The 103136-nt window shown below is 33.7% G+C and overlaps 4 protein-coding genes and 1 pseudogene across 5 annotated transcripts; 1 reads left to right on the plus strand and 4 right to left on the minus strand.

Moving 5' to 3' along the window:
- Positions 1–862: 862 nt before the first annotated feature.
- LOC133206122 (D-aspartate oxidase-like) lies at positions 863–11163 on the minus strand. The gene is made up of 10 exons (XM_061342051.1): positions 10961–11163; positions 10369–10483; positions 8812–8897; positions 7145–7210; positions 4810–4864; positions 2973–3074; positions 2736–2797; positions 2520–2637; positions 1420–1518; positions 863–1052 (listed from the first exon to the last, which is right to left on the minus strand). The coding sequence occupies exons 1-10, from the start codon at positions 11152–11154 to the stop codon at positions 942–944; spliced, it is 1008 nt and encodes a 335-aa protein (XP_061198035.1). The 5' UTR covers positions 11155–11163; the 3' UTR covers positions 863–941.
- A 5167-nt stretch (positions 11164–16330) lies between these two features.
- Positions 16331–27422, minus strand: LOC133204562 (D-aspartate oxidase-like). Its single transcript, XM_061340310.1, has 11 exons — positions 27398–27422; positions 22700–22906; positions 20327–20441; positions 18623–18705; positions 18467–18532; positions 18282–18336; positions 17807–17908; positions 17396–17457; positions 17152–17269; positions 16953–17051; positions 16331–16727 (listed from the first exon to the last, which is right to left on the minus strand). Exons 2-11 carry the CDS (start codon positions 22891–22893, stop codon positions 16620–16622), a joined length of 1002 nt encoding a protein of 333 aa, XP_061196294.1. The 5' UTR covers positions 22894–22906; positions 27398–27422; the 3' UTR covers positions 16331–16619.
- A 6928-nt stretch (positions 27423–34350) lies between these two features.
- On the plus strand, positions 34351–43044 carry LOC133206165 (uncharacterized). Its single transcript, XM_061342092.1, has 12 exons — positions 34351–34579; positions 36271–36430; positions 36581–36687; positions 37097–37267; positions 37682–37793; positions 38007–38090; positions 38794–38831; positions 38944–38985; positions 40968–41106; positions 41536–41656; positions 41840–41977; positions 42419–43044. The coding sequence occupies exons 2-12, from the start codon at positions 36344–36346 to the stop codon at positions 42574–42576; spliced, it is 1197 nt and encodes a 398-aa protein (XP_061198076.1). The 5' UTR covers positions 34351–34579; positions 36271–36343; the 3' UTR covers positions 42577–43044.
- Positions 43045–53551: 10507 nt separating this feature from the next.
- On the minus strand, positions 53552–82792 carry LOC133172615 (carbonyl reductase [NADPH] 1-like). 2 transcript variants are annotated; one of them, XM_061307549.1, is made up of 2 exons: positions 82731–82792; positions 53552–56120 (listed from the first exon to the last, which is right to left on the minus strand). In XM_061307549.1, exons 1-2 carry the CDS (start codon positions 82749–82751, stop codon positions 55311–55313), a joined length of 831 nt encoding a protein of 276 aa, XP_061163533.1. In that variant the 5' UTR covers positions 82752–82792; the 3' UTR covers positions 53552–55310. The 2 variants fall into 2 exon arrangements, with proteins under 2 accessions (XP_061163533.1, XP_061163531.1); XM_061307547.1 differs by lacking the exon at positions 82731–82792 and adding an exon at positions 62157–62253 and having other exon boundaries at positions 53553–56120.
- A 3033-nt stretch (positions 82793–85825) lies between these two features.
- LOC133206019 (carbonyl reductase [NADPH] 1-like) lies at positions 85826–99990 on the minus strand (annotated as a pseudogene).
- Between the last annotated feature and the right edge of the window lie 3146 nt (positions 99991–103136).

The raw sequence follows: 103136 nt of genomic DNA on the forward strand, positions 1-103136 counted from the left end.
GTGTAATGGTCCAGCTTTTCTGAGGTAAGGTTTATGTTTATAATTTTATCTTAGTTATTTTCTTGTATCATTCATTTGTCCTAAAACACCCAGTCACCGCATTTCTCATCAGTTTTAGCAAGTATGTTTTGTTTAATGTGATTACTATATATAGCAACACGTATTTGAATATTTATAAGTATGGTGTACAATTTCCGTCATAATAATTTGTCCGTAAAGTAGCAATTCATAATACTGCATTTGTGTATGGGTTGTATGTATAGTTTAAACATCTCATGTGTGTTTGAGTCTTATCTAAGACGTGTACATTATCTATAAATCTGATAATGAGCAAAGTATGTATTTGTATTAAGACACAAGAGCCTATTAGTGAAACTTGTGTATGTGTATGTTGGAGCAGGTTCCATCCATCCATAGCTTAAAGTCTATGTAGAGACTGTGTGGAGAGGCCACCCAGTGCCTTGAGAGAGTCCGCCCTTGGGCCCTAGTGATCTTCCTCTAGACGGTGGAGTGGAAGGCGGCAGGACAAAAACCCATTATAGGACAAACAACGAATCTTATATATTTGTACATTTATTGGAATTAAATATGTAAATTATCTGGACAAAGCTTTTGGGATATATTTAAACTTAGTAAAAAAAAATAGTAAATCCGCTCGACTGTGACAGTGGACAAATTCTTTTTCCGAATCTTTTTCAGTTTTAAAATTCTTTAAGCGCCTTTCAGATGGTGTGGATGATATACGGATGAGCCAAGATTCATTGAGAGAGGCATACCGGTAATAACTTAGTCACATGAACAAGCCAACAAAATATCGCAAAGAGTTTATTAAATTAAAACAATTAAGTTAGACAAACCGTTATCTATTAAATAAGAAAAGTCAGTACACTTTATAAATAGATTTGTGAGTTCATTGGACCAAAGGTTGAGTTACTTCAGTATCATAACTTGGATTGAGAATTCAGACAGCTCTGGACGAGGTCGGCAGCCTCCATACTAGTACCCCAACTCAGACCAATACCGTCTGAACAATGTCCATAATTATGAACAACCTTTCCATTAAAAAACAATAACAACAAATCAAACTTCTGTGTATTTTGACTCAAAGACTGCAAACATATGTACTAATTTAGTTATCTACCTTTAAAAAATAAAATGAAATATAACAAAATTCATTACAATTTAAATCATTCATCGTCATGGCATTACTAAAACTTAAATCGACAAATAAAATACCATAAAAAGTGATAAACTGATACCACTTAAGTGACTATTCATATGAATAGAGCAATTCATGAAACAGTGTAAGTAAAGATATGTAAAGAATATAACCTACACAATCTTTTTTTAAATAATATAGCATCAGGAATTTACAAAAATAAACAATCATAACACATACTCGAAACAATTCGTACTTACAGTTAATTGCCCATGGTCAGACTTAATAACTTCTTTTTCAAGTCTAAGAGGGGAGCGAATCGGCCTCAACCCAACCCATTCATTGTAAACATCTGCTGACTGGAACAGTTCACGTTTAATAGGTACAAGTTTTTCAAAAACATTTAAACTCTTAGTTATGTAGGCAATTTTACAAAATATGGTATTATTGTATTTGTTGTTGATTACTTAAACTATTTCAAATATGTTAAATTTAAGAAGATCGGTGAACATGGCGAGCGAAAAGCCTATTGTGTGACAAACATGAAGGTGAAAAATTAAATCTCAATTATATAAAAATTTTCCTTGATATTTCATCTAGCATTAAAATATACTTTATGTAAAATCTCTACCATTTGCAAAAATCCCTTAAAGATTGAAATCATTTGCCTATGAGATATTATACACACACTTAAGAGGGCAAAAAGAGTCATTTTCTCATACTATAACACTATTTTTCGATATGAGTGGGTCTTCGCTCCATGTTTTTCAAAGTTAATCCTCAAAGTTTGCATGAAAATATACATTTTTTGATTACTATATACCTTAAAAATATACTTTTATGACACAACATTCGCATTTTTTCGAGAAATACTTGAAGTCCATTCAGTCAAGGATCATATCACAAACATGATTTAAATGCCACCCTTCATCAGGACTTGTGTAGTCTAGTGGTTAGCGTGCTAGTCTCGAAAGAAAATGATACGCAGGATTTTTATTGCTTCGGGTTCGAACACCACGAATACCAAATTATTTTTTTAATTAACGAATAAATTTTGCGGAGAAAATTTTCCTCAGAAAAGTTTTGTTTATCATAATTTCATAAATTTCAATAATGAGAACTTTACTCAAAATACTAAATTCACAAATTGAACATGATTTTTTATGTCTCCGAAGCTGTAGGCTCTCTGCACGCTATGTTCGCCCATCTCCTTTTTTATCGAAAGCAAACCAGTGAAAATATTTATTTTAGCTACAGTTGTATATGCCTGTAGTTACCAATATATCACCGATTTGATAATTTTCAATTTTTCATGACTAAAGGTGACTTACTATTTAAAAAAAGTAAAAATCTAGCGTACCTTTAAGGAAGGACAAATTTTGCAACATCTCTCCATTATTCCTTTTGAATCTTCTTGACTTATGGATGTATTGAAGTTATTATCTTCCCTACAACCTCCAACTGCAACCAAGTCCTGACTGTAATAAAACAAAAACAACACCAACAAACATTAGAAACTATTTTAAAGAACAGCTGTAAAAGACTTTTGCACAGATTTCTAAATGACTTCACTTACTTTGGTATAATATATGCATCCCTGTCTGTATATACGCAATATTTTATCCATGGCGCCTTTACCTTTCCAACACAGAAACGATAGTGACATGTATATTTCAAAACCGATAGTTGTAGTAAATCTAGATGAAATTCCGTTTATAAAGTTTAATTATACTGTATATAGTGTTATGTTAATCATATATATGTTAATTTTCAAAATACAAGCTTTCTCAATGCCTCATCTCTAAGTTAATACCCTCAGAAGTTGGCCTCGATTTGGAATAATGGTTTTGTCTCCGAACAGCTGTCGGCTGCCTAATGCAGAGCAATTTACAATGACATCGCATCGTCCAACAAACTGAAAAATAAAATTTGAAAGGTGTTTATATGCACATTTCGCATTATGGCAATTTTTTTAATCTTATGAGTATTCTTAACTTCTTTACATATCAATATACTGTTCATTAAAGATCTCAAAGTTTATTGATAATTTATAGGGGAAAAAACTCATCTCATTAAGCGTCACTCAATGTCAATTTACAGTGAAGTTCCTCTTTTCTGAAGTGTCTGTTCATATTTGTAATAGACCATTTGACCTCAATATTTGTTTCTTATAACATGATTTTCATAACATCAACTTTTTATTATTTTAGCATTTACCCGAGTTTCCGGATTGGAAACCTAACTTTAAGATTAAAGAACAATCTTGGTGTTTAGGCTAAACTCTATGAGCTTAATAAATTCAGTTTTACTTATTATAAAGAAAAAGATTGCATTAACAGTTAAAATGCATGTATTATGTTTAGTGTATTAACAGTTAAGGTACATGTATTAGGTTTAGTGTATTGACAGGTTAAGGTACATGTATTAGGTTTAGTGTATTAACAGTTAAGGTACATGTATTAGGTTTAGTGTATTAACAGTTAAGGTACATGTATTACGTTAAGTGTATTAACAGTGAAGGTACATGCATCATGTTTAGTGTATTAACAGTTAAGGTACTTGTATTACGTTAAGTGTATTAACAGTGAAGGTACATGCATTATGTTAAGTGTATTAACAGTTAAGGTACATGTATTAGGTTTAGTGTATTGACAGGTTCAGGTACATGTATTAGGTTTAGTGTATTAACAGTTAAGGTACATGTATTAGGTTTAGGTATTGACAGGTTAAGGCACATGTATTAGCTTTAGTGTATTAACAGTTAAGGTACATGTATTAGGTTTAGTGTATTAACAGTTAAGGTACATGTATTAGGTTTAGTGTATTAACAGTTGAGGTACATGTAATATGTTTTGTGTTTTAACAGTTAAGGTACATGTATTAGGTTTAGTGTATTAACAGTTAAGGTACATGTATTAGGTTTAGTGTATTGACAGGTTAAGGTACATGTATTAGGTTTAGTGTATTAACAGTTAAGGTACATGTATTAGGTTTAGTGTATTGACAGGTTAAGGTACATGTATTAGGTTTAGTGTATTAACAGTTGAGGTACATGTAATATGTTTTGTGTTTTAACAGTTAAGGTACATGTATTAGCTTTAGTGTATTAACAGTTAAGGTACATGTATCAGTTTTAGTGTATTGACAGGTTAAGGTACATGTGTTTAGTGTATTAACAGTTAAGGTACATGTATTAGGTTTAGTGTATTGATCGGTTTAGGTACATGTATTAGGATAAGTGTTTTAACAGGTTATGGTACCTATATTAGGTTTAGTGTATTAACAGTTGAGGTACATGTAATATGTTTTGTGTTTTAACAGTTAAGGTACATGTATTAGGTTTAGTGTTTTAACAGTTAAGGTACATGTATTAGGTTTAGTGTATTGACAGGTTAAGGTACATGTATTAGATTTAGTGTATTAACAGTTAAGGTACATATATTAGGTTTAGAGTATTAACAGTGAAGGTACTTGTATTAGGATAAGTGTATTAACAGTTAAGGTACTTGTATTAGGATAAGTGTATTAACAGTTAAGGTAAATGTGTTAGGTCTAGTGTATTAACATTAAATGTACATGTGTTAGGTTTATTTCATAATTAGACGTATAGAAGAATTATACAAGAATTAGTTTCAATCGGCATCTCTTACCTCATCTATATTCACAACACGTCTTTGTTCAATTTTCCCGCCACTTTCGAGAAACCTATTAAAGAAATTATTTTTATTCCAAAATTGAATACTTATGCTTTAGAATATCACAGAACATGTAATGATATCAAACATATCATAGTATATTTTAATTTGCCTGATATGAAAAAAAACACGACGAGAAAAGATATTATTATCGGGCGAGGTGAAGCAAAGTCCTGATATTTTTTTTTAATCTTTTCTTAGTCCATCGGTATTTTTTCTTTCGTTTAAGGGAACTAAGTTACAAATGAATTTATATATTTTATCTAAATACACCTAATCAAATAATATCAAATGCTATGGCTTGTCATTTCTTCTCCAGACGCTAAAACATCTACATGTAATTGGCCTATCACTTCGAGGCCATTAAGCATAGGTGCATGATATGACCGTACATAATACATAGAGGATATTCAATGTTTTGTAGATGAATATGGTATTTATTTCACGAGTGGGACATGCTTTTTTGATATTTTCACGAGTGTGAAGCACTAGTAAAAATATCAAAAAATCATATCTCACGAGTGAAATAAATTCCATATTCATCTACAAAACATTGAATTTTCTGTTTATCACATTTTCTTAGATTTTCCCTTTCCCTCTGTCTTTTCGTAACACAATGTCATAGGCTGTGACGTCGTAGTTGAGCGGTTGAGACGTCATAGCTAAGCGATTGCGAGATTGAAAAACGTTGTAAACATGGATTTTAACATATTTGGAAAAACTTCGGTAGAATAACTTTTAGTCTCTGTCAGGATGGCTCATTAACTCTATCTTATAACGGGCCAGGGATTTATTTAAAAACACTCTTCGTGAAGGGAACGAAAATCTTAAGTTTTGCCGCACTTCTGATATTTTCACACTGTGAGAATACCATGCATTCACACTGTGTCAGAATATCACTTTTATTCAGTAAATAAATAGAGGATATTCAATGTTTTGTAGTTGGATATGGAATTTATTTCACGAGTGGGACAGGATTTTTTTTATATATTTTCACGAGTGCGAAGCACGAGTAAAAATATAAAAAAAAGTTCTGTCTCACGAGTGAAATAAATTCCATATCCAACTACAAAACATTGAATTTTCTGTTTATTATATTTTCTTTGATTTTCCCTTTGCCTTTGTCTTTTCTTAACACAGCACATTATAGGTTCCTGGCTGTGACGTCATAGTTGAGCAGTTGAGACGTCATAGCTTAGACAGTTGTGAGATTGAAAACATTGTAATATGAAATTTAGCAATATATTTGGGAAGAAATTGACAGTTTTACTCTCTTTCAAGGTGGTTTAGTTACTTTCTCTATCTTATTACTGCCAAAAATTATTTTTTTACTTACTTTGATATCCTTTCACACTGTGACAGAATATCACTTTTATTCAATAAATAAATCACAGTATTTCACTGTTGAAAATGTAATAAATTACAGTATTTCACTGATGAAAATGTAATAAAAAAGATGACTGCATGGATTGGAATACATTTTTGGACTTACTGTGACTGTAAATGATGCATATATAAAATTTGTTAAATATCAAGAAAATGTACTTTCTATGATGTTCAAATTTCTTCTATCTGCCATCACCCTTAGAATTTTTTACATTTTTTAAACACTTTATTTAGGACATTATTGAGAAACTTTGAATAGAAAAGTGAAACTTTGTGCGGCTAAACTTATTTGTTTACCTATATAAACATATATCTCGTTGTTATTGTCATTTTTAAGAGAAAAAAATTCTTATAATTAATCTGTCCTTAAAACGTATCTAACTCAAGCTGAATTGTCCAGCGACTGTACACAGTTAAATTGTAATTAATATCAAAACATTAAAAGCTTGCAGGGAAATATTTATTATGCTATTTGAAAACATATCTAATCCTTGAATTAATTCATATAAGATATAGATACTAGTAGACATCAAAGTAGATATTAACGTACGCACGCATCTATCTCCCCAGTTACATACATTGTATGCTTAAGTATGTAATCATTCCTCTTAAAAAAATGTCTACATGTCCATCAGAGGAGGCTCTTATCTTTGACACCGATAGACAAGCTGAAGGTTTTTTTTTTTCAATTCATTAACTTTAATTTAGAAATAATATTGATCGACATATTTTAACGAGTACCCGAGTAAAAAAAATATTAAGTTGATAGTCGCCATGACCGAGTGAAAGTCGAGTGTTTGAATGCTGGTTGACATTCCTACGAAGAAGCTAATGAACCACAACGAAAATTAGGACACAAAATCTCTGTTGTATTAGTCCGAGATTAAATGACAAAAAACCTTACCTTTTGAGAAGCCAAGCAAGGTATATCTTTGTTGTTATAACAACTGTCGTAACAAGATATCCAAACCTAGAAAAAAGTGCTAACACTTTGGTATGTATGTTAATTGCTTTTGATTTATTTCCCCCCATTTCATGATTTTTTTTCCAAGTGTTTTTATTTTCTGCTAATTTTGTACTGTAGATTTATCTTCAAGAGATGTGCACAAACATTTTTTTTTCGCTCGAGAATTAAATTTCCAATCCTTTTAACCATTTGTTCTACAATTTCATTTTTTGATCTTTTTATATTTTGGAAATTAACTATGTTTATTAAGTTTAAGTTTATTATAATCATTTTTCATTCCTAGTTATCACATCAGATATGCCTCAAAGTTTTTCAAAAGGTAGTGAAATTCTAAGGTCACTGTCAAATGGTTAAAATGGAAGGCCTTTTCACACGGAATACACCTATGAAATATAAAAGCCCTAGAACTAACCATTCAAATATGATAGCCAAGGTTAAAGTTTTTCAAAAGTAGACCAAACTCCAAGGTCAAAATTGTTGGTACCAAATTGTGATCTTGTCAATCAAATACACCTGTGAAATATAAAAGCCCTAGCACTAACCGTTCAAAAGTTATGGCCAAGGTTAAAGTTTGGTAAAATTTTGAAAAGTAGATCAAACTACAAGATCAAGAGGACAAGTATGCTGGTACCCAAAGAAAGGTCTTGTCACAAGGAATGCACCTGTGAAATATGAAAACCTTAGCCTCAACCAATCAAAAGTTAAGGGCAAGGTTGAAGATTTTGCTGACAAACAGATAAACAGACAGAGACGCTGACAAACAGACAGACGGACGGACAGACAGTGCAAACAACTTTTTGCCCCCGAATCTTCGATTACGGGGCATATTGTTTTGAAATCTCAACTGCCACGATTAAAAGAACATTTTTTTATTTTCTGAAATTCTAAATTCTCTATATTTCTATGCAACTCGAAATAGTCACCTTAAAGGGGCATGGTCACACTTGCAAATGCCATTTTGTTTATAATTTCAATTTTAGATTTATAGTAAAAAATAACTTCAGTGTAATGATTTGAACTTATATGAAAAGTTTTAATATGTAATCACAGCCGTATTCTTCATAACCTTACATCAAACACCTGTTTTTTTGTAAAAATGAGCACGAGCTGTGTTACTGGGGTGTAATGTTTTTTTTTTTAACATCACAAATCTCTTGATTTTCATAAATATTAAAGATAAATTTTATGTTGTGAAAATGTATGACAATTAAACACACCCGAATTTTTATTTTTTCAAATGATTTTCATATAAAAGGAGCTTCTAAATATGCTTTTGTAATATATTAGACCGAAACGCTCTTGCAATGTGTAAGACATGAATTTCTACCAAAACTTTTGATGGATATAAACTTCAAAACTGTGTCCATGAGCATTTTTTTTAAATTTACCAATTTTTTTCTCGCCAAATGCAATTACTTTGATCAAATGTAGGTTAATATTTTTGTATGGCCTCAAGTATATATATAGAGAGAGAGAGAAAGAGAGAGAGTAATATTTCCAAAATATTACTACTTCCTATTGGTAAATAAACAAGTTAAACTTTAAATCAAGGTGTGTTTCAGTACCAATTTCATATTTTCTATCTCAGAGTTTTGTCCACTTACTTAAAGTGTTTGCTAAAGCCCAGTTTTCTCATTTCGTCCTCACTTAAATCGTGAAACGTGAACACAACATCTTTATAAAGAGGATCCTATATCAATAATTAAATAAAACTTGTAGTTGTGTGTATTGTATAATACTTCTATCAATAAATATTTTTAAAAAAAAGACTAAATAAAATCAAGAAATACGATCATGAATTACTAGTATACTGAATAAAAGAATCAATATAACTGGGCAATAGCCAAAGGAGATCGCCATCTTTAATTTCCTTTCATAAAAATAAAGATAGAAGTTCTAGACAGTGATTAAAGGCTTCAGATATGTCATGATTATCAAGAAAAAACAAATACTAGGCTTCAGATATGTCATGATTATCAAGAAAAAACAAATGAACTTTGAAGACAAACCTATAATGACATGACTTTCACTTCAGCATGTAGTTTCAAATGAAAAAAAAATGAGTCATTTTTTAAGAGCTTCAATTATTCAACTTTCATGGTTTGAGGGGGGAAAGAATGCTGAAGATTTGATTTCGTGGTTGTAGTAGTATGGAAGATAAACATGATATAGAAGTTTGAAATTTGATTTTTCATGTAGGATATCAAATCGTGGATTCCTTCATACCATGAAAGCAATGAAAAGTAACCCCCAAAGAAAATTAGCGATTTCACAATATAATGCCTGATTAGAAAATGATGGAGAAAGTCATAGTGCCAACAGAATTCGAACCTGAAAGTAAACGTTAAAATCTCTCTTTACAGTGAAAAATCCACCTGAGCTCCCTATATCTTTTGTTTATTAAAAAAAGCGCTTCCTTGGTTTTGCTGTTCTTGAAAAGAAGATATTTTAAGTTTTTCCTGTACATTCCTATGTAAAACCTAGTTCGCCGATTGTTGTCACACCCTACTCCAGGGGGTCATGAATTGAAGAAATTGATTTGCCACTATGTAAAGATTATTCCGTACGAATATGACAAATCATGGCTTTGCTGTTCTTGAGATGGGTTTTTTAAAAAGATTTTTCCTTATATTCCTATGTAAAACTGTTCACCCATTGTGGTCCTACCACCGATGATCATGATTTGAACAAATTTGCATCTACCATGTCAGAAAGTTTTCACATAAGTTTCATCTTTTCTGGCCCGGTGGTTAAAGATTTTTAAATGGCCCCACCTAATTTTCACTATTTCTTAATTATCTCCAATTGGAAGAGCGTTTGGCCCTTCAATTCAACAAACTTGAATTCCTTCCCCAGACTATACTCTGTGCCAAGTTTTGTTGAAATTGACGCAGTGACTGGAGAAGATAAAAAGTTAACAATGACAATGACAAGACAACAACGAGAGACAACGAACAAATTTTGATCAGCTAAAAGAAAAAAAGCACAAAAGAATCGTTCTGCAGCTGTTATTTCAAATCATATGAGGGATTGGGGGAGGATGTAACAGCATCTGCTAGTCAAAATCAATTGTAAATTCACCTCTATATAGCTTGTCCATTAGATTAAAGTTAAAATACACATTTCTGTGTATTATAGCGGATGAATAAATCTTCATTTACCTTAATTTCTGTTTGACTTAACATGAATGAAGGTGTTATAGCAATACCCGCACGACCAGCTTCTTCTGACATTGCTAAAGAGGAAAAGTGGTCCCATCCGTCTCGTGTCCATTTCCTGTAGAGACAGCAAATATTACAGCAATATGAGCTGCAACTTTGATGTAGGTAACTTTTGTTGCAAAATTGTAATTATTAATTTCAATGACAGAAAAAAAATGTTTATAATAAACTTCTGTTGTTCATATTTGCAATGGAAGAACTATTTATAAGCTATGATTGAAGCAAAATTACATTTTTGTCGTCCTGTAAAATATTGATTTCTTAATATGATATTTATATGGATTCGATTGTACAGAGGTGTTTCTTCTGAAACAATTTAATACTTTATTGTAGTCTTATTGATCATAAAAGTTTCAATTACATAAAATTTATCATAATAACACATTTTAAGAGCAAAATAAAATTCTCAAAAATGCAGCTCAAAATAATGTAATGTAATGTAAAAAATGTAATTGCTTTATATTACAAGGGGGAAAAGATTGTTAACAAATTCAGCATTAACCTTGACCAAAAAAATTTTAGTGTTCTTTACTTGGCTTTTTCTAAGTTAACTCCTGGAATATAATCTGCAGTTGGTCTGAAGATAGCACCAGCTCCAAAACTTGTTGTTCCTTCGATTATGTGTTCTGCTACAATAGTCACGTGACAAGATGGAAGAAGACGTTGTATGTTGATGGCGGTAGAGAGGCCAACAACACCAGCGCCGATAACTATCACGCCAACCATGTCCTATGTACAGAATTTAAAAGAAAAACACATATTTAGAGTATCAAGTTGGTTTAATAAACACTAGGACCCAGTCGTGAATAAATTACAAATTTTTAACGTAACTTTTTCCCACGCTGATTCTTAGGAATATAAGATACATGTACCGGTAATATACATAGAGGATATTTTATATATACTGTTGCTTTCTAAAATATGTCGAAATTGTGTATATTACACACATTCTGATTTCGTAAATCTTCAATTCTGTATTTTTCCTTGTTTCAGTAGACCGCATAGTTTACTAGGACGTATACTGTGGCCAAGTTGACATGCTGCAAGTTATTTGTATATAATTTACAAAATACGAAAACGGAGAATACAATGTGTCTATTAAAGGGGCATGGACACAGTTCCATTGATTACAATTTTAAATGTCTATCTTTATTCAAAAATAACTTCACTTTCATATAAACTTACATGAATATTCGAAGAATGCAATGACAACGACATTCCTAATAACATCACGTCAAACACCTGTGTTTGTAAACAGGGCACGACCTCTGTTATCGTTAAGTGTTTACGTTTTACCGGGAGTGTTCGATTTGTTGCACTGAGCACGGACTAACAATACTTTTGAGTCCGTTTTGCTTTCTCGTATTTCTACTCTGAACTTTCTGGATTATAGTTTTTATATTTTTCATTAATACATGCTGAAATTTCTACTTAAGAATTAAGAACAAAGTTTACTTTGTGAGAATGCAAGGACACGTTTCAATCAAAGGCGTCCCGAAAATCGTAGATTTAATAATTTCCAGATAGAAGAATTTTCTTAACACGCTTTTAATATATTTCAGTTTGAAATGCTCTAGCAACATATAAGTCTGATTTTAGAAAATATAAATTTCAAATCTGTGTCCCAGCCCCAAGCCGCGAACTAAGTCGATAAAATATAGGTAGCAACTGTTCCTTCGCCAAGCGCTCGGCAATTTGAAGTGAAAGTTGCGGGTCCTTCGCATGAGACCTTAAAAACCGAGGCCCCGTGTCACGACAGGCGTTTGCACGATAAAAATCCCTCACTGCTCAATGGCTCTGAGTGAGTGCCGAGTAAAGGTCTAAATTTGAAGCCCTTCACCGGTTTATGGTGACGTCTCTATATGAGTGAAAAATTCTCGAACAGGACGTAAAACAACATAAAATCAATTTTCAATGTTAATCATAATACGGATGTGATAACTGCTGCGTTCACTTAATATCCCTCAATGGTAAGACAAATCACATATGTCCATCTCCACCGTGAAAAACATTCTGCATCTCAAACATTCACTCAAAATACTTGTGTGTATGTGTGTATCTTCTATTAACGTTATTAATGTATTATGGATTTCTTGTCCTTGTTTTCATAAATACATTCATCAATTAAAAAAACATATGGAAAGACATCAATTTGTCAATTTAAATTATATGCTTTTAAAAGACTATCAAAGTTGGTATATAAAAAGCAGATGTATGTTATGTTCCGTTTCAAGTTTCCAGTGTCTTTTTAACCACGTGTGCAGCAAACTATGAAGTGTCAATATCTGATTTTTGGAAATTAGGTTTAACACAAAGGATCTGCGATGAATCATGAAGCTTGGACTTAGTGCTAACCAAGATAATTCGAAAACTTGTAGAGAAAGCGAGGAACGGTATGTACACGTACCGTGTTTATTTATTTACTTGTAATCCTTTTCTTAAGGGACATAGACACACTTTCATTGTCATTCCATTTACAATTCTTTATTTCTCTTTTTATCTTCATTGTGAATAAAGCTTAAGGTTTTGCCAAATGCCAACATGTACACAAATTTATTTTTACAATAGCTCCAAAACTATGTGGTTTATATAGTTAAAACTTTTACAGTTTATAAATATATCATTGATTAACCGATAGAAAGTATCACTTGATAACAAATATTTCAAAAATAATATTTATCGAGAAAAATTCTTTTTAAAAAATGCATATATTTTTTAAAAATGCACCTAATTATTTTCGTACTTTTAGTGAAAGCCATCATTGCAGAAACAATATATGTTTATCAATGATGGGTGAGTTGGACTTCGATAACCTCTGGAAAGTTGTTTTCCCTGTTTATTTTGTCCAAATGTTAAGATTTGAAACCGAAAGTACATTGCAAATGGCGGATTTTATAGGGGTCTTGTCTTTATACATGTCATGCTTTCAATAACAGCCTTTCAGAGACTTGCCCTTTATTGATAAACATATATTATTTCTGCAATGATGGCTTTCACTAAAAGTACAGAATTAAGCAGGCGCATTTTTTACAATTTTTTTTAATTTTGTTTTTCTCAAAAAATATTTTTTTTAGATATTTGTTTTCAAGTGATACTGTCTATCTGTTAATCAATGATACATTTATAAACTGTAAAAGTTTTAACTTTATACCTCACATAGTTTTGGAGCTATTGTAAAAATAAATTTTTGGACATCTTGACCTTTGGCAAAACCTTAATGATCTGAACTTACATGAAAAATCTCAATATTCAGTGACAACGGCATTGTTCATAATTTTTGAAATACAACAGAGACATTTTTTAAATTTCTGATTATCCGTTTCTCTAGTATATGGGTTATCATAACTGAAAAGATCTCGTAATATGCAAGTCATGAAATTCTACAAAAAAAATTAACTGAACTGTGTCTATGCCCCTCTAAAGTTGGTATAAAAATACAAAAGAACTTACATATAAAGCTTTCCTGTGTCCTTCTGTAGCACGATAAAAGTGTGACCAGTATGCCTAGTATATATTGCCAATAGTGTGTAGCGTGTAACATGTACCGGAAACGGTTATGGACACCCGCAGTGATCTTTCTCAGTATATACACTTCTCATAGCTAGTTAAATGTTTACAAATGAGTGTCCTGATAATTTAGTTCAATTTGACCTGGGTTTTTTAAAGTTCAATGATAATAAAAGCCTTTCTTAATAGCTTTATTAGGGATTTTTGAAGAAATTCACTAGCAGACTTAAAGGTTAATGAAAGTCAGATATATATATATATATATATATATATATATATATATATATATATATATATATATATATATATATATATATATATATATATATATATAAGCTTTACTTAACACATGTATTACATGTAATTTCAAAGTTTGAATGTTTATTTCATTGAGTAGACAGTTAAAGCTCTTGGAGAAGCCTAATTTAGGCAGTATTAAATTTGTCATTATTATATTTTCTTTTTTTTTTTTTTTTTTTTTTTTTGAAAGAGGGGGATGTTAATATCGAGCATTGATCAATAATACACAGTTCCTACCTGTCATGTCCTATACTAATTGTTTCTTTTTTCTTTATTTTTCTTTTTTTTTCTTTTCTTTTTTTTTTTTTGGTCAATGTTTATTAAGATGGAGTCATTCAGAGTCTTTGACTAGGTCAGATGTCACATGCTATTTTATGTAATCATCCTTTAAACTTCATTTAAGAATTGTACAAAGTTTCAAGTATAGAACTTTTCATCCTCTCAAGCCTTAAATGGAAAACTGCACCTGTAAGCGTAGATGTCCAGTTGATAACTAAAGGGCAGAAAGTACTTTATCCGTAATTTCAACTGGAAGAAAACAAAACGCCCAAGTCTGGATCGAAGTCAATAATAAGACCAAACATTTTATAAGGCAATGTATATAACTGTGTAACTGTGTCTTTTTTATTAAATTGTATTTGAATTGTTTTTAAATAAGTATGTTATTGTTCTAAACAAATCCAAATATATATAAGCACAATGAAAATTATTTCATAATTATTTGACCGACTAGATAAAATCCTGCGCAAGGGCGGGGAATTGAATTTTGACCAATACTGACAGTATAATTCCAATAATATATCTTATTGTTTCTACTGACAGTTAATTACATGCTTAAAGCAGGAAGAATTCGTTGTTCAAAATCTCGCAGTTAGTTTCGGAGCAGAATATAACCCCCCCCCCCCCTCTTTGCAAAAATGAAAAATAACCATGTAGTAATTGACGTTTATTTTGATACTTGGTATACATGTCGGGTGCACTTCGGGTGTCTTATTCAATTTCCTTTTAGGAAATATGAAGCAAATATGCACATTTTACTCATCTGATAGTCGCCCGCGTGGCGCAGTGGTTAGAGCGTTTGCCCTAGAGTCGCGGAGTAAGGAGCTGATCCTTAGGTAGTGGGTTCGAATCCACTGCGGGACGTGGAGACCGGTCCTTCGGATGAGACCGTATAAACCGAGGTCCCATGTCGAAGTAGGTGTTGGCACGCAAAAGATCCCTCACTGCTCAGTGGCCCAGAGTGCCGAGTATAGGTATAAATTTGCAGCCCTCCACCGGCAAGTGGTGGCGTCTCCATATGAGTGAAAAATTCTCGTGAGGTATGTTAAACAACAAACCATCAAACTCATCTGATAAAGTCAGCACACTGTTTGTAAAAAATAGCTTTCAACACCTGATGTACATGTACAGGCCTAATATTTGATACAAAAGACTGTGTTCAGAGAAAAAAAAACCCAATGGAATGTACTAATTAATGCACAAATTTTCACAGCTTTAGTTATAATATTTGAACAATACCATATAAGTTATCAAGTTTATTACGAAATACAAATTGACCTTCGGATTCGTTGCCATAATGCTCCCCGTGACGAATATGTACATTTTACTGACAAATTTATTGGCTCAACCTACTAATAATCTTTCGATATATAAATATATTCATAACTTACAGTGTTATCAATTGCTTTACCATTATTTCCAGGCCCATTCCTACCAAAACTTTTTTTTTTATATTCAATAGGTGATTCGTTTTTTTTTTTCTTTTTACCATCGGGTTCGATGCCATATGATGTTTTAGAAATTTCCGTCAAGAAATCGGTTAACACAACTTATTTATTTTATATCGCTTTAGCCTTACATGTTTATCAAGTTTTGATTGAATAATTCAGTAATGACGTTTTATGAAATAAATAAACGATCGCTTATTGTCAGTTACATTAAAAATTGCCAGTAACTTAGATCCACCAACCGTAACCACCACCATATTCTCTTTTTTGCTATTTTATGGCTGTTTATCGGAAATGATAGAGACTTTTAATCAAATTTACTATAATTACTATGCGTACCTAGTGTATTTTTACAGGTAAGTATGAACTGCAGGAGTTTCGGAGTTTATTTGCAAAATCTATTATTTCATAAACATAGATATGGCCAGCACATTCCATATGATTATCAAAGATCATTTTCAAAATATGCTGATGAAATACAGAAGGTAAACATTGCACATGTCATATAGGTAAATCAATATGTATATTTTCATAAACTACAAGAAAGTCGTGATTTCATATATTCTCACGGCATTAGATTTTGAAATACAAAGCAGCTATGCCCTTGACTAGTCCTGAAGTGTCTATGCTGGTCCCCAACTGAAGGAAAATACAGCATCATAATTTTGAACCAAGCAATGCCTCTTTGACTAGCTCAGCAGCATCTTTGCTGGTACCCCAACTCATTGAAATCCCATTAGCACCATGTCCATAATTATGAACAACCTAAAACAAAAATAATTTTTCAATGCCAAATTGTTGCTTTGAGGAAAAGCAAGATTTAGCCTGTCTCTGTTATTGTGCACCTCTGAGTTCGCCTGCATTTACTTAAGTTTAAAAAAATTATCAAATCTATAGCTAGTACAAATAACATTTTACAAATATATACCGCTGTTTTTAAATAAAATTATATTAATTAAAGAGAGAGGGAGGAGATAAAGAGATACTTGCCTTTAAAGGGCCTTTTTTGAGCTGTAGAACTTCTTTCTCGATACGAATGGGAAAACGTGTTGGTCGAAGTCCAACCCATTCGTGATCAATTACAGCTCCCTGAAGTTGAAATATCATTCAACAAAACCCATGACGGTTAAGACTAGATTTTATTCTTTCTTGATTAACTAAATTTCTTTTAGGCAATTATGCATGTTACCTTTAAAGCCGGAAATATCTTTAAGCATCTCTCTAGGATCCCTTCCCGGTCTTTACTTTCTATGTTTAGATTAAAATTGTTTTCCTGTCGACAACCTCCTACTACAAGCAAATCGCCACTAAAATATCAAAGCAATTTATTTAAATCCGTGAATTTATATATACATAAGCTTAGCTCAAGTCATTATTTATATATGAAAATAAGTTAAGATACTCAATTAAGTTGCTTTATTTTAAACATTTACTTGGGAATAAGATAGGCATCATCTTCTGTAAACACAAAATTCTTTATCCACGGTGCTTTAACCTACCATGTTTAAAAAAGAAACAGAAAAAGGTGTGTTATAAATATCCCTGCCTCCAGTTGCAATCATTTGAATCAGTGTTTTTAATCAACATTCATTTACATACGGAACAAATTAGTATTCATCTATAAAAATGATTTTTTATTTTCTAGCTTAGTTAAGATTTCAATTTACTGTTCAAAGAGCAAATTAAGTTTTTAGAACCTGAATAATTAAAGCCAATACGCTTCTTGTACAACAAATATTCTGTTATACTAGTAGTAATGTTCCTAATACTTTGAAATACAGATCAACAATGCTATAACGCATTAAACATGCATGGATAATTCCATATCTTATTACAGTATTTACCCTGAGTAAATGACCACGAACAGGAAACATTGAAGTGTCCCCAAATAGAGTGCGACTTCCGAACCCAGTACAGTTAACAACCACATCGTATACACCAACCAGCTGAAATGAAAAACTTCTTGTTAAATAAACCTTTGGGCGATTTGTAACTTCGTGATTTTATATGTGTCCTCTATATTTTTTGGAACAATTGCAGGCAGTGTAAAGGCAGTATGTAGACCTATACTGTAAACTGGAGTCAAGACAAATAAAGTTGTTTTTATAGTTTATACATGAAACATTGGGAGATCATTTTCATATAAACTTCTTTTTTTTCAGTCTAGTCTCTACAAGTCTATTATAGTATTATATTAAACAAATAGTCGTTTAAGCACTGGAAGTCAAAGCTGCTGTACATATGTCGTTTAAATGCAGAGAGTACCGCTATACTGGTATCATACCGCCCCGCCATCAGCAGATGGCATTTTCTACTTACTTCATTTAAATCGTCGATCCGCCTCTGTTCTGTTTGCCCTCCATTCTCTTTAAACCTAGTTATAATTCAATTCAATTCAAGATTGTTCTCAGATAACACACCGTGTCTTTTGTAATCAATCAATCATTAATGCCAAAACAAACCTTAATAGATATAAAAGTATGGAACAAGTTGGTAAGTTTTACCTCTCAAATAACCACGGTAGATACTCTCTAACTGTTGCAATAACTGTAGTCACCATATAAGCGTAACTGAAATAAGAAATTATTGTAAGGTTGTAATTATTTTCACTTCAACGAACAACTTAAGCAAATCATACAGAAATATTTTATTTTTCTCACTTGTAATGACCAAATCCCAGTTTTAGCTTTGACTCTCTGCTCAGTTCGTGAAAGGTGTAAACGACATCTTTGTATACTGGATTCTAGAAAAGGAGAACAGGTATGATTTTAAAAATTATTAAAATGTAAGTCTAATATAGTTAGCAAGTGTTACCCTGCCTATTCGTCAAAACTGTGTCACAAGTGGGTATTTTCGTTTTGTTTTGTTTTTTGGATAATTTTTAAAATATTCATAGAATCTTTGTATACCCCCATCCCCCATGCTTCAAACTTCCGCCAGAGTTCGTGTGCAGAGACGCAGAGGACTAGGGGTAGTATGCTCCATGCTCGTGTAGCGCACGTTTCGTTGAAATTATAGCGACGATTTTATAGCAAAAGTATGTGCTTATGTGTAATTGTATCTAACTCCTTTTTATTTGGCAAATTAAGTACGTAACAAATTGCTAACTGTACGTGCCTCCACCTTGACAAACCAGTAACAATCTGTAAGTGTATGTACTTTCACTTTTGTCTACGTATATAACCAGTGACAATCAGTACGTACCTCCACTTTTGACTATATAAGTATATATAACTAGTGACAAAAAAAACAGTACGTACCTCCACTTTTGTCTAAGTATATAACCAGTGACAATCAGTACATACCTCCACTTTTGACAATATAAGTATATATAAACAGTGACAATCTGTACATGCCTCCTCCACTTTTGTCTACGTATATAACCAGTGACAATCAGTACGTACCTCCACTTTTGACTATATAAGTATATATGATAATCTGTAATCAGAATCAGTGATAATCTGTACATGCCTTCCACTTTTGACTAAGTATATAACCAGTGACAATCAGTACGTACCTCCACTTTTGTCTAAGTATATAACCACTGACAATCAGTACATACCTTCCACTAAGTATATAACCAGTGACAATCTCTACGATCCTCCACTTTTGACTATATAAGTATATATAACTAGTGACAATCAGTAGATACCTTCCACTTTTGTCTAAGTATATAACCAGTGATAATCTCAACGAACCTCCACTTTTGACTATATAAGTATATATAACTAGTGACAATCAGTACATACTTTCCACTTTTGTCTAAGTATATAAAAAGTGACAATCTCTACGAACCTCCACTTTTGACTATATAAGTATATAACCGGGGACAAGCTGTACGTACCTCCACTTTTGACTATATAAGTATATAACTACTGACGATCAGAACATACTTTCCACTGAGTTTATAACCAGTGACAATCAGTACGTACCTCCACATACCTCCACTTTTATCTAAGTTTATAACTAGTCACAATCTGTACGTAGCTCCACTTTTGTCTGACTAAGTATATAACCGCTGACAATCTGTACGTAGCTCCACTTTTTTCGAAGTATATAACCACTGACAATCTGTACAGACCTCTACTTTTGTCTGATTAAGTATATAACCACTAACAATCTGTATGCGCCTCTACTTTTGTCTAAGTATGTAGCCACTGACAATCTGTACGTACCTCCACTTTTGCCTGAGTAAGTATGACAATCTGTACCTACCTCCACTTTTGCCTGCCTAAGTATGTAACCACTGACAATATTTGTACCTACCTCCACCTTTGCCTGACTAAGTCTGTTACCACTGACAATCTGTTCTTACATACACTTTTGCCTGACTAAGTATGTAACCACTGAAAATCTGTACGTACCTCCACTTTTGTCTGACTAAGTATGTAACCACTGACAATCTGCATACCCGCCTCCTTGGCTTTGTCGGACACAGCTAGGGAGGAATAAAATTCCCATCCTGTACGTGACCATTTTCTGCAAAAATCTAAACTTCTTACTACTATATATTTTTTTCATTGTAATTTGACATTTACTGAAAATGTGTTTATAGGTTGATTTATTGGTTACCTGGAGATTTTAGACAGATTCAAAGCATTTATTATTCTTAATGCCAAGACTTTATTTTTATGCCCCCCCCCCCCGTAATCGAAGTTTCGGGGGGCATATAGTTTTTGCCCTGTCCGTCCGTCTGTCAGTTTGTCTGTTAGTCTACAAAACTTTAACCTTGCCCATAACTTTTGATTGGTGGAGCTATGGCTCTCATATTTCACAAGTGTATTCCTTGTGATAAGACTATTCTTTGGATACCACCATATTAACGTTTTGACCTTGACCTTGGAGTTCGACCCAGTTTTGCAAAATTTTACCAACTTCAACCTTGGCCATAACTTTTAAACAGTTGGTGCAAGGGCTTGTATACCTCAAATGTGTAATCCTTGTGACAATGCCTTCCTTTGAATACCAACAATTTTGACCCTTTGACCTTGACCTAGGAGTTTGATCTACTTTTGAAAAACTTTAACCTTTCATAACTTTTGAACGGTTTGTGCTAGAGCTTTCATACTTCACAAATGTAATCCTTGTGACAAGACCTTCTTTTGAATAACAACAACTTTGACCTTGGAGTTTGATCTACTTTTGGATAACTTAAACTTTGGCCATAACTTTTGAACAGTTGGTGCAAGGGCTTTCATACCTCACTAGTGTTATCCCTGTGACAAGGCCTTCCATTGAATACCAACAATTTTGACCCTTTGATCTTGATCTAGGAGTTTGATCTACTTTTGAAAAACTTAAACCTTGGCCATAACTTTTGAACGGTTTGTGCTAGAGCTTTCATACTTCACAAATGTAATCCTTGTGACAAGACCTTCTTTTGAATAACAACAACTTTGACCTTTGACCTTGGAGTTTGACCTACTTTTGGAAAACTTAAACTTTGGCCATAACTTTTGAACAGTTGGTGCAAGGGCTTTCATACCTCACTAGTGTTATCCCTGTGACAAGGCCTTCCATTGAATACCAACAATTTTGACCCTTTGACCTTGATCTAGGAGTTTGATCTACTTTTGAAAAACTTTATCATTGGCCATAACTTTTGAACAGTTGGTTCTAGGACTTTCATACTTCACATATGTAATCCTTGTGACAAAACCTTCCTTTGGATACCAACAACTTTGACCCTTTGTCCTTGAAGTTTAACCTAGTTTTGGAAAGCTTAAACCTTGGCCATAAGTTATGAACAGTTGGTGCTAGGGCTTTCATACTATATATGTGTATTCCTTGTAACAAGACATTCCTTTGGGCATCAACCATTATAGCCCATTGACTTTGACCTTGGATTTTGACCTACTTTTGAAGAACTTTAACCTGGCTATAACTTATGAACGGTTGGTTCTAGGGCTTTCATATTTCACGTGTGTATTTCTTGTGAGAAGGCCTTTCCTTGGGCACCATTAATTTTGGCCATTTGATCTTGACCTTGATGTTTGACTTAATTTTGAAAAACTTAAACCTTTCCATATCTTCCCAATGGTTGTTGCTAGGGCTTTCATATTTCAAGGGTCATCGAGACAATACCTTACTTTGGGTACCAACATATTTGATTTGCAATTGAGAAAGTTTAACCTTTGCTATAAGTTGCCATACGGGGGCCTCAGTGTTTCACAAACACATCTTGTTCTCGTATGAACAAATATCGTAATTCTTGATCGATGTAGTACCTTCATAAAAACAGGCAGTCTAGATAGTTTAACAACGTAACCTTGAAATATACAGTCTACATATAGTAAATGAGGTTAAGATATTATCTATGTCATATATGAGTTATAGATTCTAAGTATATCAATTCAGAAAGATAGTTGGCAATAAGATAAAATATGCATGGACATGACACATTATCTGCTAACTGGACTTATGTAAAAAAAAAAACTTTATTGCAGGTCTATCTTTTTTATGATATAAAATGCATATAGTTCTTCATCAATACTTCATATTTTTTGTTGTGTCATTTTAAACATATTCAGTTTTCATGATTATGCTGAAATATTGCGTGTGCACCATTTTTCGAAAGAAGCTAATTTCGACCCACGAACATTATACTTGGGTAATTTTATACTATATATACTTGTGGGTAGGAGTTATTGGCGTCGGCCTTTTTCTCTAATTTTAATCCTGTATTTTTGTTTTATTTGGAGGCTCTGGAGCAAAAAAAATTCTTATTTTAATCTCACCGTATTGTCTCTTCGGGGACTCCTCGAATAAACTTGGCGGTGGGTCGGAACAATCCTCCAGCGCCCCAACTGGTAGTTTCCTGGCCGAATTTTTCCGAAATTATTTTTACCCTAGCTGATGGAAGTTGCTTCTGTATATTTAGGGCTGTCGACACGCCAATGATGCCTGCCCCCAACACGGCTATGTTGTACATCGTGCTGTGTGAGCTATTATAGATTGAAATAATTTAATGATCTGGATATGCTTCATGATAGTGAATAAAATCAATAATATATTCCCTTCGTTTAAATAAATCTACATATTTAAGGAATAAACTGGGGGCACAGATGAGGGAATTATTAAATTCGGGATTTCCTTCCCTTTTTTGTTATGGGGGATCATCGAACATCTCTTAATTTTATATCCTAGACTACTAAAAATTATAAACAAATTGCCATGAGCCTTGATTATGGCATGGCAAACATTGCATTATTCGATCGAAAAAAAATTTTCATTTGTATATTGATTTTTTTATGCTCCCGTATCGAAGATTCGGGGGTATATAGTTTTTGCCCTGTCCGTCCGTCTGTCTGTATGTCTGACTGTTTGTCCGCAAAAACTTTAACATTGTTTATAACTTTTGATTGGTTGCAGCTATGGCTTTCATATTTCACATGTGTACTCCTTGTGACAAGTCCTTTCTTTGGGTACCATCATATTTGACCTTTTGACCTTGATCTTGGAGTTTGACCCAGTTTTACAAAATTTTACCCAACTTTAACCTTGGTCATAACTTTTGAACGGTTGGTACTACGGCTTTCATACTTCACAAGTGTAATCCTTGTGACAAGACCTTCCTTTGGATACCAACAACTTTGACCCTTTGACCTTGGAGTTTGACCTACTTTTGAAAAATTTTAACATTGGCTATAACTTTTGAACAATTAATGCTAGGGCTTTCATACTTCACATATGTAATCCTTGTGACAAGGCCTTTTTTTTTGGATACCAACAACTTTAACCCTTTGACATGGACCTACGAGTTTGACCTACTTTTGAAAAACTTTAACATTGCCCATATCTTTTGAACGGTTGGTGCTAGGGCTTCCATTCTTCAAATATGTAATCCTTGTGACAAGACCTCCCTTAGGATACCAACAAATTTGACCTTTTGACCTTGACCTTGGAGTTTGACCTACTTTTGGAAAACTTTAACCTTGGCCATAACTTTTTAACAGTTGGTGCTAGGGCTTTCTTTTTTTCACATGTGTAATCCTTGTGACAAGCCCTTCCTTTAGATACCAACAAATATAGCCCATTGACCTTGACCTCGGAGTTTGACCTACTTTTGAAAAACTTTAACCTTAGCCATATTTTTATACAGTTGGTGCTAGGGCTTTCATATTTCACATGAGGTGTATTTCTTTCCTTGGGTGCCATTAATTTTGACCATTTGACCTTGACTTTGATGTTTGACTTACTTTTGAAAAACTTTAACCTTTTCCATATCTTTTCAATGGTTGCTGGCCAAGGCTTTCACATTTCACAGGTATATTCCTCGGTACAAGACCTTACTTTGGGTACCAGCATATTTGATTTGCATTTGAGAAAAATTAACCTTCGTGATAAGTTGCCATACGGGAGCATCAGTGTTTCAGAAACACATCTTTTTTTTGTATTCTATAATTTTTCATTTGTATTCTATGTAAATCATATACGGTAACAATTTTGATGCACCAGGTGCGCATTTCGACAAATCCTGTCTCTTCAGTGATGCTCATGCCGAAACGTTGGGAATCCGAAATATTCAAATAAAAACTTTTAAGACCTGAAAAAGGGGGGTGCCAAAGACGTCGAAGAATCGGAGCTATGCATGAGGGAGATAATCTGATAACAAAACCAGATAATAATTAGAAATAATTAGAGGATATTTCCTGAGATTGAAAAAAAAAAATAGAAAAATAACAAATTCATAGTAAGCAAACGCAAGGAATTGAAGATGTTATAAATTAGGTTATTCATAGGTTTAAACATGTCTCAAAAATAACATTTCTCAGACAGTTTTTCATTCAGTGTTTTCGACACAAGACTGTTAATAAGCGAATTTATATCCATTTCTGATGAAGAATCTGTGAATATCTTCATATAACTAGGTTTGCTTTCCTCCACTGGCTTATGTTTCCAAAACCTGGATTTTCATCCTATCATCCAGCTGAAATTTCAAATAAAACCCCGCATTTTCACTTTCCTCGACAGTATAACGTCATCCTGCACTGTGTCTGTATCAATATGAGACACATTATTCAAAAATGTTCCAAGTCAAAAAGATTTCTTCACCGTCTGACCACACTTCATAATTCTTGCTAATATATACAACTGTCATTGGATGAAATAAAATGAAACAGAAAAATTCACCCCCTCCCCGTATTGATTATATAAAAAAAAAATTATGAAGTTCATATGCAATATCTTTGTGTATTTTTTTACTGTCTAAAGAAAAAAAAAACTTTCTATATCCTTTTATCTACTTAATAGATGGTTTCAGGTAGAAAACTTTTGTTTGAATTCCAGGACCTACTGTTTTAATTGGACTTCTCCAGGTATCTTTCTGAAAATTATATTTCAATGTTTACTTTACAATTCTACATTATCAGACTGTTTGAGATCTGTTAGTTTTACATACTCGTATATTCCGTATATGCATGTCCATTACCTATCAGAGTATTGTTTCGAAAACAGTTCTATAATTTTACATATAAAATTGTATGAAGTATATATACTTAAAACATTGCCATTTACTACTAAGTGTCCAAAGGTTACCTGGAGGAGTCTGATAAGAATTCATGCATCAATGGCTTAATTTCTACCTGAAGGATTTTTTTTTTCATCTTTTGCCAGTAAAAATGAATTCCTCTATTTATTAATTTTTCATTTCATTCGTTTATCTAAGCAGGGTCAAAATCAGTTTGTGAAGGAAGCTATCGTAGATGCAGCATGTGCGATAATATTCGATGATATTAGGGATGGCAATCGAATACATAATTGCCAATTGGTTAACCGCAAGACGTTCCGACCGATTAATCGGTTAATCGTATCTGAAATTCTCGACATATTTCATCCTTGTAAGCTCTAGATTCAAATAAACAAAGCTCTAAAGATGTTACATGTAGAAATATTCTATTTATTATATTTGATCAGTACATTATTTATATTTTATTTCAATTTTAATAGGAAAAACATAAAATACGTCATAGGTGGCTTTAAAATACTCATGAAACATGCTTGAAGTCTCAGATTTATTAAAATAAGAAGAGATGTCTTGTAAGCTCATTCTGCATTGTCTTAATACTCAAAATTAACTATTAAGTCTGAACTAATTTACAATGTTTGTTTTATAATATAATTATATTGGTAATTTCATAGGAAAGAAGAGGTAAAAAAACATTTAAATCAGTTCACGATACTCAACGATCATTTAATTAAAATCATTAAAGAAACATAGGACAGACTGGGTAATGACATGTGTTTATACAGCAATTAACATCTCGAAAACTGACCAATTATCCCTGCAATGTCAATCCGGAGAGGCTTAATTATTAATTATCTCCCAATCAGCTTAAATAGACAGGTGAAAAAACAAAGTCTCAGATATTTTTTTTATTGAATTTTTTGGAAACTGTGTTCAAATTGACACAAATTTTATTTCTTTCCGACTAACCGATTACAGATTTCCTAACCGATTACCATCGTTCCGACCGAGTAACCGGTTAACCGATTAGAAATTGCCATCCCTAGATGATATCATCACCATGGAAAGTGAAAGCGGGGTTTAATTTGAAATTCCAGTTGGATTGTATTTATAAAACTCCAGGTTTCTGAGAATTCAGTCAGCAGAAAAGAACAAATCTAGTTATCAGAAGAGATTCGAAGATTCTTTATCAGAAATAGATATAAATTCGCTTATTTATACAATATACTAGTGCTGTGCCGAAAACACCGAGCGAAAAACTCTGTGGAAAATGTTACTGTTGAGGCGGCTAAAAAAATTGTAAAAATTCCTTCTGCATGGATTTCTTTTTTGTTTTATAGCAATATTAACTTCATTTTCTCAAATTGCATTTTCTATTTGTTATTTTTTCTATTTTGCTTCATATTTGGAAAAATCAAACATTATTTTGTTTTTAATTACTGTCTGATTTCGTTATCACTACAGTCTAATAAGTAATAATATATAATTGAACTGGCAACTGTTATTATTGGACTTTTACAGGAAAACTTTTGACTGCACGTATATATGGCTTCACTGCAACTTTTAACCCTGATTAAATGTACTTTGAGATAACCCCTTTTTGTTATCACAATTTCATGTCGACATACTTGTATGTTATTTAAAGACCAAGGCAATACAGAAGCAACGGAAATATTTCGATTGATTCACTGCAGTGAAGGAAATATTACAATACTCATGTTGATGCTATATCGACGATACAATATTATGCTGTTAAATAATTAACACCTGATGATTACACATTACTACGTACCGGCGTTAAGATATTGCTTATATTGATAGGTTATTAATTAAATATCCCTATCCAAGGATAACGTCGACAAAAATGTCTCTTTCAGAATAAGGTCCATATTTATTGCATATTCAAACATAATAATGTAATAAATTAACAGAAGAATGATATTTTATTGTTTGAAGTCGCTGTACTTACCATATAAGATAAAGGAATATTCCACACCAGAAGTTAAACAGCTGATTCCTTTTTTCGAAAAAAAAAAGTGAAGGGGTTGTTTAAAAACACAAAAAATCGGTGATATAGGACGTACAGACATCGTCGGATAACCAACGGGTGATCTCGTCTTTTCACCCATGGGTATCCGACGATGTAGGAGGGATAACATTTAAAGGCACAAAATTTTGAAGTAATATGCAATTATACTTTCACTATAAAAATTGGACTAATTCTGTTACATACCGGTACAAATACAGATACAAATATTTTATTGGCACAAACACAATTACAGTAATCGGTAAAGGCCCATACAGAACATATTAATAAGCATAATAATACAGTAGAACACAACTAGAATATGTATTTATCACAGGCACTTGGGGTATGGACCCCCCCCCCCCCCATTTCCATTTTTTTTCTTTTTAAATCTGGGATCAAGTTACCTTTTCCCTATTTTTGTATTCTAATAATGCACTATATGTTATCGATAATGTATCCCTTTTGTCTCTATAAGCTGTTTTTAAATATTTCGACAGAAGGGTTACATATTAGAATACAAAAATAGGAAAAGGGTGACTTGATCCCAGATTTAAAAAGAAAAAATGGAAAGGGGGGGGGGTCCCTACCCCTAAGTTTTTTTTTTTTGGTTTTTTTTTTTATTTATTTATTTTCATAACAAATACACAAATACACAAAAACTTTCGCACACCCTTTCATACATGTTGGAAACGAAGAACTTAAGTATATACATATACACATACATATACATATGTATACACATACAATAGTTATTCAAGAGTAATATCAAGAATTAGACACATGAAATAGACATTTCCAATTGGACCATCTATTTTTGTAAAATGTATTTTCTGATAATTTCTCTTCTAAAGTATAGTAATTATATAAAAATCTCAAAATATCATTGAAAACAATACATGGTTTTTTTCTGGATTGTTGAAATAAGTATTTCTTCACTAACAGAATTATCAAGTTTATAGCTATGTGATTCTTTTCAAAAATACCAAAAATAACAGTTTTCACATCAAACTTAATTCTTTTACCAGACTTTTGAAAAATCCAATCTGACAATGCTAACCAAATCATAGAAACCTGTGGACAGTAAAAAAATAAATGTTTAATCGTTTCTGGTTCTAATTCACATAATGAACAAAGTGGAGAATTTTTAATTTTAGACATGTGTAAGTATTTATTAGTACCTAAAATTCTATGAATAATTCTATAATTGAACCATATCAGTCCTGAATCTTTAGTTAAGTATTTAAAGTTTGTATAAATATGTTTCCAATTCAAATCTGATTCTAACTTTAGATCAATAGCCCATTTGTTTTCACAGATAGGTCTGTGCTGTATTTTTGACATTAAATGATCATAAAATAATTCTGGATCCTTTTTTATTCTGACAAAGAATTTTTAAAAATTCAGGTTGGTATGGTTTAATACAAATATTTTTTGACAATTGTTTAACATTTGGCCATGAATACAGAATTGCCTGCTTCAGTCCCTCATATGTTATAAATGGCATCTTAACTAAATAATCATTTGTGATACTTTCATAACTAATAAAATTGCCTTCTGTATCAAATAAGTCATGTACTATGTGGAACCCTTTCTCATACATTGTCTTATAAAATACATGTTTATTTTGAATCTTTATTTTATTATTATACCACAAGGGTTCACACAATATATCTAAATCATTAAAATCAAAACTTTCTAAAAATTCAGCAAAATAAAGCAAGGTTTCTTTCCAGAAAATATTTTGTATGATTTTTGCCCTTTGTTTACAATATTCAGATCCAACCTGACATAGCTTATTAATATTACAACCAGTAATTTCAGAAAAAATATTTATCCAGTTTGAATTATTTGTAAATATTCTTCTAATCCATGTTAATTTTAGGGATTTAATAAATGTTTCTATATTAGTCATCCTGCATCCACCACTTTCAGAATCCAACTGTAATGTTTTTCGAGATATTTTATCAATTTTATTTCCCCATATGAATTTATACAGAGCTTTTTCAAGTTGTTGTATCCACTGCACACTTGGTTTCGGAAGAGATATAAATAAATGTGTAAATTTTGATAAAAACAAACTTTTTACTACTGTTATTTTTCCTAAAGGTGAAATATTTCTTTTAGACCAATGATTTATTTCTTTCTGAATAAGTTTAAACTTATGGTCAAAATTAAGCTCTTCCATTTTTTTAAGATTTGTAGTATATGTTATGCCTAAAATAGTAAATGGTTCAGTTGTCCATTTTAATCCTGTATCACTATATAAAGTATTTTCTGTATTAATTTTAGAGCCAATCCAGATTGCTTTTGTTTTTGAAATATTAGGTTTTAATCCTGAGAATTTTGAAAATTGAAAAAGAAGATCAAGTGCACTTTTTAAACTCTTTTCTGATCCATCCAAAAAAAGAACTGTGTCATCTGCATATTGTAATAAACAGACTTTTTCCTTCCCTATTTTAATGCCTTTGATATTTTTATTTTGTCGTATCATATGTCCTAAAATTTCTACACAAAGATTAAATAAGCAAGGAGATACCGGGTCACCCTGACGACATCCCCTGCCAATTTCAAAAAAATTTGAAAAGATACCATTTTGAATAACACATAATTTAGCTTTATTATATAGTACTGAAACCCATTTAATAAGGTCAGGGCCAAAATTGAAAAATTGCAAAGTATTGTACATAAATTTCCATGATATGGAGTCAAATGCTTTTTCGAAATCTATAAGTAATATCATACCAGGAATATGGTTTTCATATGTGGCATTAATTACATCATATATCATTCGTGTATTTTCTCCAATAAATCTATCTCTAAGAAAACCCTTTTGATTATCATGAATTAAATAGTCAAGAACGTTTTTAATCCTATTTGCTATACATGATGAAGCAATTTTATATGTTGTATTAAGAAGAGATATTGGACGCCAGTTCTCGAGAAACTCTCTTGGCTTATCACCTTTCGGTAATATAGAAATAATACCTTGCTTCTGAGTTACAGATAATTCTCCCACATTAAATCCAAAATTTATTGATCTGATTAGAAAGCTTCCAAGATCCCTACCCCTAAGTGCCTGTGGTATTTATGGCTCTAGATGTGACATGATAGGCTATGCATCACACAAGTCACTTCATTTTAATAAATAAAAATTTCTCGCAAAGACTATATAAACTGTAGAAAAGAACAAGAGGCCCATGGGCCACAACTCTCACCTGAGTCAATATGGTCGTGCTTTTCTTCATCACGGATTTCTTCTCCTATATATTCATATGTCAGTAAAGCTTTGATCGCCTGTTCTAGGCATACGCCTGTTCTTAATTAAGGCATACCCTACACCCAGGTGCCATGTTTTGAATGAAACTGAATCTAAACAGGTTGTTCATGATTTTAACAAACTCGAATGTACACTACCTGAGGATGCTTCCATATCAATATGACTACTTGTGGCTTTGTTGTTCTTGAGAAGAAGATTTTTAAAGATTTTTTTTCTATATATTCCTATGTTAAACTTTGATCCCCCATTGTGGCCCCACCCAACCCCAGGGGGTCATGATTTGTATAAACTTGAATCTACACTACCTGAGGATGATTCCATATCAATATGACTAATTGTGGCTTTGTTGTTCTTGAAAAGAAGATTTTTAAAGATTTTTCCTATATATTCCTACGTAAAAATTTGATCCCCCATTGTAGCCCCACCCTACCCCTGGGGGTCATAATTTGAACAAACTTGAATCTACACTATGAAATGAAGGTTTCACATAAGTTTCAACTATTCTGGCCAGATGGTTCTTGAGAAGAAGATGACACCAATTTTTCGCCAATTCTTAATTATCTCCCCTTGGAAGAGGGTGTGGCCCTTCATTTGGACAAACTTGAACCCCCTTCACCCAAGGATGTTTTGTGGCAAGTTTGGTTGAAATTGACCCAGTGATTCTGGAGAAGAAGTCGAAAATGTGAAAAGTTTACAGACAGACGCGGACAGACAGACAGAGGGACTACAGACAAAATGTGATCAGAAAAGCTCACTTGACCTTTCAGCTCAGGTGAGCTAAAAAGGGGGGCATCAGACATTTTTTGTAGGGGCACAAATGCATATTACCTTTGTTTACTTATATACTGACAAAATGTTATTGGAGGCACGTACAGTCCCCCCTTCATAAGTGCATAAGTATTTGCTATATATATTTTCTTATTTTGCGGAAAAAAATGACCTTTTAAATTGCCTTTTTGAAGTAAAAGATTCGTTTTGTGTAGAGTGATTCACAATAGGAAACTCTCTTGTTTTAAAAGAAAGGTACTCAGAGCTATAAGTTCATACATGCAATATAGTTGTTCATGTAAAGAATGATAAAATTTTGTTCTCTGTCCAAACATAAATGGATGTTGTGCCTACAGGCGAGTTTGAAATCACATCCTCGATTTCGTTTGATGTGCAAGTAAAAAAAAATCAGTTTTATATACATTTCAAAAGTAAGTCTATTTAATTGCCTCTCTCTCTCTCTCTCTCTCTCTCTCTCTCTCTCTCTCTGTGTGTGTGTGTGTGTGTGTGTGAGGGTGTGTGGGTGTGTGTGAACCGTCCACAGTGAAGCACATCCAGGATCTTTTTAAGATGTGGTAGCAAAAATTAATTATTTGGGTCATATATACATGTACCTCTCAAAGGTAGGTTCTGAGTGTAGTTCTGTAAGGTGAGAAAACACATTCTCTAAATTCTTCATAATTTTTTCAGCTTAACGTATTATTATTATTATACATTAAGATATAAATAGTTTGTTGATTTGCTAAATAAATTTGTGATTTATATGAACATAACATTGCATTTGAGTTGAGCCACAGAGACAATTAAATCAGTGGACGGTACACAACTGGGGGTTCTGGTATAGCACTATGTGATAGAATATGTACACTTTGTAATAATGCTAGCTCTCAAAACTGCTGATCTTAGAATGTAAAACTTTAGCTAATGTAAGAAAAAAATACTTGGGCAATTATTATTCCCATAGACCGAATGTTGTTAAATTCATGGAACTAATGTCAACTCAAAACGAAAGAATGCTGAAAAACCAGTGTATGTTTATCATAAAAATTAATGATGCTGTCTGTCCGCCTTGATATATTTTCCCCCTTTTATTTATTTTTTTTTTTCAACCTTCTTTCATGTTTTTTTTCTTTTTTTTTCTTTTTTTTTGTATATGTACCTCTGACCAGTTTTGTATATAATGTATATATGTTATTAACGTACCCCATGTACCAATATTTTGGTTTGGGTGAATAAACTGAACTTGAACTTGGTCTAGATGTCAGTCATAAATAAAATAGGAAACGTGTGTTTACAAGTGTTATTTAGACGTAATTAAATTAATGGCAGCACCACACATTTTTTTATAATCAGTCAAAGATACAATCAATGAAAGAATGCAGTGATAAATGAAACATTTAGAGCTCTGCCTAAAGTTTGAAATCAAATGTGAAAAATATCAGAACCATAAAACATTTACTAACAAGGGTGGATCTAAAAGGGGTGGAGTGGACCCCCCTCGCCACCCGGAATTTTCAGAGTTATTAAAATTCAATGTAAAAGTAACGAAAAGATAGCCTTTGAAATGTGAAAAATATCATAAACATTAAAACATTTACTAGCATGGGCGGATCTAAAGGGGGTCGGGGGACTCCCCCCACCCGGAATTTTCACGCTCTAGAAAAGTGTCTTCCCCCCCCCCTCCCCCCTTCACGAGCTAAGATTTTCAGCAGAAATAGGGAAATGGTTTTTTGGTTGTTTTTTTTTTTAATTTCCGTTGTCAAAAAATAAAATTAGATTCCTTACGCTCCGATTTTTTTGTTTGTTTGTTTGTTTGTTGTTGTTTTTGGGAGTTTATTTAAATTTATCAAATCAACTCTCCTATATGCACTTCCCCCATGTCAAACAGTGTCTCTACCACTACTTTACACGGTTATCATCAATAGAAAATATCAGTCGCCGCTAACAAGAAATTATTATAGTTCCTAAAGACAATTGAAAAGATTGATATACTACACATCCTCGCAAGCTAGGGGTCCTGAGTCAACACGTTGCCGTTGGTCCAACGAGGATGTATACTACGCTGTAAATTAAAAATATGGTTTTTCTTGATTTTTTTACCGTTGACAATACGTACATTGGAACTGTTTTGAACAATTGAAATGCTATCACCATTCATTGTTATAGTATTTGCAGTTGTAAAACACTTGGTTTTCCTACGCTGTGGCCGCTTAAAAACGATTGCAAGTGCAGTGAAAACCTGGAATCAAAGGCATAGAATCAGTGCCCACAGAGGTTATGCATAAAAAGTGTTGGTCAAAATTATCAGAAAAAAAAGATTCTCTCCACGTAACTGAGTACCTAGATAATTCTGAAAAACCGTTAATAAGCACAGGCACCTGACGAATGGATGGTGTACCCCCTCCCTCCCCTCCCCCCCCCCAGCTTCTGAGAAATTTTATTAGACACAAAAACTTATCAAAAATACATGAATTACTACTCTATCATTTCCTATATTTCGATATCTGATATCATTTTCCGCTTTTGTTAAGTTTTAGAGATTGTTCAATATATATGGCATTCAAGAAAAGGTACTCTGTTGCCCGAGTCAGATTTTTTTTTTTTTTTTACAAAATGGGCATCACTTTGGTGAGTTCTGAGATTTATTCAAGAATTTTTTTTTTTCAAATAATAATTTAATAACAGAAAAGAAATAATTCTGCATTTTGATTTGGATAAACAAAAAAGTTTCATTTTTTTCTTATTAATTATAGTCGGGCTCGGTTACGTGCAATCCGGAAGTTCGAGTGTTTGTTTACAAAGTTTCAACAAAGTCGTGACGAGCCAAACCCATTTTCTATGTTTAGAGATATATATTGTTTAACTTCAAAAGAAGACTTGCATCACACAGGATTTTTTGTTGTTGCTGTTGGTCGCATGAATTATGCTATTCTTAGTAAAACCAATTCCAGATGACGTTAAATAACTGTCAGGTCTAAAAATATAATAGCTCGATAAGCTATTTCAATATAGGCTAGTTAATGTTCCTAATAGTTGTAACTGTAGGTGTTTAATAGTACAACGATGAAATAAATACGGTAAGTATTAAGTTAGAATTTTAAGCTGATGTAAATATTACTTTGAATAATATAACTAGTTATTAAGCTTTGTTGTGTTGACTCGGTACATACAGCCTGATAGCAGGGACCAGTCTCAACCCAAATTGGATACAAAAGCCTTCTTTTGGATTATAATATTCCAAATGCGGTATAAATTTACAGTTCATTTTTATAAAACTAAACTGCATAAATTTACAATAAATACAGCAACTCTTAGCATTTTTTTTCTAGGACCCAGGGACCAACCTAATCCGAGATACCTCTGACTCTAACCCCTGCTTTTATATTTTGACATCTCCCCTGCACATGTCAAAATATAAAAGCAGGGGTTAGAGTCAGAGGAATCTCGGATTAGGACCAACCTAGACCCAAAATTTAGGGAGACTTCACTTCTCCCTGAGAGAAATGTAGGGAGAAGTTTTGAATTCTAGGGAGACTTCTTGGCATGCGTGGCGCACATTGATCATTATTAAACTTTCTGAAAATAAAACATTTCATTGTTTATTAACTTAAATATATTTCAATCATTTTTTTCTGTATTATTTAAACATCCTAGTAAAAATAATTGAAAAAGAGAAAAAAATTCTTTAAAATAAAAAACTTTATATTTTTCCAATTACAAGGTATATAAATATCTAGCAAAATATATAAAACAATGACAATGTAAAAGTTTCTAATTGATAAACTTGTTTTTCAAACTTTTTTTTTCATTTCTTGCATAGTATGCACAATTAACTTTTAAATGATTCACACATTTTTCTCTCCTCTCAGGGTTAGATTTTCAGGCTCTTGGCATGGTCATAATTTTGTTATTTTCCCTTCAAAATTCGTTTTCAATATTAAATTCTTCTTCTAAAAAAAAAAGTTTTGATGCACTACTGCATGCCGATTGAACTACTTATGTTTATCAGACATGTGTAATTTCTTAGACAGTTAATAACTCAACAATTTAACAGTGAAAATATGTCTGTATTCACAGCATGTATTAATTATTTGACAATAAAAAGATCTAAAATCATCTCCAACATCTTTGGCATGACATCGATAGCTTCCCAACTGTTTTGCGTCTTGTTGTGTATAACATGTAATTGTGGACTTTTTCATACACGGAAGCGTAAAATCTAGAGGAGTTCCGACAGAGTATTCAATGCAATGGTCATTAGTAGGTCCTAGTGCAAAACAGGTGCAAGTGCCCTGCTGTTTCACTTTTTTCAGCAGTAATAAAACCAGATTTATGAAATAGTGATGATACTACCACTTTTCTTAATAGATTTTTTTTTACGACTTTCAATAAAGGGGTTGCAAATGTTAAGGCGACTTAAACTTCTCTTTCGTGATAAATTACTGCGAAGTTTGGAGCTCAAAAGCGACTATTTCACCTCAGTCGCCCCTTAGGTTGGTCCTTGCATGACTGGACCACATACACAGTTTATGAGATTGATCCAAAGAAAGTTTGGATCTCCTATACAGAAAACTTCTTTAATTCCCAAAGTTGTTGCCTTATATGTATTTTCATATCTTATAATATTGTTCTTAAATTTAGAAAGAATAAAAGCTGTTTGCTGGGTCCCTTCCCTTTATATTAACATTATCTGCATGCAGTTCAAAGCAATGATACCTGTACTTGAATGATGAATATAAATAAATCATTTTTGTTTTATTTTCAGCAGCAGGCTGCATTCATCACCCTGTACATATAGGCTACATATAACTATCCATCATCAAGCAGCAATAGAGTAAAAAATGAAATTCAAAACTGTTCTTGAAGGACAACAGGCAGTCGTGTTTAACTATCTTGGAGAAGGACGACTAATTAAGGGTCCACAAAGGGTATATTTATTTCTATCTCTTACAATAAACCATGAATTTGAACACATTATTTTCTACAAAAAATATAATATTAAAATTCATTTCCAATATCAGGATGAAAAAGAAGATGGGTACATATTTACATATTAAGTGATCATTTCATATTTCCAGGTGTTTCTGTACAGAGAGAGACTACAGTACTTAAAAAAACACACAGCAGACCCTTACCAGTATATTGTTGTGAAGGACAAGGATGGATTGGTTCAACATACACCTGGGTATGGTGATATGATTTAAAATACAGTGATAGATATAAAGTATTTTATACATGTATATTGTGAGGATTAAATGTTTAACCCATCCAATGGATAGCTTAATTTACATGAACATAACATGAAAAACTACACTGTAAGAAACTTTACAAGAGCTTGATTTATTAAAAATGATTTATTGAAAATCTTGATCATATTGTGTGACATTAACTACTGGACATGTTATGTATCAATTCTATCAGTCAATTTTTTCAGCCTTGCAAAATCAAGATGGAAATGCCCTTATATGTGGATCTATGCAGCTAAAACATGTTAACTTTATTAAATTATTAAGATATATGATTTGAAGGTATGTAAATTAGTATAAATTAGACACTATACTGCACTGATTACTGCTTTGCCTTTTTTTTTTCAGACCCTGCTTTCTCTTTAACAATCCTCTTCTTTATGAATCTGTGACAGTGAAAGAGAGCACAAAGATTGATGCCAATCACCTGATTGTTGTGTACAAACGTTTGAAGGACTCTGATGTGCAGAGAAGAATCGTTCAAGGTCCCACTGTGTTTGTCCCAGAGGCTGAAGAGTGGTAAGAAATATACAGATTGGTAAATATTCTTCATAATCATTACTAATTCCTGACCAGAGAAAATGGTTTGTACATACAGATAAAGAGAGTTGCAGTTGCAGAGGTCAAACGGGTTTGATCACCGTTGGCCAGATATCTCAATTGGTAGAGCACCTGACTGGAGATTCAGGGCACCTGAGTTCAAATCCTTGTCTTGTTCTTCGCATTTTTCTCCTCTCCTGTTTTATTTGGTGCTGTGCAATGCCCTGGAAGTGACAGGTGTAAGACCAGCCAGGGAAGAGACTGGGTTGGTGTCTTCGAGGGCAAAGACCTTTAAGGAGGGAGAAATTTGGCGTCAGATCTTGATCTCTGGTGGCCAGATAACTCAGGTGTTACACAAGTAATTTAATAATTTTAATTTTTGGTATGCTTCAGGATACATACATTTACTTGGCATGGTACAGATCCACAAAACAAGGCCAGAATGATCCCTGGACATAATACATTCCAGAAGCTAGCTGTGATTCCAGACCAGTTTTACTACAATGTAAGACGGTCTTTATATCAAACTCTATTGTCTCCAGGGACAAATAAAGAAAGAAAATTTAAAACAGTTAAATCTCCATTTTCAAATCTGTGTGTATTGAAAAAAAAAGATCATATCTACACTGCAATGCATCAGTGTGTAATTCGTGTGCACACATGCTTTTTTTCATTTAGATGCCATTTTTTTATCCTAGATTCTGTTTTTACATTGAAGGTCAGAGATGTTCGAACACAGGATGACACTATGATTACAGTGAAATTAATGCTGTTTTATGAATTGAAAGATGTGACAAAAATGGTGAGTTTCGCCCCTTAAGTTCAAGCTATTAAACTGAAAGAAAAAAAAAGATATATCTCATTTTGGGGAAATAAATACTGTATGTGTAATTTAAAAAGCGGGCTTCATATTTTAGCGGCTTTGGCACAGACAACAATGTGCTTATTCATGAATACCGCTAAGAAATCATTTATAAATACAATATACGGCACGGATATGTAAAGCGCTAACTCATGATTTTGCCAACAACTCCATACCCAGTGATTGTGCTAAATTTTGAATGCGCCAGTTTATGTACATATACAGTAAATACTCTGCCTTTGGCTTCAAACTCTATTTTCCAGAAATGTTTGTAGACTTTGACATTTAGTCCTAAACAATGTTATCTTACTAGTAAAGAAAATAATTGAATTTTTTAATTATTATTGAACATTGTTTATACAGACCTCTAAGGACACCATTAAAATACATGTACAATGTACTTGAAAATTCTTTCACTTCATGGTCTATGCTGAAGTTATAGAAAATAAGATATATGTCTAATATATTTTTATGTTTTAGCCTGATTAAAACATTGCTTTCATTTAAATTGACTTTTTTTTCAGGATTTTCAATTGTAATAAATGAAGTGTTGCTTCTTTGCAGCCATTAAAGCTTACAGAACATATTTGAAACAAAGACACTGAAATGTTAATTTCTTTTTTCTCTGCTCTTATTATATTAGCTGAACACAACAACAGATCCAATCGCAGACATGATGAAGTAAGTATTTTGAAGTTTTTATCACACTATGAGTATTAATTTAGTGTAATATGATTTGATAGCAATTTGAACGCTCTGATAAGTATGAATAGTTTGATCTCTTACATTGCAGTGCTGTTTGTGCAGATGTCATTGCATTTGCTGGAAAAGTTTCGTAAGTTGAAAATTTTTTACTGTGTTCCTTTTTAATCAGAAGAAAAACCAGTTAAATGATATTCTGCTCTTTGAGTTGCAATTGCAGAAAAATTCATATTGAAGTCTTCTTGATGATTGAGATGAAGAATAACTGAAAATACGATTTTTAGCTCACTTGAGCTGAAAGCTCAAGTGAGCTTTTCTGATCACATTTTGTCTGTCTGTCCGTCCGTCTGTAAACTTTTCACATTTTCGGCTTCTTCTCCAGAACCACTTGGCCAATTTCAACCAGACTTGCCACAAAGCATCATTGGGTGAAGCGGGTTCAAGTTGGTTTAAATGAAGGGCCACGCCCTCTTTCAAGAGGAGATAATTAAGAATTAGTGAAAAATTAATAGCATCTTTTAAAAATCTTCTTCTCAAGAACCACAGGGTCAGGAAGATGAAACTCATGTGAAAACATCCTCAGATAGTGTAGATTCAACTTTGTTCAAATCATGACCCCCGGGGGTAGGGTGGGGCCACAGTGGAGGATCAAAATTATACATAGAAACATATAGGAAAAATCTTTAAAAATCTTCTTCTCAAGAACAGCAAAGCCCTGATAAGTCATAATTATATGGAAGCATCCTCAGATAATGTACATTCAAGTTTGTTTAAATCATGACCCCCAGGGGTAGGGTGGGGCCACAATGGAGGATCAAAGTTTTACATAGAAATATATAGGAAAAAATCTTTAAAAATCTTCTTCTCAAGAACAGTAAAGCCCTGATGAGTCATATTTATAGGAAGCATCCTCAGGTAGTGTAGATTCAAGTTTGTTCAAATCATGACCCCCGGTTTTAGGATGGGGCCACAATGGAGGATCAAAGTTTTACATAGAAATATATAGGAAAAATCTTTAAAAATCTTCTTCTCAAGAACAGCAAAGCCCTGATTGGTCATATTTATATGGAAGCATCCTCAGGCAGTGAAGATTCAAGTTTGTTCCAATCATGACCCCTGGAGGCAGGGTGGGGCCACAATGGAGGATCAAAGTTTTACATAGATATATATAGGAAAAATCATTTAAAAATCTTCTTCTCAAGAACAGCAAAGCCCTGATTGGTCATATCTTCTTCTCAAGAACAGCAAAGCCCTGATAGGTCATATTTATATGGAAGCATCCTCAGGTAGTGTAGATTCAAGTTTGTTCAAATCATGACCCCAGGGGGTAGGGTGGGGCCACAATGGAGGATGAAAGTCTTAAACAGAAATATATCTTAGGAAAATATCTTCTGAAAAAGAACTGGAAAGCCATGATTAGTCATTTTGAAGTGAAAGCATCCTCAGGTAGTGTAGATTCAAGATTGTTAAAATCATGACCCCCGGGGATAGGGTTGGACCACAATGGGGGATGGAAAATTTTACATAGGAACATATAGGAAAATATCTTCTTCTCAAGAATAGAAAATCATGTTTAGTCATTTTGATATGGAAGCATCCTCAGGTAGTGGAGATTCAATTTTGTTCAAATGATTACTCCTGGGTATGGGGTGGGGCCACAGTGGGGGATCGTAAATTTTATATAAGAACATATAGAAAAAAAATTTCTTCTCAAGAACAGAAAAGCTATGTTTAGTCATATTGATATGGAAGCATCCTCAGGTAGTGGAGATTCAGGTTTGTTCAAATGATGACTCCTGGAATAGGGAGGAGCCACAATGGGGGATCAAATTTTTATAAAGGGATATATGGGATTTTTTTTTTTAGAAATCTTCTCATGTACAACAAAGCCATTTGTTATATTGACATGGAAGCATCATCATGTAGTTTAAAATTCACCCCCCCCCCCCCCCCTAATCTTTTCAATACTGAACTGATTTGTTTTTTTCCTAGCCATTGTGCTAAGGTGAGCGATGTGGCCCATGGGCCTCTTGTTTAATGAAAATATATTTTATATAATTTTCATACTGAAAAAATATGTGCCACACAATCACACTAAAAGTTAAAAAACCACAGGTTTGAAGAGTTTCTGAGCAAGACCCAGAACCTAAGTGACCTTTCGACCTATCCACAGCTTGTTCAACGGGCTGAAAAGATTGGCTATGTCATTCAGAAAGTTGTGTATAGGGGATACCATGCCAGTGATAACCTGCAGGTAATGCATATTTTACAGCCATGTGACATTTTCATTGTGTTACCCATTGTTGAGTATGTTGCTAATGATGAGGCTAACATTACAAATTGTTAAATGCTTCTTAACCAATCAGATTTTAGTATTTAACATGAAAGTTTAATAATGACGTCTAAATCAAGTGCATTTACAGTATATAAAGTGTATGCATATTTTGTAAGTGATAATTCTATAATTATATGCTGTATATGTATGTTCTTTGGGATTAAATGTGTTGTTAGAGGATAGCAAGTAGAGTATTTGTGGAATGTAAAAAAAAATCTTTTTATAGTCTGGGACATTTTATCTTTCAGTACTACATATAGTATGATATGAGGCAGATTTAAATGTGATTTTTAAAAGTAAAAGATCACAATATCATTGAAGGGGTTCTATTAAAATTTGTTTTTATAGATGATGCAAAATTCTGCCATTGAATCAAGAACACAACTTCGACTGGAATCAGAAATTGAGGAACAGAAATCCAAGCTAGAAAATTTTAAACTCTCTAAAGAACAAGAGAGAACTAAATTAGGTAAGGTGAACAATATGGCTGCCAGTCATGTCAGAGTTATCATATGTTTTTTCCAATTTTATGATGAACCATAAATTTACTAACTACAGTTGTACATATATTATGTACTTACTTTATTGAATTTTAGATAATATTTATTATCATATCATTGATAGAGTTTAATTTGTATTTACAATTGATTAGTACATGACATGGAGAAAGCCAAACAAGACCACAAGCAGAAGATAGCAGAGTTAGAACAAGAACACAAACTAGAACTACGTGAGATGGAGCACCACAAAATGCTGGAGACTTCATCTTTATTCACAAAGGCAAAACTTGGTAAGAGCCACACCATATGTGTAATGATGCCTTTCTATAGACATACAGTTAAATTTTGATGTCTCAAACATTGATAGATATGTCCAAGTGAGTTGAAAGTCCCAAATATATTTTTTCTTTATGTATTTTAACCTCAGTATCTTGAATTCTCTCAAAGTTTTTTCTCAGTCCACTGAGTTTGAGATACAATGTAACAAAATTTGACTGTATATTTTTGAATCCTCTGAGGCATCACATAAGTACACTAATTAGTGCAGCTTTCCTATCGTACAACATGAAAGTCATATTTAGAGGCTTAAAGTTAGATTTGGCTTGTATTGATAACAACTATAAATGGATGTAGATATTAACATTTGCTGGTGAAGGCTTGTAGATATTTAAACCAAATGCAAACATGTTATTATTACTGAGTATATATTATTCTATAATGTACTATTTTAGATCTGAGTACAGCAGAAAAGGCATGGGAATGTGAATTTCTGAAGAATCTGGATGATTTAAATGTCAACTTGACAGATTATCTCGTGACCCAGAATGGCCCCCCTGTAGCTGAAGAAATCCGAGTCGTAAATACTGAAGCAAATGGAACAAAACTCTGAAAAGTCATTCGTTTACTTTAACTTCTGATGTTTACCAGCTTATTCATATTGATTTCCCATTTTATAAAGATTAAAACTGAATTTATTTCTTAGTACAGAGTGCAGAATTTGCAGTGCATGTTTTATAATTGAGGATGAATTGAAGTTTTTTTGATAAGAAACATGCTGGAAATTTGCATCATTTAATTTTGATCAAAATTTCACTGGGTGTGAATGTTCTGATTTATTGCATCTTGATTTGACTTGTTTTATCAAGATTATTTAGAATTAACAAAATTTTTGTTTATATTGTAAGATTTTTCCCCTTGTTTTTCCATAAACATTTGCATAGTACATGAAGTGTATAAATGTGTGAAGTAACAACTAATTTATTACAATGTTACAAATTGATAATAGTAACATTATTGGACAGTCATAAACTAGTAATACAATCAACATATATTTTTCCTTTGTTTCCATGAATGATATATATATATATATATATATATATATATATATGAGATTAAAATACTGTGTTTAAAATTTATTAAATTTAAAGCTAATTGTATGCTGAACAGCTATATCCAGTGTACTTGATTGTCCCATAAAATTGACTTGAATGAGAAAACTTGGCATGTACAACATTTTGTTAAACATTAGCAATGTCACAAAAGTTACTTCCCTTGACCTTGCCATTTAATATTTTTGTCAATTTTCTTTTATAATCATTATTACTTTGCATTGAAAATATGGACATATAAAAGACAATTTTATTGATATAAGTAAAATATTTACATTATTATAAAAAAATTTGCACTGAAATTTGAAATCTAAAAGCATGTGAGAAAACCTGAAAAATTGAATTAAAAGCACTTCCCCCTACATTGTAGGAAATTTGGCTGTCATTTCAAAATTGGAAGTAATTGTGTCAAATTTATAAATATTAAAAAAAAAAAGAAATGCATAGACTTGCATTAACATACGAGTACATGATTATTCATAGCTTTAATGTAAAAAAAAAAAAAAAAAAAAAAAATATGCATGCACTTTGTAGCAGCATCTAACTGGAGGCATATTTGAAGTTTATATTGCAATTTTGAAAATATAATTTTCATATACCTTCTGATAATTACAAGTCAAAGATGGGTTTCCATATTGTTTTTGGTATGGAATATTAAATCAAATTGGCATTATTATTTGAATCTTCTAATGTTTATAATAATTGAAAAAAAATTTACCTTTTCTTTGATCTTTCTTTAGAATTGAAATATTTCTAAGCTTCTGTGATATTTACATATACATGTATATATACATGAACCAGCGTATTATGTCTGATTTATTTATAATGTCAGTGCAAATGATATGGTAGTACATTGTAGAATTTTACTGTGACTATATATGTATAGATCTTGTAGAGTTTTATTGTTTAGACCTTTTCATTCTACAATCACATTTTGATGTCGACTGATTTATTTCATTTTACTTGGATAACATTATTTACAAAATCATCAAAATCATTTTTAAAGAAATTTAAGAGTGAAATAGTAAGGAGATCTTAAAAAAAGGAATGAAATTTTCCAATGGCAGCAGCTGGTAGCAAATTTGATGTACATTTTGTTTTTGGGTTTGTTGCAATAGATGAACAATCACAATTAAAATTGTATAATTATGTATCAGCTTAAATTAATTGTAATGTGTTGCTATGATGTCATATGATTTTTTTTCTCCAAAGGCTTCATACATAGTTTTAGTTGAACTTTTATTTATTTTATAATTTTTGTGTGTAAACAAACTGTTTTAATAATTGGTCAAATATTAATGTAGAACATTTTTAAAAGTTATTTTTTGAGTATACATTGGACATACTTGCTGTATTTATTTTATGAAATACATATTTATTACTTGAAATTATTTTGTTGAACATCTCTCCTGATGATACCATTTGTACAATGCATTTAAATATGCCTTACTTTAAAGAAAAACACTCATCATTTTTATAATTTAAAATAGAAAATTAGAGATAGTACTGAAATAGTATCACCTGTGCTGCTTCCCTTTGGTCTATGGTTTAGCTGTATTTCTTTATGTCACTCATTCAGTTACATACAGCTTTTTTAATTATTTCTCAAAAAGGCAAATTATAAATCACAAGTGTTAGCTGTATATATTTATATTATAATATATACATGTATATACATTTCATGTTTCTTTGATGATTTTTAAATTTAATTTATCCTTCCATTCCATTAAACCTTATTACACTGTGTATTAAGATATTTTTCATGTTAATGTTTATGATATGTTTATTAATTATTTCACATTTCTCTTGTAATACATTTGCCCCAGTGAGTACTCAAGCACTTAGAAGTAGCCCTTTCTATAAAGAAAACAATTTAGGATTTATACACCCTTCTTGTGACGAAAACCTTTGATTTGTTTATTTTGTTTGTTATGTTTTTTTTTTTTTTGTTTATATACCATCCAAAACAAAGTTTAGGGTGATGCTTATATTGACATCAACTTGTCCACTTATACTTATCCACAACACTGATAAAAGTACAAAAAATTTCAGAATACCTAATGCTGTGAATGAATAACTAAGAAAATGTGTTTTGAGCCTTCTCTTCCAATATTTAAGTATGAAATAGAGCTACATTCTCATCGGAGACGTCTAGTTTGGAATAGTTTTTGGGTGCTGATTGGGGCAAATATGGTACTTATTTTTTATTATTTCATGAATTCATGTTTTTACATCTAGTATATGTTTTTAACTACAAAACAGAATACTCATTAAAACTTTCTTATCTACATACACTATTGTTATTTTTTTTTCCCTGAGGCCATTCCAAGTTTTTTCTATGCTTAGCGTCCGCATGCGCCTTGGATTTAGACACACCATCTCAGAAAAAACAAACAAAATCAGGAGTCCTGGAATCGATTATTTTGGTCAAAATCTTTGAATTCTGACAATTTCTTTAAATATTTGTGTATAATATGTCATATTAGGTGTATTTAAGCATTTAATACCTTGAGTTTGCTAAAGAATACATGTAGATCTTTCTTCTAGAAAAATATAAAATGAAATCAAATCATTTGAATGACATCATTTTTATGACTTTCAATTCTGTGTTTTATTTTTGGGTTTGTGTGTTTTATGGACATAGATAGGTAGGTTTTTGAAAGATAGGTGGATGCTAAACAGAGAAAAAACTTGGAATGGCCTAATGTTATTATTAAGGGCCTCTATACACTTATAAATATGTGTTTGAACTTTGAGGAAATTTTATCGTGTAAAGGTGAAAATATTTACAAGTGGTTGATCTACTTCGTTTTCAACATATGTACATGTAGGGCACCTGTCATCCTCCTCAAAGTAAAACATTTCAAAGACAAAGAGCATTGATGAACAGAAATGGCTGCTGCTTACTTAAATGGAGAAATCACCTGCAAATAAAGTATTCGCTTTATTCATTTGGTTTAATATAGTGTAAAGAATACTTAAATTAACTACAAACTGTGAATACTAGAAACGCTATAGAATTCTAAATCAAAGGACAGATCCGACTACTGTATAAAAGTACAATGGAATTGGAACTCTTTAGTGTGCAGTGTAAAGAGTGTCCCTAAATATGTTTTGTACTAAATATTCTGTAGATTTTCTTTATGACAAGTCAGGTTCCGACTCTTTTTTTGGTCATCCTCTGTTGTTTTGAAATCATGATTTCGGACCAGTTGCAAGCAATTATTTGCTGATGAGCTGCAAAAAGATTTCACTTAAAGAGGACTCCGCCAAGTATTCACCGTGAAACTTAAACTGATTTTAATTAAAAATATATTTTGAGAGTTACCCCTAAATTTCGAAATAAAATTGAAATATACCGGTATCTAGACTAGAACATAAAGTATATAAAGTCTAATTCTAAGCAGAGCTTGATCGTGTCATTCACTGAGTAAATTTAATGCTAATTTTTGGACTAAATCGATTGATTGATTGATTGTATGTTGTTTAACGTCCCTCTCGAGAATTTTTCACTCATATGGAGACGCCACCACTTGCCGATGGAGAGCTGCAAATTTTGTCCTATACTCGGCACTTACGGCCATTGAGCAGTGAGGGGTCTTTTTCGTGCTAGCACCTACTGCGACACGGGGCCTCGATTTATACGGTCTCATCCGAAGGACCGATCTCCACGTCCCACAATGGGATTCGAACCCGCGACGTAAGGATCAACTCCTTACTTCGCGACTCTAGAGCAGACGCTCTAACCGATGCGCCACGCGGGCTAAATCGAATGCTTGAATGTTATATTGAATGCTTCCATGTATCTGCCCATGCATTGAGATGGTTGGTAGTACCGGGGCCTATCCGCACTTCGGTGGGCAATGCCTGGATAAAAGGGTTTAGAACTGACCGCCTGCCAATTGTTGCTCACTTATACGCCGTTAGTTTGGTCGTTCTATGAATTATGTGTTTAGGAACAAGGATTTACCGTATATAAATGTATATTTCCGGACTACTAAAGGATGATTCTCTATAAGGCCATTTTCCGGCCTACGATGAAATCATTTAAAAATGTAATTTTACGTAATTTTAATCTTTCTATTTTATGATTTTGGTGTTTATTTTTCAACATCGATCACATTAGTCATGTGATAAAGAGATAAAATATGGCGGTCAAATAAAGAAAAAATGAGGGTAGGTCTAATTAAATCATGTTTAAATGCGTGTTGCTTAATTTTATTGGTCGAAAATTGTTTATTTGTACAGAAGACATATCATACTAAAATAATATGTATATGAAATGTTTCAATTAATGATTAAATTAATTTTTCTGGACATAAATAGTGTAGCAGTCATATTTTGTAAAAATTGAACGTAAATCTTTACAAAATGCACACCGCATAACGCAATTAACCGTTAAAATATTTTGGTCAGATACTTTATTTAAGTGTATATTGTTATTTCCTACTGGTTTTATAGATGTGTCAACAATTTTTAGCATAATAAGCCTATATAAGAAATGAGGTGTCGAAGAGTCTTTCAAGATTGAACTGCCAAGGATGTGAATGAAATGCTGAACACATTTTAAGAGATCTTTTTGTGATTGAATAAACACTCAGTTGTTAATTAAAACAACTGTTCTAAATTAACAATAAAAAAAGAATAAAAGAATCCATTTACGTGCAGGATGAAAATATACATGTAAATACAAGTCGTTTTTTATATATATCATTTGACCAGTGGATTTATAAAATCTAGAATGGTTATACATGTAATATTGAAAATAATAATAACAAAGAAAGTGAAAGAACATCTTAAAATTCCTTTGCTTTTATTTAATAACTCGCGTAAATTATCTATGAGTTTAATTGAAAGAAAACGTTAAGCAAGCAATAATTTACAAATGGCATACATTTCAAAGCCAAGGTCTCTACCCCTCCCTCTTGCATCGACAGACATTCAGGAAAAAACGCAAAATTTTCAACAGCTCCTTAAATTACTCAAAGATTTTAGAATATGGTCTGACAAATCTGTAACATCAAGAGTACACATGAGTCTTATCGGTCGTGGAAGTCAAGTGGTTGGCTCTGGGGGCCAAAGGGCTTCTAAATTCCCCCTTCGTGGTCCAACAAAACTAATGCGTTTAACATGGATACCGACCCTGCCTTTGCTAAACAAGCGTAAAAGTCGTTGATTTGTTTGATATATATATATATATATTCCTGAAAACGGAGGTCCTGTGCCACGATAAATATTGGCCAATAGAGAAGCAACATGCATAATTCATTTTTGTACTCCTCACAAAAGAGGGTAACCACTTTACATGGGTGAAAAATAAAATGTCTTGTATGGCGTAAAAACATACAATCAATCACATGCGTTCTTTAGTCCCCCTCCCCCTTTGATATTTGGGTTTCTGAGACGGAGCCTCTGTTCCCTAAGCTAGTATTGCTACGAAATGTGTATTGCATCCCTAAATCCCAATACTAAATAGGATCACTTCAAATAGCAAAATAGTTCGATCTTGTGTCACTCATCAGGAGAAAATAGGAGTGTCCCTCTGAAAGGTGGAGGCAAAATTTCATGTTTGTAATTCCTTATCTATCACAATTACCTACTATAATGAGTTAATATACCACAATAAAACAGACGTGTATCTTCCACTACAACATCAATGGTTTCTATAATTTCAAGTACATATGTGCTTACAGTTATACTCAAAGAAGAGTTAAATCTACACTCAAGAATAAAGATTCTTACTATATACTTTATAAAAAGTATTGTTTATGTACTTTTAGCAATCATTTCAATAGATTTGTAATCATATGTAATAACTAGATTTCAGAACAGTATTTTCATGACATCCAGTCTTTCCAGTCCTTTGATTTTTGATTTTTCAGTTAGAAAAACAATATTTTCGAGTGAAAATAGCATGGATTATATTCATTTTCTTTTATCAACTAGAAATTGTACTCTAACTGAAATTTTAGAACATGAAATAATCTAAACAAGGTGATAGTCTTCATTATGAGTAAGTAAGCTTTCCCTAAAATTATCGTTAAAATGAAGCGAAAAGTTTTTATTTACGAGGGGTGATCAAAAAGTTCGCGAACTAATTGAATAACTTCCTTAAAAGAAATGAAATGAGGTTTCAATGTTTATTATTTTTTAAAGTGGTCCTCTCCGATTTTAATGCACATCTGCCATTGTTCTGCCCATGCGCGAATCACGTGATCAAGGCGGTCACGTGACATGCCCCGTAGCGGTCTGTTCACAGAAGCTAAAAATTTTTCCGAGACTTATATTTCTTACCGTGTAAGTTATTTTTTATAACAAAAACAGTCCATCTGTCAGAAATTGCCAAATCTCAGCAATAGGATAGGTAGATAAGGACATCTCTTCCCAGAATTAACATGGTGACCATCACAATCCGAGTCCTCTGTCTTGGGAGCGTCGTTTATCCAGTGTGGATAAAGTATGGACGCCTTCTCTTTATCATATCTCATATGTTTAAAGTCTAAAGTAAACGATATTTTAGGGATTTAATAATTATATTATTGTTAAGATATTCAACTATTTTTCTAATCGTAACTTGGCGATGTTTCATTACAAATTGCTCAACTACGGACACATCTTTTCCCCGGCTTGCTTTCGCTGGATAACAGAACAAACATTATTTTTTACCATCTCCCTGCCTTCAATAATCAATCTAATTAATGATTGGACTTCTGGTAAGTCTATTGTCTTCATAAACCTTGTACAAATTATCATATTCTACTGCAAAGGAATTTCCAAGATATAACGTTAAACTTTACAGCCCTTCGTTTCTCGAGTGAGACTGAGTCAACCATTTTTTGTCACAAGTCACCTATATATTGACGTCATTTTCACTTTGTGACGTCACAAACACGGAGCAAAACATTATTTAACATCTGTTATTTATAGAACATTTGTATGACTATATGTGTGCCAAATTTTATTCTGATCTGAATTGTGGTTTTGTAAATATTGAGATAGTTCGCGAACTTTTTGATCACCCTTCGTAGATGTCATAACCACCTTAAACCAAGTTAATACGCTGGTAGTCACTTTTTATATTAATAAGAAGTTTCGTTGCATGCAAGTTTTGGTGTTGGTTTAAACAGGTCGGGTACACTACCTTATATGGAAGGCAATTTTCAACACGTGACAATGTTTACGTCACACCGTTCTCCAATCAATTGAAAGAGTTCCAAAGCATGACAGTCTACTACGTGTTTACGATTCAATAGCGACACGTGGTTTGAAATCGTCGGTTTACTGCATAATGTTTACTTCGTCACCGGAAAAACGGCAGAGCTTCTTTTTTAATTTATAAGACCGAAATTGAAAGATTATATTCCAAAGATACTGCTCCTTGCTCACATTTAATATTGGAGTTGTTTTAGATGATTAATAGTTACTTCAATTACCGTACAAACGCTTTGACGTAAACTTGCATGTACATAAGAGCATTTTGATGATATAGAGAGGTAGGTTAAATAATTACTGCGCACCTTGTACTGCTGGCTAAAACTATGTACATGTATATCACGTGAAAAAACAAACAAACTCTATCCATTATTGACACGATAGCACCTATACGTCTCTGAACAATGATTTAGGCCGATGTATTACAAGTTGATATAAGGCTTCACAAAGCAATTTTTGTAAATGTGAGCATAGGAATGAAAGATTATACATCATTTTCAACATTTCTTTCATAAATCTCAAAAAAGAATTGAAAATGAATTTCCAAGGGCCAATTCAAATTGCCATTTATTTTCAACACAGCTGAGTACTTGTAGTAGCCCATAATGCACTGCGACTCATTCATCAGTGGGTAAAGTAAACAGATAGCTAATTTACATGCAAATTTATGCTGACGTCAGAAAATCTAGTGGTCTCGACCTGTTAAAGCTGAACACGACTCGTAAATAGGCATACGCCATTTTTTATACTACTTGCTACGATACCAGCACCGGGATATACATATGCACATATTGTACCCTTCGCATTCGTTACACTTGACTGCTTTATATTGTCACGGGTATCAGCATGGAATGGCGACACGTGTTCGTGGTGGTTATCTTACATTACTTTTTGTTTACATTTTATTGCAGTTACTTGTATTTGTGTTTGTTTGTATACTGCACTGACCTGTGCAACTGTTGTAAGTTTCTTTGGTATTCTTACTCTCCTGCATTAGAAGCAGTACACAGTTATATTTTGTCGCTACCGCGTGCTGTATAGCATAGGTCCGTCTTTACCAGTGACGATTGAATACACTGAACAGTGATCAAGTCAGCGGCTTTATATAGGGGCTCTCAGATATAGCGAGAAACCAATCAAATATGGCGGACAGAGTCTTTTTACGAAGCGTGTTCAGCTAGCTTTAAGGTGGTTATGACCTGTGTAGGAGTTGCCAAACGCACCCACCCTCTTGAGTTTTCCCATTGCCCTAATGCTAATTCGGGTCGATAGTACATCATTTTGTGACCCTATATCATAACAGATACTTCAGAACCACAAACCAAGCAACATTTATGAATAAATTGGATTATTAGTCTGAAGATTGAAGCAGTTTTTAAGGGGGAAAATATTACTTGAAATTTTGAAGTCGTTGTAGGCCGGAAAAACGGCCTTATAGAGAATGAACCTTTCGTAATAACCCAAGATTATCCTTGACAAAAGTCGGGATATACATTTATTCTTTCAGGCGCGGATCCAGGAATTTTTTCCGGGGGGGGGGGGGTCCACCTCATTCGAAAAAAAAAATCCAATCCAAAAATATCTTGACAAGCAAATAAAAAAAAAACGTAAAGTCCATTTTCCAGACGTCGTGAAAAACATCTATTTCGTGGTGGTGATGGTGGGGCCCACGTTTTCTAGGGGATAGGGTGGGTCATCACTAAAAATAATTTTCTGTTTAAAAGAAAGATTTAAAGCAAAAAATAATTCTACATAGCATACAAATCTTGTCACGACTTTGTCGAAAAAGAGCTGCATAGAGGAACAACAACACTTTTTTCTTCAGCGATTTTATTATCGAGAGGGCAGACACCTGAATAAGGAGAGTATGGTACAATTATATTAGTTCTGTGTATTATATTTACATAATCTCACACATAAGCAGTGTTGAGTTAGAGCACTTAGTATATGTAGCGCCAAAAGTGTCAATGCAAAGTCTGAATTCTGCTAAAAAATTTCTCCAATTTCACACTTTTATATACCTGTGAATTTGTCTTGTAAATTATTTGACTCTTGTTCGCCCTATTTTATGCTTTAATAGTGAAATCGAAATCTGGTTTATGGACGATTATCTTCTTCGTACAAAGCAATACTTAGAGCAATGAAAAAAAAAACATCTCGTTGATAATCTTGCTTTACAGGATAAATCTGTCTATGAAAAAATACATGGTAGATATTGTTAAACAGTCCTAGGACTCAACAAAACAGCATGCACTATTTCATCATAGTGTGAACTAGGTAGACTTCCAGTTTCTTCTTTTATTAAACTCAAGTTATGATGTACTTTGTACGACTAAACTCTCTTAAATAGCAATAACTACAGGAAAAAGGATGAAAAATTTGACCACATTCGAAATTCAGTTAAAAAGAAGTCGAAGAAAACAGTACTAGATAATTATAAAGACAAAACTATCATAATGGAAAAAGTATCTTAATTCACAGAAAACTCGAAACTATACTTGTACAGTAAAAAAACACAATCTCAATATGGAAAAATATCTTATGCTTGAAAATAGTTTCAAGAATAGACAATTGCTAACATAATTTCGAACAAGTGACCACTGCCTCCTAATAGAAACTGGTAGACAAAAGAAAATACCTCGACAACAAAGATTATGCACTTCATGTAGTGCTATTGATGATGAATTTCATTTCTTTTTACAGTGTAATTGTAATATACAAGCAAGGAATATACTTATAAAAACCATGCTAGATAATTGTTCCTCATTCTATCTCAAATCACCCATACAGAAACTTAAATATATACTTAGTCCAACACTTGAAGTTATACCGGCTGTTTGTACTTTTATAAAACAATCATTAGAATTAAGAAATAAATGGTCCACATCGGTGTAATATATAAGGAGTAAATTATTAGTCCCCTACCGGTGAAACCGGAGGGGACTATAGGTTTCCTCTGAGTCTGTCCGTCCGTCTGTCTGTCTGTCTGTCCGTCTGTCTGTCTGTCTGTCCCTCTGTCTGTCTGTCATTCTGTCCCACTTGGTTTTCCGCACTTTTTTCCTAAACGCTTGCAGATATTGAGCTGATTTTTGGTATGTAAGTGTATCTTGATGAGTTACAGATCAAGTTTGCATTTCGTTCCGCTTCATTGATTTTTGACGGAATTACGGCCTTTTCAATTTTTACGGGTTTTCCGCAATTTTCTTCTAAACGCTTGTAGATATTGAGCTGATTTTTGGTATGTGGCTTTACCTTGATTAGTTATAGATCAAGTTTGCATTTCGTCCCGCTTCATTAATTTTTGACGGAATTATGGCATTTTCAATTCTTAACAGGAACGGAACCAGATTACAGTTGCCGGTAGGGGACTAGTATTGCTAATGCAATACTCTCAGAATGCTTGTTTAAATTGCACCTATTGTATATAAACATATATTGTTCTCTGTTTTTTTAATGATGGATTGTATTGCTTGACCCATATAGGTGTATTATGCAATAAAGAAATTATCTATAAAAACAAACACTAGTATATGCATATATTTCGTAATTTAGATTAATTGTACATACGAACATATTTACAAAAACAAAATTGCCAAATATTCTACAACTTTTATTTTATATCATGATTTAAAAATACACACGAGTGAACCCAATCTGAGAAACAAAGCTCGCAGAGGTAATCAGATTACGAAGCTCAACTCGACGAATGTTATCTATAAGTAAAGTCCCTCACGGAAAGAACGAATATTCTGGTAACATCTATACAACAAGTTTGGTCTTGATAGAATTTGGCTTACTCCAAAAACTTAACTGTTCAGTAAATGAATCCGGGAAGTCAGGTCCATCATCAGATTATGTCTGGTAGTGTGCATTCTTAGATGCTTCATCCATACAAGCTGAGTCAACATTGTGAATGAACCTGCTCTAAAAACTTCAACCAAGTCACTAGTACTCATAAAAAATATGGTTCATATCCAGCACCAGACTTGGTAGTGTGCATCCTTAGATGCATCATCCACGTAAGATTTGTCAACATAGATAGTTACTTTGTCCATAATGGGCCTAGTCAAAATGCTTTAGTTTCATCACTCATTTGAGAAATGTAGATCAAATCCAGTATCCTACGCTTGTCTGTAGTATGTATCCTTACATGCATCATCCATGAAAATTTGGACACCATAAGGCTTATTGTTGCTTGTCAATGAACCTGGTCCAAAAAAATTAAAACTGATCACTCATCCAGAATATATAGGTGAAATCCAATATCTGAAGCATCTTTGGTAGTTTATAACCCTAAATATGCTATTTATACATCAATCATCAATTTAAGTTTGGACCAGGTAAGGCTTATACATAGTTACTTAGGAATGGGCTTGCTTTTAAAACCTAGTCGTTCATCTGAAAAATGTACATCAGACCCAGCATCAGAAGCAAGTCTGTTAGACTTTTATACTAAGTTTGACTACGGAGTACATGTACTCCGTATATCTGATCAATACATGTAGAGCTCACAGTGGTGTGCCCCGTCAACAGGGGATGCTTACTCCTCCTAGGCACCTGATCCTACCTCTGGTGTTTCCAGAGGTCCGTGTTGTTGCCCTGTTCACGATTCATTTTGTTTACTTGATTCATGAGATTGATCACTGTTCGTTATCTTCACCTTTTACACAAGGATGATGCATGTTTAGTCCAGGTAGGACTTACACATTCTTGGAAATGGACTTTAAACGGACGCATATCTCGATTTCGTCGAGACGAGGAGAGTTAAAAATGAGTTAAAAATGAGTTTTAATAAAATAATTGAGATAAGTGTGTTCTAAAATATTAGTTATCATATATTAAAACTAAAAAAAAATACACTGTATATACGTAATAAGTTCAATAGACAACCTTGAGATAATTATGCATTAATTGTGTTCTAAAAATTAAAATCATCACATATTAAAACTCAAATTTCATAAACAGAAAAAGTTCTATAGACAATTATAGATAATTATGTATTAATTAACTGTTAGGGAAATTATTATTCGCTCCAATTCTTGATCTCCCTTTCTGACACAAAATTCCCGGCTGGGCTCTTCGTACCTGGTGGAAGTAAGGCCAAATACAAAGGCGTGTCAGCACCTTGATCGATAGTTTTATGACCTTTGTGTGATGTCATATCTGTATCAACATAACCTGGGCAACAGGCATTAACAATGATGTCTTCCCGTGGGTCTGCTGAAAGTTGACGATGCTGAATTTCGCTCAAGGCCGACACACCAATTTTGGACATTCCGTAGGCGCTAGTCGCATATCCTTTACTTTCATGGCTTCCGTTCTTCGCTGCCTGGACAAAGTCGTTCATTAAAGTTGTTAATTCGTCAATTGTTAGTTTGGAATTTGCAAATTTGGCCCGGATTTCCTTGCTACATTTCTTAATTGTAAATGTGCCGACCATACTTGAAACATTTACAACTCTTGCTTGCGTTCTTAGGATAGGAAACAAAGCTTCACAGACGGCAAGGGTTCCAAAGTAATTCGTTTTTATCGTAACTTCTGCTTGTTCAGCAAGTGGGGCAGTTGAAGATTCCTTGTACGCGATACCTGCATTGTTGACGAGTAGATCCAAACCTCCGTAAGTGGCTTTGAGAAAATCTCTCAGACGATTAATGCTGGCTTGGTCGCTGATGTCAAGCTGGTGGAATTTTGGAGATAGTCCTTCTGAGTTTAAGCTTTTGACAGCCTGCTTACCTAGCTCCTCATTCCTGGCAGTAAGATACACATCACCATCAAACTTTTTACAGAGGCCCCGAACAATGGCATACCCTATTCCCTTGTTGGAACCTGTTACCTGGCAAGTAAAACATTCCATTAACTAAGTCGCCACAACAAAACACTAATAATGGAGAAGGGATTCATATTATTACAAGAGATTTATAACGTGTCTGGCAGGTCTTTTTGTGATTTTGCAAAATCACATTAAAATAGAACTAAGTTAAAAAATCGGAATACTTCTGTTTGTCCCCAAAACAATTATAAACAGAGAGAGGATTAATCAATTATGACCACATAATGGAATATAATTTTCTGACAGTAGGTATTGTAAAATATCACTTTCCACTGTATACTATTGAATGATATTTTTATACCTTTAAAAATTGCTTCCTATATAAATCTATACTTTAAAAAGTCTAACATTTCCAATGTTTTACTGAGCGGTCATTAAAAAAATCGATCACCACAGAGTGAGATATTGGACCTGTCGATGAGATATCGGACAGCTTACGTCACACTGTGGGCGGGATCACCTAAATCGTATTTGCATTCGTCAGTGTCAGAACCACGTTTTACGGCAGTGCGGGTAAAGAAATTTACTTCATGATACATGTATGTAAAAAAAAAAATAATAAAACAAAAGGTATAACAAAACATTTATTGACTGTGTTCTTGGGCAAAATGCGTTTTGTCGACCCCTCGAAACTTTTTTGCCTTCGGCCTAACAGGTCGGAGGAAAATTTTCCTACTGAAGAGACCAGACACACAAGCAATCAAGGAAAGCTGGAAGAACCTGGCATCCGAATCAGTGATAAATGATGTCATCAATGTTTTATGTATTATCGACATGTCACAGATATGTTACAGAAGCATGTCCCGACCAAACTGAATAGGAGCAGGGAATGTCAGACACCTCGGCCCATTGACATTTCGGAGCAGGCACTCTCAGCCATGGATCAACTCATCTGTCAAGCGTCTGATCCGAAGTTAACATAAGACTTTCCTAAGGCTAGAGAAACCTAGAAGACTGGACTCAGTATCGACACTTGAAGGCAACAGGTCAAAGGGAATTTAGAAGAGCTCACGACAGCTATATTATATGAGATTTTCTGCAGCGACCTCAATAGCAATCCAAAAAATTCTTATCTTACTTCAACGGAAAAAGATTCACAAGGCGCTGCACCTCTTAAAAAGGCTGATGGTCTGTTATACTGTGACAAGGAATCCAAGGCAGAGATCCTCAATAACCAATTCCACTCTTTGTACACCAATGAGAACACCAGCATCATGCCAGACAAGGGACCTAGTTCCCATCCTATCGTATCACAGTGTCACAAAATGGAGTCTACACCCTATATAAAAACTTCACGCTCAACAAAGCTTCTGGCCCTGACGAAATACCATCTAAGCTACTACATGACCACGCGGACCAATTTGCACCAGTATTAACATCTGTTTTCCAATTATCTATAGAAATAGGAAATATTCCAGATGACTAGCGACAGGCAAGTATTGTTCCAATTTTCAAGAAGGGGGGCAAACACTTCGAATTATCGACCTGTATCATTTACATCTATCCTTTGTAAACTTCTGGAACATATTATATATAGCCAAGTAATTTACCATCTAGATGAGAATTCCATCCTCTCAGACAGTCAACATTGATTTCGTTCAAAGCGTTCCTGTGAAACGCAATTGGTGTCCACCATCAACGGACTGGCTCAGAGTCTAGGAGAGAAAGGTCAAGTAGATATTATTCTGCTTTGATTAAGTCCCCCACCATCGGCTAGCTCATGAGCTTAACTACTATGGGGTACGAGGCACAACTCTCCAATAGATTACCGACTTCTTAACAGATAAGACACAGAAAGTGCTTGTAGAGGGCCATACTTCCACAACTGCACCGGTGGTGTCAGAAGTGCCACAAGGGACAATCTTAGGACCTTTACTGTTTCTCCTCTACATCAAGGACCTACCTGAAAGGACACTGTCAGATGCTGCCTCCAATGCAGACCAATTACAAACAAGGCTGATGGAGATACTTTACAGGCAGGGATGGGTTCGATTACTTTCAAAAGTAATCGATTAAATGTCAATTACTTTGGATTTTAAAAGTAATCGATTACAAGCAGGTTACAGTCATTTATTCAAGTAATCAATTACATCTGATTACTTTTCCATCATGTAATCAGGATAATCGTAGTTTATGAATACTTTGATGTTGCAATATCGCTTGCCCTGTTAAATTTACATAATTTTCAACATGATTACCTTAAACTAAATATGACAACTGTTAAACTTGCAACAATATATCGTGCTTTGTTGAAATAAAATTATTTCCACAAAGAATAGTTAGAATACGGCGACGTATAATTTCAATAATATAATATCACCGTATGCTAAAAAAAATTAATAATAATAAACTCTGTTAATACTTTAATGCAACATTATCTCGTGCTTTGTTAAAATAAATAATTTCCTCCAAATTGCCGCGATATGGAAAGTCAAGCTTAAGAAATAAAAACGCATTTGAATAAAATATCGTGTTCTGTAAATTTTCGGCACTTTATCTCCGCGCCGATTTTCATAGCAAATTACATCGATTTTCAAAAGTTCAGAACGGCGCTTGGTAAAATTTTCTGCTGCGTATAATACAGCCAAACTGCGTTTTCCCCCAGTTTCAGGCTCAAAAAGGGGGGGGGGGCGTGCGTATTTTACACCAATGCGTATTATATTCGGCCAAATACGGTACTTGTGATTACTCTAGATTACATTAATTTTAAAGCTTTTGTCTTGTAAGTTCTTTTCTTTAATATCCCAAAAAGAACACTTTTTAACAGGACATATTATTCTTAAATCAGTACTCATTTTACACACTTTTTAATGGCATTTAATGTTCATTTTCATTTAATAGGTAAAGTTTGGACAAGATTTGATTATATTCATGTTCATATTTAGGTATTCCATATGGTTTATCTGATTTCTATCCCATATACTGTATAAGTAAATGTCTGTGTTATTGTTGAAGGGGAAAACAATATATCTAATTCATCACTCAAATCCTTTGACAAAATTATAGCAAGAGATAAAAGGATTCAATAGAGGACTGTTTTATATGTAAAGGGTCACATTGATATAAGTGATGAACATTTCAATAGAACTGCTAATTTTTAGATGTTTTAACTAGAATTAACACATTCACTGGACAAGCATTAATTGTTCACTATTCTCATTACCCAAGCTGACCTAACTTGCGTATGCCTGCGTTTTATTGCTTTATAATAAAATATTTTTTTGTAAATTGATCAAAGTTGTGATTTTTAGAATACACATGACAAAGATAGTTTTGAGAAAAGATTCACCTAATATATATTTAAAGATTTACAAGGAAAATAAAAACGCTATGTAACGCAAATGTTAATTGAACCAAAAAAGTCAAACTTGAAAATGATCCTAGAGTAATTTTCCTCAGTATCTAGCATGACAAATTGTTAAGCGCTAAAGCATTTTGAAATGACCATTGAATATAGCTAGTATGAGAGGACTCACTCTCTGCCTGGTTAATGGATCTAATTATAAGCATTTCTGAAGGCAATAGAAGTTATTGCTTCATATTGCCTGTCAATTTTAGAATAATTTTTTCTTATAAACAAATTTGCACACTGAAAAATATTCAATGAAAATCATCAAATACCATGATTTAATGTACTTCTTTTAGTCACTGTAATCATAAAGTAATCATAAAGACCCATATGAGTGAAAAATTCTCGAGAGGGACGTTAGACAACAAACAAACAAACGATTACAAGACTTTTTTCAGAGTAATCGATTAAATTACGATTACTTGTAACCAGAAAAAAACAGATGATTACTAGTTACTCACGATTATACCGCAAACTGTAATCGATTACAGCTGATTACAATTACTGATTAAGATTACCCAATCCCTACTTACAGAAGGATCTGGACTTTCTGACTAGATGTGAGGAGGACTGCATGGCATATGACATTTCACCCAGAAAAATATGTAGTTATACAAATTACCAACAAGCGGAATCCCATCACTTCTAACTACACTGTACACGGACACCTCTTAGACGTGGTTGATTCCAGCAAATACCTTGGATTCACCATCAGTAAAGATCTATGATGGGACAACCACCTCAATAACATTGCATCCACAGCCAACAAGAGACTGGGCTTCATCAAGCAGAACATGAGGGATACCGGACATCTGCAAGATCTGCAGCATACTTGGGTTTAGTTTGATCAATCCTTAAATATGCCTGTGCAACATGGGAGCTCTGGAACTCCAAGCAAATCCACCAGCTTGAGAAAGTGCAAAGAAGAGCAGCATGATTCGCCACCAAGAACAACCATGATCACCACCCGGGCAGCGTTACCCAGATGATTCAATATCATCACTGGGACCCATTACAGATCAGAAGAATGAAAATCAGACTTGTTTTACTTTGCAAGATCAAGCATGCATAAGTGGCTGGCTATTCCTGCAGATCTATACCAAACCTCTAGTGACAAGCAGGACTAGAGGCAATCACATGTTCCGTCTACCACACACTCGGATAGATGCATATCACTATTCCTCCTTTCCTCCTTTCCGAGAACAATACTAGACTGGAACCACCTACCATCTGAAGTTGCTTCAGCACCAAAGTTAGAGTCCTTCAAGTCACAGCTGGACACATACATGAGGTGACAGCTGGCTAACAATGATGACTTCTAAGCATGCCTGTTTTTAGCCTTTTATTGTACAAAGTGCCCTGGTGGGTTTTTTTTTAGCTTTGTTCGAGGCAGTACCTGAGTATATTGCTCTAGAGTTTAACTTATATGGAAGAAGATTGATTGATTGATTATTGTTGTTTTACGCAGAGTCGGCAATATTTCAGCCATATTTCGGAGGTTATATGGAAGAAGAAGAAGGGCCCCAGGCAAACAGTTTTGTACTTGAGTCCGACAAAACGCATGTTGCCCTCGAACCCAGTCAATAAATTATATATTATTTTGTTAAACTATTCAAAAGAAAAAAGATGTGTTTGTGATACACTGAAGCCCCTGTATGGCAACTTACAGTGAAGGTTAAACTGTCTTAAATGCAAATCAACTATGTTTGTACCCAAGTAGGGTCTTGTCTCGAGGAATATTCCTGTGAAATATGAACGTCCTAGCAGCAACTATTGAATAGATATGGAAAAGATTAAAGTTTTTCAAAAGTAAGTCAAACATCAAGGTCAGGGTCAAATGGTCAAAATTAATGGTGTCCATGGAAAGGCCTTCTCACAAGAAATACACATGTGATATATGAAAGCCGAAGCACAAATCGTTCAAAAGTTATGGCCAAGGTTAAAGTTTTTCAAAAGTAGGTCAAACTCCTAGGTGAAGGTTAAAGGGTCAAAGTTGTTGGTATCCAAAGGAAGATCTTGTCACAAGGATTACACACAAGAAGTATGAAAGCCCTAGCTCCAACTGTTCAAAAGTTAAGGTAAGGTTAATTTTTTAAAAAGTAGGCCAACCTCCAAGGTCAAAGTTGTTGGTATCCAAAGGAAAGTCTTCTGATAAGGATTACACATGTGAAGAATGAAAGCCCTAGCACGTTTTTTTTTTCAAAAGTTATGGCCAAGGTTAAATATGGTTAAAGTTTTGCAAAACTGGGTCAAACTCCAAGGTCAAGGTCAATATGATGGTACCCAAAGAAAGGTATTGTCAGAAGGAATACACATGTGAAATATGGAAGTCACAGCTCCAACCAATCAAAAGTTATGGACAATGTTAAAGTCTTTGCGGACAAACAGAAAAACAGACAGATAGGGCACAAAATATATACCCCCGAATCTTCGATTACGGGGGCATAAAAAAAAAATACCCACACTGGGTGAATAAACTACAATGTGTATTATAAAGATTCCATACTTATTCTTTTCTGTTATTTTTGCAAAATCACGTAAAAGCAAAAATAAACTAAATTAAAAAACTGCAGATTTCTGTTTGTCCCAAAAACAATATTACAGAGAGAGATAAAGGATACATTATGAGCACATATCTGAATACATTATTCTAAACAGAAAAAAATGTAGATGTCTAAAATATCACTCACCACTGCAACCTTCTTGGACATAATTTTAGTATAAACTACAGCAAGTCCTCATATTATTTATAATTTTTGATGTCTTTTAGAAATGCCCCGTGCTAAGTTTTAGGACATCGGCATGTAAACAGGGTGTGCAAGTCTCGTCACGTGACTCGCGAGATTTTTCGATATTATAACTTCCGGGTACATCACATGGACATGTGTACTGGGCCAAGCTGAGTAAGCGAAGTGGACCGAAAACATCTTGGCACTGCTTGAACGCTAATCTTCGGTCTGGAAATTTTTTCCATGAAAATTAGTCATACTGATTATATCCCCAGGTACCCAAACTCCGTCACCATAATATAATGTTTAATATGTTAAGATGTAATTTCTTATCTATTGTCGGATAGAAGTGGACCCCGTGAGTTTTGATTCATTTAGATTTCTCTGATGCAGTTTCAGGGTAGAGAAGAATTAAAATAAATATTATTGGCATGTAAAAAAAATTAATAGATATAAATCCTTATTTTTATTTGTGCATCTGTAAAATTAGCTATTTTTAAACACTTCATTCATTTGCATTATTTATTAAAATTTAAGTGTCCTGGATTACAGTAATCAAGGCTATCATGCCATTTATATTCGCCCACTCAATACTAGTACATGTATTTATCAAAGAAATATAAATTTTCTCTTTCTAAATTTTTTCATTTATTTATATTTTTTTGCTAAGTTATACTTTTCCGATGCATTGATATAAAAATACCTAGACCACCACCAACAGGGAACATTATGTAACAACAGAAAAAAGTTAAACATCTTAAATACTTTTCATCATTAATAGTTAAGGTATTTTAAGAGAATATGAAATTGAATGATTTACTTTTTTGAGCATTTATCATGTTTATAAGCGATAATTAATTCGTTCAATTAATCTGTATCTTATCTTTATGTTACGATGTATTGATTGAAAAAAACTAATATCAAAAAAGCAAAATATTTATTTTACAATTTACATTTCTTTAAAAACTGACAAAACGAAATTTGCACGGTTCTTACCGCAAGATCACACACGATTAAAACCGCAAACGATTGAGCACGATTCATGCAAGATCTCTCACGTTACACGAACGATCACGCACGTTTCACAACGATCCTGCACGATTGGTTTGTCAACAATAACATTGCAGCCACTGTAGTTAAAACCCTTATTTCATCATTAAATTCGTGTTGGTTATTGAGTGGGAACAGTATTCATTTAAAAAAAAAATGATTAGTCCGGAAATAAAAATGCAACGTAAGCGTATAGCTTTTACACAATTTTACGTAGGAAAAAAATGACATTAATGTTAACACAGATAAAATTCATAGATGATAAAATTAAGTTCCATGAGTAGTGTAAAACTGCCGATACGGGCCCATATACTTTACTATGGAGCTCCACAGCTCCCTGTGGAGTCAATGACGTCATTCCTAACCATGGAAACGGACACGCCTTCATATTTATGAATGAACAAATCCATTGATATCGAAAACACCCCTGACGTCACTACATTAATTATCTTTAAACAATAGGGTATAGAAATATATACAATGGAATATTAAAGCAGGGAACAAAAGAGTCTGTGGCTTGAGTTGATTTCCTGACAACACTGTATAAAGAAATTGCTATTGTCAATAGATTCCAGCAAAGGGAAATTGACACATCATGTAATTAGATTACTGCTATTGATAGTGGACATCACAAGGGTCATATTTAGGCCCCTTCTTGGGGTTTTCCATGACTTAAATACTTGATCTTCGCTCTACTATCGATCAATTGCGGATTGAAAAATTTGAATAATTGACGTTTAAAAAATGCGCAACAGTTTTCCAAAACATTTACAGGTGAAAACGATGAATGAAAAGATCGAATGAATCTCTTGTAGCGATACATTTCCATGACTGTGTTAAATAAAGAATTAAAAACTCAAGGGATCTGTTATTATTACAGTTGATAAAAATGAGTATCAGTTAAGCCTCTCTTTAGGTTTTTTTTTTTAAAGATTGTGATTTCAATCAAAAGGCTATTGAACAGGTCGGGTACACTATCTTTTATGGAAGGCACTTTTCAACACGTGACGATGTTTTCGTCAAACCCTTTCTCCAATCAATTGAATGAGTCGCAAAGTATGACGGTCCACTACGTGTTTACGATTCAATAGCGACATGCGATCTTTGTCGGTTTACTGCATAATATTTATTTGTTCACCGGAAAAACCGTAGAGATTTTTATATTTTGTAAGGCTGAAATTGAAAGATTATATTCCTAAGACACTGTTCCATGCTCACATTTAATATTTGAGTAGTTTAAGATGATTAATAGTTGCTTCAAATACAGTACAAACGCTTTGATGTTTGAATGTACATAAAAAGAATTTGATAATTTCGAGGAGTTAATTGCGCACCTTGTTCTGCTGTCTCTAAAACTATGTACATGTATATCACGTGAAAAAAAACACACCCAAAGCTTTATCGACACAATATATATCACCTACGTCTTTGTGAACAATGGTTTACGCCGATGTACATGTAATACAAGTTGATATAAGGTTTCATAAAGCAAATTTTGTAAATGTGAGCATAGAAATTAAAGATTATACTCCATTTTCAATGTTTCTTTCATAAATATCAAAAAAGAATTAGAAATGAGTTTCCAAGGGACAATTCAAGTTGCCCTTTATTTTCAACACAACTGAGTTCGTATTGATACTTGTAGTAGCCCGTAATGCATTGCGACTCATTCAACAGTCGGTAAAGTATACAGATAGCTAATTTACATGTACATGCAAATTTATGCTGACGTCAGAAAATCTAGTTGTCTCGACCTGTTGAAGGAAATGAACAACAGGAGGTCAAAATTGAGAACTCGCTGAACGAGACTTTTAAATCCAGCTTCAGTCATCCGAGACATTGTAAAGGGAAAAACATGTCTGAAACGAACGAGGACACAACGGTGCAGCTAGGATAACAGATAGATGGGATATGTATTTAACAAATTAGGATAATTTTATTTTTTCATAGATGCATGGAAGATTCATTTGCTAGGGTGAATAAAGACACATAATTATACTAAACCCATTGACAATTTTGTTGCACTATGTGTACTGAAACATTAAAACGGTAAGTCAAATTTAGCTGCAACAATGTAGCCCTTTTTTGAGAGGGCTACAGCTTCTTAGAATCTCCAGTAATGGTGCAAGTGCGGGAGTGATTCACTCCCGCACTGAACATTTTTGATTTTTGATTTTGACTCAAATCATAAGTAAATGGCTGTTTTGTTAACATTACTTACCTGAGCTCAAAAAATGTAGTTCTCGAAAATGAATTTTCCAAAAATATACAGAATAATCCATAATCGGTTATTTTTTCGTGAATGTTAACATCACAACTTGAATTTATCCGCCATGTTTACTGACCTTGATCAATTATATTTTGGGACAGCCAATGAGAATTCGGGATCTAAATAGCAGATATATTTAGGAATTTCCTTATTTTAAGCATAAATATCACTGTGTATAAAAAATATTTCATATGTAATGATTTATTCATCGATGTGTAGTGATACCATACAACACAAGCATTTATCAACACGGACATTTACTTTATCAAGCTTTTCTTAATTTCAAGCATAAGTCTAAGTACATCACGCGAGAACTGTCATGGCAGCTGAGGAAGACGATTGGTAACCACGCAGATTTATTTACCCTGTTTAGCGTATAAAGGTCAAGGTTGTTGGTAATGAATAAAGAATCAATCATTTTTGAAGAAAGTTAGATGCGAAAGCAATTTATTTTGCGTGCAGTAGACAGTATTAAAAAATATATTTGCACCATTACGGAGGTCCTGTGTAATTGTAGCCCTCTCCTGAAAACATCAGATAAAAAATATCGGAGAGGGCTACATTATTGCAGCTAATTTAAACTGAGTGTGGACAATGCCGGGTCTTTGTAAGTCCCTTTTGTTTTTTTTCCCATGACGTAAGCACTCGATCTATTATCAATAGGTGGTGTATTGAAAAAAAGTGAACAATTGAAGTTTAAAATTAGAACCATGTCGAATGATACATTTTTAAATAGCGCACCAGTCAACTAAAACATTAACGTAAAAATCATGAATGAAACGAATGAATGAACGCAAATATTTAAACCCGCACTTTCTAAAGAAAGTTCGGGTATATTGTTGTTACCCTGATTCGTCCGTCCGTTCGTCCGCCACACTTTCTTCTTCCTCAAACTCAAACTCATTTTCATAAGCAGTAACCAATTTATCATTTGGAATATGATAGGTGGTGTCCTGTGTATGTGTAATAAAGTTTTGGAATTTTAAATACTACCCAAGGGGCAAAACAGGGGCCAAAAAGGACGTTTTTCTTCAAAAACCTGGTTCCCTGAACTCATCTAACATTTTACGCAGTAGCCTAATCATCTTTTCGGAAGATTGATTGATTAATTGTATGTTGTCTAGCGTCCCATTCGAGAATTTTTCACTCATATAGAGACGTCACCATATACCGGTGAAGGGCTTCAAATTTTGACCTTTATCGGCACTCAGGGCCATTGAGCAGTGAGGGATCTTTATCGTGCCAACGCCTGCCGTGACACGGGGCCTCGGTTTTTAAGGTATCATCCGAAGGACCCGCAAGGACTTAGGTCAGTCGCGGCCGAGATTCGAACTCACGACCTACCGATCAGGGAGCGAGCGCTCTACCGACTGAGCTACCGTGAAAGGTACTTTTGGAAGATGATTGGTGGTGTCCTGTAGATGTGCAATAAGGTTTCGGAATTTTCTTCCCCCCTTTGGTTCCCCCCTGGGGGTCAAATGGGGTATAAAAATTACTCTTTTTATACAAAAGCATCCTGATTCCCAGAACTCCTCTTACATTTTACCCAGTAGCCTAATCATCTTTTGAAAGATGATTGGTGGTGTCCTTTAGATGCGCAATAAGGTTTTGGAATTTCCATTTTCACTCTGGGGGTCAAATTGGGGTCGAAAAATGATTTTTTTTTTTTTTAAATAAAAAAAGCCCTGGTTCCCAGAATTCCCCTTAAATTTTATGCAGTAGCCTAATCATCTTTTCTGCAATAAGGTTTCGGAATTGTCATTTTTCCCCCTGGGGGTCGAAAATGATGATTTTTTTTACGATGACATGGTTCCCAGAACTCCTCTTACATTTTACCCAGGAGCCTAATCATCTTTTGGAAAATGATTGGTGGTAACCTGCAGATGTGCAATAAGGTTCTGGGATTTTCATTTTCAACCTGGAGGTCGAATGGGGGTCGAAAATGGCGTTTTTAGTAGTACCAAAACACCCTAGTTCCCTGAACTTCTCTTACATTTTACCCAGTAGCCTAATCATCTTTTGAAAGATGATTGGTGGTGTTCTTTAGACATTTTCACCCAAGGTGTCAAATATGGGTCGAAAAATGACGTGTTTTTTTTTTTATATAAATACACCCTGGTTCCCTGAACTCCTCTTACATTTTACCCAGTAGCCTAATCACCTTTTGAAAGATGATTGGTAGTGTCCTTTAGATGCGCAATAAGGTTTTGGAATTTTCATTTTCACCCTAGGGGTCAAATTGGGGTCGAAAAATGATTTTATTTTTTTTTAAATAAAAAAAGCCCTGGTTCCCAGAATTCCCCTTAAATTTTATGCAGTAGCCTAATCATCTTTTGTGCAATAAGGTTTCGGAATTGTCATTTCCCCCCCCCCCCCTGGGGGTCGAAAATGATGATTTTTTACGATGACATGGTTCCCAGAACTCCTCTTACATTTTACCCAGTAGCTTAATCATCTTTTGGAAGATGATTGGTGGTAACCTGCAGATGTGCAGTAAGGTTCTGGGATTTTCATTTTCACCCTGGAGGTCGAATGGGGGTCGAAAATGGCGTTTTTAATAGCAAAACATCCTAGTTACCTGAATTTCTCTTACATTTTACCCAGTAGCCTAATCATCTTTTGAAAGATGATTGGTGGTGTCCTTTAGACATTTTCACCCTAGGTGTCAAATAGGGGTCGAAAAATGACGTTTTTTTTTTGTTTTTTTTTATACAAAAACACCCTGGTTCCCAGAACTCCTCTAACATTTTACTCAGTAGCCTAATCATCTTTTGAAAGATGCATGATTGGTGGTGTCCTTTACATGCGCAATAAGGTTTCGGAATTTTCATTTTCACCCTGGGGGTCAAATGGGGGTCGAAAAATGACGTGTGTTTTTTTTATACAAAAAGCCCTTGTTTCCAGAACTCCCCTTACACTTTATGCAGTAGCCTAATCATCTTTTGTGCAAAATGGTTTCGGAATTTTCATTTTTCACCCTGGGGGACAAATGGGGGTTGAAATGATGCTTTTTACTATGACATGGAATTTGCATTTTCACCTTGGAAGGCAAATAAGGGTCGAAAAAAAGCGTTTTTTCTGCATTTTCTTTTAGTCACTGAATTATGTAAATTATTAAAGGCTGATTGTGCAGTCATTTAAACTGAACCAAAACTCTAGGAAGAGTAGCGGTTTGAATGAATTTCACAAAAATACCTTTTTTACTTACCATGGCAACTGTGTTTAAGGAAATCAAAAACCAATAAACAGAGTTATGAGTGCCGAGTAAAGGTCTAAATTTGAAGCCCTTCACCGGTAAATGGTGACGTCTCTATTTGAGTAAATTGATTGAATGATTGTATGTTTTTAACGTCCCTCTCGAGAATTTTTCACTCATATGGAGACGCCACCACTTGCCGGTGGAGAGCTGCAAATTTTGTCTTATGCTCGGCACTTACGGCCATTGGGCAGTGCGGTGTCTTTTTCGTGCCAGCACCTACTGCGACACGGGACCTCGGTTTATACGGTCTCATCCGAAGGACCGCTCTCCACGTCCCACAGTGGGATTCGAACCCGCGACGGAAGGATCAACTCCTTACTTCGCGACTCTAGAGCTGACACTCTAACCACTGCGCCACGCGGGCGACCATTTGAGTGAAAAACGGGACGTGAAACAACATACAATCAACTAATCAACAGAATTATGTATCTTAGCATAGTGTACTTGTGCTCCAAGTATTAATGAAATCCAAGGTCAAAGCTGTAGGAGGAGTAGAGTTTTGAAAGAACGTATTTGATTTTATGTTATGAAGTTTTCACAGTTAAATTTTTTCTTGCCCAGTGGTTCTTGAGAAGATTTGTTAAGATTTTTTCTTTTACATTTCCATGTAAAACTTTGATCCCCTATTGTGGCCTACCCTACCCATGGAGGTCATGATTTGGACAAACTTAGGATAAACTTGAATTAACACTATGTGATGAAGTTTTACACACGTTAAAGCTTTTTGTAGAGGTTCATGTATGATAACTATACCCTAAGGGGTATATTTACTTCTCTAAACAAATCAGGTGAGGGTTCAGTGAGTTGTTTTCAAATTATTAAACATAATTTATTCATTTTTGCATGCTCTGGAGAAAGTCGTGTGTTTTTGAAGGGATTTGAGTGTAGAACTTACGTTCTTGAGTAATAGGAGTTCCATGTGACATTTGTAACAAATCATAAAAAAGATTTCTGACTGTGTCCTTTTGTAATAAGATGTAGATCAAAGCTATGATTGTGAGAAAACTTTTTTTTTACAGATCTGGGAAAGATACCATTCCAGCTGCAGTATGAATTACACAGTTTAAAATCCTAAAAAGTTTATCAATTTAAAAAAAGACAATCTTTTCTTATATTATTCCATTTAAATTTTTGGCCCAAGTAAAAAAAGAAAAGGACAGAGGGAAAATATCCCAGGTTTATAGCCTATTACAAAACTTACAAGACCCTATGGGCCACAATGCTCAAGTGTTCCTCATCAGCAGATATATTCTATTATATATTCCTAAGTAAAACTTTTATCCCCATTCTGACCCCAACCTACCCCAAAATATCATGATTTTTATAGAGGTAGCCTTACCTTACCACCCCATCCCCCTCTTCAGGGTGGCAAGATTTCATCAAACTTGAATCTTCACTTTTTTCTGGGAGGCATGCCTATTGTTCTGTGGTATGTTGCATTATAATTGATGACAAAGTCTTGCAGATGATCTGCAAAACGATATTTCTGATTGTACTTGATGTATCTATATATGTTAGATTTATTTGTTTTAATCACCCTTTCTGCAAAATTAGTTTTTACCTCAGTGTTCTGAGCGTATAAATGCTCCATATTTCTGTTTGTGAAAAGATTATTAAAGGCTCGGGATCGGAATTCTTGACCCTTATCAGTACGAATTCTGGTAGGGCATCGACCTTTTTGAAGTATGTCTTCAAATACTATGCTGATGCTTTGGCCTTTTTTGTTCTTTAGAGGACACATCCACAGAAACTTGGAGAAAATACATGTATTTATAACAACGAGAACGAAAGTATGCTTAGCATATTTGGACATGTCCATGAGATTTGCATCCCATTGATCATCAATCCCAAGGGTGATGACTTTATTTTCTCTTGAAACACCTTCGAATAGGACTTGGTAGAATGTGCACTTCTTGTCTCTGTTACCATTTTTTGATCAGATATTTGCTCAGGGTGTATTTTCCTTGTTTGCGCACATATCGATACAGTTTGTTTGGCTCCGGAAAAGCGCAGCATTAACAGGATTGTGATAAACTTGCTCGAAACACTCCTCCCATGACATGTTACTTCCTTGATTGACGACCGAGAATTGAATCATATATTTGATCATTTAATTTTATATATATTGCTTGAATCATATAATCAAGAAATAAATGGTTTTCTCATCTAATAAACATTGTATATATTTACACAAAACAACACATTTGATGTATTTCTATATTTTATTTATGCAAAGTTTACATAAGATACTTATCAATATTTTGTGGACATGCATATGAAAAAAAAATCTTATTAAACAAAATATTGTGCATCAGTTTTCAAATGCAATATATTGAGTTAAGTTGTTTACTCTTACATCAAACAACTCACTTCCTTTATTTTTTTTAAATTTATTTATACAAAAATGCAATATTACATTATTAAATAATATATTGATAATAAATATAATAACTGTTTTTCTTCTTTTTTTTTTCTCAAAAGTTAATTAAGCATTTTCCTCGGATTTTTCAATGTCGTACTCTTCTGTTTCACTGTCTGCATTTTCGTCAGATTCCATTTCGCTTTCATTGTCCCACATTTCGTCGAGGGCTGTTTTTACTTAGAGCCATTCTGAGGGACTTACCCGGTACGTTCATTGTAACCCCTAGAAATGAAGTCGGCTACATCGTCTATGATAGTGGCATGAACAGAAACCGTGTTTTACCTGTAGAATGTATTGGATAAGGGCGGCGTAGTTCTTACCGTAGGTCTTACCAAACGTTTGTAAGTCTTTTGACTTTATCTTTTCTTCGGTCTTTTCTCTGGCCTCTTCCCGCGTTAATCCTTCTTTTTATATTTATCGTACTTCTGGTCCCATTCTGTCTCGTTGTTCTCTCTGGCTTTATCCACGAGAACGTTAAAAACTTCATGTTTGCGGTCATTTATATTTTTTTTTTCCATCTCCTCTGGTTTGAATGGTTTCAATTTTGCAGGTGATTGTACTCCACCATTTCCGCATCGTTCCCCTTCCTTTTAAGGGCAAAGTTTTCCGGGCACCATCTTTTTTCGTGGTTCTGGGGTTGTGCATGCTTTCGAACACAAGACCACAATCGTCACAGGAAGGCATGTCTTCTAAATCCGGATAGGTAGGTGCCGTTTCTTGGAATTGCGATTGCTCAGCTGAAAAATGCTGCGCAAAATGATAGGTTCCTGATTGATCTAGCTCTAGATGCGTCTGAATGCTAGGTGCGTCTTTGCGAGAACGAGAGAGGCCATCTGAAGGCTGTGATTTTATAAAATTCAAGACGCTTGTACGCAGGCGCAAATGTTCTGGTGTGGTGGGGTTCAGGTCGTTCAGTAGATGTCCATAAGGTTTGAAAATGGCTTCTTTAAAATGTCTTAACAGATACTGGGGATTATAGGGATACACCTGTCGAGCCAAAGTCATTACTTGCTGACTGTTCTCGAGGTTATTAAACAGGACCAGCTAGTGAAAATTTCATCTCTGGGTAGGATCTTTGTTATAATACAGATTTTGATTGACGGCCACGACTGACAGATTTCTTTGATTGCTACCCTCTGTAAATAATTGATTCTGGAATCTTTGGCTGCCGTAGACATAGGATCGTCGAGAATTACAAGATTCCTCGTTCCAGGGTGAATAAATGAATCTCGCTCTAAATCTAACAGAATGCCTTTGATAAACTCGACAGGGGGATTTACTGTGACATTGATGATGTCATATTAAGGTTGCCATCGCTAATAAAGCCACGCAATTCTGCAACAACGTTTTTACAAAAAACCCGAGCAGGATGGTCCTTACGCATTGACTGTAAATGGATGCTGAAAGATAAAATCTTGTTGTTGTTGTTGTTGTTGGGGCTGCGAAGGTAGTTGGTGTTGCAGCGATAAAGGCAGCTGTTGTTGTTGTTGTTGCCTTGACACTTCAAATTCCTGCACATCTTATTTATATTTCACATGCCTATTCAAGCTGTCAGGTCAGACGTAAACACTCGAGCACAGATTGCAAGTAAACATGTTGACCCCTTGACATCTTTTATAGTGGGGAAAAATTGTTCGTGTATATAGTTTTAAAGATATTTACCCTTGAGCTCATTTGCATACCATTTGCAAGTAAAAATGTGTAGAATATTACACTATGACTATTTTGGCATTCTCTTTAAAATACACGGGAATCCAAGTTTCCGGAATAACTGGACACCGGAATCAAGGTCTCCGAAACCCTTGGACCCCGGGTGCCAGGAATCCGGAACCCCAGAAATCCGCGGAGGGGCCCCGGGATCCTTTGTTTAATTAAAAACAGCAATAACAACTCTATGTTTTACACAATTTATTTATGTAAATAGAAGTTTCTCATATTACAAAGATAAGTTTCTCATATTACATAGACCGAGTATAAAGATAATACTGATTTACAATCGATTCAATGTTTTACTTTGCAAATGGGATGACAAAAAAACAAAACATAAAAAAGTGGCAATTTCATTAAAAAAAACTAAATTCTCATTATTATGTGTAACACCTAATATGTCTTACAATGATCATGTGCTAAAGTGTGAATACAATCATACAGGATGTACCTTTTGTCGTCAAAGGGGCTAAGACTGATTCTGTTAAGAGCAATAGTGTATATCTGATGGTTAAATGATCTAAAAGTCACCATCTACTCTATTTGGGGCTTTCTATTAAAAAGACAATTCCTATAACTGTCACATTGTATATTTGATTGCACGACTACCATACTCACGCCTTTAACTCTTTTCTTTTCTTATTGGAAAAAAAATTCATCGTCATTTCTGATAACTTTTTTCTCATAGGGAAAACTTTACATCTTAGATTTTAACCCTACAAATTCTCGCATGTTATGACCTAGGCATTCATCCTTCATTTTACCTAGGACCTTTTTGTTTTGGTTGCTGTAGAGGAAACGTGCCTAGTCGCTAAAATCGAAGTGGTGCTGATCCTTTTGCATGTCTACATAAATATGCTCGGTGGATATGTCGTAGCACAAAGAGTCTGTGTCTGTTAAACATAAACTAGCATTTGAACCATACATTTCCTTGATGTAATTGTAATGGAAATCATACATGTACATTAAGATCTTGGAGAGTTCAAAATGGAAAACCCAACATAAATAGGTCGATTGAGGATCAGCTTTTGTTTTTCAATTCTACAGAGGCCGAGTCCTCGTTAAAGATTTTAAACGAGTGGAAACCAGGTTTGGCTGAGAGTTTTCTGAGTTTCTTCTTGTGGTGGACAAGCTGAATGTCTACTCGTTTTTCATCGTCTTTCCAAAGATCCTATTAACCATCAGTTTAAAAAAGTTTTTTTTCAGACTCGTTCTTGGTCCGTTTTCTCATGGTGATATTGAAATCAATATAGGCTTTAAGCCAAGGATTCAGATTGAAAGACAGAACCCGATGGACCCTGCTCAGCTTCATCCCCAATGATAGGTACATGTAATGTCACAAGTTTTTATAATGTACCCCATAGTTCTAGAGATTAGTCACCAATTTTGTAGAGCAGCCTTCATTCATGCCAAGTATGGTTAAGAATTCTTTTTGATAAGGTGATAGCATCTCGGGGAAAATCTTCAAGGATTCCGGAGGTAAAGGGTAATCACTTTGGCGGTAATGCAATTCTGAGGGATATTTCATATCGACCTCAAAGACGTATTCAATCAAAATGAATGGAGCTAACGTCGAGAGTCTCAATTTCGTTGCGGGGTAACCAATTGAAGTCATGAATGGTAACATAGCTAACCCATACAGATTACTGGCATCTAGATACATAAGATAGTATGAGAGTTTTTGAGGATCATAAACCTGCAGATAATGATTATTAGCCCTAGCATATCTTTGTGAAATCACAGCAATTCCTAGAAATTCAAAGACGTCCCAGACCCATTGTGCGTGTAAATAGTCTTAGTCAGAATCATTTGAAGGAGTTCATGTAGCGGTACGGGTTCACTCCCTTTCTGCTGAGCAATTGGAACTTTGTTTGCTTGTTTCAAGGATGAGTGGAGGCAACAAATGCTTCAAGGCAAAAAAAATTATGTAAGCCCTCTTTGGCCAGACTGGTCGAGAGTTTTTCAAGGGACGTAGACATAAACTTGAAAGTGTAAACAAAGTCTAGCCTCCCCAAAGAAAAGAAATATACTTTTCGTGGTTCTGGGGATGCAGTTGAACTTTTTGTCCTTGAACTTGACGATGGCACTCATGATGTGGTGTATTGTATTAGCCTTTGAGATTATGAAAGAATACTGGGATTCTTTCTCTTAAAGTTCAAATTACAGGAACTATGAGCTGCACTCCGGAATTTTCCCGTCAAGTGACAATGATCACGAACGACATCACCCCCAGATCTCTGTTGCAGATGCAGCAATCGCTTTCCGGAAAGCCTTTATATCTTCGTCAGACAAATCAATGGGTTTTGGATTATATAGGACCTTCACAAGCCGATCTTCAAGATTAACCATATGGTCAATGAATACGTCGACAGCATTGGGACCACGATATGTTACGTGATTTCTTTAGTCTCCCGCAAAATTCTTACAACTTTATACATAAGTCTGCATGCCATGTGCTAATTTAATGATTGATGACTTGCTAGGATCCGGTTGATAGCCATAATGCCTCTAGAGGATGATTTCAAAGTCTGCATATACAACGAATGCAACTTTGAGATGCTTGGAGACATCGGTAAACCCAAGCCATTTGTCCTCCTCCGTGGGCATTTCAGTTCGTTGAGCACCGTGCACTTGACAGTAAGACATGTGTTTCTCGAGGAGACGCTTTTTTTTTGGTAAATCCATAAAAGACAGTACTGACAATAGAACTATTCAAGTCCATGATTGTTTTGACCACTCATCAGCCTATTAAAATTTTTGATCCAACAATAATGAGAGTTTTCTCCTCTGTTGATGACAAGGAGATCAAAATGTTTTAATCCTTTCTCTTTGGTTAGATGGGGGGGGGGGGGTTAGAATTCTTTATTTTCATAACCATATACATTGATAGAAAGGCCGCTCTTTTTTCAAACTTGGGGATGTCGTCAATCCGGATAGGGAACGGGATGCCCGTGAAGTTGAATTTGTCCACGTACTGAGTGTAATTAGTGACTCGTTGAGGATTCTTTGCTTTAGGGTAAAGGCAGGCTAATAAATGGTCATGGGATCATATTTGCTTTTTTCAGTAGCCTCAAGGAATTTTTTTTCCAAATTTCATTCGATGACATTTTCTTCTGTTATGCAGTCCTCCTTTTTATCTTGTGTATCATCGGCTTGATTGTCTGTAATAATAAAAATAATAACAATGGTAGTCATAAATTTGGAAATTTTAAAAGTTCAAAATATCTAGTGAAAAAGAAATCAAACAATGATTTCTCTACCTTTTTAGATATTTTGTGACTCGCCACTGCCTACTTAATTTTTGATGTTAGGACATTCATTTTCTTTTCCGGTGCTGTCGGGGTTTTGTGGCAAAGTTTCCGGGACAAAACCATTGTTTTGTTTTGATTCTTCGTGTGCAATGCCAGGGTGGTTTTTAATATGGGAAGGTAGCTATCCCTTCTGTGAAAGCTTCTTCTGTAGGTCAGGCAGCGAAAAAGATTCTGATCCATGTATAGTTCTCTGATGCCGACGTAAATTGGATATTTTGGTAAAATTCTTTCCACAGTCTTCACATAATAAAAATTATCGGCAGGCATGTTACGTCTGTAGAAGGAAATGAAATCGTATGTCGTGAGATATTTGATAGGCACTACTAAAAGCCATTGAATAAAATATGTCTATCGTTTGATTTTGAAAGATGTTATCTCTATAAACAAAACGTAGTAAAAATCTATACTCAACTGTGCAACAGTAAAGACTGTTACTTAACAAAAAATAAATGTATAATCTTTTCCATCTTTCTCTTTAATACTTGTAAAAAAAAAAGTAAGGCTATTTACACTATTAACAAAGTTATTTTTAAATATTAACCGGTATGCCAATTCAGCTAAATTAAACTAAAATAGATAGATAGACACTTATATATATAGCCGTTAAAATGAATTGTTGAACATATCAATGCTCAGGTAAGACAATTTCACTATCATTAATTTAAATTCTCGCGTTACATTATTCGACCGAGACCTTTTAAATCGGCACCCGCACCGTAGTAATTTTGACTACTCAATTGGAAAACCATAACATATAACGAATGTTGAGTCTCAGTTCTCTGATAAGTCTGTATATATTTTCTTATAACTATTACTCATAAAATTACGTCTTATAAACATGAAGAAAACTTTGTTTAGTAAAATCTTGCAGATTACAAAAAGATCCTTGCCTATGCTGACTTTGACAAGCCCTTCTTCCTCCATACAGATGCATCAAGGAATTGTTTGGGAGCAGTACTTTACCAGCAGCAGAATGGTGAGAAGCGTGTGATAGCTTATGTCAGCAGAGGTTTTAAGAACACCGAGAGAAACTATCCTCCACATAAGTTGGAATTCCTTTCTTTGAAATGGGCGGTGACAGAAAAGTTCTACGACTACCTGTTTGGAAACAACTTTGAGGTCATCACTGATAACAACCCCCACACCAACATCCTAACCATTGCTAAACTTGATCCCACAGGTCATCGATGGCTGGCTGCTTTGAGCAGCTTTCATTTTTCCATCCGTTACCGGAAGGGTATTAACAATGCAGATGCAGATGGCTTATCCAGAAGACCCTTAGAAGCAGACGTTATTCCTGATGTGGTCCAGTCCATATGTAATGCACATACTGCAAACAGATAAAACTGTCCCTACTTTGAGAATATTTTCCTACCCGACAACGTCACATCTGCTTCATGTATGACTGTAAGTACTGGTATTGTACAAGATGAGGCACAGAGTGAGTCAAACATCTCTTCCTTACCCGAAACTCCATGTCATGATTCATGTGTTTTTTGGACATTGATTGGGAGAAAGAGCAATCGGCTGATAAAGATATTAGTAGAAGTCTGTAAATATTTCAGAGAGTTAGACAAAGAGAAAGAACAAACCAGCTCATGAAAGAGAGATTCTATTGGCCAGGCATGATTCTAGAGATCACCAATAGAATCAAGACCTGTGATCGCCGTGTAAAGAAACCTGAGAAAATTTCGGCTGAACTTGTAAATGTTGAGAGTTACCATCCACTTGATTTGGTTTGTATGGATTATTTATCCCTTGAAAAGAGTAAAGGTGGTTTTGAGAATGTCTTAGTGGTAACAGATCATTTCACTCGTTATGCACAAGCTTTTCCTACGCGTAACCAAACAGCCAAAACACGAGAAGTAGAAAAGAATGCAACTCGTCACAAGAGCATCTATGATGCAAAAGTCCGAGAATCTTAAATACACGTTGGTGATCGTGTATGTCTCACTGAAGAGACATAATTTGTCGGAATCATAATTTGTCGAAATGCGCATCTGGTGCTTCAAACTTGGTACCGTATATGATTTTCATTGATCAGAAATATGGGTTTAAAGGGCAAGAATAAGCTGGCTTGTAAGTGGGACAGAGACCCCTACATTGTAATTAAGCAGCCCAGTCCTCAGGCACCCGCCCCAGTTACAATTAATACTACCCCTTCTCCTTCACACTTAATAGGGAGTGTAAGGTAAGTGACGCTACAATGTCAAGCCTTGAATCCTCTGATTCAGGCTCTGATAATAGACAGGTTTATATCATTCCACAACGTAGAGTAAGTCGACTTCCTAGTTCTATTTCTCATCATAGTTCAAGTACTTATCAGGATTCTACTACTAGTACGTACTGATTCTACTTTGAATCGCAATTTGTCTACTGTACTTAGTACACCAACACCTCTCCCTAGACGTTCTACTAGACAGGTGAGACCACCTGACAAATACGGTGAGTGGGTGCATCAGGTTACTCCAGTTTATTACGTATAGTATACAGGGAAGAATGTCACATATTTGATGTTTATTTGGTTTGTAAATAAGTTCGTGTTTTAATACTTTGTCTGTAGGGTGTCACATGGACATGGCAATTTTTGTAATTTTAAAATGGAAGGACCCATTTTCCCTAGCAGGGGAGAATGTCACAGTTGTAATTAAATTATTATTATTATTAAATATATGCTTTGCGCAATATTTAGTACCGTATTCCGATTGGCGCGCATAGCTAATCGAATACAACCGGTTATGCAGGTATGTGAGAGCCATGTGCGAGTGTTTTGTTTTGTACAGGTGAATTTCTCTTTTTAGCCTTCCTATACGTATGACTGACCAGTGACCTACCATGGACCAATGGATTTCTATGCATGTTTTTACTAACTCGTGCACTATATAAAGTAAGAAACCCGCCAAATTCCCGACCCCAAGCTTAATGCCTGGTAAGATGTACATTAATCTTGTAACTCATTTATTTCTTAAATATATGTCTTGTAACTCATTTATTTGTTAAATATATGTAACGATCTTCTAAAAGTCGAATTAATATCTTAATTACCATTACTTTTCTTTAATGTTTAAATGTCTTTATGTTTCGTGTTTGTCTATGTCTTTTGTTGTGAGTGTGTTTTTCTATTTTCTAGGTTTTCACTCTATCCATGAATAAATTATAATACATGTATTTGAGACCGAACCAGTTTTTTTTTAATATTGACATAACAAGACCGTGACCCTGCGACATTTAAATAAAAACAAATTATATCAAAATAATGTGCTTTTCCTTTAGATTAGAACTATTTCATTAAGATTTAAATCAAACTGCACTCTTTGTAGCGAATAGATGGATTACAAGTTCAATAAAAATGTCCAAAGTCTAACATGACGTGCAAAAAAAAAGATCTAGCTGTTTATCGAGGGGTTAGATTTAATTTTTTAAAATCGATTACAAAATTAATTTTATGTTCTTAATGTGTTAATCCAAAGGTTCAGAATGAATGCCTGATTGAAAATTTACTCAGTTAATTTAACGCAACATTTAGGACGTTCAACATATTTATCCAGTGCACGTTCTTGTCGCGTAATACGTTTTGCTTCAACGTAATGCACGAAAATGCGTTAAGTTGTCAAACTTTATCATACAAAAATCGAAAGCGCCCTATTTGTTCATTTCTTTAATTACAAACAGTCTGTGATTTTTTTTACTCATATTTCAGGGTGGGATGAGACCACAAAAGGGATTAAATTTTTACATGGAGGTTGATAGAAAAAAAAAGTCTTTAAAATCTTCTCAATAAAAATTTGTTTAAAAAAGAAAACTTTCTCATTAAATAAAGTTTTGTTTTCTTAATGCCCCCCCCCCCCGGTAGGGTTGGGCCACAAAAAGGGATCAACGTTTACATTTTTATTGCAATGCTAGGTACGTAGAGTTTTAGGTAATTTCGAAATGTTCAGATTGCTTTCGAACAAGTGACCTCTATATGCGTACTGATATTGATCATTTTTATTGCATATTGATTCCTTTTATATCGTAGTGTGCGTTAAAATTGCTGAACAACTGTGCAATTATTCTTATTAGATACACCTGACACAAGTCATACAATATGGCGCATACTCAATATACACGTACACACATGTACATATGCTAGCAGTATACTGTACATGTATAAGAATGTATGTTTACGGTATAGCAAACTTTGACAACAGCTTTCATTCTTGCATCTCAAGAAACCGTTTTGTCCTGAGAACATGGAAACGTACCTTTTCATTCACTGAGTCATTTGCATTTTTGTTTAAAAATGCATTACAATCTAAAGGCAAACACTATTAAATTATAATATTATTAAACCATTTTTTTTTTTAAAAATAAGCTACCTATATTGACTGAACCGATTAAATGTGTATGTAATGGATATATGCCAAATACTGTTCTATATGTAAAATTATCAGACTGTTAGGGCCTCAAACAGTCTGATAATTTTACTTAAAACATTGCTGTGACGTCATGCCTTTGTTCTTGCAGTCTAAAAATTTACCTGTAGCCGTTCGATAATAATAATTAGCAGTCCAATAATATATTATCGGACGGCAGTGATAACAAAATCGGACAGTAGTTAAAAAACAACAACAAGAGTGAAATCAAGGTTTAATTTGTCCAGAAACCAAAAAAAAAGTTAGGGAGAAAAAATTCAGGGAAAGCGAACGCGAGGAAATTAAGTTGTTAAAAATAGCAAATCCAAGAAGAAACTGGAGTTTTAACCTTCCTTAAAAGTAACACTTTCCATTCGGTTTTTTGCAAAGCATTTTCGATACAGCACTGTGAATAAGTCAATTTAAATCCATTTCTGATAAAGAACCAGTCTTCGAATCTCTTCATTTAACGATGTTTGTTTGCCAATGACCGCACTTTTAAAACCCAAGATTTTCATTATATCATCCAATCAAAATTTTCAAATAAAAATCCGCATTTTTACTTTAAATGCATTTTGAAGATATCATCCAGCACTGTATCTGTATCAATGTCAAACGCACTTAATAAAAAAAATATTCCGAATCATAAAAAAATCCTTCATCACCTGACCACTGTCCATAGTTCCTGCTAAGGCAAACGACTGCCATTGAATGAATGAAACAAAAGAGTTCACTCACTGATTTTACTGTCTAAAGAAAAAAACTTTCTCTTTTCTTTTGTCCACTTATTAGATGGTTTCAGGTAGAAAACTATTGATGCCTGAACTCCTATTGTGTAATTATCGGACTCCTCCAGGTAACTTTTGGACATTTAAATAGCAATGTTTTAAGTAAGATATATGCCTCATACAATTCTATATGTAAAATTATCAGGCTGTTTTCGGCCCTAACGGGCCTCAAACAGTCTGATAATTTTACATATAGAACAGTATTCGGCATATATCCATTACATATAGAATTGTATGAGGCATATATCTTACTTAAAACATTGCTATTTAAATGTCCAAAAGTTACCTGGAGGAGTCCGATAATTACACAATAGGAGTTCAGGCATCAATAGTTTTCTACCTGAAACCATCTAATAAGTAGACAAAAGAAGAGAAAGGTTTTTTTTCTTTAGACAGCAAAATCAGTGAGTGTACTCTTTTGTTTCATTCATTCAATGGCAGTCGTTTGGCTTAGCAGGAACTATGGACAGTGGTCAGGTGATGAAGGATTTTTTTTTATGATTCGGAATATTTTTTTTTATTAAGTGCTTTGACATTGATACAGATACAGTGTTGGATGATATCTTCAAAATGCATTTAAAGTAAAAATGCGGATTTTTATCTAAAATTTTGATTGGATGATATAATGAAAATCTTGGGTTTTAAAAGTGCGGTCATCTTGGTAATTGGCGAACAAACCTCGTTAAATGAAGAGATTCGCAGACTGGTTCTTTATCAGAAATGGATTTAAGTTGGCTTATTCACAGTGCTGTATCGAAAACACTTTGCAAAAAAAAAAAAAAAAAAAAAACGAATGGAAAGTGTTACTTTTGAGGAAGGTTAAAACTCCAGTTTCTTCTTGGATTTGCTATTTTAACAACTTAATTTCCTCGCGTTCGCTTTCCCTGAATTTTTTCTCCCTAACTTTTTTTTTGTATCTGGACAAATTATACCTTGATTTCACTCTTGTTGTTGTTTTTTAACTACTGTCCGATTTTGTTATCACTGCCGTCCGATAATTTATTATTGGACTGCTAATTATTATTATCGGACGGCTACAGGTAAATTTTTAGACTGCAAGAACAAAGGCATGACGTCACAGCAATGTTTTGACAATTAAATAGAAATATTAAGATTTTGAACTAGGTTCTACTTTTACCTGAATTTGCAATATCACAGAAAAGACCTACCAGACACTTAATTCATACATCTTTTGTAATAATATGAATGCCCTCTCCATAAGTGTTTTGTAGTGGCTACTTTTATAAGTATGGAATCTCTATAATATTACGACCACATATTTGAATACAATTTTCTAAGCACAAAAAAATGTAGATTTCTAAAAATATCACTTACTACTGCAACCTTCTTGGACATTTTTTAGTAGGAAGAAACAGCAAGTCCTCAGTATTTATAACAATGACTTTAAGAAATACCCAGTGCTAAGTTTTAGGACTTCGGCATGTAAACAAGAATGGAGATGCCAGTACGATGCGCCATAAAGGCCACTTACAAATAATCCAGTACAGGTAAGATTTAACGGGTTAATGGGTTAGTATGGACTGTATTTACACACTTGCAAAGGGCGAAGACCTCTCTGTTTTGATTTAAAGTTCTCTCTGAATGTCTATCTGACGACACGAAATTGTAACGAGATACTACTCCGAAACTCACGAAATTGTTGGTATGGGCTCATACTTTAATTAATACGTTATAGTCCAGGTGGATGTTTAATTTACTCAGTAATAGTTCAATAAATATCTCAAAGTATTAATTATGCTATAGATGCAGTAATCGTATAGTAAAATTGTTGCCTAAGTTATAAAAAGAATTGATAAATTGTACAATAAATGAACCAAGCCATAATAGAAACGCATCTGATATAATGTACAAATGGTTTGAACATATTTTATTGTAATTTATAAATACAATGGGATTGGGCACAAGTTCTGTAAACTTATTACGCCCTCTCCCTACATGTAAATTACACATTTAAATCGTCACAGTTAAACATGAAGTTTTAAAGTAAACAATATTTGCAAAAGTTTACAAATCGATGCATTTTGCTGATATATAGATACACTTAATTTTGTACAAATGCATATACTGATACATTAATTAATACTAACAAGGAAATCTACCAGAATGTTTAATAAATGTTTGAACAAAAGAAAAGAGACGTTCATTTTCTGCAGCATTCAATGATTCTAACCCCCCCCCCCCCATAATAAGACATGTGCATCTAGAATGTGGATCTTGTCAAATTGTAAAAATTTATTTAAAAATTCTTCTCTGGCTTTCTCATACTTTGGACATAAAAAAAAAATAATGATATGTATCCTCAATTTTATCACACGAGCATAAAGGACTTGATATTAAATTGCATCGATAAAGGTCGCTATTCAATACGCAATTATGCCGTAGTCTGGTTTGAAGAACATTTAGTCGTCTGTTACCGTAATCAAAATATGATGGTGAAGCAGATTTTTTAGTACTAATTTTAGATTTGAATTTTGACATTGACTGTAAATTTCGAACTTCGAGTGGAAATGAGTTCCATTCATTAACTACGGTCGGAATAAATGTAGACTTATAAGTTTGTAATCGACATTTTGGAATATCATAATTTTGAGAATTTCTTGTAGAGTATATAGATGTGTTACAGAGCATGTCTGGAAGTATGTCCATTAAGTATTCAGGCACTAAATTATTATGAAGCTTGAACATAGTTTTTATTCTAGCTTCTTGTCTTCTACAACTAAGAGGTTCCCATCCCGTTTCAAAGTATAGTGAATCTTTAGAAGCTATAGTTGTTAACCCTGTTACAATTCTAGCAGCATAAAGTTGCAGTTTTTCTAACTTATCGTTATCACTATGTTGACAGCATCCCCATACCACTCAAGCGTATTCAAGTTGCGGTCTTATAAATGACGTATACATGAGTGAGAGAGTTTTTCGATTTACTTTAAATTTTAATTTTTTCAAAAGAGATAATTTTTTGTAGGCATTAGACAGTAGATTTTCAATATGCAGTGACCAACTAGCGTCGTGTGAAAAAAAAATACTCCGAGGTGTTTGTGTTCAGAGATGAAGTCCAATTGACATTGTTGAAAAAGAAGCTTAGGATATTCTATGTTTTTCTTTGTACTAAACATTATTGCTTTAGTTTTAGAGGGATTAAATTTCAATAACCATTTTTAGACCAAAGTTCCAGAGCATTTAGATCTTTGTTTAAGTCTCTTTCAATAATTTTCATATTATGAGTAGAATGTTGCAAAGAATTATCATCAGCAAATAATCTACAAAAAGTAACCATATTATCAGCAACATCATTCACATAAATTAAAAACAAAAGTGGTCCTAAAACGGAACCCTGAGGAACACCAGCATATAAGGGTTTGAGTGTTGATAACAAGTTACGATACATCACCCTTTGATATCTACATTCAAGATAATTCTCAAGCCATTTATACAAACTACCAGAAATTCCATGTGTTTTAAGTTTAAATAATATACCTTTATGCCAAACACGATCAAACGCTTTTGAAAGATCACAAAATACCATACAACAAAATTTTCCATTATCAATAGCTTTTACAATATTGTCATATGTTTCTATTAACTGGTACACTGTTGAGTGACCAGGTAAAAAACCAGCCTGATATTTATAAAAAAAAAAAGATTATTGTCATGAAAATAATTATAAATATATTTAAACACAACTCTATCCATGATTTTTCCAACACAACTGTAATGTACATATGCTTTTATTTCAGGTCATGATATCGGAATACGTAATTGTATTTTAAAGGGGCCTGCACACAGATTTGAAGTTAAAAAAAATCTGTATAATATAATGACTTATATGTTGCTACAGCATTTCAAACAGAAATATAACAAAAGCGTGTTCAGAACCTTCTTTTGTCTGGAAATTATTGAAACTACGAATTTCGGGACGCGTTTGATTGATACATTCTTGCACTTTCACAAAGTAAACTTTATCCTTAATACTTAAGAAAAGTAGAAATTTTGTTGTGTATTAAAGAAAAATATTAAAAATATAATCCAGAAAATTCAGAGTAGACATGTGAGAAAGCAAACCAACTCACCAGTCAAACCGTGCTCAGTGATGTGTGCAGAGTTTAAGAAATTGAACACACCCGGTGAAAAGTAAACAATAACAGAGCTTAAATTGTGCTCTGTTTACAAACACAGATGTTTGACGTGATGTAAAGAAGAATGTTGTTGTCATTGAATTTCTAAGAATATTTATGTAAGTTCAATTCATTTAACTTTTTTTTTTGAATAAGCAAAGAAATTTGAATGTAAACAATGCAACTGTGTCCAGGTCCCTTTAAAGATAAAAAATTCTCAAATTTCAGTTTCAGCATACAAGAGTATAGAATCAGCAAAAATCTTTGGAAATTCATCTCATAACGGGATTGTAAATTTAAGATATTGACAAATTATTATCCTTTCCAATTCTTGATTTTCCTTTCTGATACAAAATTCCCGGCTGGGCTCTTCGTTCCTGGTGGAAGGAAGGCCAAATACAAAGGCGTGTCAGCACCATGATCGATAGTTTTATGACCTTTGTGTGATGTCATATCTGTATTAACATAGCCAGGGCAGCAAGCATTTACCAAGATGTCTTCCCTTGGGTCTGCTGAAATTTGACGATGCTGAATTTCTGTCAAGACCGACACACCAACTTTGTACATTCCGTAGGCACTATTCTATGGCAAGCCCTTTTACTATTTATTCGTAAAATAAAATTTCACTTAAAATTACAGACATATCTCTTATTTTAGAGAGATATCTCTTAAATAACAGAGATATCTCTCAAATTAAAGAGATATCTCTCAACTTAAGGAGATATCTCTCTAAGAAAGAGATATCTCTTTCACTTAGAGAGATATTTCTTACACTAAGAGAGATATCTCTTTCATTCAGAGAGATATCTCTTTTACTTTGAGAGATATCTCTTACACTTAAAGAGATATCTCTTTTTCTTTGAGAGATATCTCTTTCCTTAAGAGAGATATCTCTTAGCGTTAAAGAGATATCTCTTTCTTTAAGAAAGATATCTCTTTCACCTAGAGAGATATCTCTTTTACTTTAAGAGATATCTTTCCAAGTTAAAAAGATATTTCTCAATGTAAAAGAGATATCTCTCTAAGTTTATCTTAAGAGATATCTCTCAAAGTGAAAGAGATATCTTTCAAAAGTGTCCAAAAGAGATATCTCTCAATCAAAAAGAGATATCTCTTTACTGTAAAGAGATATCTCTCTCCATTATTTTTATTTAAAAAGCATTTTTAATGACTTCTCCCTTTACCGGAAGTAAGCTTTATACTCACGGAAATGCATTAAATCAAAACGAAAGTAGAGACGAGAAAGTAGAACATGTGATTTGTGGTGTTTTATGGTATTTGTGAGCAAATTACTGACTTGCAGGTGTAATAATGACCCCAAGGTGAACTGTCCTTCTACAAGTGCTTGATCAACTGATTTTATGGAAAGAATTTCAGAGTAAGAAACGTAGCCGATCATGAAACAAGGTAAACTATCACAGGGGTTTGCTCCCGAAATGTAAACAATATAAATTAAAAATATATATACACTTTTGAATTTTTTTAAAATCCAACGTGACGACTGATACAATTTAGTAGATCTACAAATACATTCCGGAAGCATCCCCTATGATCGTACAAGTACCTGCATACGAGTTCCTGTCATACTACGGGATAAAAAATTATTTCAGAAACAAGTGCCTGTGGAAAGCGAGTAGACCATTTGATTCTGAAAGGGGGAGGGACTTGCAGATTTTGGAAATAAATAATCTGAACCTCAAAATGTTGAAAACAAATAATTTGTCCTTGCCCCCCTCCCCCCTTGTGTGTGTGTGGGGGGGGGGCAAAACTGTTATAAGCGAAAGAGAAAATATATAATATATAATTTTATATATTTATCATCTTGAAAATAGTTTGTTTGTCCTTCACTGGTATGGAAATAAATAAATAGCCCTTTGTCCCCCTTCTTAGAATGAAATGATTGTCCCCTTAATTTCGTAATTTTGAAACATATTTAGCTTTCCTGTGCTGAAGGCTCAATTGAGCTTTGAATTCTGATCTAAATTTGTGGATCAAATGAATGGGATTCAAATTAAAGGCCCCACTCTCTTTCAATGGGAGATAATAGATAATTAGTGAAAATTTTATGACATATTTGATAAATATAAATCTTTTTTCTTAAAAACCACTGGGCCAGGTGAGTTGAAACTTATGTGCAAGCTTTATTATAAGAAATATTCTAAAATATTCTATATAGTGTAGATTCAAGTGTAGATTCACCATCATTCAAAGCTTGACCCTCTAGGGTAGGATGGGGTAACAATGGACAATCAAGTTTTACATTAGAATATGTAGGAATTTGTTTTAGAATCTTCTCCATCAAGCTAAGGCATAATTGTTCATACAGTCAAACCTCGTTATCTTGAACTCGATGGGACTAAGAAAAAACTTTAAGATATCTGAGGATTCGAGATATCAAGGGTATATTACTTAAACAATAAGCGATTGGGACTTCATGATCATTTCGACATATCCATGGTATTCGAGATATCAGTGTTTTCGATACTGAAGTTAAACTGTATTTACATGGAAGCATTAGGTTGTGTATTGTACATTCAATCAAATTCGTTCAAATTATGACTGGGGGGGGGGGGGCATATGGTGGGGTCATTATGAGCAATTGAAGTTTTATTACAAAGGAACATATATAGAAACAAATCTTTAAAAATCTCTTCTCAAGAACAACAAAAGATAATAAGTGATATTTATAAGGAAGCATAATTCCTCATTTCTCCAGGGGCTAGGGTTGAGCCACAACAGGCAAAACAATCAAGTTTTACTTAGGAATATATGGGGGGAAATCTGCTTATAAAGAACAACATGGCCATAGTGACTAAGGTGATCATTGTGGGCTATGGGCCTTTTGATTTCATGTTTTTCTAGTGCAGTTGCAGACCACTGTATTTAAAATGAAAAGATCAGTTACATGTAATGATTAATGAAACATCCCCTACAAATTTTTTGTCTCATTGTTTCAGATATGACGTGCAACAAGGGTATGTCCAACACACTTTCTGTGACACTTGTCTTTGAATGCGAAGGATGTCCAAGACTCCAGTGAGTGTACATGTAACAAGTCAATATGATTACCTGAAAAAGTGCAAGTTAATTTTTACATGTGTATGTATTATTTTATAATAACTTAGAAATATGCTGTTAACAAGTGTCATTGAAACATAAAGTAGATCAATTAAAATAAACATTATGTTCTCTTAAAGGGTTTTATCACGTTTCAAAATTTTTTGATATGACAAAGTTTACATGCTATTAAAATCATATATTTAAAAATCTTTGCTAGAAAATTAATATTTTTGATGTTTCAGCGATTCAAAGTTTGAATTTCTCAATATGCATATTTTGATCGCCGATGTTACGCGCCATTGCTCTGACGTCATAGGTGTCAATCCTGGTCAAGCGAAGTACTTACTGTGTATACAAAAGGGCTCATTTGTTGTGTCTTTTAAACCTGTTAGAAAATAATTAAGTGATAATTGAATAATTGACAACTTGTAAGGTATAATTTATGGCTTTATGGTGCACAAATGTGCACAAGAAAGGTTTTAGGAAGAGTTTTTTCCCCACATTTTCTTGGTCGAGAGATAAAAGGGGGGCCTTTCTCTGCAAATGCGATGGCGTTTATCTCCATTCAGAACAATCGTTTATGCCCGATCGATCACGATTTTTTTTTTCTGTCCTATAAAATATTTTAAGGAAAGATACTTTTTAAAAAAAATAATAAATGACAAACACGCATTTTTTAAAAGTCGCACAGAATCTAGTAGGAATGTTGTGAACTTCGTAATGGCGTACGGCGCCATTGAAGAAGTGTCATTTCTAGTACATGATATGCACTGCCAGAACAGATAGAAGATATACAGGATTTATTTATTTATAATTAATGAAAATAATAATGAAGAGGAATTTAAAATACTCATATTTATAAATGTTTACGAAGTTAAACTTTAGTAATTCGTTCTATTTAGTTGAAGTCCCGAGTTGTCAACGGCTTCGTCTTCGGTGACCTCTCTCCAATTGTCGGCATATTTTCGGGTTATTTCTGTCTGCTAGACGTTCATACCTAAAAAATTGACCGCCCATAACCAAAGGAAAATAGTCTATATCAAAATTTCAATCGGCCATACTGTGTATTCTATTTATCTAGCGTAAAAATCTATTCAATATATTTTTTTCTTACGATAAGCTTTACGAGTTCTATTGACCATTGACACCTATGACGTTTCAGTACCACGTGTCCCCTATCTAATTAGTGGATATTTTTACTCCGAGGACCCTATATTACGGTCGTTTTATCGTCTAATTACGGCTGTTTTCAACATTATTTCATTATTAAACGATAATAATATGCTTCAAGAATATATTAGTGTTTCATTTTTAAGAAATTTAGATAAGTGATAAAAACCCTTTAAAGCCTTAAAAGATGTTTTCTTGTGTATGTGTAGGTCACAAGTACAGTCTGTGGAGACAAGCACTTCTATCATTGAGGGAAAGTCTGCATTGTCAAATTCTTTGTGTAGACAGAAAAGAGATAAGCAATGGAATGTATGGACCAGACCAGGATTCAAGTCCGGGCCCCCTGAATCAGTAGTCATTTGCTTTACCAACTGAACTATCTGGCCACCAGAAATTGAACCCACCTGAATGCCCTATATGGATCTGTGGAAGTCTGAATTATTCAAGTTTTATCAATAAGACAGGTTTTACTCCACCTATGTCAAGTGACCATAATTAAACAATTCACTGTATACACTTCAACACAACTGCAACTCAAAAAGAAATTATTGTCTTATTATTATTCTTCTGGCTACAGAAAATTTTTTTTACATGTGATGTTAGAATAGTTTTTTTATTATGTTTATTGATACTGTGGACCTTATTTAAACTTGTAGAATATCAATCTCCTATGCAGAGTTGTCGTTCGTTCCTCTCTCAGACATGTATGAGCCAATGGTAGAGAGTGGTAGGTTATTTCACATATATACACATTTTACAAAATACATTCAATTTAACAAGTCAAGTTTATAACTTAGACTTTTGGGGTTGTTTTAATTCTAGCTCCTAATACACAATTATTAGTTTCATTTTTCATTCATCTATAATTAATATAAAATTTTTGTCTTTTCTTTCATTTTTTAGGTCACCTGAGTCACTCAGGTGACCTATTGCTATCAGTTTTTGTCCGTCGTCGTGCGTCGTCCGTCGTGCGTTAACATTTAAACACTTTCAGCTTCTTCTCTGAAACCGCTCAACCAATTTTGGCATATAGGATCTATGGGTGAAGGGGGACAATAATTGTGAATTTCATGGTCCCTGCCCCCCTGGGGCCTGAGGGGTGGGGCTAAAACCACCAAAATTAATGCAATCTTTAAAAATCTTCTTCTTTCCTCCTGGACATCAAGCAGTCAAACTGTTGGCATGATTGTAATAAGCATTGAGCCCTCTACCAAAATTGTGAAATTCATGGCCCCAGAGTCAGGGGTTCTGGTGCTAGGGCGGGGCTAAATAGATCATATAGTGAAAGTGCATTATTTCTTTGAAAATCTTCTTCTCTGCTACTGGGTATTAGATAAACTAACTAAGTACATAGTTATGTAGAGCAAGACTGCCTCTTCCAAAATTGTGAATTTCATGGCCCCTGGGTCAGGGGTTCTGGTGTTAAGGTGGGGCTCTATTGATTATATAGTGAAAATGCATTAATTCCTTGAAAATCTTCTTCTCTGCTCCTGGGTATTAAATAAACTAAGTACATAGTTATGATAAGCAAGAGTGTCTCTTCCAAAATTGTGAATTTCATGGCCCTTGGGTCAGGGGTTCTGGTGTTAGGGTGGGGCTCTATTTGATTATATAGTGAAAATGCATTAAATCTTTGAAAATCTTCTCCTCTGCTCCTGGGTATGAAATAAAGTAACTAAGTACATAGTTATAATGAGCATGGCTGCCTCTTCCAAAAATGTGAATTTTATGGCCCCTGGGTCAGGGGTTCTAGTGTTAGGGTAGGGCTCTATTGATTATATAGTGAAAATGCATTACATCTTTGAAAATCTTGTTCTCTGCTATTGAGTATTAAATAAAGTAACTAAGTACATTGTTATGATGAACATAGCTGCTTCTTTCAAAATTGTGAATTTCATGGCCCCTGGGGCAGGGGTTCTGGCTTTAGGGTGGGGCTCTATTGATTATATAGTGAAAATGCATTAAATCTTTGAAAATCTTCTCCTCTGCTCCTGGGTATGAAATAAAGTAACTTAGTACATAGTTATAATGAGCATGGCTGTCTCTTCCAAAATTGTGAATTTCATGGCCCGTGGGTCAGAGGTTCTAGTGTTAGGGCGGGGCTCTATTGATTATATAGTGAAAATGCATTATATCTTTGAAAATCTTCTTCTCTGCTCATGGGTATGAAATAAAGTAACTAAGTACATTGTTATGATGAGCATGGCTGCCTCGTCCAAAATTGTGAATTTCATGGCCCCTGGGTCAGGGGTTCTGGTGAAGGGGGGGGGGGGACTCTATTGATTATATGGTGAAAATTCATAATTTCTTTCAAAATATTTTTTTCTACTCCTGGTTATAAAGCAAAGAAACAAGTGTATACTTATGATGAGCAAGGATGCTTTTACAAAATTTTTAAAACTTGTGGTCCCAGGGATTCTGTTGTTTCTCTGAGAGGGGGAGGGGACTCTATTTGATAATATAGTAAAAATGTGTGCATTCTTTGAAAATCTTCAAATAATTGCATAGTTATGATGATGAGGGTACCTCTTCCAAATTTGTAAATTTTCAACATCTGGACCATTTAGTCAAGTGTTCTGGTCCTGGCCAGGGCTCTATTAATTTGTATTCTATTGAGTGAAGTTATTCCCCTTTGCCATTCACTTTTGATAATTAATCACTGTAGATAATGTATTTGAAAGGTTAATAGAATAAGAGAATTATGCAAGAACATTTATTGTATAATATAAAAAGTACTTTCATAGTTTTAATAATCAGGTAGACTTGGAAATAATAGATAAATAAAAATGAAACAAAAATAACTTATCTTCGTAAATGTTCTTCAAAGGTCAAGTGAGGCCAATGTGAGGGGTAATAATATAGACATTTTGTTAAAAGTCTGCATGGTAATAGAGATAAATGGGGGACAGATAGAAAGATACTACATGTAGACCAATTATTTTTTTGATCTTAATCATACTAATTTTCTTGCTATTGGGCAACAATTAAAGCTTCATTTATCAGTCTATGGATCCTCTAAATTGTTGTGCTCAGGTGACCGTTAAGGCCCTTGGGCCTCTTATTTTTCTTTATGTTGTTCATATTTATGACCTTACAATTTTTTGAGTGAGGGCTAAATGAAAAGGCTGACTGTTGCCCAAACCCTGACTTCCTATTGAAGAAGCATTGGAAGTTTGTGCCTCATGCATAAATTGAATATATGTGTCATGGCCTTGACCCAAGGTTATATGATAAAGTTTGAGGCAATTTTTATAAAAAAAAAAGAAAATTATAAAAATCTATAATTCCTGCTCGACTATATCTTGTAATTGAGAACATTAGAGGCAGCTCATACTTATCGCAGATATTGAGCATGACCTGAGGTTATGACTGATCTTAAATCAAGGTCATTTTTAAGTAAGTTCAAGATAACTGGCAGAAAAAGTGTATTACCTTTGTCAAATGCATAATTTGCAAATGATACTTGACACAAAGATTGCTTATGACTAAATGGTGTTTCATGACCTTATCCAATGTCAAGATTACTGGCAGGAAAGGTGTGAAATTTGTTTTCACTTCATTACTCCCTCATGGATAAGTATTGAAACTGGAAACTTCAAAGATTATTTGTAATCTGAAAGTACATCATAACCTTGACCAATGATATTGTGGCAAGTTCAAGGTCATTGGCCAAAAAAATTGTTCATGTCAGGTCCATAATCATTATGTCTTAATGGAGAAACAGTAAATAGCTACCTTTTATTGAAAGATTTATGATGAATAAAGGATGCATTTTTTCTTTTTTAACCAGTATCATTTTGGAAAGTTCAATGTCACATTTAAAAAATTGATATTGGCATTTTCAGAAAAAAATTGTTTTTGGAGCTTGTTCACAGTAATTGAATTATATAGGCATAGTTCAATTATAGTATACAGGTAGAATCAATGACAATTCAGCCATAACTGGAAGGTATTTTTGAATCCTTAATAAAATTTTTGCAGATTTAAATTTTACTGACTTATACTTAAATAAAAAAAAAGTCACATAAGTATAAACATCAGGACAACTATGCTTTACTTTATGATATTACAATTTTTCATAGCATGTATTACCAGTACACAAAAATATAAGTATGTGTATGTACATGTAATAACCTTTTTATCTTGAATTCAAATAAAATAAAGATATTGAAAACACTGATACATTGTTTTATTGACTTGGGAATAAATTGCTTTGCATTGTTGAAATGTGGATACATGCATATACACTGTACCAGTAAGTAATTAAACTTTTTCAAACAATTTTTTGACATTTAAAAACAAGTAAATGTGCAGAAAGTGCAAAAGTCTGTGCATCACTTTTCATGGCCTGGAATTCTTTAAACAGGACAGGATAGGTTTGGTAGGACACCCTCAGATTCTCAACTTTTTCTTACTAGGTAGTTGCTTCTTGTGATTTACCTGTCAAATTATTATTTTAAAAATAAATATAACAAAATGTAGTAATGTAACTATGATCATTCAAAAGTCAAGTAAACAGCTAAGCAAATAAGGAATAGATAATATAAAACTAAAAAAAATATAAAAGTGAGAGAGGGCCTAAGGGTTTAATTATTAATTCATAATGGAAGTAAACAAGCTTGAAAGACACACAGTTCAACCTTAGAACATGTACCTGGTATTTCTTAAATTTTAAGTTCATATACAGTGTATGTAGGTGCCAACCTTTCATCAACTACTTCTGTATATAATATTGAAGTGTTTTAATTTGTAAGACAGGGTGAATTAAAGTTATTTATTTATGTGTATTTAACACATCACCATAAATGTGATGAATGGTCCACAAACAAACTTATTTTGTATGATCTCAAAAACTACATGTGTCTTCCTTCTGTGGCCAAACATGTATAAAATTTGAAAGCTAAGGATATTACAAAGAAAACTAATATTGTTGACCGAGTTATATCCAATTTCCACATAAATGTTCAATGGCATCGATTCATAGTATTATAGTGATTGGACCTTTACAACTATAGTTGTCTTTCAGTAATGAACAATTCCTCTGTGTAACAATATTTTTTTTTTTAATAATTGGTAAATCAAAGGTTAACCTTGGTGGACAGATAGAATTCATTAAGATATGATTAATATATTTTATTAATATTTAGTCATGCAATCTCATTAAACAGAAAGTACGAATAAATACCTTTCTAAACTATCTACATATGTTGGCTCTCTATTGCCTTGGGAATACACCAGACCTAGAGCACAGTCATAAGTTAGCCTAGAGTACATTGATCAATCTCAGCTTTACACTAGCTGGCATTATGACAAAGGAGGGGACACAACTCAGATGTCTCAACCTGCAACACACAAAAACAAATCATTTGAAGTGACCTGTTTTACACTATCATGCAGAGATTAAAAAAAAAACAAAAAACTCCCAGTCATGGTTACTTAATGGAAGGTATATTAAATGAATTGTGCCATAGTCACTGAAACTGCTTCCTGTCAATTACTGGCATAAAATTTATTTACACCTTTTTGCAGTCAAATAAAAATGAAAAGTGATTTTGAATATCATGTATCCTAAATGACTGCACTGAACTGTAAGCGGTGCTTAATTTCAGAAATATTTGATTTCAAAAATATAAAAAAAATTTCTTAGGAATTGTCAGAGAATGTACATGTACCATGATAGATTTTGTTGGGAAATGAAAACAAAGACCAAAGGGCAAGGATTTTATTTCACAAACTAGATGACGTGTGGTAACGCCACAAATGCCCCCTCAGACAGCCAAAATTTCAAATTGCAAATTGTAAATTGCACATTTGTAGCCAAGATAATGATTAAAAATTGTGAATTTTTAAATCTTTTCCAAGTTCAAGGAGGATAACTGTCAAAAATCATCGAACCATGACCAAATTCAAACTTGACTCAAACTTGACCTGCGTATTCCCATGACGTATCCATATGTCAAATTTGAGTTGAATGTGTACAACTGTTGCCGAGATAGTGAATGGAAAGTCAATGATAATGAAATGACGGAACAGGGTTATACTATATGCCCCCGAACATTTTATGGCAGGGGTATTAAAATTCTGAAGATTAAGGGGTACCTATATTCTATTACATTTCAGATGACAAGGAAAGTATTTCTATTCTGCTAAGGCAAATTTTTAAACTTCTAAAAAAAAAAAAACAAGTTCAAGCTATAGATTTCCATCAAAAGAAGTGTTGCAATTAAAATGACTTGGCATTTTATCCATTATTATAATTTTTCTTTCCATTTCACACAATAGAATTTGCATCAAAATCAAAGAATGCCTTGATCTCTTTCCTCTAGTGAGAGCAGAAAAAAATTAAAATTAGATCCAACTAGAGTGTACTAATGTGTAGCAATCTTGTTGGAGTGGAATAAAGGTCTAATTTTAGTTAGACTGAATTTATTTAAATTTGTTGTTTTGTAATTTATTGAAGGATAATGGCCAGTGCATATTATTGATCTTTGCAATCACTCAGAGTTAAGCTTATTGTATAAAAGACAAGAGACAAAATGTACGCAATAAAAACAGGTGCTTCAAGGGGACAGAAACACAACCCACCCCCACCCTCCATAAATTTTGGGCTTCCCGAGTTATTTTTTATGATTTTTTTTTTTTAAGCATATGTTGATGTATAATGCACTATAAAAATTCACAATTAATAATAAAGCTATGTATAAAAAAACATACATCAAATGATATTAATAGAGAGGTTTTTTTTTTGGGGGGGGGGGGTGTTACATCAGAGACCAGAGACTCTGGAAACATATAGCTTATTTTTTATAGTGCATTATACATAAACAAATGCTTAAAAAAATCATGAAAAATAATTCAGGGAGCCATAAATGTTTGTTTGGGGATGTTGCTACACCCCCCCCCCTTCGCCTTTTGAAATCGTTGCAAAGGGTCCTGGGGGGGGGGGGGGAGGGTCCTGTCCCCAAGCACCTGTACATTAAACCATGAGTATCAGAACCTAATGGGGCTTACTTGTAGAATTGCTGGTGGGTGGGTGGGAGCAAATATCCCCACTTTTTTCCACAAAACAACATTAACATTAATTAACAACATTAAACAACACCCAATAAAAATATTCAGCAAAAGTTCACTGTTCAACGGAATAGACCCCATGCGAAGATCTAGAGGGGTTTGGGGGGGTCTGCCCCCCCCCCAAGACCCCCCTGGAATTTGCAGCGTTATAAAATGTATATACTATGGGAATTAAAAGTGACCTTGGACTCCCCCCCCCCCAATCTAGAAAACGTGGCCCCCTGTTAAGTTGGCAAGCAGAAAAGTCATACATATGATGTATACGAAGCGAAGTGTAGCATCTATACTACCCCCCCCCCTTGCTTGTCAAGGAATTTCTGGGTTGGCTTTTTTTTACTGGTGTGGACCCCCCCCCCCCTGGAAAAAATTCCTTGATCCGCGCCTGGAGCCTCACCCGATTTCTCCAACTTGATTTCGACGAGGATGTGAAAGTAGTCTTAAAAATCCAACCTTTTTTACATTATAACTAAAATAAATATGATAAGTAATTCAGTGTTGTCTAGATTTAAAATTAGAAACAGTTGATTATTTTAAAAGCTGAGAAAGTTCGGTCCATTGCAGTTGAGATTATTGCTACTCTCGTTTTCCAGAATATAAAGACTTTAGCATGTTTATCAACGAAGTAGTCATTATTCTTTTGTTGTTTCAAACAGGGGATTTAGCATTTCTTTCTACATACTTCATTCTGGGATTGGGCATGCTGAATCTATTCCAGAGGCAGATATCTATACTGTATACATCATTACATACATTACACTTCCTGCCATGTGGTGTCTAGCCTCGCTTTTGTATTATAGGGGAGAAATAATTATTTCATTTTCAGGATAACTTGAGAAGAGATATCTCTTTCATTAAAAGAGATATCTCTTAAACTTAGAAAGATATCTCTTTTTGAAAATCTAAAGAGATATCTCTCTAACTTAGAAAGATATCTCCTTTAACGTTGTTAAAGAGATATCTTTCTAACTTTAAGAGATATCTCTGTTGCTTTAAGAGATATCTCTCTAGCTTAAAAAGATATCTCTCTAAGTAAAAGAGATATCTCTCTTGCAAAAAGAGATATCTCTTTTGTTTATAGAGATATCTCTCTAGGTTATAAAGATATCTCTCTTAGTCAAAGAGATATCTCTCTTGCAAAAAGAGATATCTCTTTTAGTTAAAGAGATATCTCTATAAGCTAAAGAATTATCTCTCTAAGCCAAAGAGATATCTCTCTTTCTGAAAGAAAAAAAAATATTTTACGAATAAATAGTAAAAGGGCTTGCCATACTATTCGCATACCCTTTGCATTCATGACTTCCGTTCTTCGCTGCCTGGACAAAGTCGTTCATTAAAGCTGTCAATTCGTCAAGTGTTAGTTTGGAATTTGGAAATTTTGCCCAAATATCCTTGCTACATTTTTTTAATTGCGGATGAGCTGGACATACTTGAAACATTTACAACTCTGGCGTGCGGTCTCAGAAGAGGAAACAATGCTTCACAGATGGCAAGGGTTCCAAAGTAATTCATTTTTATCGTAACCTTTGCTTGTTCAGAAAAAGGGGCAGTTGATGCTTGCTTGTAAGCTATACCTGCATTGTTAACAAGTACGTCCATACCTCCATATGTGGTGTTGAGAAAATCTCTCAGACGATCAATACTGGCTTGGTCGCTGATGTCAAGCTGATGGAACTTTGGAGACAGTCCCTCTGAGTTTAAGGTCTGGACAGCATGTTTACCTAGCTTTACATTCCTGGCAGTAAGATACATATCCCCATCAAACTTTTTACAGAGGCCCCGAACAATGGCATACCCTATTCCCTTGTTAGAACCTGTCACCTGAAAGGTAAATATTTATTTTATTTATCCTTTTGTAGAAAAGTAGTACTAAACTATGGTGACATATTTCTACACCCCCTCCCTACATGCAAGATTATTTATATCAACATGTGAGAAAAGTATGTCAACATGCAAAAGAATTGAAGATATGTTAAATTTAATTAATATTCAATTGTAGATAGGTACGATTGATTCGAAGATAGGTATAATAGAACTGAAGATAAGATACAAACACCAAGAATTAAAGATGGGTATAATTGAATTAAAGAAAGGTACAATTAAATTGAACCTAGGTACAATTGATTTGTTCCTATTTACAAATGCTTTATAAAGCTGCTTTAATTGTTCCTATCTTTAATTTAATTATACCTATCTTCAAATGATTCAAATGCTAGGTATAATTAAATTGAACCTATCTGTACATGTAACTGAATTGAAACTATCAGTAATGGAATTTAAGATATGTTTAATTCATTCAAACCTAAGTGAAATTGTTTAAAGATATTTACACTTATCCTTAATTCATTTAGATCTATCTTAAATTCAGTTGAACAATTTCTTATCTTTAATTCAATTGAAAATAGGTTTTATTATTTGAAGAAAGGTGCAAGTATTTTAATAAATGTTACTTTGAGGTTCCGTATATTTTCGTCCCGTTCTATTTTCGTCCTTTCCCACTAGAAAACAATTTTGCTCCATTTAAAAATCGCCCATATTGAATTGTGTTTAAGAGATAATGCTGTCTTCTTTAAATGCTCTCCGTCTTACATTTACCCCCTTGAAACGAAAGCGAAAGAAGCAAACATTTTTACGGGGGCGAAATATTAATTTTTACAGAATTTATGCGGACGGAGACTTTATTATAATCATATTATGTGCACTTTGAAAGCTTTATAAACGGCTCTTATGCTAACATATTAGCTTCTTATAAACAAGGGGAAAAAATCGATGAGGCAATTAGTTATTATGAAACGTATGACAGATGAATTCAAGGATGGTAGTACACCTACGGAGCAAATTGATTAATGTGTGTCCGTTCAAGTTTCCATACTTGAGTCGTTTGCTAATATTCCTTACATCGTATTATAACTAATAATAACATTTATAAAGTGTCTGACAGAGGTTTTCTGTGATAAGGTGTTACATATACAGGTAAAGGCTTGTGTTATCTGCAAACTTCTGTTTATCCAATAGATTATGACTGATAGAAGAATTATACTTATGTACAAGTAAAGAGCCAAGAAATGCAGAGGACTAAAATTAACTTACCACTGCTACCTTCTTGGACATATTTTTTAGCAAGGTTTAGTAAAGGCCTTTAATGTAACCACTGACTCTTAGAAGAAATGTTCCATGCTAAGTTTTAGGACAAATAGATGGCAAGTATACGATACGTCATACTTGACACTAACAAATAATCATTACAATTGGAACACGTAATTTGTTTATGTTTTAGTATGGTTTACCAAAGCTACATACGGTATTTTTTGGAAGTACGTCTCCTCTCTTTTTGGATTAAATGCTAAGATCGCCTGTTTATCTGTTTTCACACAAAATCGTGACCGCTCGAGCTCTATAAATGGAATGGGTTCATATTATACATTTATTGAGTGGGTATGAGGGCAACATATGATTTGCTGGACCTGAAGGTGAATATGTTGCACAAGGCCGCAGTCAATAACTGTATACTATATGATTTGTGATAAATAATTTCTGTATTATTATATAATTATTTTTTTTTATTCTTTGTTGTTGTCATTTTTATTTAAAAAGCCAAAATATTACTTATAAAGAAATAGTTTAATTATATGAGTAAATCTGTTTAAAGGTTTTAATTTTAGTGTTAAGGGAAAATCTTCGAAGGAGTAGCTATATTCAAATGAAGGTTTCATGATAAATATTATGACTTAAAACAAAGTTACAAAATTATGTAAGTTGTGAAGCCAAAAAGAATTATAGCTGATCCAAGAATGAATATAAATCAATTAAGATCTGGAAAATGAAATCTTATAAATGAACACATATGACGAGCTTAGTAAAATAACTCTTCATTTTAGAAGTAGAAAAGATTTTGCACCCCTTACGGAAAAAAGAACCCCCTTCACATTGGGAAAATTATGTACAGTGTAATTGAACTGAAGTGTGGGACTGGTGCATGATAGAAGTTGTGTCCCCTGTCAGGCTTCCACTACCAGGAAATGTACCTTCTTTTCTGTAATGCTGTTTCTTAATTCAATTAGGTGATACTTTTCTTACCGGATAAAAAAAAACTAAATCTCTGAAAAATCCTTGATCCGCAATTGTAGTATAAAACCAAACGTTTTTATAAATACTTTTTTTGCTTTTTAATAATTATAACTTACAGCTAAACGTAATTTCATTAGTGCTACAATTTAATTTAAATCATAAAGTGTATTTTTAGCACTTTGTTTTAGGTAGCGTTGATGAAATATTGCTCGATAACACGTATTAAACGAAAAAAAAAAATATTACGAACAAAACTTTAATATTGAATATCAAACGATGGGAAAAATTAAAATGACCTTGTCCTTTTGTTTTAGTTTGCATGCCCATTATTTCTAGAAACTTGGTATTGTCACCATAATGTTGCATAGTAGGAAAGCGCATACTCAATGGAAAGTGAACAGATTTAATAATTATTTGGTTAGTTGAAACAATCAACCTTTAGCTTTTATACCCAATTTTATATAGAATGTATAATATTCAACAAACATTATTTGATTTAAAATTGAGATTAATCTAAAAGGTGACAAGAAATTATAATTACATTTTAAAAGTTATATTGTAATTGGATAAAAACGAAACAAGCGTATCGTAGAATTTTAGTAAAATGTCCCACATCCTTTTACGAGATATTATTTGTATTCAAAGAGCATCGAAAAAAATTCTAAATAGCGTAAACCCATTGACTTCATATTTGTATATACAGGGGTAGTTTTGCATAAACAAGACCAAAATACGGCCGAATTGGACCGCTAGTTAAAGTAGTTGGTGATTATACTCTCAAAATGATCGATGACTTCTAATTGGCATTGCTTTACTTGGGTACCTAATTGTATGAAATGCTTAGTGATCAAACTCTTCCAAACTTGATCTTTCTTTTCAATCTTTTTTTCTGAGCTTTTCAAGATTCACCAAGATGAGCAATGTGTATTACATGTACATGTTTCATTCATTAAGAATGGAAACATAATGTTCTTTTGTAGTTATCGAGTGACTATGGCGAAGATTTTTTTTTAATGAATTTCGTCTTTTAGTTTCCAATAAAAATTCTTTTATTTTTCGATACTTATTTTGTGGAACACTGGGTTACAAGGACACAAAATGCCAGATCAACATCGTTGTAAGATATAGTTTTTGCCGGGGTGTTTTAATTATACATGAATTTATGAGAAGTAATTCCTGTCAATTATGAAGAAGCACATTGTTGATCAAAATTGCATAATATGCATTATGTTTTATTAAGGTAATGGAGGAAGATTTGGAAGAAAAAAAGCCCAGTTAATCATAAAACGATTGCTTCTTGATTACTTGTTCGTTCATGATTATTGACTCCAGCTGATCAAGATCATATTTCAAACACTTTTATACTCACATTTATTATTTGTGTGTGTGTGTGTGTGTGTGTGTTCTAGTAATTTAATTAAATATATAAAATGAATTTATTTCAATGCAAATCTGAATCTGAATGTTGCAATATTCAAAAAGTTAATGAACTGCTAATCAACACATGTGCATTTCACAGTGATGGGAAAATGCTGATATAATTTCATGAAAGATATCCATAGCAGCAATATATTTAAGGAATCACTGTCTAGTTAGTAGAGTATGCCAGGGCATCAACGATAGTTGGAAACGTGGGATAATTTGTATTATCAAATTGTCATAAATTATCCCACGTTTCCAACTATCGTTGATGTCCCTGGCATACTCTACTAACTAGACAGTGATTCCTTATATTTCCATTTCATAGTGAAATAAAATTGTAAATTTAGATTTTAAAAATGTAGACTAATAGATTTAAATTACACGAGGCCTCACATGTCAATTTCAATAGTCCCCGCCCACTGACGTCAAACACAAAGCCGCACGAGAATTACAAGCATATTAGGCCTCCTTAGAGTCAGACACAAAGACAGCCGCACGAGAATTACATGCATATTAGGCCTTCTTAGCTCCTGACCTTTCGCTTGGCGAAATTTGCATTCCGTTGGAATGATCAAGAAATCAACTCTCCTAACTTTCAAAGAGTTATCACAGAGAAAACAAATAGAAATGGAAATATATAAAAATCATTTCCCATTATCTACGTATTCCAAATTTTGTACTGAACGTATTTTAGGGTATTTAGCAGTTTAGTGTAAATGTAGCTCACGGAAGATTTTAAGCAACCGCGATTACATCTAACAGTATTATGCATTACTTTACAGAAAAGTATATTTTAGCTCGGCGTTACGGTTTTAGTACA

The sequence above is a fragment of the Saccostrea echinata genome, unplaced genomic scaffold (genome assembly GCF_033153115.1).
Source record: "Saccostrea echinata isolate AGI-Se365-2 ecotype Australia unplaced genomic scaffold, CSIRO_AGI_Sech_v1 ptg000054l, whole genome shotgun sequence".
NCBI classification, from domain to species: domain Eukaryota; kingdom Metazoa; phylum Mollusca; class Bivalvia; order Ostreida; family Ostreidae; genus Saccostrea; species Saccostrea echinata.

What these genes read in the sequence shown, in the direction of transcription:
- LOC133206122 (XM_061342051.1), bottom strand. Translation starts at nt 11,154, where the DNA reads ATGGTTGGCGTGATAGTTATCGGCGCTGGTGTTGTTGGCCTCTCTACC. An exon ending in CTTGCTTGGCTTCTCAAAAG is followed by an intron (nt 4,865 to 7,144) that starts GTAAGGTTTTTT and finishes TTTCTTTAATAG; the next exon opens with GTTTCTCGAAAGTGGCGGGA. An exon ending in GTGTTGTGAATATAGATGAG is followed by an intron (nt 3,075 to 4,809) that starts GTAAGAGATGCC and finishes TTTATTTTTCAG; the next exon opens with TTTGTTGGACGATGCGATGT.
- LOC133204562 (XM_061340310.1), bottom strand. Translation starts at nt 22,893, where the DNA reads ATGTACAACATAGCCGTGTTGGGGGCAGGCATCATTGGCGTGTCGACA. An exon ending in CTACCGTGGTTATTTGAGAG is followed by an intron (nt 18,337 to 18,466) that starts GTAAAACTTACC and finishes AATTATAACTAG; the next exon opens with GTTTAAAGAGAATGGAGGGC. An exon ending in TTCGTGGTCATTTACTCAGG is followed by an intron (nt 17,458 to 17,806) that starts GTAAATACTGTA and finishes TAAACATGGTAG; the next exon opens with GTTAAAGCACCGTGGATAAA.
- LOC133206165 (XM_061342092.1), top strand. Translation starts at nt 36,344, where the DNA reads ATGAAATTCAAAACTGTTCTTGAAGGACAACAGGCAGTCGTGTTTAAC. An exon ending in GCATTTGCTGGAAAAGTTTC is followed by an intron (nt 38,986 to 40,967) that starts GTAAGTTGAAAA and finishes AAAAAACCACAG; the next exon opens with GTTTGAAGAGTTTCTGAGCA. An exon ending in ATGCCAGTGATAACCTGCAG is followed by an intron (nt 41,107 to 41,535) that starts GTAATGCATATT and finishes TTGTTTTTATAG; the next exon opens with ATGATGCAAAATTCTGCCAT.
- LOC133172615 (XM_061307549.1), bottom strand. Translation starts at nt 82,751, where the DNA reads ATGTCCAAGAAGGTTGCAGTA. An exon ending in TGTCCAAGAAGGTTGCAGTA is followed by an intron (nt 56,121 to 82,730) that starts GTAAGTGATATT and finishes TTTACTTGCCAG; the next exon opens with GTAACAGGTTCCAACAAGGG.